Source organism: Diadema antillarum, unplaced genomic scaffold (genome assembly GCF_040938485.1).
Source record: "Diadema antillarum isolate AM-2024a unplaced genomic scaffold, OU_Dant_1.0 seq00002192_RagTag, whole genome shotgun sequence".
Lineage (NCBI taxonomy): Eukaryota > Metazoa > Echinodermata > Echinoidea > Diadematoida > Diadematidae > Diadema > Diadema antillarum.
Window position 1 is genome coordinate 220,984 of NW_027272829.1, and position 113,163 is coordinate 334,146.

Below are 113,163 nucleotides of genomic sequence, written 5' to 3' on the forward strand. Positions count from 1 at the left end.
ACCCGTCTCAGTCTTAAGGAGAGTCTGGGACATGATTGTGTTCTTTTACACCTTAAGGTCTGCATTAATTCCTCAAACCACCCCCATCCCCCCAAAATGTAGAGAGAAGTTGATGGATGTGTACAATGTACCTGGTATGTGTGGTTTACAGGTCATTATGGGTTGTCAGTGTATGCTCCATTTGAACCAGTGCTCAGGAAATGTTGTTGACAAACAAACAAACAAACAAACAAACAAAATCTACCCACCTAACTTAATAGTAATTCAAATGTTTTGTAACTCTTCTACTTCGTACTTCGTACAACAGATGGGTCAGATGTGAACTCTCCCAAGGCACGGATAGAAGATGACAAGACCTTTCAAACCGAAGATGTCCAACAGGGCAACAAGGCCGATGTGGTGTGGATCGATTCTCCTTACCGCTCAGTACCAAAGAGTAGTTCTTCTGCGAATCCACCCCATGAACTTGACGCGGTGAAAGTGAAGAACAGCCTCAACTCGCGGCACTGGTCGACACCCACAACACAGAGTCAGTTGATTGGAAGCAGCATGGTCTCATCAAGTACAGCCTCCAAGTTTGATACTGCATCAACTTCAGAGGCAACGCCTGGGAGACTCACAGCGAGTGGAACCCCTGCCAGCTACCCATCAGGACAGAAGTCACAGGTTTCAACTCCGTACACCCTGTCCCAGTCTCTTGTCATGGATCCTGTGGTTACAAAATCTGCTACTTCAACCAGCACGACAAATGCAGGCGAGAATGGCGAAGGTCGCTGTTTGTTTCAGACCTCTAATCCTGACGGCAGTGTGGTCTCTACACCAACTCTATCTCAATCGGGAAATGCGAAGACTGCAAAAAGTTTGTCATCGAGAGATAATGGGTACAACTCCTTAGGTTATGGGAAAAGTTTGTTGGGCTTCAGCAGCATTTCGAGACCTATGCAAAGTGGAACTACTAGCTCACTCCTTCCCTCACCAGTGGCTGTGAGAAATGCATGTAATAGAGCTCAGAGTAACAGTGCTACCAGGGGAAGACAAATACCGGCAACACTCAGCAGAGCACCTAGTGATGGAGAAAGGGACACAGCAATGCCAACAGTTGTTAAATCAGAAGCCACCGTAAGCACTGCCTCAACTTTGTCGCACACACCTTCGTCCTCCCTTGTGAATTCCTTCTTGAATCAGCGAACTGCTCCAACAACAGGGGTCACCCCTTCACTAAGTGGTTCTTCAGTAGCTAATTTGACATTGTCCACTTCTTCCTCCGCCACGCAGCAAAAGGGACACAGTGTAGCCAAGACAACTGTCGCGAGGAGCTCGTTGCAGAATGGTGCAAACTTGACACTTCCTTTCCACCCCAGTGGACCTACACTGGGTAGGACCCCAAGCACACCCGGGGGCATTGTTCAAACAGCTGCCATTGAAAGAACATTAGGGAGAGCCCTTGCCTTGAAGCCAGCAGTCTTTACGCTAGCAGACTCAAACCAGAATCTGTTTTCTAACACAAGGGTAGGACTGCAGCAACAGAGGGAAGTCCCTGCGCATGCAACTGCCAACAGCAATCCAGCTCCTAGGACAGCAACTGCTCCTTCCAGGCCTGGTGCAATCAACGCTGCACGCAACACAGGTATCTTACTGCAGAATTCGTCGTCCTTGGCGGGGTCCCTCCAGAATCCTAGAGCTGTCCAAGTCACTAGGGCACCTACATCCGTTGCGGGTTTTCAGGTGACACCAGCCGCACCGACCGCACCCACCGTTGGACAGAGGCTGCGAGACCTTCATGGTGTCAATCAAAAGCCAGCTGCCCATTCTGCCTTGCGCCCCCAAGCCCCTGCCCACCAGAGACCGGCCATTCCGCCCGTGACCCAGGGGCCCGGTAATGCTAGAGGTGCACCTCCCCTGGCACCGCTGGTCTATCCCCCTGTGCCTGCCAGACCTGCACCCTTTGTGCCAAATGTCTTGCCTAGGCCTCCTCCTTTTATGCCTCCTCAACCTTGGAACCTTAATGGGCCAGGGCTTTTGGGACCACCCCTTCCGAGGGGACCCAATCCAGGACCCGCTGTAGCTGTAGCCCAGGGACCAGGGGCATATCCATATTTTAATAATGCACCGGAGGGGAACCTGACTGAACCCCTGGCAGATGAGGAAGAAATGACTATCATGTCCTTACAACTCGCTGAAGTGGTATGTTTTTATATATGCCGAAATACTGTGAAAGTGGAAATTGTATGTGTTCTGTTGGGTACAGGACTTCAAATCATTCATGCCACAGCGGTTTTGGTTTTAAGTAGGAAGCACATATTACAGTAAAAGGTGACTGGCATTATGACAGCGAATTCGCTCTTCCCACAAGACTAGCAAAAGTGAAGAAAACTGCAAATAACATGGCAGATATACCCCTACAAAATACCTACAGCTCTGTACTCTGAAATCAAAGATAGATGATATTACACATAATAAAAGTAAAGATTTAGTGCCGCTTTTGGACTAGCTTCATGTTGCACGAAATTCACAAAAATGTCCACCCTGCAAAAGTGTGTACTATTTTGAGATATGTGTGTACGTGTGCATAATTATGTGTTGATGTAGTGTTCTTTAGGTTCTGCTCTTGTATCAAGAGGTAGGGATTTTTTTTTTTTGGTATAAATTTTTCATCTTGGTAGTATGTTTTATTTGTGATGATTATTGGTGAGTTTATATCTTGTGTAATGTAATACAAAATTACACAGATCACTCGCGGTGTATGCAATTTCTGGAAATTCAATCAATTTGTATCAGTCTAAACAATAACATTCAAGCAATACATATTGTACTGTACAGCATGTAGAAAAGCAAAGTTCCATTTGAATGAGATGGCTTAATTTGCATGTTTGCTTGTTTTTTATTCTAATATCTGCAGTTGAAGTTGTTTCCCAATGCCCAGGAGGGCTTTGTGAGAAACAAACTGAAGGAATTTAAGCACACCAATGATCCTGTCAACTATGCCTGCAATTATCTGCTTGAAAACCCGGACTTCCCGAAAAAGAGTCACACTAAGCCTGCAGACAAGGTAGTACCTATTCATTTGTTTGGGAACTTGCTTTTATGTTCTTCATTATTGTTTTTGCATTAGCATAGTTGCTGCAGTCATTCTTGCATAGCTCAATTCATGTGTTTGCTGATTTTCAGAAAGCCAATATGTACAGAAAAATGCATCAAAATTAGTAGGCATTTGGTATCACAACCGTGGATTTGTCATTCAAACCAAATTTGTTCAAGTCCTCTTTAGAATTGCCACGGGATGCTATTCAGAGATGGCTTTCCATGGCAAGCCCTTTGAATATATGCCCAAGTTTATACTGAGAAAGGGCACTATGATTATATGTGCTTGATGACAGATATGCTTAAATGCAACTCTTATTCAACCTCATGTGGCAATATAGATAAATGCTTCTATCTGTTTGAAAGGTCTTGTGTTGTTCTGTTGACAATATGTGTTTTTTTTTTTTTTTTTTTGGAAAGGCTGTTCATGTGGTCATGTTTACATATGTTCAAAATGAGAGGTTGGGATATGTTGTCTCATTTTGCAGTCAATGCAGTGCTCCCACAAGCGAGAGTGTTCATTACTTTTCCAAATACAATAGATGCATTGTATGTGTGGTGTATTTCATGAACAATACTGATGTACATTGTGTTAGACAGTTTGGACAGCCGGTGGTTAAGTAGGCTGTCTGGAGTGGACGGAACTGCTGCAAAGCGTAGTTATGTAATGCAGTCCCCTCAGAAAAACAGAAACAGAAACAAAACAAAACAAAACAAATTTCTTGTTGCAGTAATGCCAATCCTTTTTACAGCATGTGGAACCTGACAGGAGGTTGCATCTTATAGTGCAACCTCTCTGATTACACCTGAGAATGTAAGAATGTGATTTGCAAGGTTTCATTGCTGGCACAAAAGGTCTAATGATGGCTGCTTTCTTTGAAATGTCTTGAACAGCAGGAAGAGAAGGAGGTGGACTACCTGAAGGTCTGGAAGACCCGGGGACGCATTGAGAATTTCCATGTCTACTCCTCACAGGGTCTGAATCTTCTCTCCAATGACTTCACTAAGGTAGGGAACTGCTGAATTTCAGCCAAAGATTAGAATGATGATGATGATGATGGTGGTGGTGGTGATGATAATGATAATGATTTAGGTTTTGGTTTTAGTTTTGAAAAAAAATTATAATGATCAGTATTCATGTATGTTTTTCAAATTCAGGCGACTGCCGTTATGTCGAAGTCCTAAGGACCAGCACTCTTCTTTTGTTACATTGTCATTTGTTATAGCTGAAAAATGAAGCATACAAATATATTTCATGGACAATGATTTGGTAATCTGAATTTTTCAGTCTTGTTGTATATTAAGCTAGAATTTCGCTCTAACTGTGTTTGTAATAAATGAGAGTGTGCTGTATTCTTCTATCGAATGCGATTTGCACCACAGGGCTGGCATCATTTATGGTTTAGCTGGCCCTTGATACGAAGTACTAGTACCTATCAATACACAAGTTTCATTGTTTGAAATGCTCCTGCAACCACTTGACTTAATTACCACTTTCAGAAAGCAGAGGAACTGATATTACCCCAAACATATTTGTCAGTGAGAAGTCAAGGGAATGTGTACTGTTCATTAAAATGAAATTTTATGAAATTCTCTTCATATGTTTTCCACTGTAAAAGTGGTTTCTTTCACGTACAGATACTTTTGCAGTTTCCATCGGTGCCAATTTTTTCACGTGTGTTTAGATTCGTGGTCGGCAAAATCTGTGAATTTACAGTCGGCAAAAACTGTTTTATTCTGCACATAAAAACCCAAACTATAATCCAGTTATTTTTTAAATTTCTTAAATAGAAATTAAAATTAAATGCAGGCTTACCTGAAACCCCATCTCTCCAGTACTTTAGCGTGGGGCACCTGCACAGGCGTTAACCTACATTGCGCGGCATCACTGTGTGTGTGTTGACCATCAATACACTCAATGCGCGGAATCTTTGTGTGTGCATGTGCGCAATAGCGTTGTAACAAGCGGCGAGTTCAAAACATTTCCTTGCGTGGTTAATTTCGCTCGACTTTTCAAAACATTTTTGTGTGATGTTAAATTCGCGGTTCAACCTCAAAGCACGAAAAAGCGTGAAAATAAAACCACCGCGAAAGAAACCACTTTTACAGTTTATCTTTTTAGCTCACCTGAGCTGAAGGCTCAAGTGAGCTATTGCGATCGCTCTTCGTCCGGCGTCCGGCGTGCGTCGTGCGTCGTGCGTCGTGCGTCGTGCGTCGTGCGTCGTACGTCGTGCATAAACTTTTTATATTTTCATCTCCTTCTTGAGAACCCCAAGACCGATTTTCGCCAAACTTGGCAGGTAGCACCCCTAGGGGGATAGGATCTCAATTTGTTCAAATGGGCACCATGGCCCACCTGGGGGGGGGGGGGGGGGGCCACAGGGGGGCCCAAACACCCTAAAATTAAGGAATCTTTAAAAATCTTCTTCTCTAGAAACAGAAGTGATGGGGCTTAGTTGATACTATGAGTAAGTACATTGATGACTGTAGTTTCAAGTTTGTTCATGGGGGAATCAGGGGTGCCCCCCTTGGGACCCAGGGGAGGGGGGGTGGGGAGGGGTCCTAATGGGGTCTAAATTGTACATTTTCATCTTCACTTTGAGATCGCCATGTCTGATTTTCACCAAACTTGGTAGGTAGCATCCCAAGGGGTATATGATCTCAATTTGTTCAAATGGACACCATGGCCCACCTCTGGGGCCCTCAGGGGGCCCCAAACCCCCTAAAATTAAGGAATCTTTGAAAATCTTCACTAGAACCAGAAGTGATAGGGCTTAGATAATACTATGAGTTGGTACATTGATGACTGTAGTTTCAAATTCATCCATGGGGTTGGCGGAATCAGGGGTGATGCCCCCCCCCCCCCCCCCCCCACCTTGGAACCCAGGAGAGGGGATGGAGAGAAGTCCTACAGTTGTAATGGAGCCTGAATTGTACATATTCATCTTCTTCTTGAAAACCTCATAATGAATTTTGACCAAACTTAGCAGGTAGCATCCCTAGGGGTATAGAATCTCAATTCCTTCAAATGGGCACCATGTCCCTCTTTGGGGGCCCCTAGGGGGCCCAACCCCCCCCCCCCCCCCCCCCCCCCACATTAAGGAATATTTAAAATCTTCTACTCTCGAACCAGAAATGATAAAGCAAAGTTGATACCATGAGTAAGTTCAAAGTTTGTTCATTGCAGATCCAGGGCTGCCTGCCCCCCCCCCCCCCAACCCTGGAGTTGAAGGGGGGGGGGGGGGGGGTCCATGTGCAGACGCAAGTTTCCAATGTTCTCAGATAAGAGTGTGCAAGAGTGCATGGAAGGGGTGAAATTGCGATACTCGGGTGAGCGCGTGACCCTTGGGTCTCTTGTTCCATATGTGACATCTCAATGTAATGACACTGTAACTTCGAATATTCAGAACTTTCTGAAAAATTATCTGATTTCCCTCAAGCTTTCAGTTTCACTTATGTGTGCTACTTATATTGCCTCATTCACTCAATCCACATATATGTATTTGTCTTTCATTCCCCTTTAACGAGGGCAAAATGACAATTTCTGGGAAAAATTATGCCAGGACTCTGGTAGGATAACAAACAGCACAACAAAACGTTGGGGACGCCCTTCTCAATCTTTTCATTCCAGATCAGTAAGACCAGTCTGCGGCTGGTGATGCAATCTCTCTTTAACTTCTGCTATGCTAAGACGCGGAAGGCCCTGGACGACGCCATAAAAGCCGACCCCAATGCCCAGGCCATGATGCAGGATAACAGTAGGGGGACGTTCTTCCACGTCAGTGGAGGTAGGTCCCGGGCTCATTGTTTTGGGGGGAATAGATTTCGTAAAACACATGGTGATTAACATGTGTGTTGTGTGTGTGTGTGTGTGAATGTACTTTGTTTGTTAGTTTGTTTCATTTTCCATCTGAGAAGATGACTGAATAGCCCATATTCAGCTGCAGTAGCTGGTCTTCCATGGGGTCCAGATGGATGTAAGGTGGGATCACTTCACCGGGTTGAACATCCTGCTCTTTGCGATGAACATAAATGAAGCGAGATCTTTTACGTGCAGGAGTTGTGACTCTCTCACACACGGGACCTCCAATTTACGTCCTATGCTCTTACCAGAGGGGACGGTATGTTTATACACACCATCGCTCAGGGGGATTCAGGAATCAAACCGGGGTCCTTTGAATCGTGAGGCAGATGCGCCACCCACTGAGCTAACTCACCGCCATCAGTGTCCTTGTTCATTGTGTTCGGTGTTTGATTGTTGTGATGAGTTGACTTGTAGTATGCCAGGCAATGTAATGTCTGTGTGGCTTCGTGTGTGTGATGACTGACTTAATTTTGTTACATAAGTATACTTTGTTTATAACATCTCCCCAATTTCCCCTCTTATCTTCCTGTTGCCCAACTGCATCTCCAATGGTTGCATCGATGTTTTAATCCGTTTGTCCTTGCTCCAGAAAATGGGCGCAAAGTGGAAGTGCGTCTCTTGAGGAAGCCCCGCCCGCATGTCCATTTCCTCTCGACATTCCATCCTGAGCTGCAGAAGGAGGTGGACTTCATCAAGAAACTCATGAAGAACGAAGACGAGGTAGAAGTCCTGATCTTGTATTTCATTACGTAAGCCTCCGATCAAGACTACATCTTGTGGGGTTGTTGTGTGAGATCATACTGCGCGCATGTGTGGTATTTTGTGAAGATAAGGTAACATTCATACGGTAGTCTAATACCTCATGTGGTATGCTTAGCTAACCCTTGCTGTGCCTTGTTCGCCGGTTGCTATTCATACTGGAGTTCTTTGCTGATTGGCCCAGATGTCTGGAAACTAATTGTCAATGAATAGAGATTACCTAGTCTCCGGAATCCCTATTGTGTCACCATGGCCTTCCCCCATTACACTGAGGCACATTGCTACACCTGAGTGGGTGTGCTAACTTAACAATTAGGTCAGGTTTGAATGGATTACTAAATGCTTATGAAAAAAACTTGGCCAGTTAAGCTAAGCACTTGGATACATAAAGGGTTATTATTTGGAACAGACATTGGATGTGATATTTTTTTTTTCCCTTTTGGCACGCAAGTTATGAGATAAAAAGTAAAAGAAAACATGAGAATATGAAAGTCTAAACATCTTTGGTATTGTTTCACATTCCTGTTGATTTTTAGCTCACCTGAGCCAAAGGCTCAAGTGAGCTATTGCGATCGCCCTTCGTCCGGCGTCCGTCGTGCGTCGTGCGTCGTGCGTCGTCCGTCGTCCGTCGTCCGTCGTCCGTCGTCCGTCGTGCGTCGTCCGTCGTGCGTCGTGCGTAAACTTTTTACATTTTCATCTTCTTCTTGAAAACCCCAAGACCGATTTTCATCAAACTTGGCAGGTAGCATCCCTAGGGGGTTAGGAACTCAATCTGTTAAAATGGGCACCATGCCCCACCCAGGGGGCCCCCAGGGGGGCCCAAACCCCCCAAAATTAAGGAATCTGTAAAAATCTTCTTCTCTAGAACCAGAAGTGATAGAGCTAAGTTAATAATATGAGTTAGTACATTGATGACTGTAGTTTCAAGTTTGTTCATGGCAGAATCAGGGGTGCCCCCCTTGGGACCCAGGGGAGGGGGGTGGGGAAGGGTTCTAATGGGGCCTAAATTGTACATTTTCATCTTCTTCTTGAGAACTCCATGACCCATTTTCACCAAACTTGGCAGGTAGCATCCCTAGGGGGTTAGGAACTCCATTTGTTAAAATGGGCACCATGACCCACCCAGGGGGCCCCCAGGGGGCCCAAACCCCCCAAAATTAAGGAATCCGCAAAAATCTTCTTCTCTAGAACCAGAAGTGATAGAGCTAGGTTAATACTATGAGTTAGCACATTGATGACTGTAGTTTCAAGTTTGTTCATGGCAGAATCAGGGGTGCCCCCCTTTGGACCCGGGGGGGGGGGGGGGGGGGGGGGTGGGGTGAGGAGGGGTCCTAATGGGGCCTAAATTGTACATTTTTATCTTCTTCTTGAGAACCCCATGACCCATTTTCACCAAACTTGGCAGGTAGCATCCCTAGGGGGTTAGGATCTCAATTTGTTAAAATGGGCACCATGCCCCGCCCAGGGGGCCCCCAGGGGGCCCAAACCCCCCAAATGAAGGAATCTTTAAAAATCTTCTCTAGAATCAGAAGTTATAGAGCTGAGATAATACTATGAGTGAGTACAGTAATGACTGTAGTTTCAAGTTTGTTCATAGGAGATCCAGGGGTGCCCCTCTTGGGGGTGGGGGGGGGGGGTGGTTGGAAGGGTCCAAATGGAGGCCTGAATTGTACATTTTCATCTTCTTCCTGAAAACCTCATGATGGATTTTTGTCAAACTTGGCAGGTAGCATCCCTAGGTGGTCAGGATCTCAATTTATCAAACTGGGCACCATGCCCCACCCAGAGGGCCCCAAAGGGGCCCCAATTCCCCCAAATTAAGGAATCTTGAAAAAATTGGGCCCTTATTGTACATTTTCATCTTCCACTTGAGAATGCCTCGTCAAATTTTGGTAGAGCTGTGAATAATTTAGATTAGTGACTGCGTGAAAGGTGAACTTGCGATACTCAGGTGAGCGCTAGACCCGCGGGTCTCTTGTTTCCTTTGTGGCTGAAACTGTGGCAGGAAAATCAATTTAACAGAATTGATGCATTAAAATCCTCAAAGGTGTGAATAGATGCCAAACATAAAGATAATTTCACTACGCCCAAAACTGAATGATAAATCTTGATGATAAAACGAAAAAGGCTGTCGTGAGTGCATAGATCTGCTTTGTGCTATCTGATGTCCGTGCAATATATTTTGTGTATGCAATTGCCCTGATGTGATTCCAACACTTCGTTCAGTTCAGTTCATTTCAATTCACTCCTCTTTTTGCTGACAGAAATCGGACTACCAAGTGGCATTAAGGTTGAACGAGGACCAGTATGAGAAGGTAAATAGAACGACTGATGTGATAATATAATCAGTTATTTGTATGTATATGTTGTTTTTTTTTTCTTATTATGCTCCGCCACGAAGTGGTGCCGGAGGCATTATGTTTTCGGGTTGTCCGTCCGTCCGTCCTTCCGTCCGTCCGTAATAAATTTTGTGGACAGGGTAACTATCAAAACCTTTTAAGGTATCCTAATGAAACTTGGCATGTATGTGTATTAGGGGGTGAAGTTGTGCCTATCAACTTTTGGGTGCACATGGTCAAGGTCAAAGGTCAAAAGGTCAAGGTCAAATACGTAAAATTTCACTATTTCCTCCATATCTATGCAATGCCTGAAGATATTTTCTTGAAACTTAGTGCAAACATGTATTACCCAATTAAGATTTTCTGGTGAAATTTTTGGGTCATGAGGTCAAAGGTCAAAGGTCAAAAGGTTAAATTAAAATATCAAAACTTCGCTTTTTTATCCGTACCTTGGAAATTGTTCAAGGTATCTTCATGGAACATAGTATATTACTGTATACACGTACTGACTGGCAGTTATTATCTAGAGAATCTAGGGTTCATAGGGTCAAAGATCAGGGGTCAAAGGTCAAGTGCAACACTTCAAATTTTTACTATTTCCCTCATACATGTATTTATGTAATGCCAGCAATTTTTTTTTTTTAAACACTTGGTGTATGCATGAATAACCTAGATTATCTTGAAATTTTCTTTTTCTCTCTTTTTTTTTTTTTTTTTTGGGGGGGGGGGTTTGCCTCAAAGGTCAAAAGGTCAAAGATCAAGGGAAAGTGCTGAACTAACTTTTTCCTCCATATCTCAGAAGTTGCTCAAGTTATCTTGAAACTTAATATGCATGTTCTGCCTGACAGTGATTATCCTATGAATTTTAGGGTCAAAGGCCAAAAGAAAATGGTAACAGTGTACTTTTCAATACAGAAATTACACTTTTTCTCTATACCTTGAAATTAGAGTATTCATACACTTATGAATGGGTCAAAGTCAAGTTAAAGTCCTTGAATCCCCAAATACATGCTCTCCTATTCATCTAATTAAACCTAGGTAAAGGAAGGTGAACATTCGACACATCTGTGACAAACATGTAATTTCAATATTTTGCCAATATTGTAAAAATGTAATTATACATTGTCCACATATACTATAGACCTATTAGGAGAATCATGCATTATGGCGGAGGCATAGCAGTCGCCTTAGCGACATTTCTAGTAAAACCTGGAGACCTTATACAGCATGAATTATGAGTCTATATTTCTATATTACCCCAACAAAGTATTCTCATTGAAGGGGCGGTGGGATTCTTAATTACACATGCTACCAACATTTTGTTCTGAAGGTATGATAACGTAGACATTGCCTGTTCTGTTTAATGGAAATTTTCATTTAAGTGCTCATCAGTAGTTGGTAGTAGTAATGTCAAAGTACTGTGTAAAAGTTTCTCGTCTAAGAGTAAATATATACTTGCTTTGAATGTGATTGGACATTGTAGAATGCGTAATGTAAGTTCAAACATTTTTTTTTTTGAAGTGTATCAGACTTGCAGAACTTTGAACACACTTTAAATATGGAAATTCGAAGACTTTCTCAATTGAATCAGAAATCCATTTCTTAAAAATATGTTTGCTTTTATGTTTGTCCGTGACCCTTGGCCCGTTCCAGGAAGGTCAAATGATAGAGTGCGGCTGCTGCTACATGGAAGTAACCTTTGAGAACATGGTGCAGTGCCTGGAGGGACACCTGTTCTGTCGCACCTGCCTCCAGAGCTACACCAAGGAGGCGGTCTTTGGCCAGGGCAAGGCCACCTTGTCCTGCCTGGAGGACGGCTGTGACAGCGTCTTCCCCAGAAGTGAGTTTTTTGCCTTTATTCATTTATTCATCATACTTACCTCCGAGATGGGAGGAGGTTTGATTTCATCAGCTTTGGGTGGTTTGTTTGTCTATTTGTTTGTTTGTTTGTTTGTCCATGTGCAAAATAACTCAAGTTGTGAACAGATTGGATGAAACTTGCAGGAAAAGTCAATAGTGACACAAGGTGATTAAATTTTGATAGTGATTTGGGAATTTTTATGAATTTTTGAACAATTTTTTATCTTTTGGCCTGTGAGGTCAGTGAACTTGGAAGTTCTAGCTGTGTGTACTGGAGGTGTACAAACAAGCACTAAAGCAAGTGCTCTGCTTGGGCAAGGCGTCATGCAGCTGGATGCTGATGATGTAACAAAAGGCTTCTATATTGGGAAATTTCATGCGTGTATGGGTGGAAATGAGTCGTTGCCTTGGCAGAGGTCTGCACTCAGTACTTTTCTAGTTCATTTATTTACTATCATTATTTTTTCTTGGGGGGGGGGGGGAGGGACTTTTGGCTCGACCCCTCAGAACTGCTGCTGTAGAATACTGATATTGCAGCTGATCGACCTTCATTGATGTCCTTCATTGACGTAAATGAGCATCAAATTTAGTTGTAGCCATGATTAAAGTAAAAATTGTGAGCATACATACTTGGCCTGGATTCGAACTAAAACCTAATCACTGAACAGATGTCTTGTCCACTAGACCACAGAGCTTACGCCCGACAGCCAGTGTTGGTTCTAATCCTTATAGCATGCATCTTGTACTGTGTACCTTTATTCAAATTAATGAAATTCTTACGTGGAGTTGTTTTTAGATACATTGTATGTGACAACACAATACTGCTGCCACTGGGAATGTACAATCAGTTGTATGTGAAAGCATTTGGTTGAAATTGTTGACAGTAAAATGAGTGACTGAAAGAAAGCCTGTACTGATTGAGTGTGTGTGACAAAGGTTTGTTTATTGTAATGTCAGAGGCATGCAATTTTGCAAAAACTATATAGTGATCATGAGCCTATTAAACACAGGAGTAGATTTTCATTGGTGATGTCAGCCTTGTAGTATGCATATCTAGAAATTGTGCAGCTCAGCGGCAAAAGTGTGCCATGGTACTTGTCACTGCATGTCACGTGACAAGCAATTGACCAGTCAGATATAGCTCAAATCATTTTTAATAGGTGTTGCATAAGATCTGCTGTCTGTTTCTGTTCTGGACCAGGCCAGCTGGAGAAGACTCTGTCCAGCGAGATCCTGGCCAAGTACGACGAGCGCGTGGTTGAGGAGTCCATCCAGCTGGCTGAGGTGGACAACCTGCTCCGCTGCCCCAACTGTAACTACGCAGCCGTGCTCGACGCGGACCACAAGATCTTCTCCTGTCCCGAATGCCATGAGGTCAGTGTCATCATTTAAGGAGCTACATGTATGTAATGCGTGTGCATATATGCGTATATATATGCTTATGTGACCGACAGTGCTTTTGTGACGGCTGCATCACGATTGTGGAACGATCTACCACAGTTCGTCGGCATTTCCCCATCCCTTGATGTCTTCAAAAAGAATCTGAAGACTTTTCTTTTTAATTTTTATCTGTGACTGAATTTTGTTGTGAAGTGCTGTGAAACCAGTCATTGACTGTGTAAGAGCACTATATAAATGATCTGATTGTACATATGTATTGTATTGTATGTAGGCTTGTGTTAATTTATGATACCCTCGACATCACTTATGTGGCCAAATGAATATCTAAATATGTGCCATATATTCTATAATAGTTTTTCTACTATTTTTCTTTAGATTATGAGGATACCCCAACTAAAATCCTTCCAAACCAATATCCTGCCAGTGACATTATTTGTTTCTCCTGAAATTCTCCCGTCTGGATCCCCTAGCCAACTGAAACTCTGATAGTGCGAAAATGCAGATTATATTATTGTGTATGCAAAGCCCACATCATGAGCTCGAAGAAAGACATCCCTTGTGGCATAGGTCCAGCGCCTGCTTCAGGGCCTGGGAAGCTCTATGGTTATAGATGCTGTCTGGTGCTATCTTAACCTTAATTTTGTAACATATATGATAAAACTCAAGTTGAGAGTTAAAAAGCATTTAATTTTAAGCGGAGAAAAACACATTTTTAGCAAGTGACACACAGCTAGGAGAGTGGGAGATTTTGAGAAAATGACCGTAAAGCGGGAGAGTTGGAGCCTTGTTATCATGTGAGAGAAAGATTTTGGAAGAGGATTCGTATTTCCAGAAATGATATGCTTGTATTGTCTAACAATCGTAAGGTTGTTTGGTTCGAGTCCAACCGAAGTATGTGAGCCAATAATTTTTATCATGGCTACCACTTAAACAATGAACAATCGGTGTGTTTTTACTATTGTACATCAATGAAAGGCAATTTGTCAGTCACTTGCAATGAAAACAACCCGACGCAAGACTCATTAAAGGGTGTATACAGTTCTGGTTGAGGTGAGGATTTAGCTTTTAACGTTTTGCAAGATATTCAGAAACCACTCTATGAGCTGTCAAAGAGCATGCAATTCAAATGGGCATGAAAAGTTTATTTGATGAAAATCGGTTTTGAAATGGCCGAGATATCCAAAAACAAGGTGAAACAAAGAGATCCTAATAAAAGATGTGGCCTGTCGCCTTTTATTATTATCACTTTTTGGGATATCTCAGCCATTTGAAAACCAATTTTCATCAAATAAACGTTGAGTCCTTCTTAAAATTACATGCTCTTTCATATTTCATAAGAGGTTTCTCAGTATCTCACTTAGGAATGTTATAAACCTGAATCCCCACCTCAACCAGTACTGTACAGTCCCTTTAAGTTGCATAGTGATGTATGTGTTACTCTTTGCTGCAAACTCAGGAAACATGTCGTGACTGCAAGGAGCCGTGGAAGGACCATTTTGGCCTGGCCTGTGATGAGGTGAAGAAGCAGTCCAAACTAAGGTTGACATAGTAAGTAGATATTTTGTGATCTGTCTGTTGAAGTAAACACAGGCTGCTCAGTGGTCACACTCTTTTGTGTATGTGATCTCTTCATGGTGGTCATTGTTTTTTTGTCCACTGCCACTTGCCTATTATCATTTGAATAGTGGCATGCATGAGAACAGCGGAATAGATATTAAAATAGTAGGAAAAGTAACTTACTTCTTGTAAACTGTTCAATCCGAGTTCCATTAAACAACATAGTCAAACCATACTTGATTAAACTTACATGTATATCCGGATGTGGCTTTCTGTGCATCAAAAGTGTATACACAAGACAATCATGAACTCATCATTTTTGACTGAGCGGTAATAAACAAATACTGGCAATTACCATTGCAATGCAGCCTCTTCATTGTACTTCAGTGTACTTCATTATGTGATAGCCATTCCTCTACACTCACAAAAAATAGAAAGAAATATACTGTAAATGCAAAAATTTTTGCAGTACAATAATTTTTGCGTATTTCGCACTATATCTGGCTGGCACGAATGCTAAGGCCCGCGAAAGTGTCTTCTTAATTTTCTCTGCACATTTTGAATGGGCTGACAATTGTCTGTGCAATGTACGACCCAAACTCTTTTTCTTCTTGTGTCACTCCTATGTCAACACAGCCACGAGAGAATGACTGAAGCCAAGGTGAGGACCTGCTACAAGTGTGGGACCAAGTTCACCAAGGATCAAGGCTGCAATAAGGTACCTTTTTGCCTTTCCACAGATAGTGGCAAAAAAGAAAACAAAAAAAAAAGAGAAAAAACAACAACAACAACAAGATTAACAACAACAAAAATCCTTCAATGGTTACCAGTCGCAGATAATATTACCAAGAATTCTTCATTTGTGCAACAAAGTTTGAAGTTAAGAAACCAGGGAATACACTGGTTACCTTCTGCTTTGAAGTTTGCCCATATTTCTTTCAGGAAGGTTTTTCCTCACTACTCCGAGGCTTGCCCGACATATCTACAAAAAATGCCTTTAAAACAGATTCCAAGTATGAACTGATTGATTGATTGATTAATTAATTACTTGACTTTATTTTGATTTCACATCCCAACAATGAAAATCAGAGATATCATCACAATGTATGTACATGTACATTCAATACATTAAAATGGATGTAACATAATTGCAATTTTCAACATGAGTACATAGATGCAATTTTTAAAGAATAGAAATATGGGAAGATCAAAAAAGCTCGAAGAGCGTGACAGTTGGTCATCCCAACACGTCACTATAACATGAAGAGAATGTAAAAATCAAGATTTCTACAACAAACTGAAAAGTTGCTCATGTAGTCACTAATCAAATATCAGCATTTTCCTGCGTCCTAAATTACGTTGGACATGCTGGTACATCCCCTCTCCTGATCGCGATATTTCTTCATTTCTATTTTTTTAACGATTTTTGTGTGTCAATCCAAACCAGATTGAACATACACTAAATTTATTAGCTCACCTGAGCCAAAGGCTCAAGTGAGCTATTGCGATCGCTCTTCGTCCGGCGTCCGTCATGCGTCGTGCGTCGTGCGTCGTGCGTAAACTTTTTACATTTTCATCTTCTTCTTCAGAACCCCATGACCGATTTTCACCAAACTTGGCAGGTAGCATCCCTAGGGGGATAGGATCTCAATTTGTTCAAATGGGCACCATGGCCCACCTGGGGGGCCCCAGGGGGGCCCAAACACCCTAAAATTAAGGAATCTTTAAAAATCTTCTTCTCTAGAACCAGAAGTGATAGGGCTTAATTGATACTATGAGTAAGTACATTGATGACTGTAGTTTCAAGTTTGCTCATGGGGGAATCAGGGGTGCCTCCCTTGGGACCCAGGGGAGGGGGGTGGGGCGGGGTCCTAATGGGGCCTAAATTGTACATTTTCATCTTCACTTTGAGATCGCCATGTCTGATTTTCACCAAACTTGTTAGGTAGCATCCCTAGGGGGATAGGATCTCAATTTGTTCAAATGGGCACCATTGCCCACCTGGGGGGTCCCTAGGGGGCCAAACCCCCTAAAATTAAGGAACCTTTAAAAATCTTCTCTAGAACCAGAAGTGATAGGGCTTAGATGATACTATGAGCAAGTACATTGATGACTGTAGTTTCAAGTTTGTTCATGGGGGAATCAGGGGTGCCCCCCTTGGGACCCAGGGGAGGGGGTGGGGAGGGGTCCTAATGGGGCCTAAATTGTACATTTTCATCTTCACTTTGAGATCGCCATGTCTGATTTTCACCAAACTTGTTAGGTAGCATCCCTAGGGGGATAGGATCTCAATTTGTTCAAATGGGCACCATTGCCCACCTGGGGGGTCCCTAGGGGGCCAAACCCCCTAAAATTAAGGAACCTTTAAAAATCTTCTCTAGAACCAGAAGTGATAGGGCGTAGATGATACTGTGAGTTAGTACATTGATGACTGTAGTTTCAAGTTTGTTCATGGGGGAATCAGGGGTGCCCCCCTTGGGACCCAGGAGAGGGCTGGGGAGAAGTCCTACAGTTGTAATGGAGCCTGAATTGTACATGTTCATCTTCTTCTTGAAAACCTCAAGATGAATTTTGACCAAACTTAGCAGGTAGCATCCCTAGGGGGATAGAATCTCAATTCCTTCAAATGGGCACCATGTCCCTCTTGGGGGGCCCCTAGGGGGCCCACCACCCCTCACATTAAGGAATATTTAAAATCTTCTGCTCTAGAACCAGAAATGATAAAGCAAAGTTAATACCATGAGTTTGTACATTGATGACTTTAGTTCCAAGTTTGTTAATTGCAGATTCAGATCCAGGACTGCCTGCCCCCCCGAGTTGAGGGGGGGGGGGGGGGGGGGAGGGATCCATATGCAGACCTAAAGTTTCCAATGTTCTTAGGTAAGAGTGTGCAAGAATGCATGGAAGGTGAAATTGCGATACTCAGGTGAGCGCGTGACCCGCGGGTCTCTTGTTAATTTATAAAATGAAAAAAAAGCTCCCATTTGTTCGTTTTTTTCCCCATCCCAGATGACGTGCCGGTGCGGTGCCAAGATGTGCTACATCTGCCGTCAGCCCATTAAGGACTACTCCCACTTTGACAACACGGCCCAGCAGCCCAGACCGGGCGTGAAGTGGGTCCCACGCCCTGGCGAGAAGTGCCGACTGTGGACCAATGCAGAGGTAGGCATGGATAGAAATGACAACATGCTGCCTGTACAGTATAGAGGTACCTGCTCTTTATCAGTAGGCTTTTTTATTTCCTCAGAATGATCATCTCATTTATTTATTTTTTTTTAGATATCTAATTATGACAAAACTTTCAGAGTTCTGTCCTTTTTTTGAATTGAACTTGAAATGAAGAGAACTTTTCTCTTTTTAATACACAGTGGAACCGTGCATGTTCCCTTGTGTTGTGTATGTCAGTGAGCAGCGAACTTAAATTAATTTTTGCTGTCAATTGTCTGTGTCGTGTCGTTTTGCAGGAGGATGATGACCGGGCTGTCCATGAGATCGAGATGGAGATGAAGGAGGAGGAGCGGAAGTTGAGACTGACATCGTCCACCTCAGCCGGTGAGTTAATCCTCTCCACCAGTAAGGGCTCTAAGCTGAATTATAATTTGTAAGTAAGCAAGCAGACAATCATGTAGAAAGAGAGCAATGCCACAATGTGTAGAACACTTTAATTGATAACCCTCCACTTTGTTAACTACTGTAAAAGTGGATATTTTTCTGTCATTATTTTTCCCGCTTGGCCGGGTGTAACAAATTTTGTGTGTGTTAAATTCTGCATAATCAAAACATTAGATAGTGTTATATATCACAAACAAAAATGTTCACATGCCTTTATTTTTGCACTAGTTTTTAGTGGCCTGAAATGCGGGAAAATTTCCACTGCAACACTTATACATTGCTTCCTGTGGTCTTGTGAATTACATACATATAATTTTGTTTTTTGTTATTTACCCCCCCCCCCCCCCCCCCCCCCCCAAAAAAAAAAAAAAAAAAAAAAAAAGAAAAAAAGAAAAAAAAAAGAAAAAAGAAAATGAAATGAAATGTACATGTGAACAAAGCCAACAAAACAGTAAAAAACAAAAGTACAATTTGTTGGTCTCAATATAAATCCAGGTCTGGCCACAGCAGAAAATAGCGACCCATGTTTTAAGTGCGACATAGTGGCAAAGTCTTTTTGTCACTATTACACTTCCCTTTCATTGCAGAGAGTTGGTGACCGGCAAGAACCTTAAATATGATCATTTGATGTCAGTATGAGGTAATCCAAGGCCTGTTTGCACTTGCTGCAGAACTCTTGTAGTTTGAACTGAAGTAAACCCCAATTTAGGTATTTCATGAAAGAAGTGTGTGTGAAAGAAGGTCTACTGCTTACACATTCAAATGCCCAGTCAGCTTGAATCACAGGATGTGTATTTATCAAAACATATGAAAAAAAAGGGGTATTTTTCTTATTGCTTTGACCTGTTGTTAGATTTGACTTTGTGGGTGCTGCAGAACTCTTGTAGTTTAAACTGTGAAGTGAACACCAATCTTGGTATTTTGTGAAAGAAGTGTGTGAGAGAAGGCCTACTGCTTACACATCTTAATACTCAGTCGGCTTGAGTCACAGGATGTGTTTTACACATATTAAAAAAAAAAAGGAGAATTTTATTTATTGCTTTGATCTGTTGTTAGGTTTGACCTTGCGGGTGCTGACTCAAAGTGGATATGTTGTCCCTCTAATTGATTTTGTTTGACTTTTTTTCTTTTAATATATTGGCAGATGCGAAACGAGCCACGGATGGAGAAGAGACAGAGGGAAACGAGGCCAAGCGAGCCCGGACCAGCTGAGATGAGATCTCTCCGCCGTGGCAAATGGGAGCTGTAACTCGAGCGGCTTTTGTAGAGGGCGCCGCTCGCGGGTTGACTGCGAGAGACTTGGAAACACAGTTGAGCTTTCGTCCGAGCGGTCATAACGATCAGCGTCTTCGAAGGTCCCCTCACGACGTGCGTGATGCCGATTTGATAGCAAAGAATGTGTGTGCGTTTGAGCCGTCCCGCGTGATCGAATCTTCCAGGATGCGGCATTCCACGACTGGAGACTCCGCACTGCCCTGTCACCCCCTTCCATTGTGGATTGTGGTATCATAATCTAGGAATGAACCAGCATTCTACATTCTTGTGATGCACCTGGGGAGAGAAGGTGTGGATGTCATGGCACCTTTATTTGGTTCCTGCCCTTCTCTTTGTAATGAGCCAGGAATTGCAATATCCAGCACAACAGTGCAACTTGCAATCTTTATAGTCGCTAATATGAAAAAAAAAAAATGTCAGGAAAAGAAACAGAACAGATACGTCGGCAGTAGCCTGGCAAAAAGAAACATTGTTTATCGTAAGTACTATGTCCAACAAATGCAGGTATTGGCTCAGTAATGGTAGATATGTTGAGGGGAAAAAAAAAATATTGGCCACTACTATGACATGAGGAGTTGGGTTCCTCACAGATATAGCTTTCAAAGGCTCAACTTTTTAGTGTCGGGAGTAAGTTTAAATGTCTTCCTATTCATGTGCTATAGATAGCCGTATTATTTGGCTTGTATACTGTTTAAAACTCGTTCATAGAGCGAGAGATTATGTCAGTGACAATTTTTGCACGTACCATTCATACCAAATGCATTTTGAGCATTTCCTGTTTTGTGGTTTGACAGCTCTATTCCATGTGTGCAACTGCGGACAAACATAATGCATGCAAAGAGCCACAGTTGTGAGTGGTTTACTTGACCGAGACTTGAGTTATTAAAGTCACATGATTGTATGCAGCTGATGATGACGTAACTGTCACCGTTCACATCTGAAAGTTAAGATGACACTGCATGCCACGCTTGTACAATGTGGTGTCTCATTCATTTGTTAGTTGGAACACAGTTTAAGAGCTCATTTTGGTGGATTCACTGTTGAAGATCTGCTGTTCAAAGCCGTGCTGGCTACAGGGTGAGTTTGTAAATAGTGTACCATAGTGCAAAAAAGATAGATGTGATATATTTTGCCTCTCTTTCTCTCTCCAAATGTATGTCTTTCATGCGTGGATACGAGTTATGCAATATGCGAGTCGTGCCTTTTTAGAGTTGACCAGTCTCCAGACTGGCTTTATGTTTGAAGGGAGTAGACTGTGCTTGCATACTGGAACATGCAGCTAGCAATATCGGAGCTTCTTTCCACTCTGAGTAAAAACATAGCTGGACAAAACAAACCATGTCAGCAAGAAGGGGGCATAATCGTTGCTGGGGTGTCAAGACCTTGTATCTGCAATTTTGTGAAAATGACTTTTTTGGATTAATGGTCAGATAATCAGTTAAGTGTTGTCCTGTCCAAATCCTAGATGTCTTACCCAAAATATGAAGCCACCACAGCATGTCAAAGGAATGTCTATCCCATTGGATACAGTGCTTTGGCTGCCATGTTTTTGCTCTCCTGAACATTTGACATTTTGTAGATACGAGGTCTTGTCGCCCCAGCGACGATATGTGACTTAGAAAACAGAAAGTGAAAGAGGATCTGCAGATTAATTTTTTTTTTTTTCATTGTGGTCAAATTTTCAAAAAATTAGTCTAACAGCTCTAAGATGAAATGCAACTCATTGAGATTGGACAGTCCTGACCCACTGAAGCAAGTGAAAGGAGAATCAAAACTCTTGGAATGCTGCTCTGAAGACAAAGAGGCTTTGAAGTTTCCTGGTCTGTGGCAGCACACTGACACTTGTGTGTGTGTGTGTGTGTTTTTTTTTTTTTGACAAGAAATGGATTGAAAAAATGCTATGGAGAGATAATTAGATTTACCTGCAAATGGGCATACTCGTGATGCAACTTCTATTTGACCCCCTTTCAAAGTATCAACACTCCTACTGACTGTTTCTTCAAAGTTTCTGATGAGGTTTCATGTACGCAGTCACATGTGTAATTGGTGGATAATGGAGAAAACCAACATCAGATGGAGAACCCCCTCCCACCCCCCCCCCCCCCCCGATAAAACAACAACAACCATTAAACATGTGCCTAAAAACACTGTTGAAACAATTTTCACACCTAATTTTACTTTTCCTAATTTCAGGTTAAGACAAAAAATGGGTTGCTTTTCACTGAATTACCCAAAACCTGAAAATCAGCCTTGTTGACCCTAAACATGTTTCAGGACCTACTTTAAGAAAGAAAGAAAAAAAAAGACTCTCATGGGTTTTATGATGCACGGTCACATAGTTGGATAATCTCAAGAGGCTTAGTGGTAAATATTTGAAAACTCTGAAAGTTCATTCTTATTATGTACCACGGCCCTTGCATTCTAACATACGTGCCAAACAAGAGCGGCGCTACTTGAAGTGAGTTATGAAGATAGTAGACTCTGAAAGTATCTCCCTATCATTCACGACATCACAGTCTTCTTCATGAATAACAAGTTGTGTCAGTATGGAAAGCCAGTGTTGTATTTATAAAGAGGAAACAGAAAGTTATATATAAAAGCAGAAATGAAAAGAAACAAAAACAACAGAAGATGACATCTTGCTGATGATATGGAGGCGTGTGCCTGAGGCAGATCAGGAATGGATTCCACTTTTGTGCATTGGACACTACGTTCATTCTTTGCCATGCTACCAGGTGAAAAGAGGATGTTGTACGTAGCATGCGAGTAGCGTCATTTACGTGTATATGTACGTGCAATTTTCAGTTGAGTGAGAAAGAACAATTTGTGCTATAGGGGTGTGCCAATTGACGTAAGGAGTTCATCCCTTGAAAAGGGCAGAAAAGGGCACTCTCTGACCTCGATCTGTGATCTCCTTTGCAATGCTAATTTTAAACCAAATATCTTTTCCACTCTGCCACAGATGAAAGAAACACCATAAAATTTACATTTTGTGGCATTTGCCTTGGAGTTGACAATACATTCTTTGAGTCACCTTTCAACTTCTTTTTTTTTTTTCATTGGGTGTTTCTATCAGACCTAGGATAAAATGCTACAATATGATTGCAAAATATTCTCCCCAGATTTTACAAGCCAAGTATTTCTGAGTGGTTTTGTTCTTGCATAATTTCTCAACTTTCAAATTTGGTAAAACACTTACGTAGCTGTCTGAAAACTAAATGCAATGTCTACTACCCCCAGGGTTGGAAATCACCAACTTTGTTTGTTGCTTTTTAAGGAATAGTACATAACTATTTCTCATTGTGAATTCAACCACTTTCTAAATTGTCCTGCCTTATGAATTATCAGTCACAAGAAATGGCATATTTTCAGGTGATATAGATTTAATCCATGATTATAGAACCTCTTCCAAGATCTGTAGAGAATACTGTCTGACTATTGCTTTAAACATGAAAGGTTCAACTTTAGCCATCATGGAGGCATGTGCCATAGTCTAAGTCATACTATATAGATTTTCAAGTTGTTTCTCTTATCAAGTGCCAAATTCTCGAGATGGGTGGTGTTCGTTGTTGTTGTAAACAGCAGATCTGCTTTGTCGCAAATCAGTGCAATTTTTGGTTCTAAAAGGGGCTGCCCACACATTTCATCTTATGCTGCACATGGTACTGAGAATGACTACAATTTTGGGACACTGTCAAGAGAATGCTATCATTTGGTCAATTTGTTTCATTTTTGAAATTACAGTCCCCTTTTACATAAAAGTTGAGGTTGAATGAGATGACTTTTTGCTTGGATTGAAGTAAATCCACTGACAAAAAAAAAAATGAAATAGTTTGTTAATCACTCCATTTTTAGCTCACCTGAGCCAAAGGCTCAAGTGAGCTATTGCGATCGCCCTTCGTCCGGCGTCCGTCGTGCGTCGTCCGTCGTCCGTCGTCCGTCGTCCGTCGTGCGTCGTCCGTCGTGCGTCGTGCGTAAACTTTTTACATTTTCATCTTCTTCTTGAAAACCCCAAGACTGATTTTCATCAAACTTGGCAGGTAGCATCCTTAGGGGGTTAGGAACTCAATTTGTTAAAATGGGCACCATGCCCCACCCAGGGGGCCCCCAGGGGGGCCCAAACCCCCCAAAATTAAGGAATCTGTAAAAATCTTCTTCTCTAGAACCAGAAGTGATAGAGCTAAGTTAATACTATGAGTTAGTACATTGATGACTGTAGTTTCAAGTTTGTTCATGGCAGAATCAGGGGTGCCCCCCTTGGGACCCAGGGGAGGGGGGTGGGGAAGGGTTCTAATGGGGCCTAAATTGTACATTTTCATCTTCTTCTTGAGAACCCCATGACCCATTTTCACCAAACTTGGCAGGTAGCATCCCTAGGGGGTTAGGAACTCAATTTGTTAAAATGGGCACCATGCCCCACCTAGGGGGCCCCCAGGGGGCCCAAACCCCCCAAAATTAAGGAATCCGCAAAAATCTTCTTCTCTAGAACCAGAAGTGATAGAGCTAAATTAATACTATGAGTTAGTACATTGATGACTGTAGTTTCAAGTTTGTTCATGGCAGAATCAGGGGTGCCCCCCTTGGGACCCAGGGGAGGGGGTGAGGAGGGGTCCTAATGGGGCCTAAATTGAACATTTTTATCGTATTCTTGAAAACCCCATGACCCATTTTCACCAAACTTGGCAGGTAGCATCCCTAGGGGGTTAGGATCTCAATTTGTTAAAATGGGCACCATGCCCAACCCTGGGGGCCCCCAGGGGTCCCAAACCCCCCAAATGAAGGAATCTTTATAAATCTTCTCTAGAATCAGAAGTTATAGAGCTGAGATAATATCATGAGTGAGTACATTAATGACTGTAGTTTGAAGTTTGTTCATAGGAGATCCAGGGGTGCCCCTCTTGGGTAGGGGGGGGGGGGGGGGGGTGGTTGGAAGGGTCCAAATGGGGGCCTGAATTGTACATTTTCATCTTCTTCCTGAAAACCTCATGATGGATTTTTGTCAAACTTGGCAGGTAGCATCCCTAGGGGGTCAGGATCTCAATTTATCAAAATGGGCACCATGCCCCACCCAGAGGGCCCCAGGGGGCCCCAATCCCCCCAAATTAAGGAATCTTTAAAAAATTGGGCCCTTATTGTACATTTTCATCTTCTACTTGAGAATGCCTGATCAAATTTTAATTTAGATTAGTGACTGCGTGAAAGGTGAACTTGCGATACTCAGGTGAGCGCTAGACCCGCGGGTCTCTTGTTTGATTTATGAAGACTTGTGTAGTTGCTCAATTAGGAATATAATAATGTCGCTTGCCAGGGTTGTGGGTATAGGTCTGTATTTTGTGCTGTTTGTGAAAAGCAATCATTGCAGCTCGTTTGATATGAAATATCCTTTAGTGATTTCAATCCTCTGCTTGTGTTCGGGGAGACCCTACAGTGTAGATGTGGAAACAAACCCTATGAATATGTATATCATTTTAAGGCTTGGTGGAGTTATGCTGTGGATCATTTTTGATATACCAACAATCAGAGAGTAATGACCAAGAATTTCGTCATGGACACTTTGCTTTACCTAGAGTTTATTCCTAATTCCATTTTCTTTCCTTTTTTTTTCTTTTAGTGTTAAAATCCACATACTGTTCATGGCCCTGATGAAATTGCTTAGCGTAAAATTCCACAAATTCTGCAAGGATCCAAGATTCATGAAAGTGAAATGCACACAAAAGTTTTTGTCTACCCAATGCATTGAATGCCAGTTTGCCAATTTGCGAAAGTTTTGTGCTTCGAGAAAGGATGTCTACTCCAGTTTGCGAAAGGCTTATGTTACGAACGTTTCTGTTTTTATGTTAACTCTGTGCCAGTGCTAAGTGTGTTCACATCCATCCGACTTTCAGGCTAGCCTCTGTTCGTTTGTTGGAAATTGACAAAATGCTCTCATTCCTTGTGACAGTCGTGTGGGGCTTCGCCCCAGTTGACGAGCAGTAATTGATGTACTGTATCAACCAGACACCTCATGCCATTCAAAAATGAATGATTGAATTAATGAATGTGTCATTTGTTCTTTGCTTGTGAAGTTAGGGTCAAACAGTGTGTTCATCCTAATTTCATGGAGTATGTAAAGGGGCCTGAGCTTTCGATCCAACTTGCTACCCTTTTGTTTTCTTTGTTCTTTTTTTCCTAGCCTCCCCTAGTCTGGCTTCCAGACCCTCTGCTGTACTATTTTGCTTTACAGAATATTGATGCCCTCTAACATCAAAAACACTGGCAGGTTCAGGTGGCTGGTCCTGCCAGGCATGACTTTGTTGCCACAGAGGGCGCATTTTTGGGGAGGCACTGCATAGGGCTAAGGGTATGGAAACCAGACTAAGCCTCTCCCAGACTTTATACATGTACATGTCTGCTCATCCTTTTTGTTTGTCATTTTGCCTCTGACAAAGATTCTGCTAGGAGTGAAAGTTCAGGCAATTTTTGACTCCATTTAACTCCGCTGGCTCACTGCTATATGATTAGCAGTTTTCAGCAGCTTTGTTTAGTATATCCTGAAACATGTGACATTTCTTTTGCAATAACCTGTCTGGGTTCAAGCAAAGCTATGCAATGTTTCAGTATGTTTGTCTTTTGTGCCATTGTGTTCCCTTCCTCTTCTATCTATTCCCTCCTTTGCCACCTCAGAAATTGATACTTGTTGGGGTATGTTTTGAATGATACACAAAATATGAACTTCAGCTTGTAATGAAATAGTTTAAACAGCTATCTGTGAAACCATGTCTTTGTCACACCAGTATAGCTGGTACGTTTCAAAGAGGCCGTGTACTTAGTGCACGCACCCATGTGACCTGAAATTTTCATGTGGCTGTCATATCTCACAAAATCCTCCTAACTTGTGTCCATAGTAGTCGGTAAACATTGATTATGTGATGGTGCCACCTCAAAGTTTGAGGCTAAATTGTTTGTTTAAAATAAGTATATTTCTTCCTTAGCCAAGAAGCTAGCATGATAGTGGTACATGCCAGCATATGTATCCCTACATGCATTTAAATCTAGTCTGGTTCTTGCCTCATTATACTTTGTGCAAGTGTTACCGCAACTCAACTTTGTACTGTTTTGCCAAAGTACAAAATTGAAAATATAAAGGGAAAAGAAAGAATAAAGTTTGTCTTCTCAAAATGGAACGTGTAAATGTACCATACATCTTGTCTAGTGTGTTGTTTTCAGTGTATCCCTGGTCATAGAGCTGCACAACCCCAACCACAACCCACTGGAATACATGTTCCTGCACACAGCATTTTAAACACCATTTCATGTGGATGTAGTAGGCCTAAACAGTTGTGGTATATGCCATATATTTTGCGAGTCTAATTTTTCATTAATTAGGACTTCATGACAACTTCAAGTGTGTGAGTGGTTGATTGTGGAGTACAGTAACGAACAGAGAAATGTTTGGGTGCTTGTCACATTCTATGACGGGATCAGAATTAATATTTCCACATGTTGTAAAATTCGTAAATAGCACCCTGCACTCAAAATCCATGAAAATAAAAACCTTGTCAAGTGTGTGGTTTATACAGTATTCGAAGCCACTGTAGACCTTGTATTACATGGGGGCTGCAGAACATTTTTTCCTACTGTTTTATGGTGGAGGGTTGTGGGTGGGTGGCCCCTGGACTAGCATTGCACTCTGTCCCTTCTGTAGTCCATGTTTATAAATTATGGAAATATCATCTTGATAAAATGCCTTTTTGTAATGCCCAGAGGTGTAGGAATGTAGACATAGTGTACACACAGGCCCTACAAGTTTGTATGTCCCATGGTTACATATTGATGTGTATGAATGCAATACATTGTAATTCGTGTTTGAGTTCATTTACAAACACATGTTCACACACGCGCACACACACACACACACACACACAAACTGCCATGTATGCCCAGGCGAGCAGATTGTTACGTTCTTCCATTCCATTTTTTCATACAGAGATGAAAGATAAATGGTCAACTGCAAATCAGCTTGGAAAACTGTGATAGTCCATAGATGTGAGATCATCTGACTTAATGTGTATTGTGCTTTCCTTTTTTACGTTGATAGTCGAGAAAACACTAAAAAAAAAGGGATTGCATTGTGCAGTTTTTCAGTTAAATAAACACATACATAAATAAGTAAATGAATAATAGATAAATGAATTAATAAATGCAATAAAAAGATCTATACACTCAACCAAAAAAGTAAGTTCCCCCTATCATTTTTAGATATATGGTGGCAATGATATGCCATTCATGTTATGAGTAATAAAATTCCCTATCCATTCCGTTTGAATTATGAAAATCGGTAAAATACTTTTTGAGATATATCCACAAATGCTACGGGGGAACTTACTTTTTTGGATGAGTGTATATACATATATGTATGTATGTATATGCATGTATATACACACACACACACACACACACACACACATCCGAAGGGCGAAATATTCCATTCCCCTTAGCGTTTTCAAGCTTGTTTACGAGTTTTCCTGTACGAAATGAAACGTAGAGAGCAGCAGAGAATATCACGCTATAGGAGAGTTCTCCTAATGCACCCTATATTTCACCACATGGATTTGTCATATAATTTACCTTAGCACATTTTCATGCGCGAAGGGCAAATGTTAATGTACCAAAAATCTAAGATGCAATATTAATCCTATAAAACAAAGGAAATAATATCCTTTTGTTATACAATAAAGTTTAGTTAGGCCCGGGGTTAGGCTGCTAGTTTTCATTTATCAATTATGGGATCAATTGTTTCATTAAAATGTTGTTTTTGTCTTTTTTATAAAATTCCCCCAATTAATGAATTATCATTAAAAAAAATACTAACAAATTATGTAATTCCCCTATGCCCCCAAATAGCGCTATATAAATAAATAAATATATATATATATATATATATATATATATATATATATATATATATACAGTATGTGATAAAAATCTAAAATGGCAATAGATCTAAAAACGCTTTATCCTGGCAAGGAAAGCGCATGATTTATATATATATATATATATATATATATATATATATATATATATATATATATATATATATATATATATATATATATATATACACACATATATATTTACATACACATACAGTGTATTACACACATAACTGTATTTGTGATATTTAATTATTAATTTGACTACTGATACTCAAACGAATACTACAACAAAACTGAATGTTGAATCTGTACAATTTTATTATTTTTTTTTGTAATTAAGATCTTACAATAATACTTCTGTGCATTTGATGCCTCAAAGTTTCCTCTCTCCATGTTTCTAGTCATTAAACTCACGTCTAATGTCACACTACACATAGAAGAGTTAAGAACAAATAAAGTGTACTACAAGAAAAAAAAAAGGCTGACCAAGTTTCTAAAATGAAAGGTATATCGACAGTTCCAGTAAACTTCAGCAGTTGTTTGCCGGATAAAAATAACAGAAATTGCCAAAATAAACAAAAAACAAAAACATCGAAAACAAAGAAAACATATTAAATAGAGAACTAGCAGAGAATACAGATATGGTGTAATTGTACAATCTGCTGCATACTTAACATAACTGCGACTACAATTGTATACTCTAAACAGAAAATTTGACACAAGTGTAAAATGGCACCGTATTATAAAGATGAACTGATTGTCACTGAAATAGAACAGTATGCCACTGACCGAACACGCTAAATGACGAGTTCGAAAATATTTCACGGCTCACCGTTGGCGGGAGTTCACGAGCCTCCCAAATATTACACATTGCATTTGTCAAAAAAAAAAAAAAAAAAAATTCAGCCTCTTTTTCTTTTGTTGCTGTTTTTGTTTCACCATGTGGGGGGAGGCAGTTTTTGAGGTGAGGCTACAATGAGCACATTTTTCTCAAATTTGTAACTGAAAATGTGCAGTCTATTTGTTTGTTTTCTCCAACCACAAATCTGTCAATGCACATAGACAACGATTAACAGAGATACTCTGGGATGCTGTTGGCCAAAAATGCCACCACTGCAGCACTTGGTGGCTTGTTGAGGGTTTCTGTGGTGGTGGGCTAAACTCTGATTATCTATCTGTACAATTACGAATGTCTTCATTAAAAAAATGTCCTTATCCATCACAGATAAAAATGATTGTCTTCTAAAATTGTCCATACAATTAATGGTACCTGCCTTGAAAATTGTTATTTCATTCTTTTATACCTTTTCTTGTTTCAAAATGCCATTAATTTTCAATAATTACATCGCGAAGGGAAGAATGATACTAAAACACCGTCGGGTTCGGTCAATTCAAAGCCATCGTAAAAATACCCCACGGGCAAACACGCAAATGGCATCAACGCCATCCGAGAGTCCGTGCCTACGATGATTTACGCTACAATCGTACAATGAATATTTATTTCAATTTTCAAATATAACACAGAATTAACAGCACACAGAAAGCCTATAAAGTGAATTGCAACAGTTCCTCAGAAAAAACATCAACAACTTTCTCCACTTCTCACTCTTAAAAACGGAAGAAAAAAAGTCGACAATCATTTCTCGTTTCTTAAAATCACTGAAAAAATATATCATATATAAAGAGTTGTCCTCACAACATTACACAATGAAGTCACTTTTCTTCTGCCAATACTGACAATATTGAGATGAAAATGTGATGAGTGTAGATTCCATAACAGAATTTATATAACACTAATAGTCTTCCAGGAATTTTTTTTGTTATCATTTTTTTTTTTCCCATCAACCAACGACAACTGTTCCACATTTATGTCAACACTTGATCTCAAAAGTAAGGCTCCTTTGCTTGTTTTTTTTTTTCTTTGTGATATCTGAAGTGGTGGTTAAAGATTTGGCAATGATTACTTCGTTCTACCATCCAGCGGCGTCCGGGAGAAAACTTTGAAATGCTTTTTTTTTTTCAATTTCAAAACTCACATGTTTATACTGAAGAGGTAAGAAGACATGCCTATAATGTTCGAGGCAGACAGAGAAAACAAACAACAACAAAAAACAAACAAACAAAACATATACTGGTGGTAGACAACTAATACGAGGAATCATCACCTATACACGGGTTGGCAAAGACAGGCCTGGGAGGGTATACAAAACATCCCAACGAATTAAATGCAGACTAACACACCACATGGACTGAGCTGGTCTTGAATTTGATTGTCATATCCTTTCTGGCTGCAGAAGGAGTTCAGTGATTGTATACTTCACAAAACTTGGCAAAGATTTTAGTCCCTTTTTAGCAACCACTTATAAATAACAAGTGTAACGATTTTCTTTGCTTCTGCCTTTATTCCCACTTGCACTAAATTTGTAGCACTTAGTAAGGTAAGATACAGCACAACTGTGCGGTGGATTTGACTGAAAAATGCTCATTTTCAAGCTATTGCAATTTGGTTTGATGTTGCCGAATATCTGGGCGGTTTCTGCTGTCGACTTGAGATTTGTTTGAGTTGAATTGCACACAAACACCAAGAGTGTACAGTGCCATGATCTGAATGCACAAATGACAAAGAAAGTTTGGACCACAAAGTGGTGCTATGTAAGGCAAGGCGTACGACCCTCTGGAGCCAAAACACATGGGGAAAAAAAAAAACAGTGTGCGTTATTAGTGACGCGTAGTTTCGAGCAAAACGCGATCGATGGAAAGTCTTTTGGATACAGCTCTCGGCTATGGCAGTATAAAATGTCCAATTTGAAGGCGATCTGCGGACTGGCCGTCCGCAACCCTACGGAGGCGTGTCCCAGATTGAACACTCTCCAGTCACACAACAAATGCCTTCCTCACAAATACATGTAAATATCACAGATAACTTTACAACAACACTACTGTTTACATCAAATAGCACACGTACAAGAGAAAGTATAAATGCTAGAAGAAATGTACAAGGGCAAATCACCACACAAGAGCGCGATTTCATTCTTCTTTTTCCGGTTCTTAGCGACGCCTCGCAAAAGAAACGACACAGAAGAAATCAGTCACTCTTTTGGAGAAGAACATAATCCAGGAAAAAAAAAAAAAACAGTCATTGCACCAAAATGCTGATAATGGGGAGCTGAGAGGGTACAATCTATGATACATACAATAGATTGCTATTTCTTTGTAATAACCTTTCAATATGAAGATGATGATGATAATAATAAATATAAAGAGTTTTTTTTTGTCCCCTTAATAAGCACTGAACACCATTCAGTAGTCACATCTCGCCAAGAAAGTTTCACAATAAGATGTCATCCATGCACGCACGCCCACACACATACACAGACACACAAACTCACACACACCAAACACACATAATGTGCAGCTAGAAGACTTATCTCAAGCCCATATTCTGTTTTGTTCACATCCATCAATTCTTCCCTCTCTCTCTCTTTATCTCTCTCTCTATTCTTATATGTTTCTCTCTCCCTCTATTCTTATGTTTCTCTCTCCCTCTATTCTTATATGTTTCTCTCTCTCTCTCTATTCTTATATGTTTCTCTCTCCTTCTCTCTCTTATTATCTTCCTCCCTCTCTCTCTCTCTCTTAGCGTCTCACTTCAACACTTTCCTTCACAACATGTCACAAACACATCGCTGAAAGTCGTCGACCTCTGTACATGGCAAACACACACACGGAACTAAAAATGCAAAGTGTGCTCAAAAGCTAAGATGGCTACCTACAACTGTACAATGCTTCACGTGGAGCCAGATAAATAAAGATGAGTAACAACCTAGCAACAGACAACTTTTCTGCCGTCAAAAAAACGAAAACTGAAAACCTTTTTAAATATTTTACCTACAAAACAACAACAACAAAACAGAACACAAAAGATCTGAAAAATTCAGTTGTTTGTAAAATACTGTGAAGTATAACAGGACAAAAGGTAATAAATTGTAACACAGAAATATTCCCCTGTATCAATGAGGCAAGGTTCAATAGCGAGATAATTATTTACTTAATTTTTTTTTTCTTTCAAGAGACAACAGTCTACATGACACTCTACCACACTACAGATAAATATACAGATTCTACAGCTACAAGAGACCATATAAACACTGGTGATATCCAACACACATAGCCATTGGTAGCACCATTATTTTTTTTTCCCTCTTTAAATTTGTTTTTGTTTGTTTTTGTTTGTTTTTTTAATTCATTTTAGCGTTTGTATACTGACTAGACGAAACTAGCATGAACTTCACTAAACACAGGCCTCTGCTTTACTGGAAAATCCTTTCCAGCTACATGTACCATGTGTTTTCTAAAATACATGCACATATCAGAAAGAAGAAAACAAAAGGAGAGGCCAAAGGTCAACACCTGTGATCGTGGTTCAACAATCAACGTACTAGTCACATCCCTTCTCCAAAAAGTGGCTTTGCACCCCTTCTTCAATAAATGGCACGACCCCCAATCTGCTCAAAAGCCTACCAGCTGTGGTGACCAAAGTTTATTGCATATTCATGACTCGTCACTTGTGGCAACATCTCTTGTCCATGATATGAACTTTTCTGTACCTCTATGAAAATGCAGAGTCTGCTGTAAATGTAGGTTGTGACATACCTGGATTATCTAATTTTCCTTATCTTCTTTGTGTTTTTTAATTCCTTGAAGGAAAAGAAGAAGAAAAGAACTTCATCTAAAAATCTGATGAAAACTGTTCTTTGAGTAGGCTATACCATATTTTTTTCTGGGAGGTGTTTGAACCTTGCAGAGGGAATAAGCTTCAATAAAAAGTTTATTGCAAATGTCTCTTTCAATGGGCTATTCCATTCTTTCTGAAGGGGGTTGGAACCTATCTTACAGAGGCAATGAACCTCATCAACAAACTTGATGCACACTTCTCTTTGAGTGGTCTACTCAAGCCTTCCTGACGGGTGTTTGATCCCTTCACACAGCATGTACCTCACCTAAAACCTTAGAGCAGACTTCAGTTGTAGTGTTCAAAATCATGCAAGAAACGGTGGCTGTTCGCCGGTATACCACTGTATGCCGATTTCTCTGTACAGGGCAGCTGCGCAAAAGATGTGCGAAGAGTGCGTGGGATTGTTAAAAAGCTTTTTGGTAAAATACTGAGGCGGAAACCAGCAAAGAATCACCTACTCTTCACTGAGATTGCCCCTCTATTAGCACACGTCACATATCAAAAAAAAGTTTTTCTCTGTCACAAAGATGTCAATATGTGCTCAGCAATAGTCTCACAAAATTTCAGTGTGTTACCAAATACGACTTGGTATAACAACATTACTAAAAAGCCCCTAGAGTAAAATAGAATAAGAAATGCTAGAGAGGAAAAAAAAAATACATAGAGGTATCATAATAAAAGTTCATACACATTTTTTCCTTCAGTCTTCTTGATGTAAAGAGAACACAAGACGAACAAATGAAGAAGAATAAATGGAAGTAGATATGTTAGCTTTGCATCGACAGGTATTCCCCGATGTTGGCGGGGGGAGTATACGGCAACGGCGAGTTGTTGAGTTGGCGAGATGACAGAAAATTTGGGCGAGCGTTCCGCACCGAGTGAGTTGAGCGGTTTGAAAAAAAGCACCCGCAAAAACAAGCGCCAGCCGAGTGTGTCTCAACCCCGGCAAACTTCCGACAATCTCCTCGAGACGTGGTCGCGTCGTCAAATCACGCAGCTCCGTTGATCGAGTTGGCCAATAACTCCTGCTCTCTCTCTCTCATTCTGTTTCTTCACCCGCCTTGCTCATTCCGACCCTTGCGCCTTCCTTCAGGAACTTTCCCAAACTTCCGGAGGGAACTGTGAGGTGATGCCAACATTTTCAAAGCTGCTCTGAGCCAACCATGCTTCTTATTTTTTTTTTTTTTTATATCATGTTTGAATTTTTCTTGTTTCCTGTGTTTGTTCTCTCGTCCTGCAAAAAAAGTCTGTGCTGTTTTCCGTTCCTCTCGAAAGAAGATGTCAAAATAAGAATACCGCTGGTCAAGTTTGTGTTGCTAGTAGGGCGTGTACCTTGCATACGCACCCCTATACAGACTCGCCTGCAGAGAAAAAAGAAGGTAAATCAAATGGTTGAAAAAAACAATCATCAGGAAGAGGGAGAGGAGATATATAAACTATGCAAGTTAAAGACCCGGTAACATTTGGATGCCACGCAGTGGGAAGGATGGCCCGGCTCCGACATATTCAAGAATCCCCATAGTGAATTGTGAACAGTTTTATCACTGATCTCTATATGAGTTTACACACAGCCGAAGAATCTCGACTAGAGTTGACCATTACCGATGAGCAGATGATCCATATACACATATTTCCTGACAGGCGCTATTTTGTGGTTTTCGAATGCACCCCGGTGGGCAGCGAATGCAAATCAATTCAATCGAACCATCCATGTTTACCCTCCCCCCCCCCCCCCATGTTACCAGGTCTTTGAACCCACTGGAGCCTCACCAACAAACATGGCTGATTTATCTTTCAAAATATCTTAACCCTAACTAGGCCGGGCTATTTAGGTAGTTGATAGAGCCGGGGGGGGGGCCTCCCAGGCCCCCCCTCCAGATCTTGGCCGTCGACCGCGCGATCGCGACGAAAATTGGCACACACATTGCCTATGATGTAATCTAAAATACCATGAAGTTGATTTTTCAAAAAATTATCATTTATGCTAAATTATGCTAATTTATGCATAATGATGCATGAAATTCAGACTATTTGGTATAAATCACAAAATAAAGCTCAAAACAGGCACATTTTTTTGTGTAAATATTCTTTTTAGTGTCCTTAGTAAATGTAATGAAAAAAAATGGTGATATCAGAAAAAAATTCTTAAGTATTTTATTGTTTTTTTGAATTTCTTGTGTATTTCTTTGTTTTTCGACTTTATGTTTTTCATTGTTTTTTCGATGAAATTTGTTCGCGACATCGCTCCAAACAAGAAAATATGTTATTCATTGATTTTAATCAATAAAACACCAAAATAATTATGCTTTTATGAAATTTGCATGCAAGCACAGTTTGCATTGAAATTGTACACGAATTCACATTTTTGAGCAATTTTTGGTCTGACATGCATTAACATATTTATGCATAACTTCGGAACCGCGTGCCCGGGCGTCGCAAATTTGGTGTCAAAAGATGCGCGAGACTCGAAAGAAAAAAGTCATGAAACGTCGCGGTGATAGCTTTTTGCGATTGCGATACATCGCGCGGAACGTCGAGGGGGGGCCTTGGAGGCCCCCCCCCCCCCGGCCTAGTTAGGGTTAAGAGGAGCAGTGAGAGTGCTGCATCAAAACTTAATTCCCATCTCAAGTGACATGATCACCATCCACTGACAATGAATCGTAATGGTTCTATGGTGTTAGCATATTGACAGCTGGACTATGCCATCTTTTTTTCCCGCCTCAAATACTCTTCATCAAAGGTCAATTCTATATCGAGGTCGTTCTTGAACTGGAATTTGTTGAGAGGCTCTCTATGAGACAAAATATTCAGTTAAAATAAATGAAATAAAAGGGAAGCACAATTATCAAAGCAATTTTGTAAATCCAATAAGCTTCATTTATGTGATTTCCTAAAATTATTCAAAACTTTGCTTTTGAAAATATACATTGTCGAGAATGGTGTTGGCTCGAGAATGGGATTCTGCAGGTAAGATTATATTTCATAACACAGAACAGACAATAATCATTTCTGGTATTTCTTTCTAAACATAACACTCTCTTGACCATGGCATTAGAAAATGAAATTTGCATTGACTGATGATGGACACATATCTCACATCTATTAAGATTCACTCTTTTAAAAAGCCTAGCAGAAAAAACAAGTAAATTACCGGCCAGCAATAAAAAGATAAACTACAATCATCTCTACGAGTAAAGCTAATGAAAACAACAACGGAAATCATTTGATCAACTGGTACGGCAAAACATGCAAACTATCATTTCTACAAAACAAATAGATTTAAAAAAAAAAACAACGGCTACAAAATACGACAAGAATACTGGTAAAAAACAACAACAACAAAAATTCAGGTAAATCATGACTTACTCTTGGTTCTCTTCTCTTAGTATCAGTGGTTTGTGGTTGTTTGATCAGAATCGTGAGCAAGAATCGTTTTTTTTGGGGGGTTTTCGAGAGAGGTATGACAGGATGAAGACAGTGCGTGCAGTGGATTGAGGTAACAGAGATGCCAGAATGCATTCGATGGTTTTTTTTCTTTTCTTTTCTTCTTCTATTCTTTCCTTCTTCTTTTTTTAATCTTTGTCTTCCAGACAGGATTAACAGTGGATTACTTTTGTTGCTCTTTCATTTGTATCACAGTGACGAATATGGATGGAAGAATGCATACGACACTTATCGTATCACTTCATTGGAGTTCTACATTTGACGAAGCAGTGGTGACAGAGATACACTGTTGTACCTTTTGCAAGTTTAGAATCGCTTTGAGGCACTATAGTTTGTAAGTTGCTTTTAAGTACTACAGTTTGTACGAAATTAAAACAATAAGTCTGATTTATAACTCACGCTCTGAACTGGCTACGTGAGGTAAGCTGGCAAGAGAGTCTACTGCCTGGATATGAAATAAAATATCTACGTATTGCTACTCATTCATACATCATTGTGTCAACTACTGTCAACTTGGAGTAGTTTACACACAAATATATTTTGCTCAGTATGTACATTAGTTACACATGACATAAACCCACTTTGGGAATATTTAAGTTCAGACATTGTTGTGTTCTTTGAGCCACAGAGCCTCATGAGAATATCTCTCCTAAAATGGAGCCACTTTATTAATCCATTGTTTCTGGGAACCATATGTTTCCTAAATCCAATGTGATGATTAGATTATCTTGGCAGCAATTCGGTTTGACCATTTTGTGTTTACAAGCAACTCCTCCTGGTATCTACTACAGAGAACTGTGCACTAATAAAAAGAATCATGGTGTTCAATGGGTCAACATCATTACGTCCCATCGCTCAGTCAAAGCCTTCCGCCCTGAATTTCACAAAAACATAGTAATTTGTGCAAGCGAGAGTGGGACAGCAACATGTGAATCTACCCCCCCAAAAAAAAAAAAAAAAAAAAAAAAACAACTAGAAATGTCGCTATGGCGACTGGTATGCCTCCGCCATAATGCATGATTCTCCTAATAGGTCTATAGTACATGTGGACAATGTGTGATTACATTTTCACAAAACTGGCAAAATATTAAAATGACATGTTTGTCACAAATGTATCGAATGTTCACCTTCCTTGACCTAAATTTAATTGGATGAATAGGAGAGCATGTATTTGGGGATTTAAGAACTTTAACTTCGACTTTGACCCTTTCATAAGTTTACGCACTTGAGTAATTGTCAAGGTATAAATTGCATGGAGAAAAAGTGCAATTTCTGTATTGAACAGTAAATTGTTATCATTTTCATCTGGCCTTTGATTCATAAGAGAATCAATGTCAGGCAGAACATACATAAATATGTACTAAGTTTAAAGATAACTTGAGCCACTTCCGAGATATGGAGAAAGAAGTAAGTTCAGCACTTTCACTTGATCTTTGACCTTTTGACCTTTGACCTTCTTGGCAAAAAAAAGAAGAAAATCCCAGAGAATCTCTAGTGGGTTATACATGCATACATCAAGTTTTTAAAAAAATAATCCTGCTGGCATTGCATAAATATAAGGAAAATAGTAAAATTTTGAAGTATTGCCCTTGACCTTTGACCCCTGACCTTTGACCACATGAACCCCAAATTCCCTAGATAACCACTGCCAGTCAGTACATGCATATATACTTTGTTCCATAAAGATACCTTGAACAATTTCCAAGATACAGAGAAAAAAGTGCAATTTTAACATTTTACTTGACCTTTTGACCTTTGACCTTTTGACCTCATGACCCAAAACTTTCACCAGAGAATCTTAATTGGGTAATACATGTATACACTAAGTTTCAAGAAAATATCTTCAGGCATTGCATAGATATGGGGGAAAAAGTGAAATTTTAAGCATTTGACCTTGACCTTTTGACCTTTGACCTTCAGCATGTGCACCCAAAAGTTGATAGGCACAACTTCACCTCCTAATACACATACATGCCAAGTTTCATTAGGATACCTCAAAAGGTTTTGGTAGTTACCCTGTCCACAAAATTCATTACGGACGGACGGAAGGACAGACGGAAGGACGGAAGGACGGACGGACGGACGGACGGAAGGACGGACGGACGGACGGACGGACAACCCGAAAACATAATGCCTCCGGCACCACTTCATGGCGGAGGCATAAAAACAACCCACTAAAACTTTTAGAGTCTCCCTTGCCTTGCTGGATAACTCCAAATTATCATCAGCAATGAATTACTGTATGAACTGGATCGAACTGAACTGAACCCATTAACTACACTAGGAAGTATCTAACCGACAGACTTCAAGTGTAGCCCTGCACTCACACTTTCAGCAGTGTTTCTTTTGAGTATAGGTGAAGGAGAATGTAGCATGCATCGAGTTGTTGGAAATTTGAGGTGTTAATTGACAAGGGAGGGGTACATATACTGTCAACTTGAGGATTTTTTTTTTTTTTTTTTTAAGTTTTTGGTTTGAACTCCATTGTGGAACAGGCTTGGAATACACACATCCCCTGCACAAGCTTGCTGCTGTTAAAAGAGTTGTTACAGCTCATAACATCGAATCGACAGAGGCGAGATATAGAGGGAGGAGTCGGTAACTTGGAAATATGGCGATCAAGTCTTTATTTTCTTGTCCACAACCGTTCCATGAAGGGCGAGAAGAAAACAAAGGTAGCAGTCGTCATGACAACGAGCAGACACGTACACAAAGTCGACGGCACACACGACCACGGCAGTAACCACTGGGCCAGCGTGCACACAGCAAATGCATGTGACAAAAATTCATAACAATGCATGCCACACTGAAACTACTAGTACATTAAACAGATATAGATATACAAATGTGACGGTCGGAAGGGCTCTATCTATTGATCATACTCTTTAAGGGCATGCCAATCACGTCCCCGTGGGAATTTTGCCATAGAAATCATCATCTTTCAATCATCAAATTGGCAACCCTACAATTATCTCCTCATCTTATATGGGGGAAAAAAGAGTAGGCTGAAACTTTTTAATTCAGTAAATCTGCATAAAAATCATGAAGAAATGTGAACAGAAAAAAAAATGTTGGTTTGAGAAAGATACAGGAACTTTTACTCTTCTAAAGAATGTTACAAATTTGAGAATAAGTTAAGCAATTAGGAAGCATTTGAAAAGTCTGGAACCAAAGAGTAATATCTGAAAAACCAAGGAATTTAATCAAATCCATTATTATTATTATTATTATTATTATTATTATTATTATTATTATTACTATCATTATCATCATCATCATTATTATTATTATTATCATTATTATTATTATTATTATTATTACTATTATCATCATTACTTAAAATTTGTATCTATTCATTCAATCTGACATTCAGAAACACTAGCAGTGAATGACAAAAATTAGAATAAAATGATATACAAAATAGCATCAAACCGCAAAAAGTGGTATTCTTGGACTCGACAGACTAGGTGAGTGCTTCAGAACATTTTTTGCGTCCCCACACAAGTACTTGAAAGATGGGATGGAGTGGACCACTAACAATTTTCAAGGTCTCTCGAGGATCAAAACTGAGACAAATTTATCCCGGATGGTGTTAGCGGGAAAATCCAAATGCAAATCTTTGCACTTTAAATCTGGCCAAAGGAGCTTGCGGCGAAGTCAGCTGCCATTGATCATAAAAAAAAAGAACTTGATTCATCACTGACTCGAAGGTTTTGATTTGTATTCCTCCGGTCTGAGGAGTGTCACAAGCATTTTGTATTAAGTGGTTATTAGGAGGAAGGGGGAGGGGGGGGGGGGAAGAAAATTTTCAGAATCTTCCTGTTTGTATAGAACTATGTGGGACACTTGTTGCAGAGTTCTTTCATTCATTACGCCAGAAAGAAGTGGCAAAGAGGAGTGATTCTCCAGTGCATGCAGCGAAATGTAACAGAACCGGGTGGTTTACAAAAAGCCTGTTCACTGCACGCAGGGAAAACAGCATCCAACGCTCAACTGATGCGTGTGCATGTGTGTGTGTGGCATGCAGGCATGTCCAGCTAGGGAGTTGTCAAAGAGGGCGCTATTTATCTTGATGTGAATTTTCTTAAAACTGCATTCTTTTGCCCCCAACAATGGAGGGGGGAGGGGACTGGGAGAGTGCTGTTACATCTTATGCAGACTACATACAATTGTACTTTGTACGAACACACAAACTATGCTGAAATGCTGTACTTTATATATTGCATCTTTATGGTCTTTAGGATGACACCACACTGTTTGACGAAAGGCGAGGTGGGGATGTACAGATTGTATGAAGGCAAAAATGTGTCGAAATGGGTAAAATTTCCACCAAAAGTGAGGAAAGCGGAATATAAAAGAACATGTCATCGTCCCATCCTCGATTATCATACCATTTTTTGGTTGTAAATTTGAAGAAAAGGCAAAGATTAGGAATTTTTCTTTTCTTCTTATTTCTTATTAAATTCTAGTTTTTCCTCGTAACATTTCGTTACATGTCTAAGGTACATTGTACCTTCTAAATGTATTCAGATATCTTGCCTCCTTTTTTTCTTACCCCAGCTTGGAAGTACAGTGTACCATGACTGTATACTACACTGACATCTTGTCAGTTACTAATGACTTAAAGATGCCATTTTGTAGATTTTTTGTTTGTTTGTTTGGGAATCCCAAGGTGACATTCTGCAAGAGAAGAATACTGACAACATACACGGTTCTACCAAATACCACTACATACAATAATGACCACAAAAGCCAGGCAAGACTATACGCTGCTACGAACTAAGATGTCACCACTGCTTGCATGACGAATACACACTCCATGCATTCCGATTATTTGACTGCGATACGATAACGACAAACATGGCATTCCACTGCACGACCACGTCTTCTTGCACAATTCTCGTGCACGTCTACTGTCAAATTACGCTTCTCTTTACGGTGCAATCGTGATGGCACACCAAGAAGAACAAACGACACAAAGTGGGGAGTAGATAATCATACTCAGGAAAGCAGGATAGGCCAAGTAACAAACGAGTAATCGTTTCCAAACGAAAAAGGAACAGTTAAATAATATATTTATACATATATATATATCTTTAAAAAAAAAAGAGATTTTCACAACCACTGATAGAGAGAGAGACTGGTAGAAAAAAAAAACAGAGTATGTCAGTCGTAGATTTACCCTTGTGAGAGAGGGGTATCTTACACCGTAGGCGGTGGCCGGCCCGATGGCATGGTGGTAGGGGTCTGCGGCGTACTCCCGGCCGTAGGGAATGGCGTAGGCGGCCGGCGTGGCGTAGCGGCTGATGTACCCGCCGTAAGTGGCAGCGGTGGCGGCCGCAGTCTGCAAGAGAAGATCAGTCTTTGGGTGGTGGAAATTTTGTTTGTTTTGGGGGTGTTTTTTTCAAAAGAGATTTTATCATTTATTCATCCATTTATTTTTGTTTTTGGGTGTTGCACAATTATACAGGCCCAGGGGGAAGAGGGAAGGTGTTAACGAATGTGTAGTGGTTGTGTATTGATTGACCAATGACCAATGACATGTGGAGGGTGATGCAAAATTTGGTGGCAGTGGTGTTTTTTGTTTTTTTTTCAAAGGTGGGGTGGGTTTGAAGGTGTGAAAGGAATGTGCATGTGTGTGTGTGATTACAGAGATTTCGAGAAGTGTGGGGGGGGGGAATTTCATTTTTTATTTGCATTGAAATATATCAGTGCAAATACATTTGTGTGTGTGAGTGTTTTCAGGTACATTTATTGATTTGTGAAGTGGGGTGGGGGTCAAAGGTCAGGGGGCGTACAATGGGAAGAGGGAGGTCAGGGAGAAAGATGCGGAAGAAAAAGAAAGGGGTGCAAAACATATGCAAGGTTAGTAACTCAAAAACAAGATGCATCTCAACACAGCAAAACATTCCATGCAAGCAATAAATATGGTCATTATTAACTCTGCAAAACCCAAATTGGCAACTTTCAAATCATTGCTGTCTTTCTATTTTGCACTGTGAAGAAATGCACCACGGACATCACAACCTCAGTAGCTCTGCGGCAAACAGTAAGTGTGATTCAGCAGTGCCAATTTGCCAATTTTGTAAATGTCTCTTGCTCAGCGAGAATCTGCCATTGCTCCCGTTTGAGCACAGAGGATTAAAATGCAGGGGGAGGGTGAAAATTTGGCAATAATGTGTTGTGGTACAATCTCTGCACAGTGCAAAACGGTGTGATTAAAATATGCATGTGAAATGGCCGAACGAAAACATTTCAGCGCAGTATTCAAATACCACTTTGTCCATCATCTTTTGTTCCTTTCTTTTGTTTCATCAGTGAGGATACTGTAAAATATATTTTCATATTTATTCCATGTTAGGTATCAATAATGCCCCATGTAAATATTCAGGTCATGCATTACTACGAAAGCCTTTCTTTGATTTGATGAGTCATACTGTCAGTTTGAAAAGATGCCTGACAAAAAAATATGACCTCCACGAGCTTTTTTCCATTTTCTTTTCTTTTTTTGACCCTTCTTCTGCTGATTTGCCTATTTGCCTTTTCACGTTGCACTTTCTGGGAAATCCAACGGGGCTAATACCCCCTGCTCTATCTCACTCCTAACCCGGGAATCAATTTCAAAAGGAGAGAAAAATGTTTGCTGGTATTCTGGAGGTAATGTTTCAGAGTTCAGATAAGAGAGAGAGAGAGAGAGAGAGATCCACTGGCTGTCACATATGTTTCTATTTACTCTCTTATGGGGGATGGCAGTCGGAACGATCGCGGGAATTTATATCAATCCCATTTTTGCTCGACCTAACGTTTCCCTCCCTTCCCCAATATCACTGCACTTTTTGATGTCTGGGAGCATGTGCTCCCATTTGGAAAGAAGTCGGTGACAGCCGCTGCAGACTACTCCCAATGCGTAATGCTTCGGCGATGAAATGGAAATGAACTGGGCTCCATAAAGGCAATGGAAAAATGCCTACACTTTACTGACAGCAAGCTTTAGAGCATTTCAAATATCTTACAACACGTTTTTCCCCCCTTGCCCTCCTTAATCTGAACAAAAAAGAAAGGAAGAAAAGCGAGAAAAAGCGAGAATTTTCAAAAGAATTGCCAGTGGATGGAAGACAAAATATTCCTAAAGCCGCACCAGAATTTAGAGTAATGGCATTCCTTGCGTTACTGCAAACTGCAAAACAAATGGCATGATCTGGTAGTATATGAAATGCTTACATCTCCCTCAAAAATAAGTCGGCTTTTCTAAAACATTTGCATCCTCGCGACTGCATGCTCTCTCCTGAGTAGTTGTGTAAAGAGTCGCTCGAATAAACAATTCCCAGAACATGTTTTCCAAAACTATCTCTAGAACCATTAGGGTGGGTATGATGAAAACCTGTGGATAATTCATGCATCTACCCCTAGTAATTCCCTTGACAAAGGTCTCATGCACTTTATGTCCTTTGGTTCAGATTGGTGCAGAACTTCCACAGCAAAACATCTAAAACATTGCGAATATTATCTTTCCTACATCCCAAGACTTAGCAGTGATCTACTTTGTACGTTCTTTTGAAACCAGATAGTGTATATTTCCTGTACTTGAGGGTATATATTTCAAACTACGTGAACGCCAGGGCAGAGTGTCTCTAAATATTGAGTTACCATGAATATATATATGTCAAGAGTACACACAACTCTTTAATATCAAAATACAGAACAAATTGAGTTGATACACTATTTCTTCTCCTGTTAGATTCAAAATACATTACACACCAAAGTATGGACAAAGATTAGAACATAGACATCTATCGAATATAATCCCCAATGATTAATACTTGTTATGATTTGATAGAATATATCTATGCTGAGCTAAAAACAATGAACACAACAAGGAAAAAAACAACAAAACAGGACAAATTCTTTATATCAAAGCATGCACAAAACATTAGTGTCTACACGAAGCCAGTCACACGTCCCAACTGAATGCTTCTCCAAAATGTAATGATAATGCTAATAATCAGTAAATGGGCAAAATAGAACAAAGAAGAAAAAAAAAAAAAAGGATGCTATTGCCGGGTAGGCATGAGTAAAATGCCTAGGAGGCGAAGCTGTGACTATGTTAGTGACGGTTCACGACAGACTTTGACGCAATGATGGTGGAAAACGTTTAGTCATGTCAAATCACTTGGCCACATGTGACTAGATAGCAGCCATCAAAACTATCATAGCTATCAAAACTATGCCTAATATTAAGTCTCAGGCTGTATATTGCATCGCGATTTCACTTAGAAAAAAAAAAATGATAAAAAAGTAAACTTCCTACAGTTGAAATAAATTATGAAAAGTAGAGAAGAATGAAATGCTTAAAGGGACAGATACGAACAAGAGACCTTTAGAGGGGGAAGGGGAGATATACATATATTATATCCATGCAGAATTGTGAAGTCTCAAAAAGCCTGCCAAGAGCTTTTATGATTCAAATCCATGCATTCCCAAAGTGAGAACAGGCAAAGACAAGCAAAAACATGCTCCCCACCCCCCTGCAAAAAACCCCCCAAAAAACATGCAAACACCGTCGTTTCATGCATCGGAAAAAAAAAAATGAAGAGATTTTTCCCGACATGCAGCTTCCCGTCTAAATATGGTTTTCTCTTTTCTTCTCTAAAAACGTCTTGAAGGATTACGGAAGGAATCAGAGATAAAAGACTTGATGGAAAAAGGGGGGTGTACCTTGCTTTCACTGCTCTATATTTATGAAGCATGGGGAAGGAACAAAGGAAAGATTGAGGGGGAAGAGAAACGGGAGGAAAAGGTTGCAAATGAAAATACAACAACATCCGCCGTTTCACACCTTAACGCAGAAGCCTCAATATCCGAGCACACCCGCATACCCGAGGGGAAATATACTGTTGCTCTGTTTATCCTGACATTCTAGCAGCTTGTGGTTTGAATCTATAGAAAACTGGGTTAGGGGCAGGGGAGGATTCTATAGCAATAATGTCAACAGAGGGCAGCAGATATTTAGTTTATTTCTCATTTTATTCTAATGACTCCAGTGTTCTAGTTCCTAGCCTGAAAATTTTCAAGTGTACATATACCACCAACAAAAAGCACCTGGACAATTAACTTGCACCATGATTTATTCCAGAATTTAGCTTTGCATCCTGGCATAATTTGATTCATCAAATTAAGGACATGAGGAGGGGGGAAAGCATTATGTGGAAACTGTGGTGAAAGGAAATACCAGTATTCACACACCTATCAGAACTTCCATATTAAAGGCTATACGAATAAAAAACACAAAGGAAAACAAATTTTGTGAAGAGGTGTGGAGAATAAAACATAGGAGATACCAAGCTGCATCATAGGATAAATCTATCACTATTTGGACATTTGTGGTATACAGAGTTCCCATGGCAATCTCAATGGAATATGCCCAGTGTTAAACAAATGCATTTTTAGGTATATTTTCCCCTCATACTTCTTTCTCGGTGCAGCATGCTTTTTGCATCCATGCAAAACAAATAGAGGGAGGGATCGATCCAGCCGGAAAGGGCGTTTTCAACCACCATGCAAAGTCAGTCAAAACTCACACAGAGTCGAGAGGGGGTGCAGTATAGGAAAGAGTGAGGTACGAGGGCGTATAGACAGCCAGATAACCGGCACTATATTTATATTATTCATAATTCATAATCCATACCTGCCACAACTTGGTACTCATTTAAAAAATATACAAAAAAAAAGGTCATACACAATGTATTTGACATTGCTATCCTAACTAGTGGACTCTCTCGGAAGTGTGCCTCTAAGCTCTCTTAAACAGCGGTGATATGCGGAGATTCGACTGCCTCCGTGCGATTAAGCGGGCAAATTGCCTCGAGCTTCTTTCAACGAGTGCTTTTTTATATGCCCTTCACCTTCCACGACTTGTTATGGATAAGATAATGGGTGCCCTCATAATAACAGATACGGGACTCATCATTCTTAAAGACTGTTTGCATGGCTAATAAACACTGAAGGTCACCGGGATAGATATCCCCGCGTGAGGGGTTGGTGAAGCTTGGTTTGTGCATCAAACCTCGTAATGACACCCCATAGTCTCTTTTCATTCTGTATAAAGAGCATTATGCCAATGTTCCAGGAAGGGGCAACTCATAATCTCCCTCCTTCCCTTCAATCTCCCCCCCAAAAAAAAAACAACAACAACAACAAACAAACAAACAAAAAACAAAAACCTGAGACTGGCAAGTGTTTCCTACAATGCAAAAATGAATTTAAAGCCATAACCTTTTCCCACGGAAGAAAACATTAGGCTGTGAATTGAAACCAGCACTGTCTGTAGGTAGTTGATTCCATTTGACAAGGTGATGCATAAATATACTGTAAAGTTTTGTTGTCACTATCTGCCATACACAAGCTTGTTAAAAACAGACAGTAACCTTCTCATTCAATAGCTTTTCATCTTTCCCCATTTCTTCCTAATACCCATTCTAATCTATGCCTTTCACCATCTTCACAGGCTTTTAAGATCTGCGCTGCCTTGGCTGTAGCAAAGGCAGTGTAAATTGTTGATTAGCCTTCACTTTGCTATTAGAAGAAATAAAAGAAAAAGAGGAAGAAAAAAAAAAAAGAAAAATTTGCACAGGTACCTACATTAACCTACAAACTGCAACCCCTAGGGAAAGTTTTGCAATGCAAAAGTGGATTTTCACAATTCGACTGCCGGCAAAAAAACACCAGCTTTCGGGCAAGTCATATATTATTTACAGGGTGGGGTTGATTGCATGTTTTTTCCCCCAGCCAACACGGTGTGTGATCGTGTGGTGTTGGACGATACGTCCGTCTGTGCTTCAGCTTACCTGATATCTATCTGCAGGATACAGGGCGGCCGCCGCGGGCTCGGCGGGGTAGAGGGCTGCCGCTGTAGCATAGCCAGGCACTGGGGGAGGGGGTGCCAACCGGTAGGCCGTATAAGCTCCTCTTGCTGCTCTACCCCGGCCAAGAACCTGCGTCCTTAGTGCATTTGTGGTCAGTAGATCTAGACCTGTGTGTGTGTGGGGGGGGGGGGGGGGGGATAGGCAGGGGATAGTAGAAAAATAGGAGAAGAAATATAGAAGAAGAAATATACGCAAAGAGGAATGTATAAAAGGATGTTTGGGGAGAGGGTAGGAAGATAAGATTTGCATAGAAAGTAAGGAAAGAAGAGAAATGAGGGAAAAACATAAAAATCAATCAGAATCTTCTTCCAAAAAAATCATGCAGCATTTACTGGCATTAAGTATAAATTCTAAATTGCTAGAACATGACTTCAAATCTATGCCGACATATGAATAGACAATCACTTATAGATCCACACTTCAAGAACACATGTACGTATAACCCCTGGTTACGCTACCATACGAAGTGAACATATAATGTTAGAAATGAAGTGGATCAAGAAAAAAACAACAACAAACAAACAAATTCAGGAACGAAAAAGCCGTTTGCATTCCCCCCCCCCCTCCATGTCCAAGTAATCCTATTAACTATAACACACATGGGAGAAGGGAATACGTAATGTACTGCAACACTGAAATCCATGGGAAGAGCAAAACAGGTTGCTTCTTTGTGAGAAAGGGCATCTTCCCGGGCCCACACACCCTCGTTGATGAAAGTTGCCCTACGTGTGAGGATGTCTTATAATTCAGTGTCCTCTCTCCCCGCCCCATCCTTGTTTGTTTGTAGTTTTTTTTTCCTCTCTCATTCTTTTTCCTCAAGACTTTTCCTCTTGCAGCAATACAATGTATATGTGACCCTGCACCTCAAAACAAACAAAAAGTCGCCAGACATGAATTTTTAGTTAAGACAATATTCTGAAAGAGCAGAATTTAAGTTTTAAAATGCGTAACTCAAATCAAATGAACTCTCCTAACCTATCTAAATATTGGAAAGAAAGCACAAACTCAGGAAAAGTGTGAACTAAGAGGCTCTGAAGTACAGTGTCTATTCAAGCGCTTAATCTTTACCAAACCGTGCTGGCTGTGCGATGAATGGGACAAAAAACAGGAAGTAAACCACCAGAGTAACAACAATGAAGGGATTATCAGATTAAATTGAAATCAAGCATGCCTCATTAACACATTCTGTCCATAATTAATGCCAACTTTCAAAGCAGTAGCACTATCCTTTCAAAAGTTATCAGAGTTGAAAGTGAAGAGTGTAGACAAGGTTTTTCAGAAATGAAAAAGGGATTCTAAAGACACACCTAATCACACTATTCTACCAAAAATGTTCGAGATAAACTGCTAAAAACACACACTTTCCTGCCCATTTTATAATACCAAGTTTTAGCATAATGTAAAAGAAGACCCGCTCTTTCAGAAAATATGAAAAAGTCAAGTTCGGCTAGGTTGACCCATTTTACTTATTTTCAGTCCTCACGCAAAATCATTGTGTGCGACTTTATGTTCGTTTTGAGGTGCACGGTCACATATGGTACACTGGATATAACATATGGGAACTGGAGACACTTAATTGCCAGTGTAAAGAGGTCATTGGTCTATTTTCTTTAAAAAAAAGAGAAAAAACATTTTAAAAAATGAATAACGAAATAAAAATAAAAGGAGAATCACTGGAGCCCCCTTCTGAGCTTAAGGGGTACTCTGTGATGCTCTTGAAGGAGGCATCCCGTTAGAGACCATGGACCAATCTGTAGGTTGTACCTAGTTTTCATTCTTCAGTCCCCATGGGTAAAATCAAATATTTACATGTGATCCAAATTATGAAGAAATCTACTCTCAGCATATCATGGCAAATGTCCATAAGTTTAGATTTCCTGTCATACAGAAAACCTGAACTCCGGAAAAAAAAAAAATGAGGCAAATTTAAGCATGGGCATTAGGAAATTAGGAAGCACTGATAGTCAATCATTTCCAACTTTTAACCTGTCGTTTCTGTTATCTTCATTAGTCGATACAATGCTTTGCTTTCTAAACCTGGACAAATTTATTGCAATCAAATGATGTGGATAAATCTGCTATTCATTGAAATTTGATTCTAGTCAACGGTCTATAAGAGTAATCTTTTGTACATCTCTTGTGGATCTCTAGTTGTGATCTCACATCAAAGAGGGCTGCCATGCGGAAGACCAGATCTGACCACCATGCTCCCCTGTTCTCGGGACCGGAAGAAGCGCCGCTGCCAACATATGGATGGCACATGTGGTCCAATTATGACCCAATTAGGGTCGAATTTGCTAATGACGCTCCACGAATGAATGCTGCCAACTCGGCCGTTTACCTCATCAAATATTTAACCTAATCAGTATTGCCACACAGAATGAAAGATAGCGAAGACTCTCCTTATGAGTGACGGCAAAGTGTGCTCAGAGAGCACCTGATTATGCACCGGCATGCTTACATCATTTTTTTTTGTATTTTGCATCACATGACCCTCACCCATCTGATGGAATCCAGCTCATGTTTAATCTTTCTGCATTTTGGAGCCAATCCCATTAATAGGCCCTGTCCGAACTCTAATCATGACTGCCATCATTATTGCGATGGAAACACCGGAGGGAGAAGTTGCGTCGTAATTTACGCTCGAAACGCTCGAAAGATTTCCCTCAAACGGCACCGATGCCGGGAATAGAATCTATCTAACCACCGGTCTGCCAACACTTCCAATGGTGGGTACCTGCAGAGAGGCATCGCGGGAGGGCGCGGATGAATGGAAACGGGGGAATGGTAACGCACAGCAACAAACTGCTGTCGCGAAGGCTACGCGAAGGATGAACAGATGATGTGGGGGAAAGACAGAGAGACAAGATGGGGGAGAGCAAGACAAGATGGAGAATGAGAGGAAAGGACCTCCTGATAAGTGGAAGGCAATTAGGAGTTTGCTGTCCAGAGGGTGCCAATCTTCCTTCAAGTTTTAGAGAGAAAGACAGCGGGAGAAAGAGAGAAGGGTTAGATCCACCACGAGGCTGGATAAAGATGATGGACGACAGGAGATTGCCCCTTGGCAGAAGGATAAAAGCAAACAAGAGTAACTTTCTCTATCAGGAAATGCTAGCTCAACGAGGATTCTCCCCCACCATCTCAAACCCCCGTTTCCCCCGACCCCACTCCACCCCATCCCATCACATCCTCCCACGTGTAGGTTTCTCCCGGCTCGGCATACCTCCACTGCGTGATGACACCATCATATTATCATATGGAAGCAAAGAGATGGGTGAAGGGTCGGAAGATTGTGGGGGGGGGGGGGTGGTTGGTATTTGTTGGGGGTAGAAATATGGATGGAAACAGGAATAAGAATTCTGAGGGATCAGATGTGACAGGTTGGAGATCGGAGGCACCAAAGAGATAAAGAGAATTGTGGGAGGAAGGAGTCAGTAAGATGTTGGGGGATAATGTAATGGGCACGAGAGAAACAAAATTATGAGGTACTGGTGTTATGATGGGTAAATGGGGAGGAGAAGGAGGAGCTCCTTAAGCAGCAAATTAAGGACAGAGGGAAATGGACGAATGGAAAATTGTTTCACAATCTGCCATGGTCTAAAAATCATTTTGGGATTGTCTCTCATGAATCTGTCATGGTGGTGAAGCATCAATCTGGCTTATTGCTTTTGTCAAGAATCGTGTGCATCTTTCGTTTTGGGGTCAGCCAGTTGTGTAGCATATGGAAAACAAAAACAGAATAGGAACAAAACCACTGCAGTGATAACGTTCCACTACAAGCCGGGAGTACGTGATGCTCGATAATACTTGAGAAAAGAAAGTTGCATGTCAGCAAGACATGCAATAAAAGAGAAAGCAAGTTAACAAGATGGGGAAAACAAGAGCAAAATGTACCCATGATGTAATTGAGCGTTACAATCCGTCTCATTGGGGGGAAGGGTGTGGGCGAGAAGGGGTGGGGTGGGGGTGGGGTTGGAGGACAGGGGTGTTGGTATAATGCTTGTATTGGAGGGATGTAGGGCAGAGGAGTCTGCTCTAATAACATTACCCTAATTGTGCCTGGTGGTGTCTTGGGCATTTGACGCGAGTAAACACCTTGGCACGTACCACTTTGTCATCCTCTGAACAGACAGCCAGTCTCGTTTTATCTCTCTTAATGCCACCATCTGAAAATGATGCTGCGGCGATGTCAACTGTCAAATTTTCTATGGCAAATATGACATAGTTAGTCTTTCTTTGATTTCAGAAAGTACTGATGGACCGCATGGGCAAGCATGACAAGTATTGGTCTTGCCAATTAGCAATTAAAAGAGGATCCTTTCCTAATATTCTCTTATCATAAACCTACCTTAGCATGAATCAAACATATGGCCATGGGGGGGGGGGGGGGACGGGGGAGGGAGTGAGTCAGAGCACCAACAGATTAAAGCATCCTCTTTCTCTTTCACTCTTGTAATACTAAGCATACATAGGCAAGTTCGATCTAGACACAGATGCACAAATCAATTTGGCAGACAGAGAAATTTTGTATGCATAACTCAACAGCACATTTTTCCAGACAACGCCCTTGCATGAAGCAGGGGAAAGAAGGGTAAGAGAAAGAAAATGCTCAACCTCACAATAAATGTAGGGGGACGTGTCATATCGACTGAAAAGGGATCAGCATTTCTGGAGCCTACTTCTCCGCTGTTTACTTCCAGTTTTATATCTTTGGGGGATTTTTGGGGGGGGTACTCAGGAGGCAGAAATCTTCCATGGGACATGGCTCCATCTTGGAGGTCCTCCAGAGAAATCTGGAGCTAAAAATTCTTGAATGATGAAATTTAGAATCTTGGTGAAATTGAAAATGAAAAACAATGAAACATCTCCCCTGTGTCATGGAGTTCCCCCTTCTGTTTTCTCTAACAGCACAGCAGTCACCACCATTGACAACTTGCTAAGTGGGAAGGGGAACGGTTGGGAGGGGGGGGGGAGGGGAGGGTGAAGAGAGAGATGGAGTAGGGCAAGAGACAAATCTCTAACAACTTTGCATGCCCCCTCCTTCATCTTCTCTCTAAAACACTGGCGCCAATGTCCCCGGAAACGAAACTCGCTATGCATTGTGGCATGTTGCATGTTTGGTCTCTGCTAAATATGCTTACATGAGACACACACAGAGGAGGGCGTACTAGGAAATCAAGTTGAAACAAGCGAATGTTTGACACTAGCAGAGATTATTCTTCTCCTTCCTTGGGCTTTCCCTGGGAATATCACACCCATTTAACCATTGCCACACCCATTGGTAATCTGTTTGCTAATTGATGCCAGTAATATATCAGTGTGTATTATATCTATCTATCTATCTGATCTATATCTATATCTAGACCTATCCATCTATGTATATATTTATCTATTATATTTATAAAGGTATTTTTTTACAAGGGGAAGGGGAGGTGTTGCAAAAAATGACTAATGATATGATTATTGTTTATCTATCATTATGACATAGACTACCGTTTCCGAGTTCAACTGATCTGATTTCTCACATTTAATTCCAGAAAGCAAACACTTCTATGTAAATATGACCCAAGCACTACAGTACTAATGTGCAGGAGTGCTGCTAGTGCAATTTTGTGTGCTGCTACATGTACGGGACAAGCTACTCCTCAAAGAGGTTGGATTGAGACATGCACGGAATACAAGCTCTCATCACCTATTTACAGGGTCAGCTAAAGTGAATGCCATCAATATTCCCTGCGCATTGCTTCCTCTGATTAAGTACGCGTCGGCTCAAGAGTGTTTGGTGCCACGAATTTAATTTTCCAGAGACTAACGCAAAAAAGGAAAGTGGGGGGGGGGTAGTAGGTGAGAAATCTTGGAGACAATCTCTTCTCATTTTTGCTATTTAGATAAAAAAGAATGAACGGGGAGAGAGAAAAATGGATAAATTTTGAGCGGAGTCTGGGCAGGAGGATGTGGGACAACATGCTCCCTCATCGCAGTCGCCGTTCTATCGTCTCCATCTTTGCCGAAGCGATGGCAAGCTAATGACTGATGCCTAGCAGCCATCATCAACGGGGGCACCGTCGCCCGGGTCTCGCATAAGGAAATTTACTGCTGCTTTGGGAGGTGAGGGGGGAGGGGTGGGGATGGGGGAAATGGGGTGAAGGGGGGGGGGGAGGAGGAGGGCAAACAGAGTCATCTCAAGATAAACTGCGCTCCCTCTCTGCTTCACGCAGAGTCAACACATTGTCTTAACGATGGAATTACTCTCTGCTTCAATTTCCTGTCCCAACTTTTCCCTTCTCGATCAGGATTCATCCGCCCTTTTTTTTTTTTTTTCGTTAATCTCCCCTCCACTCCTTGATACATAATTGCTAGATGCTTCAGTCAAAAACAATCTAAACCTTACGCTACTTAACCTTGCCCATGATAATAATAACGATTTGCCTTTCAGCAAGTCCCGGATCTATATACCGCAGGAGTTTGCGAAAAAGGTTAGAGGTCAGACCATATACACGTGATGTAATCACAAATTGATCATGGCTGGCGTATCCAATACCTTACGTGAAGCGTCAAACGTCAGGCTGAAATGACTTCCACCAGACAGAGAGAGAACCCCTCAATCTCCGGGATCAGAGTTTATCCCACCCCCCTCCATATTTGATTGACTTTCAGAAGGGTGCTTTGTCAATATCCCCCCTCCCCTCCCCTCCGAGATAAATGCCACTGACAATGTAGGCATGAAGCTTTCGAGGCCTACATTGTTATGTCAGTGTATCCTCTGGGTATCATGTTGTGTGTTTGCATCGTACGAGGTTTCATCACGAGAGACAGTTGCAGGAGTGCACGGATGGCTCATAGGATGCGATCCTAGAGACGAATTGATCACAATTAGCCTAATAGCCTCCAAAGATGCCGGAGATGAGCTTACCCCCGCCGGCTCGCGATCGGGAGGGGTTTGCATTCACCGTGACTCAAACAACACATGGGAGCAGCCTTAACTTCGGCAGATTCTAACCCCGTTCCGCGACCCCCCATCCAGCCTCCCTTCGGAGGCCGCTCCTTCCTTGATTCGCTGAATACAAATGGGGGGCCTTAATAGGCCGCTGAAATTCAGGAGAATCTCTTCTGCATTCTTTTTTTTCTCCCCCCGAAAAATCAATATCTCCAGGTAGGGCAATTTATCTGAATAAATGTTGACATTCCTGTCATTGCAATGTTCATTCATTCCTGGAAAACTTTTTCTTTTCATTTTCCCACAGACTGTTGCACAAAAGATGAGGGAGATCATAGAAAAAAAAACACAACAAAAGCAAAGGACCAGAAAATATAGGATTGATTTCTTTGTTTGTTTGAACAACGCTCATCAAAATGCAACTTAGGGGCATCATTTACAAGAAAGAGTAGGTTTGGAAGGGCTTACGGAAAGGTTAATGGAAGATTATGAAGATCTGCAAACTCTTGCAGAACAAGGCAGCGGATGGAGGAGGGATAAAAAATGGAGAAAAGGAACGGGTGATGCTGCACGCTGAGCTCACTAGGGGTAGGTGATGAGCCATGGAAGGTGCCAGAAACTGGAGAAGAATTGTAGATCATATTTCTTTAAAGATTTCATCCAACTGGCTAATAGGACAGTTTATTTCGACAGCAATGGCACCCATGGGGAGATTGAAAGATGGGCATCCAACAAGCTCTCGACAGGGAAGATGGAGGGGGGAAGGGGGGGGGGGCAAAAGCTCTTCCAGGGGTGCACTAACAGAATGAATTCTTTCGTCTCATTACAAAGTGGGCAAGAGCTGGGAGAAGCACCATATTGAATAACATCCTGCGATGGAGACGAATCATCTTTATCATCATCATCACTGATACAGGAGGGAACTTTCGTCGCTGATTACGGCCTGTTGAAAGATGGTAAACACTGCATAAAATAAACAGCCGGATTGATGACGGCTGGACGGATCATGGATTTTTATCTATCTTACCTGCCATCAACTTCGCTAGAGACATTCATCACACCCCCGCATCGTACACTTACCGTTTGACGTGGTCGTCTTCACTTTATTCGTCATCACGCGTGCTGTCGCGTTGTTCACCTGTTTCATGGGAGCGAAACCACAGGAAAAGGAAGTTAGTACCTGAGGGGGTAAGAGAGTACTTGGGGAGTTAGAAATGAGAGCACAGCCATACAAATCGAATTGTAGTGCGAATTAAAGCAATTTTTCTTTCTGTAATCTATTTACCACGAGTTTTTGAGCAGTAGTGCGCAATTCATTCCACATCTACCAAAGATAAGACAAAATTTGAAAGTTCTTTAAAAAAGCACAAAAGCATTACATCAAGCTGATAACTATATGACATTTATATTGATATGGAAATCATTCTGCAGATCGTGTACACAAATTGAACACCATTTTCACTGAAATTATGGCTAATACTGCAGAGCATACACTGTGCTTTCATTTCATAGTAATAACACATCCCCAATGCAACATTAAACAGATATCAGATGGACGGGATGCGGCATTGAATGTAAACCTACTACTTAAAGTGGATTCTTCTCCTTAAGACATGCAACCTTACGCCTCTTGCCAATTCTTGGAACTGTCATGCATCTTACATGGCGGCTATTTAAGACTTTCACTCAACACACAAGATTGGTATCACTGTGCCAGTGCGGTGTCCACCGAGAAGGACCCGCGGGGGTGAGTGCGGCTTGCATGCTAATGATGCGCCAGCTGATGAAATTTAACGAATGGTGAAGCGACTTTAACGATCTCAACGTGCCCAAATCGCCTTCATGGCTAATCACCACAGGCCTCAGCCCCCCCCCCCCTCCTTCCCTCATGTAAGAACCTTGGACAATATATGAATTGCCCACTTATGATTTCACATAAAACACACCTGACTTCATTTTCCCCACTTTTCATATATCTCACCATTTCCTTCTCCACCCATTCCTCTCATTATGTAGCACTGGTCAGATGTGCAAATGTCACACACGCCTGCGGGCAGTTTAATTGACAACGCATTAGGAGTTATGGTCTGACCTTATGCACAGACCTTTAAGCCCTTATGCCTCACCCCCTCCCCCCTCCCCAACTCCCTCTCCCCAAAATCTCCCCCCACCCCCCATCCCCAAGTTCTTCGTCTTCGTATTCTGGATCTGTCTTCTCTCCGTCCTTTCTCCCTTCTCTTTGAGCAAACGGGGAGAGAGAGCCATTACTGTTGAATAAATCATGAATACAGCCTCTTCCCCCCCCCCCCCCCCCCCCCCAACCCCCATCTCAACTTGCCAGCATGAATAATTGTTGTGCGGGTAATTTCCCGAACGGGACTTCATACTGAAGATGCAGGACGGCCATTTGATAATGCTATCAAACGAAAACAACTCTCTCGCTCCATTCAATTTTTGGGCCTACAGCTTTCCCTGTATCTCCCCTCCTCCTTTTAAAGCTCTGCCATTTTTGCCGTAATGATACAGTTTCCCCGCGGCGTCACAGAAATATCATTTTGTCTTTATGGCTTGAGAAAATAAGAAACCCCAAATAAAAATGCCTTTTTTTGGCATGCTCCTCTCTGCTTCTCCCATCTTCCCATATATCACTTTTCCTACGAAATAATTGAAGGAATATGGGGGAAAAATACCCAAACCATTTTCCCATGCATGGCTGTACCTCTGTAATCTCATGAAATTGGACTAATTTCTTTCTTGAAGAGAGTGAAATATGCATTGACTACAAATTATGTCTGACTTTACTTTTTTTTTCCCCTTGCCCAATCGACTTTGAAAAGCTCGGCACAGTGATACGACAAATTTCGTGTGTGACAGAGAGAAAAAAAGTCAACAACTTAGCATATGATATCTCTTTACAATAGCACCTGATCTACATATTTAAGTCTCTGTTTTACTAAAAACATTTCATTGTGGTATTAACAAACTGATAACATCAAAGCTAGTAACTCTTAAATATTGTGTGTACACCAATCAGACAGAACACATTACGGATAAAATATTAGGGGTTGATGGAAGTCAAGTATAGTCCAGCGTATTTCCACCGTCAGGACGAGATTAATTCTTAAACCACCGGCGTCTTTTTCATTTCCACTCGCCAGTCGTACAAACTCCTAAATCTTGCAGAAAGACAGCTAGAGTCAATAAAAACTGCGTGTCATTAAAGTGTATGCGGGAGAGCATTGCCCAGGCACTATACAGGGCATGGATTCCGTGCATGTATACTTCCCATCATGAAAAGAAAAGAACAAAGAACAAATGAAATAGAACAAATCTTACCCTTAGGCAGATTCATTTCATTCTTCATCTTTAGTAATCATAACTTTTCGGAAGTTATTGCACACAGATGAAAAAAAGAGTGGTACATGTATGTTTCCTCTTTCATTTTATCTTATCTTATTATTATATTTTTGGGGGTGTATCATTTACATATTTACTGATTTATCATTATCATCATCATCATCATTTAACACTCTTCCTTCTGTATGAGACAAATAATCACATACAGGCTCATATGTGAAATGTGTGTTGACCTGATTGGTGTACACAACATCAGAAACTTAATCAAATATTCAGACAAAAGAGGAAAAAAAAATACATCTACAATACATTTTCGAGAGTATATTGACATTTCACCGTGTAAGGCATTTGAAAACACCTACAAACGAAAACACAATTCTTTCAGAGCTGATAAACTGATGGCAGAGAATCTCATACGAACACAAATTGATGTCGAATCTTGGAATTAACCAAGATTTTTTTTTTTTTTTTTTTTAAAGAATCTTGTTCCAAGATAAAAAAAAAGAGAAGAAACTTGTTTCACCCACACTGAATTTCCCTCTGAGCGAGATGGTACATACTGAATTTTAATCTGAATAAAAAGTGACTTCAATTGGATGTATCTGTTGCAAAGTGAAACAAATATATTGCAGCTCACTCTTTTTAATCTTATTGTTCTATTTTTGTTTTTGTATTTCTATTTCTATCCTCTTTCCATATTAACGCCTACACTTTCATTACTCTCGAAAATGCATCATTTACATAATAGGCAGAGTGGAATAAAAAAGAGAAAGGCAGAAAAGAAAATATACAAATAAGACAGATAGAAGAGAAAAAAAACAGTTGAGTATGGCTAATTCAATGAAACAGCTGCAATATCAAATTAGTCCAGCGAGCCCATTGATTTAGCCATACTACGATGTTCCCGTGTGATTACATGTTGGACAGTCAAAACCAATCACTTCTGACCGAAAGATGGATACCGTGGTAACATTTGCAGTGAATTCCTTGCCTCCGCAGCTACTCTGCGGCAAGGGAAGAGACTGCCTTCAAATGTAAATAGATATATAACTTTCTTTTATCGGTCTAATTTCTCCTCCCGGGAGTGATACAAAAATAAACCGACTATGAAATGATTTGAATGAGGACGAAAAACAGACGCAGAGACAATTTCACAAAATCTTTGCATTGTGACAGCATTAGATTAGCTAATAAGAATGGCAAATTGGTTGCTAAGTTTACGCATAGTCTCTAGAGGACATGGATCTTTCATCTGAGTTTAAGAAGCGCAAACTTCATCTTACTTTTTCAATCATGCACAAATGAAGAGTTGAAATGCAAAAACAGATATATAATTTTTTTTTCTCAATTTGACATATATTTGAGATTAAAGCTCCTGAAAGCAAAGAAAATAATTAGAATACATGTAATCATTTTGATATCTTCAGATATATTTCTTGCTCTGTAATGAGTGTAGTACCATTCAAACCATTTTACTTTTTTTTCTGTTGAAAGATGACCTTACAACTATACTTGAAAAAAAAAAAACAAAAACAACTGACAGTGGCATTTATCTGTTTTTCCATTCAAACGTTCTAATCTAGTCAGGCACTCTATAATGTTTAATACTGAAAAACTGAATATCAATTGCCCCAGAATTCAAATCTTTTTTTTTTTTTGGAGAAAATTTGTCTTTTTGTTTGTTTGTGTTTGTTTTTTTTCTATTCATAGGGGCAAACTGGAGGGTGGTATCCACTCATTGTTGCAGTTGAACAAGTTCTTTTGATTGGTCTTTACCCAGCACGTAATCACCATCGAAATGGTACACAACACCAACTAGTGACTGGTGCAATATGATAAGATTTGTTACATCATCACCATCATCATTATCACACAGTAATAGTAATTCATCATATCTCTTTTTTGTAGAAATGCAATATTTAAACTGGTTTGGGGTGATTTGTGACAAAAAAAAAAAAATATGCCTCAACCAATACATGTTCTGGAGTCAGTGTCGAAAAACAAGGATGGTGCACAGTATGGTCGCCATCTATCTCAGAAAAAAAGTAATCTGATTGCTAGTAGGTATGCGCCATGTACACATCTTCGGCGGATAGTTCAAACTCGTACAAGATGGCTCTTGTTTCCTTATGGGATGCAAGCAAGAGAACATGAATAATGAGTTGTTGTTTTTTTGATGAAGGAGTTGAAACTTGAGAGGGAAATTGAATTTCGTCTCGGCAAGGAGTAAGAAAAAAAAAAGAGACAACCACCCAAGAAACTGTGAATTATGACACGCATTTATAGTTTGCGGGCTGGGACATCTGCTCGGGGGCCTTTTTGAATAAATATTCTTCACTAGCAGTACAGCAACTTGTATAGTTTGATCATGATAACGCATGCAGAAATGGTCAGATCCTCTTGATTTTCTCTAATGCCTTATGTTTTTTCTTCCTCTATTTTGTAACGGGGGTGGGGGGGGGGGGGACTGGGAGGGGAAAAAGGGATACGGGATGGATATAAGCACTCTGTGGATGCTAACGTGCCCTACGTGGATCCTGCATCACTTTGGGGATGGTTACTGACACCGCCCGGCAAATTTAATCTTCCTAATGACTGTCCAGTAGGAGCTTACTTATGTACATCAGTCGCCATTTCCCTTCTCTTCCTTCTCTTCTATTTAGGGGTGTGTGTTTGTGTGTGTCTTGTGTCTCTGTTTGTTTGTGTGCCGAGACTGCATTACTGATATTGAAAACCACGGCGTCTTGTGTCCTCATATTCCTTCTTTGGCTGACAAGGTATTATGTCTATGTCACTGTGGACAGCGAGAAATTGGGTGGGGGGGGGGGGGTTATAGGGAGATGGATTTGGTCGACTCGATTTTTGTTATCCTTTTCCTTCTCTGGGCTGCAAATGTAATTGTATCAATGGAAAAGGTAGATGGCTTTGCCATGACACCATCTCACAGAACTCAATAAATAAAGCAAACAAACAGAAACTCTCGAATCACTTTGCAGTGGGGGGGGGGGGGGGGGGGTGGCAAAGTTTTGAAAACAGACCTCCACATGCCTGTTGCATTTTCGCTCTCTCCAAATTGTATGATAATGATTTAGAACAAGCACTTCAAATAGATTTGCTGTCAAAACTGCAAACATAGAATCCAGCACATGTATCAGTAAGGGGCTGGGGTTAGAAAAAAAAAGAAAAGAAAAAAGGCTAAAAATCATTTTCTGGAGAAAGGGTGAAAAAAAACCCCAACAATTCGAATGAACTCTGCCAGCACTGTTATTGCCATTCGTGAGCTTTTTACCCTAATTACACTGTACTTTCTGAAGTTAAAATGCCTTTTACAAATTTCTCAGTCTTCCTGTATGGGACGGTATTACACTTCTGGACATAAGGCATCATATCTCGTATTTCCTTGATGGATCTTACACATTCCCTCCTCCATACTGTCTTTCTGGAGAAACCAATCTTTTATTCATTTATTCATTTTTTTTCTGGCTTGCTCTACAAACACTCGATTACTGATGCCAGTAGCCAGTGGCCTGCTATCTAACCTATCCAACATTCACATGTTTGCCTGATGGGAAATTTATTGAACGAGATCAACTAATTTCTGTTCCTTTTCAGAAATTCTTCTCTCTTTTTTTTTTTCTTCTGGCAGATTCTATTGATCACTGTGACTTGATAGATGATATGTCCATGTTCTATGTCTATCATCTTGGGCCTACTCCAGGGGGCATTTACAGCAAGAGAAGACAGACAGACAAACAGACAGAACAACAGAAAGGAGGCACTGGAAGAAAGTGTACCCTGGTCAGGTTTGCTTGCAGACACATGGGCCGTGCCTTAGAATCGGCGACGATGAATTGGCCGAGCGAGGCAACACCTGTCGCTCCGTGAGACGACTTGCGCGAGACCCGAGCAGGGCACGCATGGGGGAAAAGCGGAGAGATGGAGGGATAGAGGAGTTGCGTTGCCATAGCACCCGCCTCACAACACCAAGCTCTGATAACCAGGATCAGGAGACGACATATGGAGGAGGAGGAGAGGGCGCATCAAGGAATGGCCGAGGAAAGTCTTGTCCCTTTGCAAGATGGCGCGGGGAAATAGGAACCACACCCCACTGAAGCTCCAAACATACGTATTAAGGCAGTCTGCCGATCAATCTCTGGATGACACGGCCGACGCTGCTGCAGATGGAGGAGGAGGAGTAGGGAAAAGAGACAACAGGATTGAAAAGCTTGATGAGTGTGGAATGCATCATAGCACATCAAGCTGCCGTAAGAAGACACAGACAGGAGATTGTTGTGTGAAGGGAAAGTCATTGGAGGAGGAGAAATAGGAGGAGGAAAGATGGGAGATGAGAAACGGAAGTAAAGCGAACAGAAGATGATGATGCCATGGCTGCATCTTCAATGATGGCTTCCAACAGACATAACAACCAACATCATCAGAGCTGAGATAAAAATGGAGTCAAGTGATAAGAGAAAGAATGGGCAAAGTAGATAAATGTAGAAAGTAGAAAGAGATAGAAAGATAAAAAGTGAGAGAAAGAGAGAGAGGGAGTGAGAGATAAAATATATCCATCAGTGTGAAGCACAAGGCCAAGGCGGGAGGCAGACAAATCACAGCAGGAGTCCATCAAAAATGCACTTCAGACCGATGTCAACGTGTAGCAGGCCGTGCAAAGATGATGCGGGCCGGGCGGGGCCCCCCTCCCGGTTCTCCACCATCCAGGCATCTCCCTCTTTCCTGTTCCAGAGGGAGGGGCGGGCGTGGCTGCTCCCCCTCCCCTAGGGGGGAGGATGGTATGGATGGATGGAAGGGTGGTAGCACACACGTACTGAGTGAGGCACTGTGGACGGAGGGGTTAAAGGTCCGGAGTGGTTACGAGCGAGCTTCCCCCGGCAAGCTTCAGCATCAGGCAACAAGATCAGCCCATCACTATTATCATCATCCACAACATTTAATCTCACGGTGCTGGTCAAATGATTACTAATGCATGCTGGGTAGCAAGTTACAAAAAAAAAAAGATACAAAAAATATACAAATTCAAGCAGCAGAACCGCAGGCCGATCTGACGATTCCCTATCATTCATGGCAAACAAGCTTCTATGGTCATCCAGCGTGGTCATCCAGCCTTTCTTGCTCACACCAGTCCATCCTAAATGTTTTTTTTTGGGGGGGAAACAGTTTGGCGGGGGCGAAGGTGTCGGGGGGGAAGCTTGTGATTGCTACATTTTCGGTAGTGAAGGGCACAGCAAGATATCAAAAAAATCAGGTCACAATCAGCCTTTCCTAATAGTTCACCATGATGCACACAAGAGTTACAAAATACATCAAAATATCTCCAAAAAGCTTTATTCGTTCATTCTCACTTCAAGCACCACGATGTCACGGAGACGCATTCCTGCAGCCGCGGCAGTTCCACCGGCAACGAACACAAAAGGACGCAAATTGTGCAAGATATGAGATAAAGGTGGGCCCTGGTTATCCATTTGTTTGCTTTATACATTCAACCCTACTTGTATTTTTCTTTCTCAGAATCAATTACAACACTTTTTATCTTTTAATCTGCCCAACTTTTTGGAGAGGGGGAGGGGAAAGAAGGAAATATACTGTTGAATTGCTTGATTTGAAGTGCAAGATGGAAAAAAGATTGGGCAATGGTAAACTTGAGCACTTTCAACATGCATTTGAACAGAACCAATGGAATTGACGGTGCATCAATCGAGTGAAGCACAGTGCAGTCTCCTACGGGGAAGGTATAGTACTCTGTGCTGCGACAAACCATTTTAATCAGTCACATATTCCTTTGATATTGCAGGATGGTTTTTGTGACAGGAATGAAAAAAGACAAAAAAGAATGGTGGACAACTTTTTTTTGTGTGATGAAAGGATATGTGGATGCCAATACTGCAGTTGCAAAACTGGGTGTATACATCTACGGGTGAGGGAGGGTGATCCAATTAAAGAACAAAAGTACAGCAGCCAAGTCTACCAAAAAAAAAAAAGTAAATGAATTGGGATTTAAATTTCACCCAGACATTTTTGCCTTTGCTATTTAGCCACTTGTATGTACACATATATATTTGTAGGCCACAAAGTGGGAAGTGCCAACATTCAGCAAGACTATATTACAGGACAAAAAAAAAAAATAGAGTGAATATTGGATAACCAGGTAAAGAAGAAGAAAAAATAAAGGGACCGGATTCACATAACCACCCAAGCAAACAATTTTCATAATCTTGCTCTTTCTGACATTCTGAACTCCTAGACAAAAAACTATACCAGAAATGAACCACAGAAAAATATAACAACATTCTCTGCATCATCATAAAAAGGACAAAATCATAAAAGTGGACACACGAGAACAGGGAAAAAAAGAAAAAAAATAGAGGACTCATTCGCAAACTAATTGGTAATTTGATGTCATTCATGTCAAGTCTGGTAGGCAATTTCAATCAGGCAAAACCATACAACTACAGCGAGTCACTTTGATCTACTGGCATCAGCTTTTTTTTATTTTGTTTTTCCTTTCCTTTTTTTTTTACGGTGCAGTGTTCAACAGAGGGGGCTATGCAAGGTTTCCATGGCAACCTGAAGGAATAGGTACCATATGTCTTTTAAAAAAAAATTAAATAAACATTTAGCAATCAATAGGATCATGTGTGATCTCGCACACACCAGAGCAGAGGATTACTGGCAAAGTCCTTCTTATGTGGGAAGCGAGGATTATTTCAGTTTACTTGGGGCAGAAGAATCTGAATTTAGAGCACTTCACAACAAAAATAACTTGGAAACTTTCTACTTGAAACGTATTGAGGGATGAGTCATTTACACAATGTGAATTAAAGTGTATGACATGTCAATCACAGCATAATGCAATTACTTGCCTATCTGACTATTTACTATTCTACGATGAAACATTTAGATAATGTCAAAAAAAACAATGAGTGAGGCAAAATAAAGCATTTTTTAAACTCCTCTGCAAAGATGTACTTTACAATATCAAGATCACATCGGTATGTGCTCATGAGCCAACTTCAGAAATGGCTGAACTTACCCCCTGGGCCTACAGCTTCCTACTGTACATGGGGAACCGTGCGCTTTCGATTTAGTAGGGGCTACAACTTCGAATTTTGAGCAGCCATACCTCACGGCCCATTGCGCACGTTAGCCTCGGGCAAGATTTGAGACGTGTTTCTGGCCGAGAGAGAATGCGTGTGGTTTGGTCGTTTGTGAAAATCAGGAGACAAAACTCGCAAACGGTTTGGGGGAGGGGGGAAGGGGTGGAGATTTTCATCAGAAAGGAGAAAAAGATCGGTCAGAGACCGAAATGTCGAGAGGCCGTTTGAGTTTTATCTCCTTTTTCTCCTTGCCAGCACTCAATGCGCTGTCACAATTGTACAAAAAAACGAGCCAAACCATTCTGTAACAATTGGCCGTATCTTCGTTGAAATGGCCAGGCAAATCAAAGATCTGTCAAATCTATCTTTCTCACAGAGAGCCACAGTGGTAAACTGTCTAAAACCATTCTTGAGGAGCAACCTTTAAAAAGTCTTACATGTATTGCCTTTAGCTCATTCCTCTGGGAAGTTCTTTCTTCATGTGCTTTTAAAATGAGAGTAACATGTAGATGGTCAGGATAACATCTGTAACAAGAGACAGCTATGGTCTTAATTTGAAAATTTCTTGACAACAACTTACGGGATCAATACGAGGCATGGCTTTAGCAGTTTCTGTTTAAATCATGGGGCAATGTCTAACATGCTGCATTCTAATATGCATCAACATAACGCATTTGACATAGGGACTATCGACATGTATGTTTTATACATTGTAAACATTTAAAAAGGTTTGGAATTGACCAACAGCTTTCAAATCCGGATGAAATTGCAGACACACCTTATTTTGCTATCAATATTTGAATGATAGAATTGAAAATGAATATGAATTTGAAATATGGAGAACATCTTGATGCTTTCCATAGACAATTGGAAAAAAAAAGGTGATGGTGACCCTGACTTGTACTATTTATTACGTTGTTTTCAAGAATGGCTTCAGACTTTTGCAACTGTTACTCAAATGAGAGAATAGAGTAGACATTCCGATGGCTGATGCTTGTCGATTTTGCAGCACAGCTTTCTCTTTGGCTTTTTCCTATTCTCGGTGACTGGTTTGGCTTTTGGCATTTTGTATGGAGGGGGGAGAGTGATTTTATGTGTGGTTAGCATGACATAATTCCATTAAATATACTCATCAAGATAATCATAATTCTTTTTCAACACGAGGCACGTCCATCTTATCTCATGCAGGGCATCAGAAAAAAAAAAATCACCCCAACCATACAGACATACACTGGTGGTAAAAAAAGAAAAAAGAAAAAAGAAAAAAACAACGACCTGCGGCAGACCATCCAAGTTCTTTCAATTAGGGAAAAAAAATGAAGAACTTGGATGGACAAAAGATTATGATAAATATATCTAAACAAATCAAGAAATGTAGAAAATAAAGAGAGGTGGTTACTATAAAAAAAAAGAAGTATAAAATCTTACGACGGAACAACATGCACCTCTATTTTTCGCCCCTCAACAATAGTGCCGTTCAATTTCTCGCGAGCCCTGTCGGCGTCCGAACTATTTTGAAACGTAACAAAACCGAATCCCTGCATGCATGGGAAGATAAACAAGACAGATAACATGCAACACATTATATAGTTTATCATGCAGAGATTTCTTGTCATTTGGACTCAATGGATGGAGAGAGAGAGAGAGAGAGAAAACATGGTTTGGTTAAATCAGGACATCGACATAACATTATCTTTTTCTCTTTTGTCTTTCCTTTTTTTGAATAAAAGTTTCTTCTCTTTTCGAATGGTGATGGCAGCCACTACTGGCTTATGCGTAATCTGCCGATCGGATCACATGGACGGAAGTTCTGGATATCAGCCGTCTTATGCACCGTCACAGTCATCTCTTAGGACGGCTTACAGGCATCACATTAATGTTTCATTAGCATTGTCAAGAATAGCTCAATATTGGTGTGATGTCTACCTTTAAATGAGGGGAATAATGGATGGATGGGTGGGAGGGGGTTTGCAGTGGAAAAGGCACGGGCTGTGTTTGGATTATATGGATGAAGGAAAATGGAGAGGGGAAAATAGAACTGTAGGTCTAAAAGATAGAAAATGATAGAAAAAAAAGATATATATATAAGTGGCTATGAAAATGAGGGAAATTTTGATAGAAGTATTCAATAATACCTATCAGCGGTCACTACTAAAGAACATCTGAATACCATGACTTGGCTGTAGGAGTTCATCTGGATGAAAGATATACCAATAAGATGCCACTATAGCATAGCTGCTCTTTCATTGGTTAACGTTTTGTAAGGTTTTCTTTTAACAGCACAAAATACCCTCAAGATTAACTGCTTACGTGTCAGACAAAATCTTTCCCCAAAATTGACTTAAAATCCGTATGATCTACCCCTCTGTTTTAATCAGGTGATATGATCATAAAGGCAAAAAATTCACCCTCCAGCTACAGGAGTGGAATTTCAATGTTGAATTTTAGGTCATTTCACAAATACAGGTAATTTGACAAATACTGTTCAAACCTGATGTCTCTTCCTTTTGACGAGTTTCTTTGCCATTTCTCTTCCGATTATGACGCTACTTTCGAATAATCCTTCGCACATGTTCATTTGTCTAGCAGTAAATATGCAGGAGCCTCACAGTAAGGTCTGTGCTGCCAGACGTGGCCGACAGTAATAGCCTGCTAGAGCGCAGTGGTTGGTGGTATTGGAAGAAGAGCAGAAGGTCTCAGAAAGACCAATGAAGCAATGCTAGAAAGACAAACGATGAAATTGGCTTGACCCTTTAACACTGCGCCTCTTTTTCACAGATTGGCACAAATTATCTAATCCCCCTTATGTCATTAAACAGAGATTACCTGATCCCCTTAATCATCCATTGTGTCACCACACTTGAGTGGGCTTGCCATTACATATTACACTAGGTCACGTTTGGATGGCTTACTGAATGCTGATTTTAAAAAAGAAAAAGTTTGGAAAGTTACGTTTATAAGTGACTAGGCACATAAAGGACTAAGTCAGGAGAAACAGAAATAATGTAAAGGAAAAGAGTAGATAAACCGAGGGATCAATGGGTAGATGGGTAGAAAAAAAGAAGAACAAAACAGAGAGAAATAAATGGACAGAGAATGAGGGGGGGGGGGGAGGAAAGGAGCAAGGGTGCAAATTAAACAGACAATGCGAAATGGTTGCGGGAATGATTTGGCGTGACTGACTAGAGAACGAGTAGAAGGTGTACGTGGATAGATGGATGGACAGAATGTAGGCAAAAGAGAAAGATGCAGCGGTGAATGAGTGGAGCGGCTGAATGACAAGCGGTGGTTCTGTTCACAAACACGGAAAGCTAGGTACGTGGGTTCAAGTTCAATGAAGGGGTGCGGGGGGCGGTGAAAGGCGAACAACAACTTGACATTTTGTGTTCATCAAACATAAACAACAAATTCTATCATATATACTTTTGTCTCATCTAAAAGGCAATTCTCAACTCCAGTTAATAAAATATGTGTGACATTCCAATGCAAATCTGGCAAACATGTAAATTCCTAGTTCATCTGAGAATATGAATTAATATCAAACACATATAGCTTATTTGTGAATGGTTTGGGCAAATGTGACCAACTTTCTAAAGAATGGTGCACTCAAATTTGTCGCTACCGGTATGCAATATACTAGTAGATTCTTTCTTGCAATTGAATTATTCAAGAAATTACTGTATAAAATGTGTTTGCCACAAATTATTTAGTTACCAAGCCAACTGGTCAAAACCAAAATTGGCTACAATCAACACGATTAAATGCATAATCTGATGTCATACAAATGGCATGATATAAGTCAATGATACAGATCTATATGCACGCAAACATATGGCATCCATTATAGTTTACCTACCACCTGCAAAACAGGAATTTATCGTTAAGGGACAGTAACCATTATAACTCCATCTTAGAAAATAACAAATTTGAATCGATTTCTGTGCATCTCTGTGGCAACATAATGCATTCGAACACTTAGGAGAGAAGTTTTTTCAAAAAGAGGAGGAACGGGTAAGGGTTCAGAATGAAGATGGGGCATTTCATCGGCAACGTATGCAAGGTGCAGGGACTTGGTGGGTTAATTTGCAGCTGGAGAGGGGGTCAAAGGTTAGAGAACAAGGTGGCCAATTGAAAGTTGGTTCAAAATGCATGGTGCAAGAAGAAAGCAAGTGGCAGTCATCAAGTCAAAGAAAGACACACTTCATGATCATGACATAATCTGGTATCAGTAAAAAAAACAAAAAACAAAAAACAGTCACTGAGTAGTGACCTTTACTTGACCTTGGGGGGACTTTAAAAAAAAAAAAAAAAAACTTTCATTAGTTTGTTATGATAACTGTATGTGCTCTGAAATGATTCCGATGTCACGTTTACAACGCTGAACTTCAAACAAAAATGAGACTGTTCTTTTTTTTGAAAGCTAATTTTTTTTTTGAGTCTCCAAAAGAAAACACGAAATTCCATTTTGCTCTTTAATATTTCCATTATGACAATAAAAGTCTCTCTCTCTCTACTTCTTAAAGCTATACGTAAAATGGTGCACCCCAATGAAAGCACCGTTTTACTTGATTCACAAGTCACAAAAAAAAGACATGCTCTGGGTTACATTTGTCATTATTTCAAACTAAAAAAAAAAAAACAATCACTCCTTGTTAACTTGCCAAATCTCAATGACTGGGGATCAAAAAGGTAGGGGAAAAAAAACGGAAAAAAGAAATATCACATGAGCAACTTCAAAAGATGCAGTTTCATTCAGGGGCGTTGACCCCGGACAGAGCTGACAGTACATCATTACAAACTAATATGAAGGGTGTTGGGGGGTAAAAAAAAAAAAACAGGCATGTTTCATTCAAAATATCATGTCGTGATACATGGAAAACACAAAACTGATTTAAATGCTTTTCTTTTCTTCTTTTTTTTTTGTCAGGGAAAAAAAAATCAGACATTATGAGGATGATGAAGAATGGACCTTAGACATACAATTCAGCATCAGAGATATATCAATATATTATGGACATTAAACAAAATTATTCATCTGGAAAAAAAAAAGGGTTTCATTCCATACAATCATTAACAAAAAGAAAAGGGAACAAAGAATATGGGACAAGAAAGGACAACATTGACGGGACCTCATGAAGCATCCTGTAATATTTGAGAGACAGGATCAGAAAAAAATTATGGGCAGAAATAAATAAAAGTATGTAAAAACTCACACAAATTTGTTTGTTTGTTTGTTTGTTTTTTTTTTTTGTCTATTGACAGGAGATTTCATCTCAAGGAAAGAGCAGTTTTGGACAAGATCAATGCAATCAGAGCCACAAATCGATAAAAGCTCGCGCGAAACATATGCGAGTTTGGACGCCAGCGTGGCCACCTGATCTGGCTCCCCGAGAGGGTCCTCAGCACAGCGAACCCGATCATGTGACCATGACATCACTTAGCGCACGAAAAGCTGCATTTTTGGGTTGGTTGTTTTGTTTTCTGGGCAGGAAGGCTAGAATGTGCTTCCCCCAAACTTGCCTCAACGTATGTCTTGCATTTTTTGAGGATGTGTTTCACCATAAGAGTAACACGGCATTATATGTCAAGTTTTTGTGTTTTGCTTTTTTTTTGTCAAAGACTAAAAAGCGTCCTGGTTATGTTAATCAGGTAAAGTAATCATCCTTGCAAAACTACAGTCACATTCATGACTAACACGAGTATTTGTGGTGCTCATGAAATGCTATCTGGTTGATTTTAAAGCATTCCAATCATACTTCTTTTTAAATTTTCATTCAAATTTATCACTGCTCTGTGGATCACTATTGACTCATGGCATCCATCAAAGTATCAACTCTTTCCTCGAGATAATTTTTCTCTCGTAAAAATTGAGGAGGACGATATACGGGAAGTAGGGATAAAAAAAAGAAAGGAGAAAACATAAACGTAGGTCAAAATGCACCATGAAGGCAGAATGGGAACACTCTTCCATACCTGAAGCTGATTCAACAAGCATGCAGTGCATTCATCTCAAACCTTTTAAATGATAACCTGTCACAAAGAGAATACTTTTAGATTTCATATGATACATTCCTGCCCATACTTTTCATGAAAACAACCGTGTCAAGCCTTAATACCAACCCGTACCTTAGGGCCACTCAATTAGTGGAGAGTGGATTCTCAAATTCTCATATTTCACATCAGAACTCACTACTGCGACATCGTCAATTCAGTGCAACTTCAAATTGCCTTTGATTATCTTCTTTTTAGATAATAATGAAAAGTTTGTTCGTTTCCATTACAGCACTGACATACAGCTAAACGAAATAGAGGAGTTTTGGCATGTTCGATTTCACAATCACAGCATTTCCTTTCATCTCTCTCTAAAAGCTCTAAGCTATTTCTCCTTTGATATGCTGAAAGCTTCAAAGTTGTGAATGATAACTTGTCAAAATAAAAGAATCATCTCATTGTACTAAAATATGGAATATACCTTTTTAAACAGTGTACTAAATGCATACATCAAATTTTTTTTTTTCAAGATAAACACTTTGTCATCCATGACAAACTCTTCAATTACATGAAAAACATGATATCCAAACTGTTTTGCTTTAATACAATATAGGTGTATACCACGCTGCAAGAACAATATTACACTTCAGGTTACTCTTTGCTTGAACAATCACTTTAAATGATTTAAACACACTCTATTTTGTATCATACAGTAGTTCCAAAACGACCATTTCGGGATCTATTGATGAAGAATAATCGTGAAATCCCTGAGATGAACATGCATGCCTGATCCTGCTACATTTAATTTGACATTCCTCCATTACTACGGTGAAGATGTGACAATGACCCACGTAAGCGTCTTGAATTCCTCCCACTCTCACAGTTGTCTGCCGGTACCCTTACACTGACCATTACCTGACCGCTCCGGCCATCATGAACATTACGTGATGTGTCTTTTGATCTACGATTCTCCCTCATGGCAACAATTGAAGGCCATGTTTGTTAAAAGCATATTACAGGACGAAGGATTTTTGTGCTAACACTCTTTCCTGTAGGGCCTACATCGATGGCAGGGCGCCCTCTTGGGCAGATGAGCACTGACCTCGTGAAAGTTTGAGAACAGTTGGAAGATGAAAGAAAATGGAGAGGTGCCAATATCCCCAATTTGAGACCAGCAGGGCAGCAAAATCAAAGATTAGCACCTGTGGTCTAGCGTTCATCGAAGCTAGCATAAATAACTTGCCACAGGAAATGTACATGGCACTCTAAATCATTTCATGTTTTTCTTTTGTCATTTCAGTGGTAAACAGAATACTTCTCCACACCTAAATTTTACATACATCACACATAAATATAGTTTCTTTTTGATGACTCATGGTAAACAAGAGAATTTCCTTTTTGATGATTCGTGGTATACAGAGAATGATCTCACTGTGTGTAGGGATTGGAAAGATGTTCTGAGCAAAACAAATAAATAGTAACCACAGTGCCATCTTCATATTCTAAGTTAATACAGGTTATCTCTAAAACGCCAATGATCTCAATTCATATCAATCCTCCTCAACAGTTCTCAAATATTTCTAGACACTACGTCTTACTTTAATAGGCATTTCTTACCTTAATGTACCTCTTCCCCTCCCCCCCCCCCAAAAAAAAGCAATCAAAATAAATCCATGCTGAACAGTCACATTGCTGATTATTTATCATCAAAATGGATTAATGAACACTGAGATGATGCTAGCAAAAAACATCTTGGTTAAATACTTTATACTGATTTTAAATGGATCACACAACTGAAAAAAAAAAACCATATCAAAACAATCATTCCAAACTGTACCATGAATTTCACAGAGTGGACAAACACAAGATTATCTACAGTTGTACAATATGTCCATGCCCAAACCATGTTTTAATAAGTTACTTTACTTTACACTGAAACACTTGTTCAACACCTACCATATAAGGGCAAATCATGAGTGTACTTCCTTTAAAGCAGAACTTCAATTTTACTTGTACTTTCATTTTTGACGTATCGTACCTCTTTTCAACGTATGAATGCACTGTATGCAAATTATACATACAAAAAAAAAAGGAATTTCTTTCTCTTCCTTTTGCAAAAGGCTTTTCAAAAATTGCTTTGGATAAGGATGGAAGAATTTTGAACATGAAGCATGACTTCAATGACTGACGACTGCAAGAGATTTGCATGGCTTTAAATTAGGCACATGTGAACAGCTTGTGTGAGGGCACCAAAAAACAAACAAAAAAATGAAGACTTTGAGTGAAATTGCAAAATAACAGGATCTGCATGATCTGTGTGTTGGTTTGCAGGCGGAATACGAGAAGAGGTGATTTGGTGAAAAGCAAGTATGAATAAACTATGCTAAAAAGAAGGGGGAAAAAAGAGAAAAGAAGGCACGAAGCGTGTCAAGATAAAAACATTAAAGTGATGCCTGTATAGATTCCTCTTCCTGAACGTCAAATTGACGTGTCTGCAGTATGTGCGTTTAATAATTTTCGTTTCTCACATATATTCGAGAGATATCCGATTAATGGTAGGGACAGTAGAAAGTAGTTTGGTAGGTGGTGTACAAACGCCGTAAGGCACACGGCTCCATGCGCCAACAAAGACAAGAGTTAGTGTTACGGTGTTAGTAGTTAAGTAAACCCCAGTACACGTCACACTAGCCTAAATGATATGGGACAAGCACCTACATTGCATAATTAATGATCAGAAAAATATATTGATATATGTAGATCAATCAGGCCGAGTCTATAGGGTGCCACAACTTCAATCAATCAGATTTTTTAGGGGTCTTTTTTTAACATTTTGATTTCTAGTTTGACTCTCCCCATGGGTCTAGAAGAGGGGGAAAAAGAGGAGGAAAAAAAATGTCTGCAAGATCAGGCATGCATTTATATGACAGGAATGAATCAGCTTCAGAGACGACGAAGAGCATTCCTTCAATTGATGTTACTACAAACAGTCATCATGCTTGTTTCTCACACTTTTCTTTTCTCTTTTCCTTTCTTTCTTTTCCCTTAATTTCTGGTTAGTTTTCATTCGGTGCTCTATTTTTTCTTTTCGTCCTCGATGGTGGTTACTTGGCTAAGTTTCGCGCTGACCGACTTGACCTGTGCCTCTCTCTCTACGCACGTAGAAGCATGAAAAAATGCTTCAAAGTTTTGGTGTATGGGGGAAGGCATGCAGCGACTCCTAACCCTAACCGCCATGGTATGCATTTACTTTCACAAGCAATTGACAGTCTTGTGCTACATTATGCATTCACTGAGCCAGCTTTTATTCCAAATGTACATGTATGTCACGTCTCATCTCATTGTTACCACTGTCCGAAAACAACTTTCCCTATTTTCATCCCCAAATGTCCGAAGAGTATGAAAAATACCTCCCCCCCCCCCCCCATCAAACTCTCAGAGGTTTCAAAAATGAGTTTCATGTGTAAACTCAACTCCAACCAGAACATAAAAGGTAGGGTGTATCATTCTGCTCATGCACCTTATGCCATAAAAACCTCTGCTGGGAACTGTGTTCGAAATTGACATTCAAAGAATTGGGGAAAATTCTGCTGATTGTTTCTTTGTTTCCGTTTTATACTTTTCCTAGCAGACACCTTCTTTTGTCTGCTTCCTCAACTATTTGTAATGATCTTATTTTATATAAAATGCACCATTTCTTCCCCCAGAATGATGAGAATAAACTATTTCAAAACCATATGCGAACCCTGCACCTAATACAATTTTTTTTAATGGATTTTTTTTTTTTTTTGCGAACATCTGTCGGGACATGAAAAATGAAAATTTGAGTGCAAGGCATCATTGCATATTATCAGGTATTGTCAAGCATTTCGTAACCAAGCAACCACAACGAGAAAGAGAGCTCCTTCAAATCCACAATGCATTGGTTTCAGACAGGCCATGCATCAAGCACTGTATGCAAAAAAAAAAAAAAAATAATAATAATAAATCATTATAAAAGTGAATAAAGAAATAAACCAAATAAACAAAAATAAGAGGTAAAAAAATACTGAGAAAAAAAAAAACATGAAAAAGACAACACAACACATTCACGACACACATTCACATGTCTTGCTTTCACAGGGTAGCATCAGTAAAAGAGTTTTACTGCTGACACCCTATGACCGTTCGGACATTCATTACGTGAACGGGGGGATTGGACGCCACGAAACAAAAAATAACTCCGACAACATTCTCCTTGCAAGACGTCGAAAGAAACATCTACAGTCGGAGTGCATGCACGCATACAAACTCACATACAAAAAAAAAGACATACATACATACATACATACATACAAATGTGCATACGAACTACATTTTTGAAATACAAGGCACATTTATATTTCTGGTCACGCATAGATAAATTCAATAAAAAAATACTGTGACTGATCAAAAAATGTATCATATACTTATTTCAAGGTTGCCATGCTACACACACTGAGACTGGCATTTTGGTATCCAGTCAAGTAGAAAATATTGTTCCAGTGACTATTTTGTTTTCTCTGCAATTGAATGATGGGCTGAACATAGCTAGCATATGTAACATGATGCCTACTATACAACTGAGCCAAGGAAAAGAGCTGAAACCACATAGCAGTAATCAATCTTCTGTAACATCAATTTTCTCTACATTTTCCTCTACCTCTTATGCCACGAATGCAAGAGCATCTTGTGTTGTACAAGTACATTGCTTCATCTTAATGTTAAGATAGATTTTTGTCTCTTTGAAAAAAAAAAAATTTAGTCCACTGGTTTTGTACATAGCACTTGAATTAAGCTCTACGAAATTTAGTGGAATTTATCTGAAAATCAAACTAAAGCGATAATTCTTTTTTTTTTTTTTTTTAAGATACTTGTTGTTGTATCAGTGTCCTGCATTGCATAGCAACCTGTTTGAAACTTGAATTGTCCACTCCACTCTCCCTCTTCCGACTTGACTGACAACTCTCGGACGGATGGATGGATTGACTGACTGGACCCTCAGCCGTCGAGGGCAGCATTTACGGCGGGAGGGGCTCTGTCTCCTCATTTTGAATGCAAATGGCGCAACGGGACCCCGCGCGGTAAAACACCAACCAAGTGTTCGGTTTCAGATTGTATCACTCCCAGGCACAAGAAAATTATCATTGCTGCCTTTTTCCCCTCTTCCTTCCTCCCCACCCCCTCCCTTCTCTCCTCCCCCCCCCCCCCCCCCCCGATATTATATCTGCTTCGTTCATTCACCCTCATGGTTAACACAACACTCCGAATTGAATGTGGGCACGACTGCAATGTCCCTCTATTGTTTTTTCATGCTTTTTTTCCCTCTTTAATTGATTTCCGGGACTAGACAATTAATTTTCCGGGGACAAACCAGCAGGACAGAAAGAAATAGAATGAGAGATTGAGAGATAGAGAGATAAAAAGAAAGAGATAGAGGAAGAGAAGGCCCTTTCATTAAGTGGAAACATGCCCCAGTCGAGAGGCGTTCTTTACGTTATGATAAACAGTTGACCCAGGGGGAAGAACTCAAATTCTCCTCATGTAAACTCAAATGAATCAAAGTAAGAGAACATGTGTTTATCTTGCCTCCCCTGTCCCCCTCCCCAAATTGTCAGATATCATTCATATTCCACTCAGAATTTTATTTTCATTTTTTTTTTGCCGACTGAAGAAATGGGCTCTACTTTTATCTATTTCCTCCTTTCTCGTGCCCCGAGCGAGCAGAAAAGTTGTTTAACTGATGAATGCCCGCGAGTGGGAGTTGTCATAATTTCTGCACTGTTTGTAATTTCAACCACCTTGCTCCCTTTAATCGCCCGCAGCAGCATCTACTCAAAAACTTAATCAAAAAAAAAAAAAAAAAAAAATGATGCAACCACACTGAGACCCTCATTTTATAACATCAACATCACCTAAATATCATAAAAAGAAATATCAACAAGTGAAAAACATATTGCCAATACTGGCACGGGCTTATTAATTTAATAATCTAAACATCCGAATTCAAATGCCACCTCCCCCTGTACAAACAGATGTTAGTGCCAAAGGCCCTGTTCACATTCATCTGATAAAGTTGTCAGTCAAAGCGTACAGATTGTTTTTACACAATCTGATGGCGTGGTGTCGAAACCGGTGAGAGTGGTGTGGACACAACTGTACAATGCTTGAACTGAACGCCATGCTGTGGCGATGGCTGGGACGTACCTTGCTCCCTCGCTCGTTGAAGATGATTTCGACATCTAAGATTGTGCCGAAGGCCTGTGAAGTGGGGAAAAACCAGAGAGGATGCAGTGGAGATAAATTATTAATGCTTCCTCCCCGTCCATACATTTTTCCTCATTGCCCCTTTCTCACATCAGTCAAAACAGAGAACAAGCAGACTACAATTCCTTGCAAAAACAAAATGAAACAAAGCATTTCAAAAACATGGTGAGGAAATACACAAGCGAAACTGAGTTACGGAACTAGTGCGTAACATCACAAGCAAGACATTTTTAGATACAATCTCTTCCCATTGCGTCAGAAGCCCCTTCAATGATGAGTTTTCCAGTCTTGCTGCCAGCATGAAATATCGCTCACATTATTTACCAGCACATTTCCCATATATGCTCACCAACCGTGAACTGATGAGCCAATATGTTATACTTGCCAAAACTATTTAAAAAAAAAAACTCCAGTCACAATGTGATACCATTAACAGCCCCCCACCCCCACCCTCGTCACAACCATGTAATGAAATACACCAAGAAAAGAATCCTTTGCAAACACATAAAAAAAATCTCTTAAGAGAATTCAATTCTCTCCAAATTAACACCTCTTCACGACACGTTTCTTAACTGTGAGCAAGGGCATAGAATACTCCAGAAAGGCCCCCCCCCCCCCATGCATCCCCCCTCTTTTTTTTGTTGCTGCCCCAAAGCGGTACTCACCCCAAATAATTGCCTGAGATCGGGGTCCCTGAATCTGAAGGGGATATTTGAGACGTGCAGTCTCTTGGGTGTCTCGCCGGGCTTCCCCGTGGCGCCGGGCACGGTGGCGATGGCCTGACCGATGATCTCGGCGGGCTGCGGTTGGCTCGTCGAGGCCTGGGCATCACCCTGCAGGGGGGAGGACAAAGAGACAATATATCGCCATGGTTACCAATGTTTCTACCAACGTCACACTCCAAACTCGTTCGTACGAGAGTGAAGGAAACGGGCTAAATACCAAGTACGAAATGCAGATGTAGACTTGACAGTAGGTATTCCGTTACAAAAATGCAACAGCAGCATGCTTTGGAAAGGTTGGTAATGATTTCAGTAGCTTTTATCCAAATGGTATACCAGTAAGAATACATTCCATGCGTGATAACATTGCTATGGTGAGGAATTAAGCGGAGTCACCTGTTGAATGCATAGAAGGACATTTGAGTCTTGGCTAAGGCAGGGAACATAAGAGAACTAGTAAGGTGGAAGGGGAGTTTTACCCCTTAATGAGCTCTGTGTGCTCTGAGTGCTGATTGGCACACACACACAAAAATCCTACGCAGCTCTGTACATACTGCCCAAAGTCCCTGGCACAAAAAGGGTTTAACCAGCTCTAGAAATAACAAGCTATCAAGGGCTTCAAATTTCAGAGTCAGAGCAAAGACTAAAGCTATGATGTTATTGAGTAGGGAAGATCAGATTGGGGGGGGGGGGGGGGGAGGTGTAAGGCTGTGCTGAGGACCACATTTCTGCAGTCTCAGGGGCTATAAGGGTCTAACACCTTCTCTTCACCCCTATTTACAGCGCATCCTAAATCTCCACAGAGTGGGGGCCCCCTGTGCATGGAGTGGCGGATGGCGTGGTGGCGGCACGCTTGAAGAGGGCGGGCAGGGAGGCCCCCCCACGGGCTGTCAACTTTCCCCGATTCCAGTCGGACGCTGGCATTGTCGACTGGCCGCACTGGCGAGAGGAGACCGCAGCGCCGCCACCGCATTAGCATTTTACTGGCTGAAGGCACTGGACATCAAATTCACTTAGCTTTATTGCTTTTTCCTTGCGCAGACACTGAATGACACCTAGCTTTAAAGACAGTATGTAAGAAAATCGCAGAGCTAGCAGTTGCGCAGCGCCAAACTTGTTTTTCCCTGACTCAAAAGCCGTGTGAAGGATAATCTTACATATAGAATCCCATGAGAACCAACCTGTTACTCTTCTATGCTCACTATGGAATGGATGTGAGAAGGAAGGTATAGGATTTTTTTTTCATTTTGTTTTGAATTCCTATCCAAGCTTGTAATAATGGCACTGCAATCTTTAATTCAAATTCATTAAATTCTTCCGTGGAGATGTTTTTTTTTTGCAACTGATCGACAAATTACCCTCTATCGACGAAAATATTTGTCAATCAGCTGCAATGCAATCCTTTAATTCTACACCATATGTTTGCTCAGAAGTTCATCTAAACACACACATACTTCAGACGAGATGACAAATGGGATTAATGCTCATTTCATCGAGGTGAGGAAAATGCCTGTCGCATCCAGCAAAGGTCAGAACAACTGTCATAGAGTAATTTCTCTGATAAAGAATATTAAAGGACAAGTTCACCTTCATAGACATGTGGGTTGAGTGAATGCAGCAATATTTGTAGAACACATCAGTGAGAGTTTGAGCAAAATCGGACAACCCGTTCAAAAGTTATGAATTTTTGAAGTTTGTGCTCAGTCACGGCTGGATGAAAAGACTACTATAGCTTGTGATGTCACATGAGTACAACGATATAAAGAAAGAATAAGGAAAATTCAACATATTTCCATTTTTCTCGCATAACAAAATAACACTTGACTTCTGTCTTTCAGAAGGCAGGGGGAATAATATTACCCTTAACATACGTCAGTAGCAAGTCGAAAAAATATGCACTTTATTCAAAAAGTAAAGTTTTGTGAAAATCTCTTTTTATTTTCCTTATATAGTTGTACGCATGTGACATCGTACACTGTAGTAGTCTTCTCTTCCAGCAGCGACTGCGCAGATACTTAAAATATTCATAACTTTTGAACGGATTGTCCAATTTTCCTCAAACTTTCACTGATGTGTTCTACTAATATTGCTGCATTCTCTCAATCCTTATGTATATGAAGGTGGACTTGTCCTTTAACATTAATCCATGCCATAAATGCTAGCCCATGGGAGACTCCTATGAGTTATAAACATAGCCATGAAGATGATTATCAAACATGACGGCTTCCATCTTCAAAATTTCTTCAAATCCACTCATCCATTCTTTTGAAGGATGATATAGAAAATGTTATTATTATTCCATTGATTTGCTCTGGGATTTTTCTTGTTGAGCATGTTTTCTTTTCTTTTTTCCCCTTTCCTAATCATCACGGATGGATGGATGGCCGATGACACCGTAGCATCTTGTGCCTCCCTTGGTAGCGGGATGATGCTTGTGTTAGGAGTGACAGCCGGCGTGGATTCGCCTCCATTCCTCGGTAATCTCACCACACCTGGCTGCTGCGGCTCTGATTGACGAGTTATGGATGCCTCCTGACAGATCACGGGCGCGGCCCTAATTAGGCACACTTTCGAAACCCTTCACTGGTTTCCAACCTTACCTATTCAGTCAGAAATATGCAACAAACATATTTCGGGAATTGGGCTACGGCCGAAGTAAATCCTAGTTCATTCCTTTTTCGCGCGGTCATCTCTCCATTTCTCGCTAGTTAACGGTGGCCCATTTCTTAAAACCCTTATGAATATACAAAACTTGTGATGAAACACTATGAATTTCGCAGAAGGATCGATATTAACGGTAAAAGCTGTAAGATGAAAGAGTGATGGTACTGCAGAGGATGTGTGCACATGTGTGTGCAGTCGGAATTTTACTTGCACGTGTGCATTTTGTGATCAAGCAGCAATAATAAGTTTGATCAAGTTGAATCATTTCATAGGGGTCATACTGGCATGAATACATGGTGGCATTAATATTATTTGGCATGAATCTGCTTATGAGAAGAATACTACAGTATGCTGCTGCTACAATTTTAGTGTGTGTGTGTGTGTGTGTGTGTGCATGTTTTTCTTTCTGAATGCAATTTCTATATCACTGAATAAAAATGGAATAAAGAATACGTACAAATAAAAGAGTATAGGGCAGTGTTGCATCATGGGAAGTATATTTATGGTGTGCATTCATTACTCCAAGATAGTGCCAGCTTTGACAGACAGACATACAAACATACAGACAAGACTACCACATTCTGTCTTCTCCGTAGACAAATCTGCTGTGGCCATGGGAGCTAATGAGTGTTCACTAGTCATGCTTCTCACTCTGCAGTGCGCATAATGCGTAAACCATCGCACGGTGAAACCACCTCGTCTATCTTTCTCTTACACACACACACACACACACACACACACACACACACTTGCATGACCCCTGGCCACCCCCAAGATGCGGGTGGAGTTCAGCATCCAATCGTCTCGCTCTTTCTTCGCCGACCCGCAAAAAAAAAAAAAAAAAGCTCCGGCCTCATCAGACTGAGTGATCCGATCGATGCATCAAAGTCCCCCTGACGAATTTCATATTTCATAAAATCAAGCAAATTTGTAAGGGGAGAAAAAGAAGGTAGCATAAAAGTGGCTATGAGACAGAGGACTCCCTCAGGGTTGCAACATGTAGCTTGTCTCCAACAAACACTTAAAATCTTCCATCCATATATCGGCTGCCTCAAGACAATGAAGCAAAGACAAAGAAAACGAAGCAACCTCAGACACCAATTCCAGGCAAGGTCTGGTAAAACATCTTCTGTTACAGTGAATGAATGAGACTTTACTTCATTTAGGATTAGATTGGGGGGGGGGGGGGGGGGGACTAATACTTCTCCCAAGATATGCCTAAAACACGTCTATCACTATCTCATTCAAAAGAATAAGAAAGAATTAGTACAAAACCTGTAGTCTCATACTTTCATAACAGACCTTGTAATAATCAAGCTTTCCAAATCAACATCTATACTTTGTGTCTCCCCCCCCCCCCCAAAAAAAAAGGAGAAGAAAGATCTAAACAAATGATTCAATCACTGATTGTTAGTCCCGCATACCTGATCTGTGGTTGCTGATCTAATTTGAATTTGTCAGCTAAAATTGTCTGTGATTTTCTTGAATTTTGCTGTTTCATATCATTAAAAATAAGCAGGACTTTACAAAGTGAAGCTTCCAGACAATACTTTTCACTTTGAAATAGCTGGACTGCACACCAAATTCATGTCTTGACATAAAGCCAGTACTGGGCACCATTGTATTACAGCTGTAATTGATTGCTGTTGAGAAATAATCAAAATCTCCAATTCTTCTGACTGGCTGTGGGACATGTTGTGTTTGATTTCTGATTGTTTGATATGCACTCTAGCTCAACTCTTTTGATAACAAAGCTGGTATATGTGTACCTTCTGGATTAAAATTGTACCAGCTGGCTACTAGTACAATTGTAGTTCTATTGCCTGTGACTACTAATGACCCCTGCCTTTACACTCAACATATTTGTTTGTTCTTGTTTTTTATATGAACTCCAGTCTGATACAGTGACACTCTGGCAAATGCGCTTGTATTATAGATGGTGTGTTATTGATGCTTTTGTTTAAAGCACATGTCGCTTACAGCCCCCCAAAACACACGCCATGCGGAATACCAGGCACCGTAAAGATGCCGGCCCACTCCCCGACACGTGTCGCATCCTTAATTTGCCCTGGAAGCGGCTCAAGGTGTGTCTCCGTAGCAACTCATCCTTCTGCCCTCTCTGGGAACAGATGTCGCTTTTCAAGAGCACTAGGACCAGATGCCATGATCAAATAAAGCACCCCTCCCATCTCTCTCTTGGTTCGTCCACCCCTCTCAACTACCCCCCTCATAGCAACACTTCGCCTCTGTCAATCTCCCCCTTCCTCCTACTCCTCCTACTCCTCCTCCTCCTCCCCGCCATGAAATAGGTGATTCGATATTCCCCATATTTTCACATCTCACGGTGTTGACATTGTCGGGATGTTTTACAGGCCATTAATTCGATTCAAGTAGCTCGTGAAAGCCAAAAGGGGGTATTCACTACTCCCATCCCTCCCTTCCACTTTTTTTTTTTTCATTTTGATTTCATTCACAATCACCTTTACAATCTGCTTCGACAATGAGGGGGAGGAGGATGCGCTGGAATCTTTCACCAAGTCATTGGATGGTCCTGGGAGAGGGATCAGCGGGGCCCGTTTCCTGCCAGCAACACCCACTGGTATGTTGGTCACATCATTGCGGAATCAAAATTCCCTATTCTCTGGTACCCGGTATACCAGACTGATTGACAGGGGAAAAACAGGGGGAGGGGGTTGGATGCTCTTAAACACCTTAGCCTGATCGAAACCAACAACGGCACCACACAAGTCTTCTGGGGTTGATGCAAACACCTTGAACACAGCACCGAATCAACAGCCAGAAAATTCCGAAGTGACATCGCCACACATTTGTCTGAAGGCCTTGTCATCAATAACAAAGACACATTTGGCTGCCCAAAATGAGTGTAAGGATGGGATGCTGTACACATCTGCTACATGATCAGCGTTGCCCTTTTTGCTTGACAATGATGAATGTGGTTTATCTGGCTGTTGTTATAGACAGTGGTGATTTGATGTCCTGGCCTGTACCATTTGCAAAAAAGGGGGGGGGGGGGGAGATGTAGAGAGGGGTGGGGATAAGAAGGGCTGGGAGCTGACATTGGATGTGAAGGGTTGAAAATGGAATGTGATGGTAAAGTGCTCAGAGTAATTCACATACAATACAGGGGACCAGCAACGGAAGGTACAGAAAGTGTACACACACTGGCACGCACAGACACACACAAAACACAATTTTGCACACATCAACACACTAGCAAACACTCAGCACACATTCATGCATGATTCAGGTAATTCAGATACTTCTAATGGTATACACTAAGATCAACTTGAAACTAAGATTGACTTGAAGCTTAGTTCACATGATATCTTCACATATATTTGTTTTGAAAGGGATACGAGTAACAGAAGTTCACCCAGCGAGTGACCTAAAATAAGCACAAGTAACTTCATATCTTCTGTTGATAGCAATACCCCATTCCACCTCCTATTCTCACCCAGTGGGTGTAGCACCATCTTCTAGTGTCCTGGTGTGCTACATCATTAAACCAGTGCTGTAAAAGTGGAAAGCTTTTGTGCGAGTGAGTTTTTGCACTCTGTTGATGGATTCCCAACATTGTTTAAATGCACGGTATCGTAACATACAGTATTATAAAATGGGTTCAAGAATGTAGCCAATAGGAAGCGCTGAAATGAGACACACCTCCTTCCTTTACTTCAGTACAACTGCACTGCCTGTAATCCTATGGTAGATTGCCGATCGTCTGTGCGCGCGGCGGCTCCTTTGATGAATTGCATGCATACGCGTACGCGCTGTCAATCCTGTAAACAACTTCTAGTTCGGGCTGCCGGCCGGCCGGCCTGTCTTCCCTTGTGCATAACATATGTGGCGTACGTACGTATACTGTACTATACGTACACTTTGTACAGTACAGTAGACCAAGCGTTATGGGGCCGGACGCGTACATGGAGTCACTTTGAAGAGCAAATCCAACGATTTAGCAGGTTAATTCTCACGCCGTTTTCAGAGTATGTGTCTAGTAGGCCTATATGAGGAGTCTATATCAAGTCTTTAAGGTAAAGGGTGCATATTCTATGTAAAATAAGTAAGTTTTCATGCGGGTGTCCGGAAACCCAGCCCCCCATTATACTTATACTGTATGTGCGGGACTTCCGCGAGTGCGACGTGCGTAAAAGTTTGGGACGAACATCTTCGGACGTCTTGACCCACAAAGGTACGTGAAAAACGCTGAAAAATGATGTTAGTTTTCGAATTTTCGACCCATTTTATAAAACAAATGATGCACAGGATTATTTCGTGGCGTTAGTGGAGGCGTAGCTCACTCTCGGGTATTTACAATGTAGTGCAACATGCACTCGGCTTCGCCTCGTTGCATGTTTCACAATTGTAAATACCCTCGAGTGCACTACGCCTACACTAACGCACTCTATCCTGTGCATCATTTGTATATTAATACTCTTTCATACAACAAACAAAAAAAAGTTAGTGTGCTAATTTTATTTTTGGGCTAGCTTCTTGTTAAGCAAAAAATGCACACAAATTTAGTAACATGCAGAATAAAAAACAAACAAAGAAATCTCTTACCTTCTCTATTCCTCAATCGCACCATGTAAAGACCACATTTTACATTCTACGAAAGTGTGCAATCTGTATGAAGCATCTAATACCTTCAGTTTTTCCTACTGCTCCAGCATACACTGAAACACTCAATGATGGATCATCACACTTTCTCCGTCCCGGCACATGTTTGTCTAGGCTTACAGAGTTTTGACGAGAGAGAGTGTACGACTACAAGCGCTACGTGTGTCTGCTTCCAACCGCAGACACGGTGCGGGGAAGCAATAAAATACACAATTTGCCACAGTGGCTGAGGCAAAGAAAAGAGAGAGAGAAAAGAGAGAGAGAGAGAGAGAGAGAGAGAGCGAAAAAAGGTGAGAGAGATGAAAGAAAAAAGAGCAGAGTCTGGGTGTCGGGCAAACATACCATGATACTGAGTTGATACATAATGATGGGGTTCTACCAACTGGATCCTTCTCACTTTTCAGTCGGTCTCCACACACACCACAGGTGAACACTTGGTTCTGAGCAAGTACGCAAACAATGAAGACCTGCCACCGTTTTAATTGTCCTGTATAAGATCCAAGGTCTCAAGGGAGCGGAAGAGTCGCTGGTAGTATACTGCTGCCGGTGATTCAGACACAGCAAAGTCACTTTTAAATGTGCGGGGCCCACTCAGAACAGGTGAACACAACCCTTCGCCCTGTTTCTTTTTCCGATAGTGCAGTCTGCAGATGTCGGATGCGCGGATCTGGGAAGATATCACGAACTTGTGGGTGTCGGGGCTATGGCATCTCGCATACTTCAACTGACTTCTCTTCTTCTTTATCTCTCTCTCTCTCTCTTTTTACTTTTTGAGGATGAAGAATTTTTTGAAGGAAGAGCAGGATAGGTAGCCCCTCATCTGCAGAACTAAGTCTCGTAAAATCTGCCGTTGCACCCACGCTTTTGGCATCGCTCGTGATTACCGAGTGAGAGGGTAGTGGTTTTGAATATTGGGGATGGACGGCACTAATGATCAGGGAGAGAAGGGGAAAAGGTAATAAAGAGATGAGGAGGGGGGAAGGGGGGGGGTAAAAAAAAGTAAGGTGGAGTTTCTGACAGGAGAAGAGAGAGAGAGAAAAAAAAAAAACGGAAGGGGAGATATTGCAGGACTGGAGCTATGAGTCTGGCATGTGCGTTGGTTCCCCCTGACTGGACTCCTTTAATATCTCGTTGCAAACTTCATTTGAAGTGCACTGGAGCAAGTCAGCTGATCGGCACAACTGGCAGGATGGAGGGGGGGGGGGGGGGGTGGGGTAAGGGAGGCCTCTTGTTCGCTCCCTGATCGGAAGGGAACGAATGGATCGGGTGCGTCCTCCAGGTTGACGAAATATGTCTCCAATAAGCGTGGGGATTACTGACGAGAGGATCTGGATTCTGCCCCTTGTTTCCCCGGGAAGCCGACTCCCTCTCAGTCCCACAGTCACGTCGCTCTTCCGTTTCTCTTTTGTCTCCTATCTGCCCTCCCTTCTTCTCCTTCTTCTTCTTCTTCTATCGACTCTCGATGATAATCGTTAGGGGTAATTCAGCCTCAAATGGGAAAACAGTCTGTTGAGCGAGGCATTCCCTGCGCCTTTACGTCGGTCCTCTCAGCAGTCGTGACGTGCCGGAGCACAGGCAACAGTTATGATTGGAAGTTGATGAAAAGTCGTCTCTCTCTCTTCTTCTTCTCCCTGTGCATGCGACCATGAGATTTGGGCATGATTGCTCATGTTTTGCAAATTTATTCTCCCTGATTTATTAGCCAGCCGTCGTTTGTCGGAGCAGTACGACTCTTGTGAGGTTTGAACACATCAGAGGAATTTAGGAGGGTTCTCGTTTCCAACAAAGCCCAACAAAGGAGCGGTGAATTTCTGTGGGTAGGCAATGCACACTCAACGCAACGTGGAGAAGCCCCTCCTGATGGTGACGGCAATTCAACAACTCCAGCTCTATTCGAGTGCAGCGTAACAATGCCACTCAAGTAGCGCTCAAGTGTGATGTATATACTAAGCTGATCACTTCACCATATGGTATCATCCATACTGAATCATCTGACAACAGCTCAATCATTTCACAAGCGTTGTGGTAACACCGTAACATGCACACGAACACTATAATCATATGCCTGTTTGGATGGTATTGCAAGTTCAAAAGTGTGCATACCTACAATGGCACACCAAACACATCCATGACCGGATGGATGACAATGAAATATGATGAGTATCATGCCTGGTATTAAACAGACACTGAATGTTTTCTATGACCAGACAGACATTTCCTGGGGAGTGAGCTGCCGTGTGATGATGCGACAGTCAGAGGCGGTGGGGGCATCCGGTCCGACAAAATACCCACATGGTTTACAGTGTCACATATAAAAGGCAGTGTGTGTGACTTCGAGACAAGAACCTGGGGGGGGGGGGGGTTACTTTGGCAGGACACTGAATGAGTGATGACAGAACACCTCGTAATGACAGGAAGACCCCTTCCACAGATGACTCTGATGATACTTTAATAATCAAGACACCAATAGAAAAAGAAAGAGACTGAGGGGGGGAGAGATATAAAAAGAGAGAGATGGAGGAGAAACAGGAAGATATAAAGATAGAGGTAGACAAATAGAAGATTGAAGAGAACGTATAGAGATAGAAAAAAAGAACAGATAAAGAGATGGGGAGAGGACAAATTTGCCCCCCCCCCCACACACAGCACAAAAAAAAAAACGAGGTGATAATATGGGACCTGCTGACATATGTAGTCACTTACAAAACAGAGGAAAGCTGTTATTAACTCCTTTCCTTTCTGCTTTTTTTTTCTTCTTTTTTCCTCCAATTGGTAATTCACCCCCGAGGTGTCCGGGTTCTGCAGACTAATCGGCGGCAGTGGCACTCGAGATTCGGTCGTCCACTACTCGGTCAACTTTGCACAGGGACGCAGGACAGGACAGCACTGTAGTTTGTTTGACACTTTCTATACTACAGATGAGAGGAGTGCACTTGGCTGACGAAAAAAAACAACAACTACAACGGCTGTCCTATACGACAGGTGTGGTTAATGAGTGACCATATGGTTGGGTATTACTTTTCAGACAGAAGAATTATGGCTTTAAAATTTGTTTCAGCCGTTGAAAATTCACCAGAACTTTTTCACCATAATGGCTCTTTACTGCGCTGTATCAATGCCAGGGAGATGTAATATATGCAGAGCGCAAACAAGTCCGAATCATGCACTGCACTGTGGGACACATTTGTCTGCCAGAAGAAACTAGAACGGCGCCATATTGCGAGCGAATTGTCAGCGCATGCGCGAGCGGGATCTCATATTATGCCGTACGGAGAATTACGAATTGAAATTGTCAATATGCCTTGAGAACTTTTCTCTAATATGTTCCAACGATCTCTCTGGAGATCTCTTCAAAAAAAGCTGCAAGCTTGTGTACAGAGAAATGACAAAATGGAGACAATACGTAGGTGGGATGGCTACACATGAAGTCAGCACTTATTTGTATGCGACGTCCCTGATTGACAAAAATAAAATAACAAAAGAGCTTTTCGGTACCTTCTCATAACATGACCAACAACAACGACGTCCAACACGTCTCATGGAAATACCCCAAATCACACTATGACATTTGAGGAATATCAGTCCCTCAGAGCTCAGACTTTTCCCCCCCGTATGTCACACTCAGACATTTATACCCCAGCCACGTTATACATGCAATGCTATGTAATAACACTGAACATTTCTTTCTCCCTGTTTACACCAGAGTCACACATACAGCACGATTTTAGTTTCTATACTCCTGTCAGCTCTGGGTATAATATAAATGTAGACTTGCACAAAGGGATTCACATCCCACCTCCCCCTCCCCCCCCCCCCCCCCCCCCCCCCATCGACCTCCTCATCTTGTCTCCCAGAGATGTACCTGTTAAAATACAGCAGAATGCACTTGTCATTCTACCTGTTGCACGGTTGGCGCATTGACATTCAGCGCAAGATATATATCGCGCACAGCCGATTTGGGTCAACACAGAGAAGATGGGAAAAAAAATGGTGCAATTCGGGAAGAGTTTCATCGTATGTTCCTTGTGTGATGTAACTTGGAGAAGTAGGGCGAGTTCAACTGAGCATTCCTTCTTATTTTCTTTGCTGGGGGGGGGGGGTCCTTGAAAGCACAATAGGGAAACTCTAGGAAATACAACATTTCAAGGACAATATTGAACTCTTTATGAATGTAAGGTTGTGAAAGTAAATTCCCGTCAAAGAAGTCATCTCTTTATTTGAATAGGTTTAAATGATAGGACAGTCAGATGCAGTGAACAAGTTGAACCCCCCAAAATGGCTGAACAAATTTTCATTTACCTGGCACCTGGAAAAGCCTCTTCCACAATCGAAAACTTGCGGAAACCAGCTCACATTACATCAAGCTGAAATCTAGGCACAAAGAAGTCTGCTGTACATTGCACAAATTTTATCCATTTACTATTGTACAGATGATGATACCCAAAGTCTCTACTATGTTTACTTATCTCATCCACATCATTTGATGAAAGTAAAGAGAGTAATTATAGCAAGTTCCATGAAAAAGCACAAATGTAAAAGAAAGGGAAAGAGAACATGAATATTCAGTTCAAAATAATCTAAAAACATCAATGCATGTGGACTATGCCCTTTACTATGGCTCAAGCATCCACACTACAGTGAGATATCAGAAATGGAGTCTGTAGCATACAACCTGTAGAGGCAGTCGCTTCACCACGGGTGTACATATGTGCATCAATGCAGTTTTGATCACAAGCTAGGAAATGAGAAATGGCACAGATGCGCAGACTTCTCAGATAAACAGGCGGATAGAATGTCGGGGCTGCCTCGTCGGAGCCCCGCTACCCACCTCGTAGTGGTGCAATGGAAGCCACGGTCCGTGTATCCATGCCATATTCCAATCAACCCAAACGAACGCTGATGCATCAAACCGCAGAGCCTCTTGTCACTCCCAAAATCATGTGATTCATCTATCTTCCATTACAGAGTCGACTTTAGGGAGGGCGAAGATTACAAACGACGGGTAGAGAAGATGGCCAACAAAAGGAGGAAAGCGCACGCCGAGACGGATGAAGTATCAGAAACATGCACAAATGAATAAAAATCGTGGCATGGGAGCGCGGCGCAGTATTTCCCAACTGTGCGCTCGCTCCTCGACTGACAAGCCCGAGCTTCGTGGAGGCACCGTTATGGCTGCGGCGCAAAAATATTATCCACCCGATCGCCGCTCTCGAGAGCTGGTGAAATTAGCTGGGGAGCGATTGCCGCGTGCCGTACCCACAAGCTCTTGCACCGACACTTGTCGTGGAAGACAGTTGAGCGCCTCTGGAGACTCTTACGAAACCCCATCATGCCCCTCTCGCCTCCTTCTCCTCTCTATCTCTCCTTCTTTCTCTTTCTCTCTCTCTCTCTTTCACTGCTAGATGCTGATATACAGTGGGAGCATGAAGTAGACAGAGGGGGTATGACATGCTACTGTACACCCCACACCTCTTTATCTACTCCCCCACTCCCCCCCCCCCCATATCAGAGCCTCCTCAAACCACAACAAGAAATGTTGATGTGAAAAAAAAAGAGGGGGGGGGGGAAATGATGAAGAACGTTGGTAAAAAGCCAACAATAACAACAACCGACAATTGCCATGTCAATTTTGCCCCAACCGAAATAATTTCCAATGCAGGCTTCGGGCAATTTGCTTGATCTCCAATCGATCCCGACTACTCATCATACCCAAACCCCCCAAACCAAAACTTGTCCCAACTCTTTCCTCGATGAAGGGGGGGGGGGGGGGGGGGGGGGGGGAATCAATGATAAACCATGCACTCTTGTATACAGGTTTGAGGCTATTTACAGAACTATGAATATTTTTTGTTTTTGTGCAAATTCCAGCCTTCCTACCATCCCATCCCAGTAAATTGTTTATTTATCCCCTTTCAAATCTATCTTAATCAACGGGGGAGAAAAAAAAAAGCTTGCACCATCCTTATAAGTGTCTCTTTTGAGTGAAGAAATAATTACAACTTGCCCGGCACTTTATCCGGCAGACTATTGAGCGATGGAACCTTATGTATACAAAATCAATTGCAAGATTGGCTCAAGCCTGCAGGCTGCTTGTTGGCAAATGTCTTCCTACGTGTATTTTTTTTTTTTTTTTTTTTTTTTTTTTGGGGGGGGGGATGGGGATGGGGATAGGGAAGAGGGGTTGGCAGTAAACCTCACTCCTCTCAAGAAGCGGGGGGGGGGGGGGAAGAGTAGGGGAGATGGGTGGTTGCTGCTTAGATTTATTTATTTGTAAGGAGGCATCTTGGTTAATTCAGATCATAAAACTCTGAACTACAATACTATTTTATATGCTTGATTTAGAGCTATAGAGACTACTTGTTTGACCCAGTTCATGGCAGAGCCCTCCTCCCCCCCCCCCCCAATTTCATTAGAAACAATTTCGATCTTCTTCACAAGAATCGTCAAGACCATCTTGCGCATTATAAGCAGATTCAGTTGAGGCTTCCAGTATGTAAGAAAAAAAAAATCTCAGCCCCTTGGGGCCCCTACATCTGCGATTACGAGCACTTGATATTTACTAGGCCTGGAGAAAAAAGTCATAATATGATCAGCAGCGCGCTATAAGAATTCTGATGAAGAATTCTGATGCTATGGGAGGTAGACATGTGCGAATCATCTCCCAATGAACACACTACGTATATAAATGGAATTATTAGCTTGGATTATGTGCAATATTTCTTTTTGGGTGGAGGGTGGGGAACGCAGGAATTTTCCGTCTTTCATTCCTTTCTCACACTGAAATTTGGATTTATGAAAAAGATTAAGGACATTATCATTGCTAGTAAATCTGTCTACAAAATTTCAGCACGCAAATTGATTAGTAAGTGCCTGATCACCGCGCTATGTCTGATCATGGCATATTGATGTGAGCAAGACTATTGGTATGGGAGCAAGAATACATTCTCACAGCTTTTTTTTCTCCCTTCTTCTCAAAATGTCAATATTGAGAGGCGCTCTTGTGATTGAAACCCATGAATCTGACCTTAACGCAGTGTGAGCTCTGTCTTTACTCGTGGATCCGCATACAAAATGGCAGCACGACCCGCGGTCATCAAACTTCTGGCAGAGCCGCAGAGTCGTGCCTACCAACCATTACAGGGTCAATCCCTTTGACTGGACGCTTTTTTAAACACAAGCTCCCTTAAAAAAGGGATGTCAATACAACAAAGGGTCAGTAGAGAGCAACCCAACAAGCATAAATGGAATATTATTTAACAGAATATATCAGAAATTCCCGGCAGCCAAGTTGAGGCATCTCCAAGAGGTAGATTGCCGTTGCGGAGGCGAGAATCAGGTTTTCACAATCATCTTCTGCAATTCAGAAAGTTTGTCCTGATGGCCATTGAAAAATTACAAAATCAAAGGGTTTACAAAGCATCCTCTATGCAGTAATAGGCAGGCAAACACACCATTTCTGCATTTCCCACTTCAGAAAGCTGCCTTGGAGAAGCAGAAGGACATTATCACAATTCTAAAGGGGATTGAGTTATTGGTATCACATTGGAGAGCTTGATCTCTTCTAAATTATGGTGTTAATTCAATTTCATTTTAAGAAAAATATTGAGAATCAAAACCATAAGAGCACTATTCTACGGATATTTTGAACAATGCTTATAAATCTAACCACTTTTGACTAAGTAAACTTTTAATTTCATGAAAATTGATTGTTTGTTTTATGCTCAAATCTTAGAATGCAATAGTGACCTTCTGACTCTCAGCTGATGATTTATTTGTTTACCCCATCAAACCCAGCGGCTGGCCTATCATGTGTAATAGCCATGGGACTGTAACAGAGCGAGCAATTCTAAAACTAGGAGAGAGGGTATAGAATAATGGTAAGTTTATCAGTCGCAGTATTATGGCTCGGGTGTCTCTTACAAGCGTACCGTGTATATGTTTGTATGTATGTGCGTGTGTGTATGTGTGTGTGTATGTACGCATGTGTGTGTGTTTGCCTGTATTCATGCCATTTGAAGGAAGAAGTTTAATAAAATTGGGACAGATTGTTGATGCAAATTAGTAAGGGGCAACACTCCGGAGGTCCCCAATCTAATTACGGCCAGAAGAGCAAACAATTCAGTGAACACGTTGACACGGAAATTAGTGACCACCCCATTTTTCGTGGGTTTTTTTCTTTTTTCCACAACCAGAATTCATCACATCAGTTTGAGTCAACTGGGGCATTGACTGTGTAACATCATCCTCACAATATCTGCATTTTTTTTTTTTTGTATATTGAGCCTTATGTTACAGTATAGTTGTGACCAAGTGCAACGCTGCTCAATGCATGTATAGCCATAGCATTACGACTGATATCACATGAATTACAGTTACATTTTGTACAAGTGACTAGTATACATCTAGTGTTATGTGGCGTTCAGAGCTACAAAGGAGTGCTAAAACTTGACTAGATAAATGGTGTACATGTAAAACAATACCTCATACAATGTGCACACATGGCTATATCTATCAAACACATGCATAATCAAGTACACACTTCACTTCAAACAGTACCAGCACATATCAAAGCCAGCCATTCTTTTTTCTTTTTATGCTGCTTCGCCGCCACATTTCAGTGGCTTTGACTGTAATATGATCCGAGCGGACAATGCCGTGCAATGTCCCCGGCAAAAGGAGCCCACCGGATGGGATGGGGTCCTTCCCCAACTGCAAACGTAGAAAATTAGAGAGCATACAAAGTGGGTTGCGATATGAGATCTTTCGGGATGGGAGGCACGTCAGGACAAATCACATCAATTTGCGTGTCATCAGACGGTAGAACATAAACTCAAAAGGTTTTGTTTTGGCTCGGGCTGATGTTAGTTGTTTCTGGAATGCCTCTCTGGCCAGATATCCAATGCCAGAGGATAATGCAATAACCGATGTGAAGTCCTTCTCTTTATTCAATCAAGAATGCCATTAGTGGTATATCTTAAAAAGCTGAGTGGTGCTACAAGTCTGACCGGGGGAAAACAATACGTTTGGTTGATCAACACCCCATTCTGAAACCAAAACAAATTGCGTTGTCTATTTGCTCTCTCTCTCAAAAAACAAACTTGTGTCATAACCATGTAATATTATGGAAATACTACCATCCTTGTCACGAGTGCAGGCCATTCTATATATCACCTCTCCACAGGGTGATGATCATATCCCACAAACAAGAATACTGACAGAATACTACAAGAGTACTAGAAGAATACTACAAGAGTACTACAAGAATACTACAAGAGTACTAGAAAAATACTATAAGAGTACTGAAAGATTACTATAAGAGCCAGCTTTGGCCAATAAGAGGAAAAAGATTGTGTGCATGTATGTATGTGTGTGTGTGTGTGTGTTTGAGTGTGTGTGCATGTGTGTGTGGTAACTGAGACTGGGAGTACAAAGTTCTCATACAATGTCGTCATAGCAACCGCGATGACACTGATCACTCTACTTCACACCAAGAGCTGAGTGAGCAATCAAGAACTGCTATAGCTATCTTTCCCAACAGTGCTAATAGAGAGAGGCAAAAAAAAAAAAATGAAAGAATAGTCAAACTGCTCCAGGGAAGATGGGAGAGAAGGAAATGCAGGAACACAAGAAGAAAGATTGTCATTTACAATGTATCTCCTGGTATACTGAGAGAGAATGATAGGGATAGCTGACTGTTTCTATCATTAAGCGTCACCTAAGGTGTGGATTACAATGGAAGCCACCACAGGCCCAAAATCATTTGACCTTTTCACTAACCCCTTTCTGTTCAAAAGTCTCCAAAAAAAAAAAAAATCCTTCAATCTTGAGATGTGTGCATATGATCTTTCCTTCTGGCACCCTTCAAAAAAAAAAAAATGGTGACAAAATGATGAGAATCGCTTTGCATACATTTTAAAAAAGAAAAAAGAAAACGGTCAAAACCACTGACATACTATCCAAAACAGACAAAATCAAAAGTGATATTGCTTTGCGCATCCTTTGTCCTTGGGCAATTTTTAAGAAAATGTGCAATTCCTCCAGCAGCCGTTTCGAATCAATAAGCATTTATCAAAGCAATTTGTAACGTCATAGCTAGACTCCACGTAAGTTGTTATGATGGAAAAGCATCGGTTTTTCTTGATAAGGTTTTCTTGGAAGAGGTATAAATAATATGTTGGACAGGAGGCAATTTCCTGTATGTACTCGTATCAAATAAGAAAATGCTTCTTTTGTTCCTTAGGGAGCTGATATGGGGGGGGGGGAGGGAGGAAGGGGGAGGGGAAGAGGAGGAGGAGGGGAGGAGGAGGAGGGGAGAAGGAAGAGGGGGGTTGACACCACCTTGTTGAGCTTCACACTTCCCTTCCATCACAGACACTCTTATCCAACTCTTGTCCCCCTTAAGCTTCCTAGTGGGAGAAGATGTGACACCGGTGTTCCGTGTCCACAAGAGCATCTCTGGAAGAAGGAGGGGTTCTCTAATGGAGGATGGGGGCCTCCAAGGTGAAACAAGTGGTGGAGGTGGATCACAACGGACCGCATCCCGGTTTACGAGGATGAGATGGGTTGAGAGGAGAGATGGAGTTCTCTCCATCATCCTAGAGCACAAGAGTCAACATCAAAAGTCCGTAACATCAAAATGGTGGCCCTTGCACGACTGCTTTGTCTAAACGTTACTTTTAGACATACTGTACCATAAACATTAGTAGCAAGTATAAGACACATTAATGCTATCTATAGCATACCGTACGTCACAAACGTTCATAAATATGTGGGGGTGCATTTCCTTTGAGCATGATAAGCAAGTGCAAATTGATCCTTTCAAATTATTCTTTCCCTGGAGCAAGTAATGGAGCTTTGAGGTTTACGTAAAAGCGTCCTGTCATGGTCTTCGCCGGGCAGGATGACCCAGAATGCCCCCAATACCCTTCACCGCTCGTTCTGCCAGAAAATGGGGTTCAACGAAATGCCTGTACAGTAGGAGACAGGATGATACCCAAGGCAAGGCGTGTACCTTTTGTCAAACTTGAATTCTTTTCTTCTTCCCAGCCTAACTCTGTAACTGTTTGCTCAAAGCTACGATCAGTATCAGCGCTTCAAGTGAGTTTTGTCGTTCACTGACACAGGGGGAGGAGAAAGAGCCTAGGGGCATGTTCACACTCACACACCTAGCTGAAGAATACAAAGTAACGCGGGAGATGCCTCCTCTCCACTCGAGAAATATGATAGGTAAGGGGATGACAACTGAAGTGGTAACCATGGAACACCAAAGAGAGAGAGAAAAAAAAAAAGAGAAAGAGAAAGGTGGGGGGGGAGGGGGGGGGGGGGGGTGATCTCGCGCAGTTGATACCACTAAATTGCAGGGTGCTTCAAACCCACTTGCCTGGGCAAATAAAACTCACTTTCGGGCAAGTGGTCTGCTGTATAGGCACTTGCCTGGTGAACATTATCATGAGGCTCGTGCCCAATGGTAAATGCCTGTTTGAGAGGATCGGATGTATCATCTACTGTTACAGACCATGTATAGCATGGGGAGAATGTATACTGGGAAGGTTGGTCTGACTCGAATATGCACCGGAATTTCTGTAATGAATTATGTACAGCTTTATATTCGGCACACATACAACCATAGTTGATTCTTGACTGAAGAGTTGAACATCGTCCACGAATGCACGCTGTCGCACACTAGTCGAGGTTTTTTCGAATATTACCCCGTTGGGCAGCGAATTATAGATCGAGTCAATCGACCGACTTTTTCTCCCCACGTTGCTGGGTCTTAAATGCTGCGAACCAATCACAGGTATTTTTCTCAGTGCAAAGCACTGCCTGATAAGGGTAATGAGTGGATTATGTAAGTTCAACGTGCACAGACACTTGCCTGTAAAGATGAAGATTATGCTACCAGATGTTTCAATTGAAAGTACCAGTTTATCAGTCATAGACAGGTGCAGGGTCCTACAGTTTTTATGTGCTATCAATTCCAGCAGGGAGGTACCTCCCTGATTCCAGGCAGCTTGATAACAATATAAATTGACCAAAGAAGAATTTTAAGCAAAGGTTTAGATGATCATTTTTTTTAATTCTCCCTGGATTCACTTTTCATATGCGGAAAGAAAAAAAAATACCGTTCAATCTGCTTTATTACACCCAGCAAAAATTTAAGAAAAAGAATAAAAAGAAACCCTTGCTCAATAAACCAAAAAAACAAAAAACAAAAAACAAAAAAAAAACACAATTACACAAGGATGCCTCCCCCTAAAAAACAAAACAAAACAACAACAGCACACACACACACACACACACACTCAAATATAAATATTTCATAGTAGATGCTATAGTTTGCAAAGAAGCTCGCTGTAAAATGCCTACCAGCACAATTGTAAACCTATTCCACATTTATAATGTGCATGTATACAGCATACTGGTCCGTCTATTCATGCACAATAGCATGCATGCAAGTTACGGGACATCTAGATTGTAATGCTGTGATGTTAGTGGACAAGACACAAAAAGTTCTGCACACTGCAAGCTATGGGTAATAATCAAGAGGTATTCTATCTTCTCCACAGGGATATCAATCTTATTCCATGCTTCACACACTGTCTTTGTTTTGTTTTGTTTTGTTTTGTTTGTTCGTTTTTGCTGTAAGGTTGCTATTCAACATTTGATAATCATCACACACACACTCACAAGGTACACACCCAACAAAGCCCATCCCCAACTGCAACAAAACTGTCATGTCAGGGAGGGGGAAATTATTCCACCTCCCTGGTCATGTCTAAATAGGCATGGATACACAAAGTATACCCACACACATTACATACAAACATACATACAAACATACATACTTAGATACATAATATCATCATACATCATGTGGGCCTACTTCTGTACTGTATGTACAGTATGTGTTATAAACTTGAGCGTACAGCATAATACTCTATGTAAGGATGTACAAAGTGTAAGGAGTATTATGTGGAAGTAGAATTTGAAGTGTTCGAGATGTTTGTCTTCTTTGATGGCAAAGTTCTCAAGATGAAAGAAAGAAGGGGGGGGGGGAGATCTTGACAGTATGGATGACAAAACTTTAACCAATCTGATCAGGAAAAAAAACAACAACAAGCAGCAAACAACAAAAACAAAAACAAAATCACAGATAACAGGTGCCTGTCCTGATTCTTCCACAGAGAAGAGGCCAACAGGACAATTTTCAAGCAAATAAAGAAATGAACACAACACCCAGATTTGAGAGAAAAAGCATACACTGTACCTTGGGCCCAGCGGCCAATATGTGAATGTTTTGAGGCAACATGAGGGGACGTCTCTCCCCAACAAGGCTGGGTACGCTGGCAGCAGCAGCAGCCGCCGTGGCTCCTCCTACTGGGGCCAGGAACCCGTAGCCGAGCTCCTGCAGGGCCAGCCTCGCTGGTGTGCTCTGTTCCCCCGGCGACGGTAAAACAATGGCCGACAGCGGATGATGATGCAGTGTCATGTGGTCAAACAGGGTGGAAAAAAAAAAGGAGAAGGAAAGGATGGGGGTGTGGGGGGAGGGGTTCTGTGTTTGAAGACAGGACAAGCCGAAGACAAACTCCCCCTTGTATACACAGACACAGTTATTTATGCGTGGTTATGCACGGACGAGTGCCTTCCTTCAGTTGACGGGGCAAGAGAAGGTTTCCGCCTGTCTGCGATGCTACAAGTCCCGCGCAACGCTCAGCTCACGAAAGAGCAAGAAAAAAAAAAAGAAGAAGAAGAGGGGGTGCAAAAAAAACCTCCTTCTCTCCTCTGCTCTATTCCAGCTGTTCTCTTCATCGCCAGACTCACCGGGACCATTAGCCTGTTTACACGCAGAAGTAATGTGCTTGGAGTGTGTACATACACAAGCACTCATATGCCAGCATGTATGAATGCAGCGATCGCGTCTTCACAAACTCATCCTATACACATGCACATGTACGCTATGCACACATACACACATACACACACACGCACACAAACATGTGGTACACACAGACTTTTCCCCCATGTGCTCCCTCGATCACTTGTGCAGCGATTTCTGGCATTCTCTCGCTCTCGCCAAACGCCTAAGCCCCAACAAGAGGCAAGGCGACTTAGGTTAGATATCCCATCATGCAGGAGGGGGCTTTTTGGCTACCTGACTGCATCTGTCATCTCATTTGATATGCAACTTTGAGAGAGAGAGCGGGAGAAAGAGAAGAGACCATCCCCTACCAGAGCAGTGTCAAACTGTGTACATAGCAGGAGCCTATCTCTAAATCCCTAAATGAGTTTTCATGACCAGCCGTCCAGTAGACAAATGCCCTGCAAAGGGGAAGACTTCAGTTTTGTTTTGCATTATTTTCTTCCCCTTCATTAAATTCACTATAACATCACAGCAGCATCTCCCCATACGACGACGGCGGCGGGGTGTACGAGAGAACGGATTAACTCCGTGACAGAGGGGGGAAAATTAATCAACAACTTTGCCCGTGACGGGCTCCTCATCGTGTTTCGCAAACTGCGATCTTGTTTCGCTGACTTTCCAATAAAGGCAACGGCCCGTGATGCACCATCTGGGATTTATTACTTTATTCTGGAGAGGTTGTGGGGGGGGGGGGGGGGAGGAGGAATGGTGGGGCTTGAGGAATGGATGGATTACTCTTCGGTTATCGTAATATCGGTAAGCGCTAATTTTCTCCTCCAGCTTCCCTTCTCGTCCCCCATCCCCCACCCCCCCCCCCCCACCCCCACCCCGTCCTGTTCGGGAGGAGCTACTCCTGTGACAAATGACAAGCCAGGACACGGCTGGGTGGACGGAGACACAATCAATTCTTCATCGAGATGGGACATGTCGCAGGGTAAAAAAAAGGGAAAGAGATTGGGCCTTTACATCGTGGAAATAGATGTACCTCAGAGATCTAGCAAAGACTTCAGTGGGATCATGTTGTCATCCATTTATCCTCCTTTATTGCCACATTGTATGTTGTAAATTGTCCCATGGGTGACAACATCTCGTATCTCAAATATGCATTAATTTTTCAGTAGAGCAAACAAAACCCTACAAAAAGTAAGTTTGTTTTTGCAATTGGCATCAATACAGATGTCAAAATAACATAGAAACATTGCTTTGGATCATGTTAGTAATTGTTTGGTATAAAAACTCAAATCAGTATTTTCGAGTTCTCTAAAACTATTTTTGATATCAAGATTGAGGAAGGTTCTTTTAAAATACACAGCAATTCCAGAAAATCCATTTTTTTTCATGAAAAATACACATTCCATCAACTTGTTACTGACATATGGTTAGGGTAACATTATATCCTCTGCTTTCTGCAAGAGGCATAAAGTGAAGTGAAAATATGTGATTTTTAAAAAAGTATTTTCCTAATACTGTTGTCCATAATAATGTTGCAAAGTGTAGTAATCTCCTCATCCAGCGATGACGGCCCTGAAACTTTGAGAATCATAACTTCTGAATAGATGATTTGAGAAATGAGTTTTCAAGAAATGTGATGTCTCCCAACTTTGGCTCACAAAAAAACAAAGTTTTTCATTAGCATGGAAACAAGTTTCTGGATATGTTTACAAACAAGTTATTCTGTGAGTCTGAATTCCCTCGAGGACAGATGTAGACAGCCTGCTGCTTGTCGTCGCTGAATAAATTGGGATTCTCTGGGACCATGAAACTTTGTGTGGAGAAAGTGGCTGTAATTGGGGGAAAATCTATGGAGTGTGATCTCCCAAAAGGGCATCGCTGCAGGGAAGCGACCTCAGATGGCTTCAGGACATCTGTCATGGGGCTTTTTTTATTTCAGGCTTCAATGAACATCTCATAATGTATTTCATACCTTAAAGGTACTGTTTACCATTGGGAGCAGTGATATAACAAATGCTTGAGATATTACATTTGATGCATAAGTGCAGGTCAGTTGTATTAAGAGAACATCTTACCACATAAAAAATTTGCAATAAAATCTAAAATGTAAGGAGATATTACCATATTTCTCAATAAACCATAACTGTACGCGGGTGTAGTCTGGAAATATTTCTATTAGAACTATTGTTCATATCTTAATTATTCAACAATATTTAACATTGACCATACTGATTTAAATTTTTACACTGGTTGTTTCTATCCGTAACTCAAATTTTAGAACTATTTTGAAGCACTAAAGCTGGGTTTCTGCTTTATCTGCAAATGGTAAATAATGACTTTAAAGGGATACAAATATGAATGGAGAAGTAAAGAGAAGAAAATAAGATGAGGAAAAGGAGGAGGAGGAGGAGGATGAGGTAATAAGAGAAGATGAGCTTTAAAAGAAATAATCTTTATCAAAAAGTAACTTTATATGCTTTTATTAAGTGGCAGATAATTATGAACTCTAACTTGCTTTTCTTCTTGGATGGGTTCCTTTAAATACTAAAACTGGAATGACGAAACAGCTGCTGGTTGCCATGATAAAGAGAGGTGGCGGGTCAACCGACCCGGCTTGCACAGTGTTATGTTATGAGCAGACGTCATGTCAAGATTTCAGCAGAAATTCAAGCATATACACCTCTGTCTTTAAGAGTCAGAATCAAGTTCAATGATTATTTTCCTGTCCTAAAAAGGGTTGCTCTGCCTACACACTGCCAGTCTCCTCCGTGACAGGGTTAGACAAACAGGATATCGGCAGTGCAAAGATCTGAAAACATGCAAGCCCATCAAGAAGATCTTTAATGTGGAAGGATGGGATAATGGTCTCTTTGTCAGCCAACTCCACTCCTCAAATTGGCAACCACACCAATTCTCTGCCCCCACAGTGGTACACAGTCTGCCGATTTTTCCTCAATCACCTTCACATGTGGATGCGGCGATTTTCCTGAACAAAGATTCCTTTCACGCACAGATTCCATTCATAAACAGTACCTGGTAAATGCTATAACTGAAATATCAACCAACAAAACCTGGCCAGACACGACCGGCAGGTGAAGCAGATGTCAGAGGCATAAACATGACAGTGTGAGATTCTAAGACCACATTTGGGATCTGCTTTTGAATGATAAGAATTTTCACATGTTCTTATAGTGCTTCGATCCATGTAGGACCTTTGCACACAATGTATATTTCTTGATCATAGACATCTACAGGTATACATCAACCAATGCAATCACAATGTACACAAAATAGTGAAGAACCTGACTCACATTAACTGAAACTGAAATATTACTTCGCTTATCCTAAGACTCCCCTGAACACTGAGTGCAAGGAAAGTGATGCACTCAAGATTGTGCAGTGTCAAGTAAAGTGCGCCCTCTTGAGTTGACTGTACACACAGGCTTAATTCAGAAACAATCCTCACTGTTTACCATCTTACATCTGTGGACATCCAACCAGGCATATCCCTTTCAAGCTGGTGTCCTTCAACCATCTGTAATTTGTGCCCGAAGAAAGTCCTTGAGGATTGAACCTCATCAGAGAGATGTGTGTCACACAAAATTAGTCGTGTGAAATCAATGAGGCCACACTTCTAGAAAATAGATTATAATTAGATCCCTCAGTGCAGACTCAGTGGAATATTTGCATTAATGTTCTTTTAATATCCTATGTTTATTACCAGAAACTGCCGGAATATATTTCTCCATTATACTCTGTTCAGTAAGCTACATGGTGAATGGTATATTTTGCATTTAGCCTAGAGATCACTGTTTACGGTGAAAATACTTCACATTTTGATGACAAGACCACTTTTCTATTTTCTGTCTTTGGCGCTCATGAATATACGCGTGTCATGTTTGCCTGAACTCATTTATGGAAGTTTTTACCTGATGTGTGATAATAACAGTAGAGCAAGACAGGAAATTGTGCAGTCACAACAGCATTTAACAGCCAGGGTCATCAAGGGTGGGACCATGTGGGCCTTGACCTGTCCAGACATGGCCATTGAATGTGATGTACGAAATTACTAGCGGCTGTAAATACTTCTGATCACACTCAAAGCAGCAGTCATCATCCAGAGTGTGGTGTTCATGTATTTGAGGCACTCGCCCAGTCAAAAAGCGACATCTCAGAGGAACAAAACAAACGTTCTCCATCTCGCACGGAAAGCAGCATTCAGCAGGACAGAACAGAGAGCGAAACAAATCACCAACAACTAGAACACGACTGTGCGATGTTTCTCGTTAAAGATGATGCTCCTGGATTGCGAACTATTGACAAATGGGTTGAGCAGCGTGAAGAGCAATCGATCAATACAATTAAGTTGGATAGGGCTGCGGCGGATTGATTTTCCTTGGAAACAGAGCTACATACAGGGGGGATATTAAGGAGGAAGAGGCATGGGAGGAAGATGGGATTTTCCCAGAATTTACAAGTCTTCTTTTGTGTCCCTCTTTTAGAGGACAAGAGGGTAATGATTAACTGCTGCGGCGTGTTCAGAATTGATGCTGCTATTTGAACATTAGAGACTCATGAAAGAGAAAGAAGTGCTGTCAGGACGACCACTGTGATAATTCTATAATCTCCAATATTATCTTTCCCTCCCGTTTATTATCTCATTTGATTAAAAAAATAGATACTACTTTCAATGAAAGTATGGGTAAAGAGACTTGAGTCTTTCAACTAATCCTGCCATCTTCCTTGGGTGTTTGTTCTGCCCTTGCCTCATTTTTATCCTTCATCCTTTATCCTGTTTTAAAAAACTTGTTATCAGTAACAACTGCCACATTTCTATGACAAATTTGCTCTCATCCGATGAGATGCAAGGATTTCAATAGCTTATAACACCTATCCTAACTTGTTATTGATAACAAGCTTTATGAAACGGGGCCAAGATTTCATCTTTCTGGAGTTTCTCTTATTGCCATTCTATCATCTGCTACAGGAATGATGAAACGATCCTTAACCCATTGGGGACGGACTGATTTTGCTACAACACGCATTTCCCATAGACACCTGCCCGAGTATACTCGGGACTCATCCTTAACGGGTCAACCTGCCGAGGACGAGCTGATTTTGTTATCTATAACACGCCTTTTCCCACAGACGCCGGCCAAAGATTACTTGGGACTAGTCTACAATGGGTTAAGGTCTCCACTCGCTGCACGTGGGTGGCTAAACAGATGTGAAGATGACAATTCAGTGAGCTTTAAAGTGATGGTCTCTCCGCAGAATTTCTCTTAAAAATCCATTGGTGGATCTGGAGAAGTCAGCCATATTCTCTATGTTCAATATAGGTTTAGTTGCTACATAGGAAGAGATAGAGAACTGCACTCACCGGTTGCGGACTGAGGAGGGTCGGTTGTGACGTTGCGCCAGCCTGCTCTGCTCCGGCTTGCGCCGCGGCCGCTGCGGCCTGGGCCTGCGTGAACTGCTCCGCCGTCTGCGTGTAGCCTGGCGGCACTTCGCCCGGTTGTGAGGTGTACGTCGGGAGGGTTGGCTGCTCGCCGGGCTGGGCCTGCGGTGCTGGCGCCGGGGCCGGTGGGTAGGCTGCCGGTGGCTGCGCCCCGGGAAGGCTCTGCTGGTAGGCCTCCAGGCCGTTCTGTGGTGGGAACTGGGGTTGGTAGATGGAGGCTGGGGGAAGCTGTGGCTGGCCAGCCATCACTGACGGGTGCTGGTGAGAGGCAAAGAAGACAGGACGAGGTCCAACATTAATCAAGATGATCAAATTCACATCAAATCATACACAAATTCATAGACAATTTTCACTCAATCAAATTAATTTGTAACGTACACAACTGCTGACAATTAACAAGTGCAAATACAGTATAAGAAATAAGACAGGAAGTACAGCATGGAATAAATGATGCAGTTTACAACCTTGTAAATAACTAAGTGAACACTTGAGCATGAGAAACTCTGACTAATTTTGATCACATAAAAGGGGAGAAAAAGGAAAGGAAGCTGCCTAGATCCTTAAATGGATATCGCCGGGAGAAATTAGCGTCGCATTCTCTTGGTGCTCGGAGATGCGGTGACATGCAGTGACAGAGATATTGACTTCATGGTTTCATGGACAAATCCCCGTAATCCACTTCGGCCATCAAGGGGGGACCACTGAGAGAGACCGAGAGGGGAGGAGGAGGAGGAGGAGATTCTCAAAGATTCATGGAGTGAAGGAGGGCATCAGCTTGCGTTGCTCCGTATGTCCTTACTGTTGTACTCCTAAACAGCGCAGTGATCTAATTCAATTAACTCGGAAATGATATGCTGCTCAGTTTCTCCACACAAATGGTATGTTGGTTCCCCCACGAACTAGTCTGACCAACCTTCAATTATCGCCTCTCGACCCTCCTCTGGCTTGGAAAAAAAGTGACACGACGGGATGAGATGCATGCTCTCTTTCTCTCTTCCTCCGTCTGTCTACTCCTTCGTACCGAATAATTGGCTTCATGACCAGAATCCAGCATTAAGAATGCCCCTATCTGTCTAAAGCCCTAATTCATATCATGCGCTCAGCAAGAGTCCCGTCCAGGAACAATAATTTGGTGGGTAGAAATTAATTCCTTTCATCTTAATTCATGGCACTCATTAGCCTGGTAAAAATGGAATGTGTCTCTATAGAGCGCTCATGCACTGTGTTGCAAATGTGCTACAACTTTTTTTTTTAATTTGTTTTTGGCCATCTAATGACTTGCACTTTGAATTAGAGAAAGAGATAGATAGATAGACAGGGAGGTATATATTAGGAGAGAAAGAGAGAGAGAGCGAAGGAGAAGGGGAGGGAGAGGAGGAGAGAGCTTTGTACTTAATATCTTGGCTACTGTGAGAGAAGATACAATGCCAAACCTCATTACTGAAGAGAAATTACCAATATGCAATTTCATTTTCATTTTTATCATCCAGTCAGGTTTATGATTACAGGCAAGAGCGTCTTGAAGCAGTGAAACATTAAAAAACAAAAACAAAGAAAGGAGCAAAAAAGGACGACAAAATCCAGACAAATTCGCTGCATGTGCTGATTACTTGAATCCATGCCACCAAGAGTGATATATATGCGACATGCATTTTATGGCACTATTTGCTGCGTTTTCCATTGAGTATTATTGTAGACTTGGCGATGGTGTGTTTAGGCTAGAATACTAAGACAGAAAAGCTTGAATACATCACATGGTTTTTTGCCAATCCCTGTTGAAATGTGGCTGGTACCCAGTGGATGCTAAAATGTCAAAATGCACTCAGCGGTCTCTCGCTGAGAGTGCGATGGATGGGTTGGGGCTGAAGCAGCTTGTAAACATTACGAAAAGGCACGGCCATTAATGAACTCCGTCATTCACTTCTACTACATGTACGGGCACGGGCAACTCCACAAATATAAGATCGTGTGCATATTGCTGGGCAATTTTGAACGTATGTCCAAAAGAACACGGCAGTAACGGAACTAAATGTATAAGTTTCAATGAACATGTCACGCCGGTCGACCCTAACGAGATTTCAGCGACACGTCTTTTCAGCAACCACAATGAATACAGAGGTAATAAAAGTCATGCAATGTATTACTCCAACCATAATATTATAAACTTTATGTGTAAATGTAACTAGATTTTTCTCACACTTTTCATAGAAGATTGGCTAAGCAACATATACAAAGTGTTCTTGCCCACTGACTAATCTGTATTGATATTCCATATGAATAACAAGCAAAGAAACTGGTTAATAATGTACATGTAGGACCGCATCTATTGATCACACACAAACAAAATGGTGCATTAGTGCCTGCACACATCTGTTCAAGCATATTTTGGAGACATTTCTCTTGATAGAATTGCCAGAATCAAGTGTACAGAGTAGAGGTAGTGATGGTGGTGGTGGTTGGTGGTTGGGGGGGGGGGGGTGGAAATAGAAGAATGCTTAAAACACATGACCCATCACAGCAGCTGTGTGTCAAAAGAATGGCACTGATCGGTGTTGCAGGCATCTAATATTTTGAGCAGGTTGCTGGCAGAATTTCAAACCACACAACGAGCTAACGATTACAGACACTAGGAAAGCCACTGGCGTGTCAGCCATAGCTCTCTCACACTGAGACTTGAGAGGCAATGGAGGGGCTAGGAATTTTAGTCAAAGTTGTTTGCTGCCATCTGGTGGCCAATTGTCTACAGTGTATAGACATGGTTGACAAAAAAATTGTCTTCCTCACACACACATTGTAAGTGCACAGTGCCTCTAGCTGTGGTTCCAAGACCTATATAGGTTTACATGGCCATCTATTCTTTGATGAATGGTTCAAAACTAAAAGCCTCCTTGACTCCACTACTTATCACAGACAATACAAACAAAACAACAAAAGAACCACACTCTCCAGTGCCCTTCCCCACCACCAGATCCATTGAGATCATGCCTTTTAATCTTGAATGGATAAACCCTGCCTAATCTACCCTTAATCTCTCAAAGATGAGCTTAATCCATATGCCTGTTTACAAACAAGCTCCTTTGAGACATATAAAATAGTCCAAAGAGAGTGTGCCACAGTCACTGTACAAATACTATTATAGTCATTGAAAAACTGACCAGTGAATAAATCTGGCTGAGTCACTGCAGGTAGAGTCTCAGAGAGGTGGTTTTGATAGAAGAGGTCATTGGAGGTCACTTGTTTGCTCAGCCTCCTCCTGTCATCAATGCCATTATTACAATTTGGTTTATGATGAGACAAGAGGTAAAAATCACAATTTCTTCTTCACTACATTGCGGTCGAACCATGCAATAGTACACTAGTAGGGCATGGATACATTGCAAAGGAATGAGAAGACCTCATCTGGTGAAATGTACACATACCTGTACACACACACACACACACACACACACACACATAAACACACACACACACAAACACACACACACACAAACAAACAAACATTCACACATACACATCACATGCACACGCTGGAAAAATCACCATGGTAACACCTCCAATGTTGGCTAAACCCTCTCTGGAACACCGTTTCAAATCACTACTGAAATGTACAAGAACTACAAACTGGTTTCCCGTAGGAATGACAGAGTGTAGCACAAGCTTCACTAACACCTTTTTGAAGATGCGTTGGACATAAGGTTCAGCATGATGGGGACGGAAGGCGGCGCCTCGCCTCAGACAAGAGTCAATGATAAAGTCCATGGCGAACAGTAAGACCTTCCCAGCCAGCCAGACACCAACATCTATTCATAGGTATCAAAGCATTAAAAACCCAACAAACAAAACAAACAAACAAACAAACAAACAAACTGCAGTGCCCTGTGAGGATAGCTGTTCTGGAATGTGATAACTTCCAATGCTAAAGCATTCAAAGTGAAGATAGAGATAGACAGAGCTTGACCTTGAGCTCATCCCGTCTCATCACATCGCCACGAGTGAAGACATCACTAGTATCATGCTCCGCTGATGCCCCGACTTTTGAATTCCAGTAAATGTCTGCTGCAAAGGCAGAAAAAAATGTGGTTCAGATGGTAATGTCATTACCTTCTCCGCCATATGCTCACGGATGACACCACTGCTCTGTCTTGTTCCTCGGCCGGCCGTGTAAAACAGAGATGGAGGAGAAATGAGGTGGTAGGGTTGGGGTTGAAGGGGGGGGGGGGGAGAGGGTAGAGGTTTTGGAAGAGATGGGGGAGACACCGGATGAGGTACTTTCAGGGCCACTCGCTCGGCGGTGAAACAGGCGGGACGAGATTTTCCTTGTTATCGAGTCACCCAAGACGCAGACTTGGGAGAAGTCGTCTGCCACATCATCTCACGTGATGGAGATGGAGGCTGATGCTCGTTGTGGTGGAATGATGATGGGAAGGATGGAATCCCCACGGCAACCGGATGATCCGTCTCTAAAGAGAGACACTGGCACTAATTGTCTGGTGGAGGCATACATATATCTCCCTCAGCAGTGGCAATACACACAAAAAAGGGAGAGGATGAAAATGACAATAAAACGAACCTCTTGGAGTTCTACAAGATTGTTTCAGCGCTGCCAGCCATTATGAAACAAAAGGTAGAAGCATCGCGGGATGCTGCGGTCGGCGGAGCTGCGAGATGCGGAGGTACCCTTATACAAATCTGTAAAGCATGCCTCGCAAGCTTGCCGCAAGCTTGCGGATTAGCTTGCCACAAGCTTGCGGGCCAGATCTTGGCAAGCTTGCGGCAAGCTTGCGGCAAGCTTGCGGCAAGCTTGCAGCAAGCTTGCAGGGTTCCAAATATTTAAATGAGCTGCCGAAAATTTGCATACTAGCTTGCTGCAACCTTGCAGGGCTAGCTCACATACCTGCAAGCTTGCACAAAGTTTTTAGCTTGCCGCAAGCTTGCCGGCCAGCTCACTGCAAGCTTGCCGGCCAGCCTGTGGCAAGCTTGCAGCAAGCTTGCAGCAAGCTTGCAGGGTTCCAAATATTTAAATGAGCTGCTGCAAATTTGCATACTAGCTTGCTGCAACCTTGCAGGGCTAGCTCACATACCTGCAAGCTTGCACAAAGTTTTTAGCTTGCCGCAAGCTTGCTGGCTAGCTCACTGCAAGCTTGCGGGCCAGTCTGTGGCAAGCTTGCGGCAAGCTTGCAGGGTTCCAAATATTCAAATGAGCAGCCGCAACCTAACATGCTAGCTTGCTGCAACCTTCCAGGGCTAGCTGACCTGCAAGCTGGCACAAAGTTTGAAACCTTGCATATTAGCTTGCCGCAACCTTGCAGGGCTACTGGTAGCTGACCTGCAAATTTGCAGTCTTGTGTATTGACTTCTGGCAACCTTGCAGGGCTAGCTGACCTGCAAGCTTGCAGGGAGTTTGCAACCTTGTGTGCTATGCCACCAGTTCGCGGAATGCTTGCTGCTAAGCTTGTCGCAAGCCTTTGCAAGCTTAGTTTTTTAAAGAAATTAAGAAATTTGATTACTATAGAGCGCTCGCACAGGAGACCCGTTCGAGCACTTGAAGAGTTTGTTCGCAAAAACCAATAAGTCCATTTTTGAAGATTTTGAAGTACGGTTTCTGTTATAAAGTACAAATTATACCCTTAAAATGATATATTGGTCCTTACATATAAAGGTACATTTTTGAAGTTACGGTCAAAAGAAGCAAAAATTTCCTTATTATTCTCTTTATTTTTCTTGACCTTTAATCGCAAATATCTCCATTTGGTAAATATGGACTTATCGGTTTTTGCGAACAACTCTTCACATACATTGTATCCCCTGAACCAATCTCCCATTCCCCATCTGGATTACTTTAGGCCAGAATGTTGTATAATATGGCAACTGTCGCAGGATACAATAAAATCTGACAAGAAATGAGGCTGGTATATAGCACATACAAGGAATATAACATGTCATCCTATAAAAGTTTGAACAATGAGAGCACTGGCAATGAACATTTTTGTTACCTAGAATAACTCCCCATAAACCTCAATAGCAAGTTTGAACAAAATTCAACAAGAAATGTGGCTGATAGAGCATGCACAAGAAATGTGACTGGCATCTAAGTTGGAGCACTGAGGGCACCACCACCACAAGCTGTTGTGTCCTACATGTACATGTACAATGATCATTCGTTTACCGATCCTTAGCAAGTCTGAATAATTAAATCCCATAAGAATTGAGGTTACATGTAGTACCATACAGCACATACAAGAAATATGACATATCCTTAAAAGTTGGAACAATGAGGACGCTGTCAATGAAAACTTTTGTTACCGGTACCTAGAATAACCCCCCACAAAACCTCCATAGCAAGCCTGAATAAAATCTGACGAGAAATGTCGCTTCTAAATAGCTTACGAATAGAGCATATATACAAGATATGTGACATGGCCTCCAAGTCGGAACACTGAAGGCGCTGTCACCACAAACTGTTATGTGTCCTTCATGTACAATGTAGATTGACCACCCGCACCTCCTTTAAAATAGCAAGTCTGAGTAAAATCCAGTGAGTAACGATCAAGTCATTGCATAAATATTTAAGCATTTTTGCAAATTTTGACATGGTCAGGGTGACCTTTGAACCTGTAAAAGCTAGAACAGTGAGGGCAGCATTATCAATACACTGTAGGTATAGGTGTATAGATTTGACTATGATACCTTTACGTACCAAATTTGAAAAAAATCGGTCGAGAAACAAGGCCAGCATCACACACACAAGCAGACCCTGTTGAATTTACCTTTTCATGTATAAAGACGGAACAAGCGAGGGCACCACCACCAAAAACAATAGGCACCTTGATTTCACTATGATGCACCTTTTTGCCAAATTTGAAGAAAATCTAATAAGAAATGTGGCTGATAGAGCACACACAAGAAATGTGACATGGCATCCAAGTCGGAACACTGAGGGCGCCATCACCACAAACTGTTGTGTCCTTCATGTAGAATGACCACCCATACACCTCCTTAGCAAGTCTGAATAAAATCCGTTGAGTAACAATCAAGTTATTGCATATATAAGCACATTTGCAAATTTTGACATGATCAGGGTGACCTTTGACCCTGTGAGGGCAGCATTATCAATAGGTATACACGTAGGTGTATAGATTTGACTATGATACATTAATACATAGGCCTACCAAATTTGAAAAAAAAAATCGGTCAAGAAACAAGGCCAGCGTACGTTGCACACACAAGCAGACCCTGTTAAATTGACCTTATTTTCATGTATAAAGACAGAACAAGCGAGGGCGCCATCACCAGAAACAACAGACATCTTCGTTGTACCATAATACACCTTCATGCCAAATTTAAAGATGATCTACGAAGAACTGCAGCCAGTAGAGCGCTCTCACAAGAAAATCTCTGTGGCGGACGCGGATGCAGCGGACGCAGCGGTGCAACGAGGCCAAATCCATAGTATCCTCCGAACTCTGTTCGGGGGATACAATTAGGAAATTCAATTGAAATTTGCACAAAAGTGAAACATAAAAAAAAAGGATGAAGTATAAATAATACACTCAAATCTGTTATACATTATTCATTTATTTTACTATTAAAAAAAAAAGAGGTATGCAGAATGTACCGGTATTGAGTTATATGTAACAATAAAAATACCTGTTAATACACACACAAATTACAATGGGTGGGACTGTATTGCACATTTAGGGGAAGTTACTATGATTACTTTGTTAAAATGTGTAGATTATTGAGGTTTATGGGGAATGAAAATATGGTGAAGTTATTCAGCATGTTAATGCATGCAGTTAGTTATAATAGTATTAATCAATTTCATACCTTTAACAGAATTATTGTCCTTAAATCTAAGCTGCACACAGAAACAGTCAAACCGCCATTTTGAATTTCAGAGTGAACAAAGTAACTTTCTTTTTTGTAACTGAGAGGGCACCAGGCAATTTTCTCTATCAATTAACCTATAAGCTTGCGACAAGCTTGCGACAAGCTTGCGACAAGCTTGCAAAGATTTTGATTGTGGCCATACAGTTGCAGTAAGCTTGCGGTAAGGTTGCAGAATTTGCTCTAACAATTTACCCACGAGCTTTAGCTTGGGACAAGCTCACGAAGATTTTGACTGCATTTTGCATGCTTGCGAAGTTCTAACCCGCAAGCTTGCAGCAAGCATGCAAAGATTTTGATAGCTTGCGACACAATCTGCAAGCTTGCGATTATTTTTGCAATCATATCTGCGACCTTGCAATCGTCCACAAGCTAATGGTAAGTTGCTGCAAGCTTACCGCAAGCTTGCAGCAAGCTTACCGCAAGCTTGCAGCAAGCTTACCAGGGGATGCCAAGTTTGTATCATGCTTG

At 41.3% G+C, this 113,163-nt stretch overlaps 2 protein-coding genes across 2 annotated transcripts; one reads left to right on the top strand and one right to left on the bottom strand.

Moving 5' to 3' along the window:
• The first annotated feature begins 1,959 nt into the window (after window positions 1-1,959).
• Window positions 1,960-19,985, top strand: LOC139714213 (E3 ubiquitin-protein ligase RNF216-like). The gene is made up of 13 exons (XM_071625927.1): window positions 1,960-2,184; window positions 2,900-3,049; window positions 3,976-4,089; window positions 6,713-6,869; window positions 7,536-7,666; window positions 9,970-10,020; window positions 11,698-11,884; window positions 13,106-13,278; window positions 14,762-14,853; window positions 15,499-15,580; window positions 17,872-18,024; window positions 18,327-18,414; window positions 19,619-19,985. Exons 1-13 carry the CDS (start codon window positions 1,981-1,983, stop codon window positions 19,684-19,686), a joined length of 1,650 nt encoding a protein of 549 aa, XP_071482028.1. The 5' UTR covers window positions 1,960-1,980; the 3' UTR covers window positions 19,687-19,985.
• A 9,319-nt stretch (window positions 19,986-29,304) lies between these two features.
• LOC139714215 (RNA binding protein fox-1 homolog 3-like) lies at window positions 29,305-105,099 on the bottom strand (the record flags this gene model as incomplete). The annotated part of the gene is made up of 8 exons (XM_071625929.1): window positions 29,305-34,760; window positions 42,026-42,205; window positions 47,688-47,872; window positions 55,783-55,840; window positions 66,620-66,712; window positions 77,388-77,441; window positions 78,113-78,280; window positions 104,728-105,099. Coding segments are annotated over 8 exons (1,155 nt in total), but the record flags the coding sequence as incomplete, so codon positions are not given.
• Between the last annotated feature and the right edge of the window lie 8,064 nt (window positions 105,100-113,163).

Bases quoted from the DNA above. Each gene is read 5' to 3' on its own strand.
- LOC139714213 (XM_071625927.1), top strand. From the start codon at position 1,981: ATGCCTCCTCAACCTTGGAACCTTAATGGGCCAGGGCTTTTGGGACCA. The intron at 3,050-3,975 runs GTAGTACCTATT...TGTCTTGAACAG, and splicing joins ACACTAAGCCTGCAGACAAG to CAGGAAGAGAAGGAGGTGGA. The intron at 14,854-15,498 runs GTAAGTAGATAT...ATGTCAACACAG, and splicing joins TCCAAACTAAGGTTGACATA to CCACGAGAGAATGACTGAAG.